Source organism: Leptosomus discolor, chromosome 3 (assembly GCF_034619465.1).
Source record: "Leptosomus discolor isolate bLepDis1 chromosome 3, bLepDis1.hap2, whole genome shotgun sequence".
Lineage (NCBI taxonomy): Eukaryota > Metazoa > Chordata > Aves > Leptosomiformes > Leptosomidae > Leptosomus > Leptosomus discolor.
In genome coordinates this window covers 52,955,790-53,096,116 of record NC_141393.1, presented here as the reverse complement: position 1 = coordinate 53,096,116, position 140,327 = coordinate 52,955,790, and the positions used below count along the sequence as shown (strand labels likewise).

Below are 140,327 nucleotides of genomic sequence, written 5' to 3'. Positions count from 1 at the left end.
ATGTGCTGAAGGTTTTGCTTTCCAGTAAATATTTATTTTTTGTTAGCGGCAACTATCCAGGAGACATACTTTCAGGGTTGTCTGTTTCCCCCTTTCTCAGTCTCTTGAGGACCAAGTCATGCTTTTATGCACATTGTGGTTTTCCCCTCATCTGACACTCACCAGTCCAAAGGATTGCTGTGATTTATTTGAGCAACAAGGGTACACCCAGCGTTTATTCACCAGACCAGATTGTTGCAAGATAGAAGAGTCAGGCTGCGATCCCCCCCTGCTCCTAATGCCGAGAGATTAGATGGGGAAGCCAGATAGCCTGGCTCTGGAAGCAAGCAAATGAGCAACCCTAAATACCTTCCTAGACCCGGTGACCGTAAGTCCTTGGCAGTGACTGGTCCTTGTGGGATAATGCCAGGAATAGGCATATTAAGCACATGAATGTCAACTCCTAATTCATCTCTTTAATGTTGTACAGTAGCAGGACTGTACCCCCCTGCTGTGGTGTAATTTCACGCTGAGGAGTCTGATGGGGCTTCCTGCAGACTGATCCTTTATGGATCAGAAAACTCACTTTCTCTTTGTGTTAGAGGGCCCAGAGATTATCTTATTAACCACCTCCATGCCAGCGCAGATTAAGCACCAGGCTCTGCCTCCTCTGAGGACTCCTTTTATTGTTTCTTTACCCCGCTTATCAGTTCACATCGCAGAGGTGAAGAACATGAAAAACCCAAGCCTCTACCAGTGGGTCTCGCACTTATGTGATCAGATGGGCTATTTTGCTCAGCTCAGATGCAACATTGGCCTTGCTTGAACCCTAAATCAGTTTAAGCAGCTTGGTGCATCCACATTAGGGGTCCTATATCCCCTTTCCAGCTGCTTTTCTCCTCCTCTTTCCCCAAAAGAGGCAATGTTTAAATTACTTCAGAGCAATGCCCTGCAGGTACCACCAGCCCCAAAGGTGCTAGCTCAACTGCAGAAGCAGATCCACCTTGGGCGCTATGCTCCATAGGACCTGGCCAGCTGGAAGAAGTGTTTCTTCCCTTCTTCTTCCCTTCCACCATCTCAGTCCAGCAGACTGCCACTCATGCATTGACTTCACAAACATCTCCAGACCACACCATGGGGACAGCAAGATGTGGCAGTGACAATTTAGGATGTTCCTGTGGACTCTAAGGGTGTCAGGCACTGCACACAGGTCAGGAAAGGGCTGCAGGAGGTAAGGTAGAAACCTGAATGTATTCTCAGACACTCCTCAGGATGGGGAATTTTACAGTCTGAGGAGATAAAATCCTTCTGCTTTCACCACTACACCACGGCTGCCTCCCCAGATGATGTCAGGGGGCCACCCTGTAGCCACATCCCTGCGTGTAACAGGGGATGATAGTTTATAATCTCATTTTCTGGGCTGGCTGCCCTTCTGGTGCCCCTCATGCTCCATGTGAATCATCTGGAGTCTGATTTCTTTGGCTCACAGTGCTGTTCTTCCCTCATCTGCTTCTAACAAGCCCCTAGATGAGCAGGGGGCTTGTCAGTCAAGGCAGTCCCAGGACAGTCCCACCAAAAACCCTGCAACTGAGTCTTTGTTGGACAAAATGCTGCAGCCAGGGCCAGGCTCCTGTCTACATGCAATTTTGGCAGATTGGGAGCAGCTCCAGCATGCTTGTATCTCCTGTTCCATGTGTATGCACCTCCCCATCCATCAGCACCAGCACTGTCTCCTGAATCAGGGTCATCCGAACCCTTTGTTGCTTCATCTGATGCACTTAAAAAAAAGCAGTTCAACAGAGCCCTCAGTGGATTTCAATTATTTTTAGGATATTGCTTGTATCTGCTTGTGTTGAGCTACAAACCTGGTGGCAAGTTTCACTGCCACCAACAGCCTTTTTGCAGCTAATGAAAAATCACCTTTTTGTCTGCAGAAAATAGCATCGCCTGAGTCTTATCATGGCAAATTATTTAATGGCTCTCCAAGCATTAAATAGTCCTTCCCTGTCTATAGGGCTGTGTAAATCTTTTTCCAGCTGCTGTCCTGCTGCATTGCTGAGCATCCCAACCTGCAAAGCAGAGCCACAAACTACAGGTATAGCTGTCCTGTCCCTCCAGGCAGGGAGCCAGTGGCCCCTCGCATTGGCAGAGGCAGAGCAGGTAATGAGCCCTCTCCCAGGTTCCCAGCTCTTCTCCCCCAATGCAAGTCACTTGTTCCCTGGAAGGACACAGGACAGCAAGAATCTGGCTTAGGGAGAAAAATCCTGTAGTCCTATTTGAGGACACAGCAGCACCCCAGCAGAATCCCAAGAGGAAAGGCAGGTGCTGAGCCTGCAGCTCACTTCTGCGGAAATGGTGAAGCACAGAAAACACCAAGCACGCAAATTTGCAAGCATCTGTCCCCTTCTTGTTTGTAGAGGAGGGAAAGCCACCGATACTGTTTGTATTACAGCCTCCCTGGGAAAGGGCCTGTGCTGGGACCCAGCACCCCACACCAGGCCACAGGAGATCCCAGGGCAGGAGCCCAGCCTGCAGCTGCCTCTCCCTCTGCCCCAAGTCAGTGCCACAGCATCATGGTCAGAAAAAAGGGCCCTGTCAGAGGGAAACTGCCAAGGGAGGGGCTGGTTTTAAGAATTTCATCTTTAATAGGGTGGCTGGGTTTTCTTTCCTAATGCAGGAAGAATAGTGAGGGATTTCTTGGTTTAATTGCAATGTTATTCTCATTCTTATAACCCCTCCGTTCTACCCCAGCTTAGCTTTAAGTACAGCAATATGGCAAATGGACAGCAGCTAGAAACCTCTTCTCAAATTCTCCAGGAGGAACTCAAATATTCTTTTTTTTTTTTTTTTTTTTTTTTGCAAACAACCTACTTAAGAAAGCCCCCAGGGAAAACGTGTAACTTGAACCCTTTATTTTTGCATTTATAATCTGACAACTCTCTTCTTTGCCCATGTGAGCTGGGTCAGGTTTGGCTTGGGGCTTTTAGGCTCTCTTTGCAGTCAAACCTGTGAAGGCGATGGGGCAAGGCTTACGAGGGTGATGGAGGAAGGTTTTGAGGCTGTGTAGGGCCTGAGATCCTGCTGGATGGGAAGCACAGCTTGCAGACGTGAGGCAGGCTCTCCAGCCACAGAAGCAGAGCTGGAGCCATCAACAGCAGAGATCACTGCAGGTTATGGGTGAAGCAAACCAGAAGGCAGCTCCCCCGAGGACGTGTTAGAGTGAGCCAGTGTATTCTGAGCTGCTCACTTGCTGTGTGGGAGTGGAGCAAAAGCTATCGGAGAGCATGTGCCTCCCTGCATGGCAGAAGTGGAGCTGCAGGTCCCTGTGTGGCTACTGCCCACGCAGCAGCGGGAGAGTCAAGGGGACAAGTGGGAAAGGCAGCATCCCTGCGGCACAGTCCAGGGAGGGTCTTCATCCTGCAAAGGGGAAGATTTTCAGCCTGAATAAATGCAAAGCCCCCTATTCTGCCTGGCACCGTGGGTTTCCCTGAGTCTCAGCCCATGCCTTAATGAAGGACCCTTTCCAATCCGCGAGCCGTCAGATCCCAGAGCAGAAGGGAGGACTGTTTGTTTAGACCTATGTGGGTTAGGCTGCTCAGACTTTATTCTTGCACTTTGATAGGTTCCTAAATGAAAATCCAATAATATTTTAAGCAGAACGAGTTCCCATGAAAGTCATTTCTAAATCGCCCGGCTCATCCTACCTGTCGGCTGGATTCTCCATCCCCACTGGCCTAAGCCCGGTGTAACGTCACTGCTCCCAGCAGCGTTACTCCTGGAGCCGAGTCCGGCCCTGCCGCAGAAAGCACCCGCTGCCGCCTGCCTTTAATGAACATGTAAATAGACAGAGGCTTCAGAGCAGAGCAACCCTGCAGTCAGGAAGTTCTCCAAAGCAGCTCGGGAGAAATAATACTTTATTCCTGGTGGTGAAAATAAGTGATAGGGACTGGCTAAGAAGGGTTCATGCAAATACTCCTGAATTAAGCTCCGTCTGAAGTTAGAAAGGAAAGATGATAAACACACCCGGCTTTAAAACTGCAAAATATGCTTTGCAGGCATGAAACCAGAGGAGCAACAAAACTATCTGACATCATATTAAACAGCAAAGCATTTCTAATTCTCAGGGCTGCAGTTACCTAAAACCAGAGTCCCATTAAAGAGTCCTAACTATTATTTACATTTCTAAATCTTAAAACCATTAACAAAAGCCACTTAATTCAATTACTTTCCCTGAGCGCCGATGTTATTACATTATTGTCACGAAGCTGAGTTTGGCTCTGGTTTTCTCTTTTTTTTTTTTTCTTTCTTTAAATTCATTCCTCTTTTCTCCGTGCCAAGTGGCTCCCCCCCACCTCCCTGTCTTCCTCTCCCCCGATGTCATTGTGTAGAACTAATGGGGTAAACTGAAATGGTATCTGTCCTCATTGACAGGTTTATGAGAATTTAATAAAGCGTGGCGCGGATAAAATGAGATATTACAAGGCCACACAAAGCTGATTGACTTCTTCACGTCAGCATTTTTATTTGGTTATTTATTTATTTATTTTCAACGCAGGAGTGATCTCACCCTCCTTTGGTAGTGCTGGCCCAAGAGAGATGAGAGAGGGAGGGAAAACACGGGCAGTGGGAAGGACTGATCAATCCATCGACTTGTTTGCTGTGAGCAGGGGCTGTGATGCTTTGCAGCTTTCCAACAGCTCTGGGAAGATGGCATATGGGAGTGAGCGAAGGCCCGCCTGCCCACTGCTTGCGCATGTTCATGCCCCTTGTACCTCCACAACGCTGGGGTGAGTTCACCAACAACAGCTTGCCCACAGAGAGGGGTCCGTACAGCTTCGCCACTGGGGGGTCTGAATTAGGGAATGGCTGCTGGGTGTGCAAGACACCACACAGACACTCAGCATGGGCAGAGTGGGAAGCACATCAGTGTTCTGCGAGTCATGTGTCCGTATAGGGGTGACATCAGAGGTGATGCTAAAACGGCCCCCCACAGCCCACCTGGTGGACCCATCCCAGACCACGAGGATGTTGTTTACACCAATTGACACAGAGCAATCACAACCTGCAACAGAGCCCAGGATGCCCTCAAGAAGAAGGATGCCACCAATCATCTCCACCAAGGCATGGGCCTGCTCTGTGCCTCAGTTTCCCCTCCTGCCCAATGCCCATCCTGCTTGTGTAAACGTAAATTGCAGGTCACCCGGGCGGGAGCCTGCGCCGATCAATCCTTCCCCTGAGAAAAGCAATGTATATATTTAAGTGTGTTTGCTCCCATCCCACGGCAAAGAGAGAAAGCTGGAAATCCGGGCTGTGCAGTAACTGGCTGTCTGTCTCCCTCTCCTGGTCTATTCAGAAAGCAGGGTTCTCGGATGAAAAAATAAATAAATAAATAAATAAATTCAGGGTTTGTGTGCTTTTTCCAGGGAAGGAAAACCACAGCACCAGTGGCCAAGGAGGACTGGGTTCAGTCCAGTCACACTCAGAGATACACAAGAGCTCAGGACCCAGCTGTGACTCAGGACCCCACTTAAATCTTGACCCCAAACTATGCAATAACATTGCTTTGGGGGAAGACTGTCAGGATTAAACATGGGGCTGCCTCTGTTAGCCTCAAAACTTGGCCTGTGGGGCTTCAAACACAAATTGTTTCCGCCTTTCTGCAGTATGCAGTCAGAAAGGGCAGAGATGCACTTGCTCATTCAAAAGTGCGGGCAGCCTTCCAGATTTGAGGCATGGTCCTGGACACTTCAACAAATCCTGGCAGCAGCAGAGTGGCAGGTCTCTTGAGCACTGACTGTTTGCAGGATCAAGCCCTGCTGGGACATACTCATTAGTAAAACCAACCTGGCCCAGATGGACCAACAGCAAAACTCCCATCATTTTACCACAGCACTTAAAACCGTATGAAGTCAAAGCACTGCTCCCGAAAAAGCTCGGGCTGCCCCATCACTCAAAGAGCCAGCAAAGGGCTTTCTGCTTCATTCAACACTCCTTACAAGTTCACAGTATATAGCGCAAGGGTTTAGGGCGCAAAAGCCTCTGAGCATGAGATTTCTGTCAGGACAGCAGCTCAATCCTGCTCTCTGGTGGCTCACACCCGAAAGGCCAAGTGCATCCAGCAGCGGTGTCTTCTCGCAGCGGCAAGAGATGCACACCATGTCCGGCCTGGTGTTCCCCCATGGGCTGGAAAGAGTCTGTGCTCCTCTCTCTTCATTAGTTTATCTCAAGATGCAGCTCAGAAGGCAGCTGTGTACAAGAAGATGGAGGTCGTGGAAGGTTTTAAGATTCCCTGCTTGTGCGTGGCATGTGTCCATCATTGGAGGGAGCCCATGGGCTACATAAAGGGCTGCAACCCACCACCCTTCTTTTAAAAGCCCCTCCAAATCCTTTGCATCGTGGCAAACACCCTGCTGCTCTGCACAGATTGCTCACAATCCCTGCACATGCCTTTCCTGAAATGCCCCAGCCTGTAAACATCCCCCTAATATCTTGCCTCCTTGCTGAAAACCACAAGGTGTGGAGCAAGCTGGGGAGCATTTCTTCCAGATTTCATCACGCCATTCCCGCTGAGATGTACCTATGCTCTCAGTCCCACTGATGTGGCAGCATGATGGGCTTACTTGAAGTGTACAGCATAAGCAGATGTCCTTTGGGGACACCACCTCTGCCATTTCCATCACCACCATCAGTTTCCCAGGGCTGGGCAATCACTGCCTGTGACCCCAGGAGTGATTCTACCAATTTGACACACCATACCACAGCATCCTATAAAGCCTGGTCTCACCCCTTACTATTCTGAGGAGCATTTAAGGATCTTCTCCATACTGGCTTCATCCTGTAAAGTTTTAAACACAGAGATGATCCCCCATTCTTCTCTCTGTGATGGACAATAAATAAAGAGAAAGGGCAAAACTTGTACCCCCCTCACCAGCTTTGCTGCCCTGGCTCTGCTCCCTGCTCCCTAAGCGCCAGAACTCTTCAGCATGTAAATGTATGTAATCTTTGGCAGTATCCACAGTAGACCCCTATCTCCTGCTCTCTTTCTCTGAGCGGCTGGAGTAATTACAGTGTAGCAGTGCCAGCACAAGGCGTTTCTGCTGATGAATGCACTCAATCTAAGCACAGTTTTATGTATCATTAATTCCTTTAGTGTTCAAAAAAATAACTTTTTTGATGGCAGATAATACTGTAATCACTCACAATTGCCAATACAATTATCTTCATTCAGCTGTGTAAAACAACTACAGGAGTAATTTTACCCACTTAAATTTTCCTTCTTTCTCTTTTTTTTTTCTTACTTTTTATTGTTCACATGAAATGCAAAGCTGTTTGCACTTACGTTGCTGTAACACATGCACTACTAGAAATAAGTTCCCACGCTCTCATTTGTATAGATATGAGGTTTTCAGAGCCTGAAACTATTTGCTTAAGGTGTCTTCAGCAATCTTAGGTATCTCTCAAAGGGTGCCCCCCATACTAGGGACCCCACTGCTATGACCTCTTCAACTTTTCCCTCCATCAAGCTACCACACAACAGCTGCCAGGTACACAAGCAGCAGGAGACTTTGTGCAAGGGCAAGCTGCACGTGCAAGTCATAGTCCTCTTCCAGGTCAGCTCCTCCTCTGCTCTGCTAGTGGAGAAAACACGTGAGCACTCCCTAATCTGCTTCAGAACAGAGTCCACGAAGCCGGCACAAACTATGTGTTCAATCTGCTTACAGTAACTCAGATACTCCAGCTTGAAGCAGATTTGGGAGCAACCAGCCCTCCCACTGGCAGAGCTCTGGAACACAACCAATGAAGAGGACAAGCATCTTCCACAGGCAGAGGTGACTACAGAGTGAACAACAAAGGTGTCACCGAAAGAACAACTTGGATGAAACATGCAATTTTCTTGCAGGGGCAAAAGGAATCGCTCCCATGTGACACTACCTCTTGCCTGAGCTGCTGGACAACCTCATCGCAGAGGTTAAACTCCAGCTCTGAGAGGAGCTGCTTCACATTCTTGTAGATCATGTTGATGAATCCCACTCGAGAGTCAGGAACCTACAAGGAGAGCAGAAATGAAGCAAGAGGGACTGTTGGCTGTTGAAAATAAAGCTTGGATCATCTTTCAGAGGGACAGACCTGGGAAGGAGGTGACTGGCAGGAGCAGGTTAACCTCTGGGAAACAGTCTAAAAGCAGTAGGGTGAAATAGAAGAACAGAATTGTATAAGTTCCTGGATGAACAGTGAACAATTCCTTATTGTCTCTTCTGAAATAAGGGGCAGCAAATTAAATCGGCCAAGGGTGGCAAACAGGAGACGTCACTTCCCTGTAACATGTGCATAAACTGTGGATCTCCTTGCTACAGGACTCTGTGAGTGCCAGGATCAGATTTCTTCACACCAGAAATAGCTGTATGAGCACACAGCTATTAGTCACTGAAACTTAACATCTGGCTTGAGAAGCCACGGCTCTCTGGATGCCAGGAGGCAGATGAACAGGGGTTAGCTGGTCCTTCAGCCCAAGACGGTCCAGCTGACCATGTGTGATGTGTCACAGTTAGAAGAAGATGACGCCTTTCTTCCTACCCCTCCTTTGGTGACCACAGGGTTACAGCATCTCTGGGGTATGGTGGTACCCACCCAGTTGCAGCTCTGTGGACACAGGGAGGGGTGTGGGCAATGGGGGAAGAAGTCTTCATGGATCCAGCTGATCTTTTCACCCTCCCTTATCCACAGGCTCCACCCTGGCAGGCAGTGGGGGAGGTGCAAGGGCAGGATCCATCCTTGTTTCCAGCACCCCAATATTCAAGTCCCCTTTGCTACAGTGTATGGGCAGCCCTATGGACATAAAAGCAGAAAAGCTCCACTTGCTCATCTGGCAAGGACACACCAGTGTCCCAAAGGGCATCACTCGCCCCACAAACCAGCAATTGGTCCCACCCCAGCCCATGAAGAGCAAGGCTAGACCCATTTTACATCTGATCCCAGGCACATCCTCCTGGACGGGGTGTCCCCAGCCACCACCTGCCTATGCTGGAGCCCCCCTGTCCTCTGCCCTGTTCCACCTCTGTTGGCAGCTGGGTCACAGCAGAGACCTGCTGCATTTTGGGGTTTCTCATGCCCTGGGTTAACCTCCTGGAGCTGGCCAGCCCCAGCAGAGATCCAAGCCTTGCCACTGTCCTGCCTGATGCCTCAACCCCATTTATTCAGCCCCATACATTTGCCTGGGAGAGGGGAGTCTCCCATAGCAGCTCTGGAGGTTAACCCAGGGCATGAGAAATCCCAAAATGCAGCAGGTCTCTGCTGTGCTCCAGGCGTAAAGCTCTTATTTTGTTTTCTTTGCTTTGACAAGATGAACTGCAGAAGTTGAAAATAGTTCCTGCATGAGAGATTTCAAGCAGGGGTTAAACTAGGGGGAACAGGGTTGGAGAAGTAATTTTGTCTTCCACCAGAACTAGTTTTTAACTTCTCCAAAGTTCGCCACTTTTCTTGTTCTCTTGTTAAAAGTCTTCAGGCGCACCTGGTTTTACAGCCTGCAGGGAAACAGCCCTGTTCCGGCATGTGCTGTCATAGTCAGAAGTGCAGCTAAGGAGAGCATGAAGCCTCCAGTGTGAGAAAGAAGGAAGGAGAAGATAGGGCTCACAGCATCTTCTCTCACCAACCTTGAGCTGATTCCATCCTCCTGGCCTGCAAGAGCAAAGAGGACCCCCACCAACCCTGGTCCCCTCACAGTTTCTTGTCCCCAGAGTAGTCTGCACACCTGGGACTGCAGTGCCCTTGGAAGCTTGCATTGCTGTGTAATCCTCTGAGCCCACAGTCTGAAGGGGGGGGGGGGGGGGGGGGGGGGGGGGGGCGGGGGCGAGGGCGAGGAATGGGGAAAAAAAGGCTGTTCTTGCATGTTATTTTCTTGATCCAGATAACAGAGAGCTGCTCATCCTCAAACACAGAGCAAGAAGTCATAGGCCTGAATATTTCCGAGGCTTCAACACCCTTCAGCAAAGAACACCAGGATCCTGTGTACCTACAGCACAGTGTTTCCCTCCGAGGGAGCCAGGCTCCAGCACAAGCTGCTCAGGTGCTACTGGAATAGCCCTGATGGCCTGAAGTTTGAAGTAAAGCCAGTGGCCTGAGCAATAACACCAGGAAAATCAGGTCTAGGGGCATGTAACTCTCCATTGCATTTTCAAGCTCAGCATCTGCCTGGGGATGGCTTAGGCACAGCTCATCCTGCTGGGACACAGGGAGGGAGAAGACATCCCAAACCCTTCTCAACAAGTTTTCCACAATGCTATGGGTAGCATCTAAACTGGATGGCTTGAAATATTTGCTGATGAACTTTTGCAAGCAGTGAAGGTTTGTTAAGGACAGACACCATGTGGGGCTGGTGGCAAAAAAAAAAAATTATTTTGGAGTTTCCCTCAAAACTGAGTGCAAGGCTACAGCAAGCACTCCCCTGCCTGAGCAAGGATGACAGATTTCTATGGTGGAAGACGCAGCACTTAGCAAAGCACAGGCACACCCATGCTCTGCCAGCGACGAAGCAGACTGCCGGGCACAGGCTGGGACATCTGACGGTATTTTTTTTTCCCATGCAGCTGCCTGGCTTCAGGAAACGCAAAGGAGCCGGCTATCTTTGGGACTCCTCCCCCCCGCCCCCGTTTCTTTGATGCTCCTAGCCACGACTATCCCCAGAGAGGCTGAAAAACGACAGGGAGATCAAAGCCTCACTTGAGGCAAAACAAATAAACCTTATCGGAGAGAGACCACCCAACACAGGGAGGGGTGAGTTTTCATCCAGGAGCTTTTCCAGCTCCCACATCTTCTCCTCCTCTTCCCTACCAGTGCTGTCGCTCGCAAATCAGCAAACTGGTTAAATCCTTCCCCACGGAGCCCAACCCTCTCCCCGCCCGCGAACCCTCCCCAGGTTTTGCTTTCCCTCCGCCCCACCTCCTCGGCGGCGAGCGGCTGCCCTGGGCGCCGGGGGAGCGGGAGGAGCGGGGCGCTGGGCCAGCCAGCCACCCTCACCATGCGGGTCCCCCTGCCCGCCCTGCTCTGCGGCTCGGCCGCCAGCCTCCTGCTGCTGCTGCTGCGATGGCGGCGGCGAAGAGGGCTTTGGAAGAAGGTGAAGGAGGCTCAGCAGAGGCAGGAGCGGAGCTTGGTGCAGATGGAGATGGCCGTGCGGTGCTTTCGAGAGCAGGTGGGTGGAGTAAGGAGCGCTTCTTCCCCTCCACCCCACCCCGGGGGGAGGCTGTGGATGGGCAAGCCGCCTCCGCCCGGCGGGCGACAGCTCCTCACCCTGGCCCCTTCCCCTTGGCGTAGCCTCGGGGCCAGCGTCCGTGCAGCCCTCCCTGCGGGCAGGGGCGGGGGTCTCCCAGCGAGGAGCAGCTGCGGGGCTGCTCTTGCAGGGCTGGCCCGGCTGCGAGACGGCATCCCGGTTCCTAATATGGAGCTGCGGGGAAGTAGGTGGGGTTTTTCTTTTCCCCCTTTCTAACTCTATGTGTGCATGCACCCCACCCCACCTCAGCAGTGCAGCAGTCCCCTCCATGGCAGGGATGGGGAGGGAATGCTTCCCGGGGCAGCCGGTGCAGCGGGGGATAACGGGCAGCAGCGCAGGCGCCAGAGAACAGCAACCGGCAGCGAGGAGAGGAAAATCCCTGCCCCACGTCTGAAAGCTTCCCGGCCTCTTCCGCCATGGTAGGAAGCTCAGCCTGGCTGCTGAGGAGGCGGTAGGAAAAGGCAAGAGGCAGCGTGTTATCAGCAGAGGCCAAAGTGCAGCCAGGCAGCCCGGGGCCGCTGCCCGCAGGGACAAGGTGTGATGCCACCGGTGCCAAGGCACGGCGCCCAGAAATCCAGCTCGACTGCGCCGTGCCCACTACGATCCCGTCAGACTGCCTGACCTGTGGTGAGAGCAGATTCACTCGGGTTCAGAGTCCACAGATTCATCTTAGGGGATGAGGTTTGACGCTTTTTGCGTGGTGTTTAGTAGGTAGCAGGGAAATCTCTGCTGGCCCGAAAATGACCTGCCTGCTGTCAGACATGGGGCTCCCTGGTTTGTGTGCTTCACTGTAGGACATCTTGGTGATGCCAGGAGAAAAGCTGCCACCAGGTCTGGTTTAATTTCCTGCTGGAGCAATATCTACAACCATGCTGCCAATTCCCACTGTAATCCAGCAGAGAACATTGCACCGAGCAGTTCCCCCAGGCCTGGCCACGACCTGCCTGATCAAGGTTGCATGAAAGGCTTTCTCTTAAACAGCAGGTGCTTGGTGAGATCGGTCTGTCCAGGAAGACAAGGCTTTAGAAAGCCTGGGTTACTACTGGTCCTGCAGGTTTCACACCATGCTCACTGGTATCAGGTAGGAGCAGGATTGCAGTCTTGAGGCAGATATTGCATTTGGCCACTAAATGGCATATATTTTTTGGGTGGGTTACAGTGGGCACCAAGGGGAGAGGAGGAGCCCACCAGCTGAGGTAGAGGTGTGTCATTGCCTGTTCAACCTTTCCTGTAGCATCCTTCTGTGAACATGGTCTCCATCCTCTCTCTGCCTTTGCCGAAGCTCTGCAAGAAACTCCGTGATGGCTCCCTCCCTCCGGAGCACGTCTTCTATGCCTATGTGGGCAAGGTGAGGAGCAGGGGTGGTGGGGCAGCATCTCACTTGAGGTGGGGCTGGCTCTTTTTGGGAGAAGACCAGCATAAGGTTCAAAACCTGGTTCAAATGCTGCTGAGCTGTCACTGCTCGCTGGTTAGTGCTGGGCCCTTCTGCGCTTTTCTGTGAGTGAGTGGAGAGCTGGCCATATGGCTGCCATGGCTCTCAGCTTGGTTTAGAGTAAAACAGAGCAGCAAGCTTAGCATCTGGGGAGCCCACACCTTCCTGGGGAGCCCACACCTTCCTAGGGAGCCCATACCTTCCCAGGGGCAGGTATAGCTATAGGAAAGTTTCAGAGTGCTGCTGTTGTCTCCCCTCTATCTCCAAATGGGCTGGTAAACCTCAAAGACTTGGTGTCCACTTTCGTTCTCTACTTTTGCCATAATGCTCTCATCACCTCCTGGCTTCCCACTTTGGGGTTATCATTTTATGCCACCCCAGAAGCTCAATCAAGAGCATACCCTTTGGTATTCTGCTGGGCTGAGTGCCTCATTTCATCAGGCACCAGCTGGTGCTGTGGTCCCCCTGCGTCCAGACAATGTTTTGGAATTTGACATGAAAATGTCTTGGAAAAGAACAGAAAGGGCTGCCCTGACACCAACTGCTTGGATGGGGAGGTGGAAAAGGGGGAAGGGGCAGGTGTCCTTTGCAAAACAGAAGGCTCTTGAGCAACACTGCGGGCTGTGTCTCACCTGCGGGCTTTGCCTGCTTTCCCAAAGGCTCTCCAAATTGCTACAGAAACCAACTGCATCACGGAGTATCTGCAGGAAAGTGAGACCCAGCTCCAGAAAGCAAAGCTGACAGGGAAGCTGGGTTTGCTCTACGGGGTGCCTGTCAGCATCAAAGACTCCATTGACTGCCAGGTACCACCAGCATGATACTGCATGTATCCCAAGATCCCTGTGGTTTGAAGTTTGGTGGCAGGGAGAGGTTTGACCTCAGCATCTTGCTTGACTTTGTCATAGCTGATGTGGGATGGATTGCCCCGGCAGGTGGTGGGGTTTGTTGCCCATCTGCCATATGAGCCAACAGAGAAGGCTCGTCAGATTTACTGCCAATGCACTATGCAACGTATGTGTGATGGATGGGTTGTTGGAGGTGCATGCACCTGCTTACATATAGAGATAAAATTATGGGGGCAGGCGGAATTGCAGTCCTGCATTTGGAAACCTCATTGTCCTGTGTTCCTAGGGTCATGATTCCACACTAGGGTTTATAAAAAACCTCAATAAACCCGCAGCAGAGGACAGCGTGGTGGTACAAGTGCTCAGGAGACAGGGGGCGATTCCGTTTGTCAAAACCAACATTCCCCAGTCCCTCATCAGGTAGGTGGCTGCTCCATTCCCTCGTCATGGCGGCAGTCCTCCCTCCCTCATCTCCAATGAGGGTTTCTATCAAGTCTAATTCTCATTTTCCACTTCTTTTTCAATAACAACACCTGGTCCCCATCCTTCGTGTCTTTAAGTTTTAGTTAAAAAAACCAAACACATTTACACTAAGGATGAAAATTAACTCTAGTTCTAAATGAAATAAAGAAACAAAAGAGGAGAAGAAGAGAGAAAATGCTGCCCTTCTTTCCTGTGCTGGGTGTTTTTAAATCACTTTTTTTTCTTGTTTTTCTTTTTCCCCCAAATTAACCCCTCAGAGATGGTTCTGTTAACTATACAGGGCAAACACATATTCATGGAAGAGGAAGCTAGTTAGTTAATTAAGCTAACAACCTTAAATTATCCTGCCCCCAAACCTCCTGCTGTATCTGGCAAGACCACTCTTGATGTCATTGATATGGGATGAGGTCCAGTGTTGCTCTGCTGGATAGCCACCCTGCTAGTGTTCCTGTGTCCTGGCAAATGAACTCTGGCAAAACTTCTCCGTGGATCACTATTGCCCAAGCCGTATGAAATGTCTTCCTTAAGGTGATGCGGCAATGACTGACCATGTGTAAAAAAAGCCACACAAAGAGGTTGCCCCAGGGGTTATCAGATTTTGCACCAGTTCCTGGAGGATTCCAATATTCAAGTATCACTGCAGTTGACATTGGGCCTGTTCCCAAGCAGGGGCTCAGCAATGCCCCCCAGGATAGGGGTGCCTGGACCTTGTCCAGGTGAGCCGCTTTGGATGTCCTGTGGCACTCAGGACCACCTGAACAGGGAGGCTTTCCAGGAGACTTGATGTATTTCTGCTGCCAGAGGATCTGTGTGGGGAAGGCTTGACAACACTGAAATTAGCTGGCAGTGAATCCAGGTCCTGGGACCAGCATGAAAAGGCCGATGGTCTTCATGGGAGCTTTGGGAAGCTCCCTCAGACTAAGTGATGTCAATGTAATGAGAGAATTACCTAATTAACCTTCTGAAGGTCTTTTTGTAGTGACCGGGGTTCACATGAGCAGATATCTACTTTCCTTTCATTTACATTCTCTCTCTTTCTCTCTTTAGCTATGACTGCAAGAACTTAATCTTCGGTCAGACGTTCAACCCTTTGCTCTACACCAGAAGCCCTGGAGGCTCATCTGGTGGAGAAGGGGCACTTATAGGTGGAGGTGGGTCCATCTTGGGCTTTGGGACGGATGTAGGAGGGAGCCTGCGTTTCCCTGCTGCCTTCTGTGGGATCTGTGCACTGAAACCCACTGGGAACAGACTCAGGTACTGTCAGTAACACAGTGAATTCTGTGGATGAGATCCACCCACCACCCTACTAATCACTCTGCTAGGATGCTCCTACTTCTGAGGACAAGGGGAAACTTGGGAGGAACTGGGAAGGGCTCATTTCTTCCTCCTACCTGGACGTTTTCTGGGGCCTGTATGGAGGGAAGCATTTGTTCCCTCAACTGACATGGAGAAACCTCTGTTTGCATGCTAAGGGTGTGGTTGTTCCTGACTGACAAGGCATAAATCATTCTGTCCTGGGTTGGGTGTCTCTTGGGCTTCCCCTTGGCCCTTCCTTCTGCAACCTCTGCATCTGCAAAGGGAGGGCAGTGTTTTCATTACCACTTGCTATTGCTTAAAGCCTTTCCCTTCAATGAAAACTACTCAGCTGCTGTATTTTGTATGTTTCTTTTCTTTGCAGCAAAAAAGGAATAATTTCTGGTGTCCTTGGACAGAAGGCAGGTAGGAATTGATGGTTGTCCTGCAGGGAGGGCAGTAGGGCAATGGTGAGGACCTTGAGTTGGTTATGGGGGACCTTCTCCAAGATGTTCAGAGAGAAGCAGGTTCCCTTTCAGGGACTCTTTCAGAGAGCCACCCCCATACCGTGATTCCTGAGAAACTGGAATATCCATGAGCCAAGAGTAGTTGTGTAACACATAAACCTCAACACACCCTGTAACCCAGAGATTACTGCGTTGTTTGCCACTACTTCATGGGACGTGGGATTAGTAGTCAAAGGGAGTGTCTTACGTTGTCCTTGTGTCGTGATCAACAAAGATTTTGTTTATTTTTGTAAATCGTGAAATGAAGACATTGGGGCACATATTGTTGGATAACTCCATAACGGTCCACAACAATGGGCCTGCTGGTGGAAAGACACCTGTAGGCATCCTCAGCCCAATTCTTAAAGAGGAACTGTTGCCAACAACAGATTAAGTCAAAACAATGCCAAGAGGTCCTGCTTTTGCAGGACATGCCCTTGAAAGGCTCCCAGCCATGAATGCTCTGTTGTGGTCTCTTCCAGTGGTTGCAGCAGTGGGGCCAATGGCAAAAGACGTGGAGAGTCTGGCGCTGTGCATGCGAGCGCTCCTGTGCGAGGACATGTTCAGCCTGGACAGCACAGTGCCCCCCATTCCCTTCAATGAAGAGGTAGAGGACTTCAAAGGGGGCAAAGGTCTCTGAGAAGAGCTGCCGTTGCTCCGGCTGAAAATGCCAGTGGCTCATGGGAGCCCTCCAGGACCTGTGGGTGGGCACGTGGGCAAGAGAAGCGCTGCTTTCCAGACTTGCCCTGCAGCATGGGTGTACTGTTGGCTCCTGATGCCGCTGGCATCCTTCCAGCTGGTGCTCTCCCTTGCTCTGCAGGTGTATTCCAGCACCCGGCCCCTCCGCATAGGCTACTATGAAACCGATTTCTTCACCATGCCAAGCCCTACCATGAGACGTGCTGTTCAGGAGACGAAGCAGTTGTTGGAGGATGCTGGCCACACGGTAGGATGTTGCATGAACCCAATAGTCATGCTGCATCTGTTCTTCCTTCCTACCATCTTCCATCTTTGGGACTCATGGGTGAACATCAAGCAAATTTGGCAAGGAAAGGAGGCCTGGAATCCACTCAGCTTCCCACAGCTTTGATGAAAGTAGTTAGCTGCTTCTGGAAAAGAGAAATTTGTTATATTGCAACTTGCTTTCTCCTCTCAGCAGAACCTCAATGCTCTTTAGGTGCTGGTGAACACAAAAGGGAGCCCACCCCTATCCATAACACATGCTGGGGAGTAGACATACTGCTGTATGACTTGCCTGTAGTATGGGTGAGATCCACGTTGAGCTAGGTGCTGTACAACCCAGGTCCTGAGGCAGTGACCGCAGGCAGCTTACAGTCCTGGTGGTGTATTACTGTCAGCTCAGCATGTTTCCTGAGCCTGGTGGACCACCTCACTTCAGTGGCTGTGACAAGCTGATGTCCAAGAACTTGTTTAGTCTATCCTCAAGCCAGCTTCACCTCTTTTGCATCATATCCTTTGGCAAACAGTTCCACAGATCTACTGCATGTTGCGTGGAAAGCCACATCCTATTTTTGCATCTGGAAACAAGGACCTAAGGAGAATAGAAAAGGGCAGTTGCAGATGGCAGATCTTTTATAGCCAAGGAATGCCATATTGACCCAGACCCATTTCTAGAGCCTCAGGTTTCAGGGGTGCTGAGCAGAGGTTGTCTCCTTCCTCCTCTACCATTTCAGCAAGTCATCTGCTGTGTGTGAGGCATGGTTGTGGCTGCATGCATCCCCCTAACCCTTGCACAATGATCAGGAGTGAAGTGGGGAGCACAGACTCATGTTCTCTGTCACCCACTGACAATTTTGGAGAGATCATTGTGCCTTGGGCCTGCTTGAATATCAGGGGGCCAAGCCCATCCTGTATCTCCTGACTCATCAATTGTTGCTCAAAGGGAAAACGGCATTTTCAGGGAAGGACGGATGGGATGGGGAGGACCTGGTGGCCTCAGGTTCTGGAGGCTTTACTGAGGACTTGTCAGAAAATCCTCAGCCCAGCTTGGCTCATTGCGAGGCCTCAATGGCTTCTCCCACACAGCTTACTTGTGCTTGTGCCACTGACTTCTCTTCCGTTTTCCTTCCAGATGGTGCCCTTTGAACTCACGAATGTGGACCATGTGATCTTTAACTTCTGCATCAAGGCAGTGTTTGCAGATGGAGGCGTCACCTTTCTCAAGAACTTGTAAGTATGAACTGGAACGGTTTGGTGTCATCCATGCCTTTCTAAGAAAATCCTCCCTGGGGTCTGGCTAGCACCCAGATACAGGTAGCAGATCTACTGGATGTAGATAGTGCCTGATATGTGCTGGGATTTACTGGGGAGCTTACCATCAAGTGATTCAGATGAACCTTGAGTCTCTTTGGGATTGTTACCAGCCTTGACAGATGAAAGGAAGCTGGGTGCTGATATCCTATAAATACTGTGAGAATCAGGGGAGCCCGGAGGAATGGAGCAAATCTCTTCTTGTCATGTAGATATGGTGTTCAGAGGGGTTGGCCTTGTGAAAGTTGATCTACTGATGGCTTTCTAACACTGCTCAGCTAAACACCCTTTTCTCTTTCAGCAAAGGGGAGCTGGAGAAAGGCAGCGTGGGGCTGTTTTTGTGGTTGGCGAAGTCACCAAACTGGCTAAAAACTGTCCTCTCCTGGATTGCCAAACCCTTCGTAAGGTCCATTTCTTTCTAGCATAGATGGAGTTAAGCAATAGGTGTGAATAACTCATCTGCCATTGCACTAAGGCTTTATCATAGAGAAGTCTCTAGGCATTGCTTCCTGGCTGTGCTTAGACACATCTCCCAACTGGAGTGATGCTGGTTTTGTTCCTTCTTTCCCCACTTTGGGGAAAATCCATGAGTTCTGCCTAAGCACTGAGTCAACAGCTTGTATTTGTGATGGAGCTGTCTCAGAGGACAGGGCTAGGATTAATGTAAATTCTTTTCTTTTTTTTTTTTTTTACTTTCTCCTTCACAGGTGCCTCGATTTTCAGGTATCATAACAAGTATGAGAGCAAAGTGAGTAAATCTGAGCCTAAGCAAATGTGTGAAGATTGGGCTTTCTCTTTTGGAGAGCAGCAGTGTGTGCTACATTAGGAATACTGCCCCAGCTACATGTGTCTGAGAAAACACAAGGCAGAAAACACAAGGGTGGGAGCAAACTGAGGGCAGTTTATGTCAACACCATAACCGTGAAGTATTTGGCAAACTGTTCTAGTACTGAGGATGGGAATGAGGGCGAGGGTTCACAGCCTCTTGCTTAGGAACTGGATGAAGCTTGTGGGAATGAAATACAGTATCAGCTTCAGCACTGGTTAGGGCATCCATCATGCCATGAGGAAAGGACCCCTTAAGACAGAAGGAAGGTAAATGCATAGGGAAGGAAGCTTGCTCTTCCTTGCTGCAATGTCAGTGTTGGGCATTTAGTGGTGAGAAAGGACTCAAATCCCGTAGCACAGAGGGTGTATTTTGTGCTGTGCCTCCAAGGCAGTATGTCTGTCCCCACATCAAAGGATCAGTCCACCTCACACAGCCTGGCTTTTGAGAAATTAAGTGCCTGGGCTTCCACCTTCTCAGAACAGTGGCAGTACAGGGCTGGATACAGCCCAAAGCAGCACTGCACCAATCTGTCTTTAGTCTTCAGCCCTCCATCATGGGCAGAAGCAGAAATAAGACCCCCAGTCCTTCAGAGGAAAGCCAGGACTTTGCCAAAGTCCTCTCTTCCCTTGGCTTCAGCTGCAGGAGCAAAGCTAACCTGTGCCCATCTGTTTTTTGATGCTCTTCCCTGCCCCTAAAGCTGCTCTTTGCAGCACCTCTTGATGCCTTTCTTTGGTTTTGTTTCCTTTTTCAGCACAGTGGATGAAGTCTGGAGTCTTCATCATGAAATTGAGGTAAAGTATTGCAATTTGGGGTTCAATAGGTTTTGGTTTATTTCTCTTTGGTAAGAGGCAGATTCAGTACCCACCAAGGTTAGGAGATGATCAAGTCAGTGGTGATGTGAGGTAGGAACATACGTCACTCCAACAGATCTCACTTGGATGTGTAAGTTCTCAGCCTGTTTAAAGATTAGGACGACACAGACACATTCATGATCCTGAATCAGACCTGAATTTTCTACTCTACACTTGAAAACATAGGCCATCAGCTGTAGCAGACTTGTCTTCACTTCCATTCTGGTTTCCTCAAGACCCATGCCCGTGTCACAGATTGCCATATGCCACTGCACTCAATCTTTCCCCACCTCCAGTTTTAGCAGGATGGAGGGTGCTTTGGTGCCCTGGGAGGGCTGTTAGTCAAGCAGCAAAGGGTTGCTGGATTTTAGCAAGATCAGGCCTGATGTAGCCTGATGGCTGCTCCCGGGGAAGGGCCAAGAACCCATCTGGGCGCCGAGGAGAGCTTCAGTACACTCACCCCACTGACCACCAGTGCGTTTCCTCCTCAGGAGTTTTGCCACCAGTTCATTGCCCAGTGGAAAAAGCTGAATCTGGATGTCATGCTTTGTCCCATGCTGGGCCCAGCTCTTGGCATTGGCTACCCTGAGAAGCTCTCAGGTAGGACTGCTGACGGAGGACCTTTACCTCCAGTGTGCCCCTGCTGCAGCACTCCACCAGTATCAATGAGAAGCATTCCTCCTCCTCCCCTCACATCCCCAAGGCACTGGCCAGTGGTGGGAAGAGCTCGGCTCTTGGGGCAGCTGCACCCACAGATGGTGGGGTACACCCAGGACAACCGCTCCAGTGCATGTGGGAGCCAAGGGGCAGTTTCCATCCCGCAGCCCTTGAGTTCCCAGTGCAAGTACCCCATTAGCTGGAAGCTTGTGTGCAGGGAGGGGGGCAAAGACTTTCCCTAGAGCAGGCTGGTGCTGCAAGCTCCCCCTCTCCCCTAGTGGCAGTCAGCTACACCATGCTCTACAACGCCTTGGACTTCCCTGTCGGTGTGGTCCCTGTCACAATGGTGACGGACGAGGACGAGGAGGAGCTGAAGGGCTACCAGGGATACTTTCGGGACTGGTGGGACCGGACCTTGGCAAAGGTGAGTGGTGCCTGGTTCCCTAGGGTCACAAGCATCTCCATTCCTTCCCTTGGACATCTCCCTGCCCTCTCCCCCTCTGTTTGTGCCACAGGCTTTTCGTGGCAGCGTGGGGCTGCCAGTGGCCGTGCAGTGCGTGGCCTTGCCATGGCAGGAGGAGCTGTGCCTCCGGCTCATGAAGGAGGTGGAGACACTCGTCCTGAAGAAAAACAGGATCGTCTGAGTCCCGCACGCTCACCCAGAGCAGGATCCCAGCTAACATCAGCACAGGTCATCCTTTGGTCTGACTCGCCCACAGGACTCATGTTCCCCTCGAGGATGTGGTGATGGCTGGGCTGGCTGCTGGCTTTGGGATGCAAAGGGAAAGCAAGATGAGCTCTGCAGTGATGCAGCACTTCCAGTCATTGTTCTAATACAGTACTTTTGTTATCCAAAAGTCTGTTATTTCAGGTCTATGTTGGGGGGTGGGGTGGATTTTAGTAACCCTCTCAACACCCCCCAGGGAAGTGCAAGAACATGATTTTTCTCTTACAAATGGGGAAACTGGGGCACGGGGACTGGTTTTGTCCCAAGACATTCAGACTCCTACTTGGAGTGCTGTAGGAAAAGGGATTTTCCCCTCCGTCCTCAGCTCCCTGAGGACAAAATCCGGTGTTTTCCCTGCTGCAGACCAACAATTCGAGGTCAAAGCTGAGCCTGCCTGCAGGCTCTGGCAAGTGGGGAAGGAGCTGGCCTGCTTCTCACAGTGCAGGGCTGCTGGCACCCTGCATGACATGGAGGGGAAATCTGGAGTGGTCACTAACTCCAATCTCCTCCAGACACCTATTCCTGCTTTCCCCAGAGCAGAGGTATGAAGTGCTTCAGCTCACGGTATTGCATGTATAAAGCAGTGTGCCACGGTTGGCTGGACAGCCTGCCCTGCACGCCCTCTCCTCCCATTTGGTGGAGGGGGCCATGCCAGCTTTTCCAGTGGGGTTTTCCAGCCACTGGCAGACACTGATAACAGGATTGGCAGTGCTGGCTGCTCCCAGCAGGTTTCCAAGCCCGGCAGGTTTCCAAGGGTGACCCAGAAAGGGATACCATGATGCAAAAGGGTTTTCCCAATTCAGCAGTGTCACAAGCAGATTGTAAAAAAACTCTGGTAGGGTTTCTAGTTGTTTTTTTTTACTATATTATTGTTGTTTAAACCAGAGTTGTGCAAAAGCATGGGGCTGGGCAGACAGATTTATCCCAGCCTAGGATAAAGCAGCCCCCACGACCCTGATTCTTTATCAGCAGGCTTTGAAAAAAGGAGGGAGGGAACTCCAGGCATTCCAGGACTGAATGCTATGTAAAGCCAAGCTCCAGAAGAGCCTGGGTAGGGTTTTTCACCAGTTACAGGTGCTCCCTGCTGACACTGGGGTTTATCTGTTTGCATTTTAAAATTCAAGCCTGGAAGAGCTTGTCCCAGGAGAGATAACGCCACCTGCACCCATGTGCTCCTGGAGAGCCAAGCACTGCATTGCTCTGTTAGTTTAACCGCTCTCTCTCTGGCACAGAGGTGTGCAGGGTGCAGGAGTCCAAATGACTGAAACACCAGTGGACCTGAACCAGTGAACGCCTCACTGAAAGCCATGAGCAAAGATCTCCAGTGAGCCGTGCCCACTGCCATGGGACAGTGCACCAGGCAGGGCCAAAGCTGCTGTGTGGCTTTGGGGACTTGAGGTTGCCAAAAAGGGCCAGCTGCAGGCTGCTCCCAGACCAGCCTGGACAGAGGGAGGTTGGTGTGAATGGCAGCACTGAAGCTTAAGGCTGGGATGAGGCAATGAAGACCACATCCCTGCAGTCAGTGAGGAGAGGTTGGTGACATCCACATCAAGCTGTTTAGCTCTTTTTGCTCTCCTTCCTGGCCGAACAGGGAACAGGGAGGATCCTCCTCCCCTTTCCAGTCAGCAACTAATTTCTCTACGAGGTCTTGCTTCTTCCCTGATCTCCCTCCCTGCTGCCACAGGAATAATAGCATGGGTCATGTCTGTAACAGATGAGGTAACGTGATAGCAGCATGATCACTTGCTTTCAGTCCCCAAACAAGACCTCTCCACCAGAGAGCAATGATTACCCTGGATGCAGCCTCCTTACAAGCTCTGCTACCCTACCTCTTGGAGCAGAGCCAGCTTGTCTCCAGATATGGCAATGCTGCCTTGCATCTTGGCAATGAATTTTCAGACATCTCCTGCTCCTTCCCCGTAGGTTTGCAGACCCTTGAGGGTTGAGAGAAGTTTGATTTTTCAGTCCCTCCTTTCTATGCTCTTGGAGGCAGTCCCATGGGTTTGGATCACCCATGGCAAGAGGCAGTTCCCGGGGCTGGCAAGGCTGCATAGTCCAGCTTCTTTGCCTTGTGCTGGATGGAAGATGGCTTAGAAACTGGAAAGCAGATAGGATACTGGGTCCATCAGAGAGGATTTCCCCAAAGTGCTCACCCACTGATCTGGGTTGCCAAAAGGCTTTTCAAAGGGGCTTGACTTGAAAATGATGCGGAGCAGTCGTACTCCTTGAAGGTATCTCCAGATAGCTGCTTCCACAGTGCCTTTTGAGAGTCACAGTGTCCTGCTTGTACCTTCATACTCTTGTCTCTCCTGTGCAACCTCTTCTCCAACAGGTGCAATTTCACCCCCTGCAGCAGATTCCCCAGGACAAGCAGAACTATGTTGTCTCAGGCTCAAAAGGGCTGCACGTGCTGCTGCCTGACGGATAGAGGTGGTGGCTGAGCGCCTCCAGTTAACAGCCTTAAGTGCTAATTATTAGACATGGGCATAGTAGGGATAGCCCAGACCTGGGGTTTGCGGACATTCATCTTTGTTAATCATCAGCTCTGTTCCCTGTCTGTAGCTAGTACAGCAGCAGCCAGTGGCTTGGGGAGACAGAGCCTTGGGGGACACCCCCCCAAACCCAGTGTGAGCTGAGCGGACTGCTTTGCAGCACAACCCACGATGCTTCTCCAGCAGGCAGACCCTTTCAAAGTCCAAGGTCTAGAAAGTCCATTCCTGGAGTTAATGCAACTCTGCTTCAGAGCTGATCTTGCACAGCAGTCAACCGCATAGTCTGCATTCGTCAGCCCTCCTTAGGAGAAGATGCGAGACCCAGGTGTCTGTAGCTGGACCAGAACAGGAAGGGCTGGGAGAGAAATCATGACCCAAGAGTGACTGTGGCAGGTCCTAGATCCATTGTAGGGTGATCTTTCCACCCTCTCGGTTCTGCTCTGCAGTTCAGCTGCAGCCGTTGCACTATCAAAATGGCTGGGACGTAGGCAGATCCAGCAGAGGATGGAGGAGATGAGGAGGACACATGATCTGGCCCTGGAGCGAATGGAGAAGGCAGTTCACAGGTTTAAGCAAGAGGTAACTTGGCAAAAAGTGTGTGTGGGAGGAAGGGATTGTATTTTGTGTAACCAAAGAAATGAGAGAGTGCTGATTAATCCCTCTTTGAATGTTAGCTAGGGCATGTGCATGTTTTGGATCACCACCAATTTTTTTGAGGGTCACCACTCTCCATTTTCACAAAAAACCCTCCCATAAAGAAAGCATAAAGGAAGTATTTCTTAATACAGACCCATTAAGGGAATCCTGAGGATGAAAGACGGATTGGAGTTTGGAACCCTCTGAATCAGATCACCACCCTAGAGCTCCCTATGCCCTTTTCTCCTCATCCATCCCTACTGCCAAACCTTTTGTCTCCTATCCTTCTCATCTCTGCCCCTCCACAGGGACCTGTCTGCCTCATCATCCTCAAAATACAGCGGGGGCTTCACATCCCTCCAACAACTGCACATTGGTGGCCAAAAGCTGTTTCCTCCTGCCCATGCCCAGGTAAAGCACTGGGATTTTAGGAGGTCAGGTCCTTGGATTCAGGATTTGTCTTAAACTCATAATAAATACCACCTACTATTCTTTCCTTGGGAGGGAGCCCACACAGGTTTTTTTTCCCATGTTAATGATAAATTTAGCTGGTTGAATTCCTATTCAACACATTGTCTATGAGTTACAAGGGCGGTGAAGGCCTGCAGCAGAGTAAACAGGTCAAACCTCTCTTACAGGTTCATGCAACTCTCCAGTCAAGAAGCAGTTTTCTGCCTGTTTGGTTTCTTCATGAACTAAGACTCAGCAAATTCCCCGTCAGCAAATTCACCTCAGCACATGCAGTGCTGTGTGGGAGGTCTGCATTTCTATAAGGAATGTCTCCTAAAACTCTCCATAAGGTCATTGCTGGGTGGATGTTAGAAGTGGATATTTGCAGCCTCAACACCAGACTTTTCTATTGTTTTCTTCCCTCTGCACCCAATTTCTTACCCTTTGCAGAACCCAGGCACCCAGACTGCACATGTCCTCTCACTGACGATGGTGGAGGTGGTGCAGAAGCTGAAAGAGGGGTCCCTGTCCCCAGAAAGTGTCCTCTACTCCTAAATGGGCAAAGTGAGTGATAGCTCCAGCATGGGAGAGATGCTGCAAGGCTGTTCTGCAATGGGGGCTTTCAAATCAAAAACCAGCTCATTTGCTGAGAGAACCAGCAATGCCAGGAATTACAATTTGTCAATACTGTGATGGCTGAAGGGTGGCTTATGGGCAAATAAGTAGACAGAGATCCAGGGCAGAAAATTACTTGAGCAAGAAACATCTGAAGTTTATAGGTAAGGACTGAATAATGAATACTGGTGGTTTGAGGAGATCAAATTTTCAGCTTAAAAACTCAATTTAAATACTGTTTCCTTCTTTCCATCCATTCATCTGTCTTGCTGACCTCTATTCTGGAGAGGCTTTGGAGGTGACTCAGGAGGTGAACTGCGTGATAAACTTCATTCATGGCTCTGAGGATCAGCTCCAGAAACTGAAGAAGCAAAAGAAGTGGCTGCTCTATGGCATTCCCATCAGCATTAAGGACCACATTAACTGCAAGGTACATCCCTAATTTCCCTGCCTCTTGGCCTGGGGCTCGGAACAGGCCAGGACGTCCCATCTTCATCAGAACTGGCTGAGAGTTCCTTCAGATAAGGATGTTCTGGACCAAATATTGTGGGACCAGCAAACCTGCCTTTCTTCTGATGAAAATTTTGTTTTCTGCAGAAATTTCTAACCTGCTCCCTGAAGTAGTCAGGTCCTGTTCTGCCCGTGAGAAAAGTTAGGTTGGAACTTTGTCACAGGAGGACTTATGTCTGCCACAGCTCCAAACAGCATCTCTGCTAGTATCTGAAGAGCTTTGCTTCCCATCTCCAAGGGCCACGTCTCCTCTGGAGGGATGGTGAAGTTTCTGCGCTAAGTGAAGGAAGAAGACAGCATCATCATCCAGGTTGTAAAGAGCCAGGGGGAAATCTCCTTCATGAAAACCAGCATCCCACAGATGATGATACAGTAATTGCATGTTCAGCCTCATGAAAATGCTATGATATGTGACTCTAGCTATCTGAGAGCGTGTGAGCCCACATGCACAAGCTCCCACCCTTGTCCAAGCTAATCATGCACATTGAGTTAATTGCCTCCTCATTTCAATCTGAAATGGTTTCTCTTATATTTGATGCCTCTTTCTTCTTAAATTCAGCTGTCCCAACAAATCTACTTCGTGCTGATTCTACCCGCTGGGATTAATTCCACACTCATCCCTGCACAGATGCTCTGTGCCCTGTATTTATGGTTTGCAGAGACAGAAGTACCTAACTCATCTGCTGGACTTCTCCCCAGCTATGACTGCAGCAACCTCGTCTTCGGCCAGATTCTGAACCCTCTCAACCACCAGATGAGCCCTGGCTTCTTGAAAGGGGAGGGAGCTCTGATCACAGGGGGAGGCTCCATCCTGAGCATCAGGTCAGATGTATCTGCCTGCTGTTCAGCTTCTGCAGACTCGGTGGGCTCAAACTCACAGGCAACAGGATCAGGTATATCCCAACATCTGTCCTCTTCTTCCACCCACCATGGAGGCTGCAAAGTGTCCCCTGCAGTGCATCAAACTTTTCAATAGTGTCTGTGGTTTCCTCCAGGTTTAAGTTAGCACCCTAACCTGCCTGTTTCCTGGTGTCAGCTAGGCCTAAGGGCTCTATTAATGACACGTGATTATCTCCCTCTGGAAGCTGAAAGCAAATACTACAGGGTCATCTCCTTTTCAGTTGTTTTCCAGCCCTTGCTTTGCTTGTAAGAGTTTTCTGTTTATCAGAGGTGGTTTGTTTACAGATGACGAATTAGATGCACCAGGGAAAGGAGACGATAAAAACTGTCTCTAGACCCTAGCAGCTTATAGACCACAGAATTCTTCCTAGCCTAAAAGGTGTCAAGTCTGCAGGACCTTTTTGCCCTCCTAGATGTTGACTAGGGGCAAATGGAAAGTCTGCAACTCAGCATGCTGACCTGCCTTGCTGCAAGAGCTGCTGCTAATCTGCTTCTCCCACTAAGTTCCTAGCAAACTGGGTGTGGTTTCTCCTATCATAGGAATGAAATCAAGTAAGTCCATCCAGATAACGTGTTATTACTGTCAAGTCTTTGCTTCTTACATCTCCTTCTGCTGCTGAAATGCCATTGAATGTGCTTGCTCGGTTATGTGTCTCATGGCCAGTCAAAACCGGCAGTCTATTAGACCAGAGCCTGCCTTATGCTAATACCTTTTTACACCATTTATTCTGTTCTTGGTGGTGGTAGGTGTTGGCTGAATCTGAGCAGAATTGAAGCAACACCCATTCATGCAATGCAGTGCATAGCAGTGGGAAATGTGAGATGTGCATCCCAAAGACCTGGGATATTTCACTGGAGATGCTTCCAGGAGACTGTGCTGGCTTCAGCTGCTGCCAGGCTGTATTGCTGTTGGCAGGAGGGCTGCAGTTCTTGTTCCTCTTGAGTGAGCCTTGTGCCTGTAGAAGCCTGGCCCAGAAGGTCAGCCTCAGCAGGATGCCTCTGCTCTGAGAGTTACAGATTGTCCCTGCTGGACCTCCTTGCTCACTTCTTGCACATTACACTCGTTCCCCAATCCTCTTCCCTGGCCTGACTGAAACTCTTCCATCCTGGACCCCTACCAGTAACTATGAGACAGCACCAGCTCATCTGCCTGCAGTGATACGACCTTTGTGCTTTCAGTGACAGGGATTCTGGGGCTAATGGCGAGAGATGTGGACACCCTGTCCCTCTACATGTAGGTGCTGCACTGCAAGGAGATGTTCCAGCTGGACCCCACCGTGCCCCCCGTCCCCTTTGATAGGAGGTAAGGCTCAGAGGCAATCCCAGGCCTCCATTTGCCTATCAACAAAGTGAGATCTTGGGAGATTCCTGTCTGGTTTCACATCTCAAGATACTGAAGGACCAAGGGAAGCAAGCGTCCTTCTGAACAGGGGGAAGCCAGCATAAGCAGCCATAAGAAGCAGCTACACAGGAGGTTTGGCAGGTCCCTGTTGGCTTGCCCTGATGAGACCTGCCAGAAACTGACCCCTTCCCTTCCCAGAAATGTCCAGAACAAACGTGTTGGCTCCATCATGGCCCATCCCTAAAGGAGCTGATTTCTCTTGATCAGAGGAATTCACCCTTCACACTTTTAGTTAGAGAACCTGATTCAACAGTCACTGACCTAAGAAATCATGACCCTTTGCCATTAGCTCTCTGCTTCTGCCAGCTGCTCACATCTTTCTGGCTCAGGTCCTAGGATCTTTCAGTTGTCCCTGACACCCAGACAATACAGACCAGTCACTTACTCTAGAGGAACAGCCCCTGAACTCTCCATAGCCAGGTATCCCAGACATGTGGTCTGTACAGATGCTATCAGACCTGCCATCTCAAAGTTGGGACATGTTTGCATGGCAGGAGGTGTTGTCGGAAAGACCATACCAAGGACCACTGCTGCAGACCTGTGTTCTGGACAACTCTGCTTTCCACCAGCCCTATTGCTCCCATCATTCATCCAACCCAGAAGACCTCAGTTGCTGCCTCCCTGAGCCCTAGGAATGGTCTGATCTTGTACATCTCATGTGTGCAAGTGATGGCTCCTCACAGGTTTACACCAGTTCAAAGCCACTTCAGATTGGGTGTTATCAAGGAGATAGCTACTTCCAGCCCTTGCCCAGCATGAAATGGGTCATACAGCAGACCAGAAAGCTTCTCCAGGATGCAGGGCATATGGTGGGCTTTCATGCCTGTGGTTACCTGGAGCTGTTATCCTGCTCCTTACAGAGTTTGCACAAGTCACTTCCCATCTCCGCTTTTGCTGCCCATAAAACATGGACCATCTCTCCCTCCTGCAAGGATCCTGAAGAGGAAGGCACATGCAACAGGGTTTTTCACAAATCAAAGTGATCTTGCTTATGTTCCTGGCCTAGCAGACAGAAGAATCACCTTCAGATATCTCCAAGTCACCCTTTTCCAAAGCACTGTTTTTCCCATCATGTTGGTATTCCCATAAATATCAAACTCACAACAGTTTCCATGATCCCTTAGCTGCTAAACACAGTTTACAGATTTCTTGGTGGGTAAGTGGGAAGGGATTCGGAGCAGTTGATCCCTGAGGGACCCCTTCTAGCCTAAATTATTCTGTGGTTCCACCAGCGGGAATTTCTATATGGGAGCTGTTCCAGTGATGCAAATTAATTAAAAATAGTTCATGTTTTGAAGCCTCTAAAAATTCTTCTCTGATGTGTGGAGGAGTGGAGCCTGTGCTAGGTCACAGTATGTGTTAATGCCTTGGAGACAGTAAAGGACAGTGAGCAGATGCTGCTAATGCAGGTCCCTTTGAAAATGAGGTCTTGCTGTCCTACAGGAGCAAGGAGGGCCTAAGCTTCCCACCACTTCCCACTCACCTTATAGAAAGGCAGGGCTCTATGAATCATTCATCTTTGTTGCCTCTTGAATGGGGATGGTTTTCTTGCAGCTTCTTTCCTTTGCACCGACAAACATGGACTACATGGTAGACGAGCTGTTCACCAGAGGGATTTTCTTGGATGGTGCTTCTCACCTGGTCAACTGCTTGAGAGTAAAACTCCCATTTCAGTGTGGGCCATGAGACTTGGCAGTGTATAGCCAGTGGTTTCATCCAGAGTGTTTATATTCCTGTGAGTGCAACTGAGCAACAGGCAGCAGAGGAGCAATTTCTGGTAGGATGAATTTAGAATGAGCAGCAGCTGTTTCACAAGAGCAGTTCACACACACAGATAATATGGTAGGGTAATAAGATACCGTGTGTCAGCAGTGCTGTGGCAACTGGTTTTTTTATGTGTGTGATTAGTCCATGGCACATGGGAAACATTACACATTACAGAGCTCCCTATGGAGATGTGGTGGGTTAGCTCTGGCTAGTGGCCCAACACCCACCCAGCTGCTCACTCACTTCAAGGTGAAACATGGCCACGGTTGTATATGGCCCTATCGCTGCAAAGCACTCCAGAGCCCTTATAACACTGACAACATAGGCAGTAAAGTACTTATTTCTCTATAACTTTTCCAGTGCACATTTACACCTGAGCATCTAAACCCCACGAGCATCTCTTGTTCAATGTTCCAGACTGAAACAGGCAGATTTTGTCTTCTAACAGCTCCCTTCTAAGACAAACCCTGCTTCAGAAACAGCACTTCTGTTGCTATAACTATGGCACAGGTGGTTTGTCCTGACTTCTCCTTCACTCTCTGCCCTTCCAGCAAAGGAGACATCGTGGATCCCAACCTGAAATCCCGGTTCAATACTTACAGGCTTCCTGCTCTGGTGAAAAGGATCTTGGCTATCATTCTGAAATTCATAGTAAGTGTGTGGATGTGTTCTGTGTTATAGGAAATCTGCAAGGTGGGGAAGTTTCCACGTGCGGAGAGGTAGGCTGCTCCCCTCTGGGATTGCTTTGCTGCTTCATATTAAGTGCCTGATGGGCTTCATAGTGAAATACACTTCGATACACTTAGTCCCTAAGCTCCGGCTGAACTTATTAAGTGGGTCTGACAGCCTTTTGTGGGAGTTTTGCATGGGAAGGTCGAAACATGATCCGCTTTCAGGAACCCATGAGCCGTACAGCTCATCCAGCAATGGGCCCCGAGAGAATGGATATCACTAGCAAGGATCTAAACAGCATCCCTACACCAGCGCTAGCAGTGTGGTCTAAAGCCTTATTGGCATGGGTTGTTGGGATTAAATATACAAATCAATGTGGGAGTAAAACCAGTTCATTGGAAACCACCCCTGTTCTTCAGAGCCACTTCTGCTAGGACAAGAAGTGTGTCCAAAATGCAATTGCATGGTAGATAGCTATTTCCATTGCATTGTTGTTGACTAATCCAAAGTTTTCCTCTTCCCACTGAAAGTACCCATGAATCGCTCATGATCTCAGCACTCTCTGAGTAGGGTAAGAAGCACTGAAGTAGCTCTAGGGAAAGAGGATGCACACAGATGTGTCCACTGGTTCATACAGATAGATGCCAACTTGCTTTGCAAAGCCCTGTCATGGAGCTGTGCAGCACAGGCTGAGCCAGATGAATATGAGCTGCCTTGGCACCACCTGGGCTTAGCACAGTGTTATCCAGGGCTATGCAGCCAGAGATTATTTTTAAGAACTCAAGCTTCCTCGCCATGGCAGGGCTAGGGTGTCTCCATGGAGATCAGCACAGAGAGATACGGGCTACTTTCCTCATCAGGTGGATTCATCCTGAGGGTGGTGAGGCACTGGAACAGGTTGCCTGAGGAAGTTGCTGATGCTTCATCCCTGGAAGTGTTCAAGACCAGGTTGGGTGGAGCCTTGAGCAATCTGGTCTAGTGGGAGGTGTCCCTGCCATGGCAGGGGGCTTGGAACTAGATGATCTTCCAACCCAAGGTTCCTTCCAACCCAAACTATTCTATGATTCCAGTAGCCAGAGCATTCAGGTGCCAAGTTAATGCAGAGGTCTCTGCTCACGGGTGCAGTGTGGTGTGAAGACAGAGACACACCAAACTGGAAGCAAGTGAATTTAGAAGACTCCCATGATCTTTGGTGGCATGCTTTTAGTGTAAGCTCTTTTGATGTACCTGTAAGCACGTCTGAACCCAGTGGAATCAGCTGGGTGATACTATAGCTTGTTCCCAGAAGGGTCATGCAGTTCCCATAACAATGGACTGTCTGTGCATTTTGTTAATTGTTTTCTGCTGCCAAAGTCCCAAAGCTGATTGATTCTGCCACCTTTCCAGATCTGCCAAAAACCTCTGGGATCAGCATGGAGCAGTGGCAGAAATGTGATTTTTTTTTTTTTTTTTTTTCCTTACTGAATATGGTGAGAGATGCCTGAAATTTCTAAGCAGTTGCTTTGAGCTCTGTGATGGATTCGGGGCTGGAAATGGGTTATGTGGAAATAAAGCAGCTAGGCTCTTTGAAAGTCAAGCTTTGCAAGAAGTTATAAGAGCCCAAGACAATAGATGTTCACGTGGTGGCCTCTACTTATTGGATGATGGTGAAGAAAGTTTATCCTTTGCTCTGCATTTTCTAAGCAGAAATAGTATAAGAAGATGAGGCTTCATTTTTTCTACTTTCTCTCTCTTGGTGAAAATCCTTCATTTCAGTCATTAGGTGCTATTGTCACAAGTAAGACCATGCTTGAACTATTGAGCAGAGACCTTAGGAGTCAAAAATTGTGGTTGTGAACTCTTTGGCTTAGGCGGATTTCATATGAACTCATTTGGGGAGTTCTGTGCTGCCCACAAACCAACCAAGGTTCCTCTTTAAAACTAGTTGAGTTTTATGCTTGCATTTGTTTTTATTGGCCAGCTTCTCTCCTCCCTGCTCTAATGGTTGGAAATCTTCATGTTTCCCGTGCTGTTTATTCTCTTCCAGTTTATCCTCATTTTATTCCTGTCCTTGAGCTTAAATAGTGCCTCTCCTCTCTGGTATTTTCCACTGCTGCCCTGTCCTTGATCTATTTATAGAGAGCAATTGTATCCCCTTTCAGCTGGTGTTTTGCAAGGCTGAAGAAACTGAGCTGTTTTGGTGTCCTCCCACAAGGCAGGATCTGTGTTCCCTGGGACACCCTTGCAACCCTCCCCAAGAAGAAACATGCCCCCAGCCTACACGCAGCCAGTCACTTGATGGATGTGCACACTCGCTTGCACGTCTGACAGATTACAGGGCAGAGGAAAAACTCCTACAAACCTGCCTCATCACTGGGCTGATGGGAGTCTGGAAGGAAACAGGTTTGGTGGTTTTTTAGGTGAAAACAGATTCCTCTCCCCCTGAAAAAACAAACAAACAAAAAAAACAAACAAAAAAAAAACAGCCAACCAAACAACCCCAACAAAACCCACACCCAAAAAAACCCAAACCACCAAAAAACAACCAAAAATAAAACTCTTGAAAAGGTTTGTTGACCTCAGAGATATTTGGAATTGTTTTTCTTCAGTGAAACCTTATTCACATTTTTTCGTCTACTGCAAACAAGAGCTGACTCAAAACTTTTGGCTAGTGACCAGCTTTTCTCAGAAAAAAAAATCAGGTTAGCTACACTGACTGTATTTCCTGGAAACCCATCTCATTTGTTGAAATTTCAGCAGGAAGGATCTCAGGCTGCAGATGGAAATTGAGGTCAGACTAAAAAATAGCCTCATGGTTGGGGCTTTCAAGAGAGACGTGGAAGACCCTTAAAGAAAACTTGGGGTAAGAGAGTTGTGCAGAACAAGGGCTGGACCATGGGACAGATGTGTCCCCGTAACGAGATTATGGCTGCAGAAGCAGCCATGCTGTGGTCCATTCATGTCTGCTTACTAAGACAAAGTGGAACAGCTCTTTGAGGATGGATTCATCCATTGCCTGATGTTCAGCAAAACTGGTAAACCAGACTACAAATCTAGATCTTTCTTGGATCTACAGTGCAAGCCTGAAGCTGTGCCTCTTGCATTGTGAGGGGAAGACCTCGGGCTTGCCTAGCTGTCTCTTGCTGCTTCTTTTTCTTACCTGTATCCTGATGCAGAATGAAAGAAGGTTTTGTTGGAAATATTTTGAATTCGTGTCTTCTAGATTCTCCTACCAAAATAACCAAGGCTTTTAGGACATTTGACTTTTTAGTCAGCTAGACATAATTCTTCAAACCATTGTTGATCTCCATTCAATAACATTCAAAGAAAAAACTGTTTATAGGAAGCATTCCTGTGATACTCAAATACTCAAAGAAATCAACCCTGAAATGCCCACCTAGCATTAATGTCTAGGTCTGGGCAGCAAATGGAACTCTGACAGGAAACCCAAGAGTGGAAGAACAAATCCATTGGCTCTTCCAAAGCACAGCTCAGATTTTATTAGATTTTTTTCAGTTGTATCCAGGAAGGATTTTTTCCTCCTTTTCCCATGCTCTAAGACATTGATCTGCCACTGCTGTCCAACAGACATTGTTTGTCATCTCCTCTGTCTTTCCTTCTACGTTTACCACACTAAATTCATCGCTGAATGGAAGAAGCCAAGGCTGGATATGATTCTCTGTCCCATGCTGGGGCCAGCCTTTAACCATGGCTACACTGGGAAGCTATTTGGTAATCTCCATTGAGGTGTATCTGGATGCATCCAGGGTGGTGTTTATGAGCAGAGCTGGAGCAAGATACTTTGGTCTCTTGGACATTCCTCAAACCATCTGCGGTGCTTTCTGCTCTGGGGCAGAAAGCAAAGGAGAGATCTCCTCTGGGTGAGTCTTCTCATACCCCCGCCTCATCTGAGCTGCAGGTGTTTGGATTATTATGGGGCAGAAATTAGTGGCACATCTGTCCCAGTCATTCATGGGCGAGTTTCCCCTGCATTGTCTGCCCTGTAGGAAGCCCAAGAGCTACTCTTGCAGCAGAGAGTGGCTATGAGGATAGTTGTCAGAGAGGTGGTAGACCTTAGTACAAGGCCAGGCTCTTCTGGATGTGGCCATCTTACATTTCCCAAGACCTTGCAAATAGCAGAAAGGCTCATTGCATGTGACGCAGAAAAAGGCAATTTTTTTATAGCTTCCAGCAAACAGTCAGGGTCCTCCATCTCTCTAGCAATGGCCCTCTGGGATCAAAAACCCCCAAGATGGTGTTACAGAACTGGACATCTGAATTATCTTGAAAATATAGCTGGGATTCTTCCCCGGGGTATGGGAAACATAGATGCAGACTCTGAATCAGGTCAAATACCCATATCCGTCTCTCTCTGAGCAGATCCAGCCTCCACCTGACTGACAGGTGACAGCACGCGTCTCTCTCTGATCTCAGCAGCCATGTGACCCTCAAACCTCTCCATCAGAAGTTCCTTTGAAAGCAGGATGTTTTCATGGTCTCTTCAGATTAAGCAACTCCAGTCTACAGTTCCTTCAACCCGAATTATCATCTGAAAGCTGCTGCTGGCCCAGCCCTATAAATTTTGCCATTTTGCATGCTCTGTGTGATCTTTTACAGCTGCAACTTCCTATACCAATCTACACAATGTCTTAAACTTCCCTGCTGGGGTGGTGCCTGTCAGCACGGTTACAAGAGCTGATGAACAAGAACCGAAGCATTACCGAGGACACTACAGGACCCATGGGATAAGAGGCTGAAAGAGGTCAGTGGGGAAAGAGCTTAAGTCTTAGCAGAAGGTCGTGACTGGCACATTGTCCCAAGGCTTGTACACATCTCCTGATGAGAGTGGGAGCTTGTTTAGTAATGCAGTTTGCATACATCATGTTACTATCCTGCATGTGGTGCAACTAGGCTGGTGTACATCAGCATGACAACTCTCCCCTTGCATGTCTTCCTTTGTCTTCTTTTCCTATAATGTAAAAAGACAGCATTCTTTCTGGTGCCTCCCTAGGTGCTCTGATGCTCTGACTCAGCACCATGCTTAATTTTTGCAGGCTATGGAAGGAGCTGTGGGGCTGCTGGTGGCCATCCAATGTGTGGCTCTGCCACGGCAGGAGGAGCTGTGCCTTCACTTCATGAAAGAGGTGGAAACATTTGCCCACAGCATGAAGAGAAATGTGTGATTTCTGGGAACCTGCCTTCGCTATGATGACTTCTCATTCGCTGCCCTTCACTCTAGCTACCTTCTACCTGATGCATAAAGCAAAGTAGATAGTGACCTGCAGACTGAACCACCATTTCAATAAACTGGCAATAAATGCTTTTTTAAAACAGTCAGCAAAAGTCTCATTTCTGTCCAAATTGTCCTGCTTTGTTAAACTGAGCCAAAAAAAAAAAAAAGAAAAAAAAAAGAATGAGAGTTAACGCTGGACCGAAGGAGTCCAACAACTATAGTTAACCCAAATATTTTACTTCCAACGGTGGGCAGGAGCAAATGTTTGTGGGAGAGTATAGCCTGGTAAGTGCCGGATTCCCCCTCTGGCTGTGCCATTGGTTAGCAGAGAGACCTTTTGGCAAAGACTTGCAGTCAGCCCATCATTTTTAATAGTTTCCAAGAAAGCTTTCCTTCATGAACTTGTTGGGCCCCTTCCTTAACTCATTTACTCTCTTGATCTCCACGTCATCCAGTGGCAGTGGGGTCTGCAGTTTAGTTGTGCAGTGAGTAGTGGAAAGCTTAATTTTCTTTGTTTAAGCATAAGCTGTGAGAAACTCCTGTTCTTCATTGTTTCTTTCAGTTAAGCAATGGGAAAAGAAGGTTGTGGATTTTTTATTGCCTACAAGCACTTGAGGGAAAACTGATTTTAAACATTTCTGTAAGTTTAGACCATTCCCACTGTTTGGAGCTTCCAACCTCACTGTGACAATTGTGTGCTGTTTCTTCACTCTCAAGGTGGAGGAAGAGGCTGGAAGGGAAGGGGGGACTGATGGAGGAGACCAAAATGCTTTGAATAAGCAAGTGTGCCTTGAGACAAGGCATCAATGTTAGCAATCATCCATGCCTTCTCCAAGCCTGCATACCTCTCCAGGCACCGGGGGTGGAGGCAGTATTTCCCCAACAGGAGGAGAGCCACAGGGCCAAGGGTGACACTGCTCTTGTTGTTTATCTGCCTCCCTGGGGCTGTACAGGGATGCTCCAGTCATCCAGCAGCCTCACATGGCCCCAAGCAGGTCTGAGTCCCACAGTGAGTCCTGGTTCCTCAGCCTTACCCACCATCACAGAGCACAGCACAGAGTAGGGAGAAGGCACAACCCTGCTCCCAGAAGATGCTGTGCCTCTGCAGGACTGCTGCTGGGTGGCACCAGCCACAGAGCTCCTGCCTGATGGGAGTCTGCCAAACGGCCGTGACTGTCTCAGGCGGGAGCAAAGGATTTTTAGCTGTCCTCTCATAGGGAAGATGGGAGCTCACCATTAAACAGGTAACTTGCCCAGGTAATATTCCTGGCTAGATCTCAGCATTCACAGACCTTATGTTGCAAGGAAAGGACAGTGCCCTCTGCTCCCATACCCCTCCACATCTTTGCAAGGCTGAATGAAGTGAAAGGGTCCTGTTTCTAAAAGGAATTTCCCCAGCATACTTGCGCTCTGCATTCCAGCTGCTCTTTGTGGGTGGTTTTGGAAGGAATTTACTGTTCCTCCTGCTCTCCCCTCTCCTGCCTCCAGCCAGTCATTAGATCTCAGGATCCTGCAGCATTAGCTTTGAGCACCCAAAGGGTAGTTCTCACCATGATCCAGCAGATGCTGAAGAAGAGTGGGCACTCTCAGCCCTGGTCTGCAGCTCAGCCAAATCTCTCCTGGCACAGATGTGGATGAGGTGGATACGTGTCCACAAGAAGATGGACAAGGCATGGAGGAAATGAGATACAGGTTTGGTAGGGGTCTGTTCAGGAGTTTAAACAGCAGGTAAGTGCCTCAGCTTGGCAGAGAGAAAAGCACCTTCCTGAGTAAAGCCCAGGGTCCTTCTCAAGACAGTTTGTCCTTGATGTCAGCTGGCGCTGCTGCATAAATGCGGGGCAAAAGCAGAGAGGGTGATGCTGAGAGCATTCTGGTGAGCTCAGGTGCTGAAACTCAAGGAGGGAAAAGGCCTTTAGTAAGGCATAACTTCAGGTTTTCAGAAGACTTCTTCCTCCAGACCTCCTCCAGGCTGAGAGGATGTCAGCTCCTTCCCACACCCACCAGCACAGTGCTGCTGTGTTTCAAACCCTTCCATGGCTCCTTCACCTTAAGCTGTTGGCTTAGGCTGTGCAGCCCTTTCAGACCTGCATCATGTTTGCAAAGTGTTTGTCCAGCTGCCTGGCACTGACCAAAGTCCAGGCTTTGGTCTGTCTTGGAAAATTAGGTCGAAATGCTGCTTGGGCCAAAAGGGCTTAGTTTCTACTAGTTTCTCTCATGTCCAGCACAATAACCTGGCTGTGTTCTTTGCTTTGATAATTTTTCCTCCTTCCTCCTGATTTTAATAAGAATTTAAATCTGCTCTCCTCAAACCACATTTCGTTCTGCAGCCAGATAAGTAACTGAGCAAGGCTGAGAGATCAAGTTGTCAGACAATCCAGCTTTTTTATTTGGTTTTACTTTATTTTACAGCTTTTTTTTCTTTATTTTGCAGATTAGACTTTGCATAGTCACAACACCAGGAACAAATAAAGTTCTCTAGAAGAACTGATATCAGCAGAACACGAGTTTTTAGGACAGGTCAGTTGGCCTCTTACAGTATCTGAAGTAAACAGAGCTCTCTGTTTTAACAGAAGGTGGCAGAGGGCATTAGAGACACAAATGTCCCCAGGATCCCAGACTTTCATTTCAAACAGGTTTCACAGGACAAGGTAGTTGAAGAAGCCGAAAGCAAATGTTTAAAAAATAGACGAAATGAAACACCTTGACATAGCAAGGATCACCCTTGAAACACAAAAATGCAAGAATTAGGTTTGGCACATCTTTCACTCTGAAACAGCTGTTAGCTGCACATCTCTCCAAGCATGATCTCAATCTCTTATTTTCTTTTTTTCTCTTCTTTCTTTCTTATTTTTTTCTTTTTTTTTTTTTTTTCTTTCCATTACTCTTCTCCTACTTTGCACTTAAATCACCTGCCTTCCCCTCTGCCCTCTTGCCTGTGGTGAGACCAGTGAAAAGTCCAACTTCCCACTATAAGCTTTATGCCCAGCCATGGAGCAGCTGGAAACTTCCCAGTGCTTCACCATCAGGGTGCTGACGTTTCTGCTGTCTCTCAGTGGGGACAGACCTGTGCAAGACACCAGGCACGATGGAAAAAGTAGGAATGCTCCTCGACTTCTGTTGAAAAACTAGCAGCTCTCTGCAGCATCTTTGCTGATGGTATCTCTGCCTCGCTGGAGAAGTTGTAAGTAGGATCCATACAACCCACTCAGCTATGGAAAGGCCTGAGGAAAATAATGCAATACCCACAAAAGTGGGAAAGACATAAGGATGGTTACGAGAGAAAGCAGCCCCTGCTGTAAGAGGTGTGAGGGTTGGCATGGGAAGTTTCTCTCCCCAACCTATTGCAGTTTATTTAGGGAAAGCAAACAGGGTCCTGGCTGAGCAACATGAAAAAGGGTTGATAGAAACAGACAGTCACCTCTCAACTGATGTTCTTGGTTGTTGGAAAGGTGCAGATTAGGTAGTGGCAAGTTTCTTACCAGCTGTTATGTTCTGTGAGTGTTGGTGGAGTTGGACTGCAACTGAGGAAAGTCTCATGCTTCCAATAGACATTCCAGGCTGAAATGAGTCAGAAATTGGAGAGTTCCCAGAAAACAGTAGTTCAGACCTCTGAGTCAAGTGGAACAGCTTCTCCAGAGAGGACCAACTCATTTCACTGTGATATCAGCATTTTGTGAAATATCTTTAAAATTCTTTCAGAGCAGCATAGTTAACATACTACATTTTGTAAATTATTTTGAAAAAGCGCATGAGAGTGCTTGGTTCCAAAAACATCACATGAGATACAACTGTCAGGATGTATTCTTTGTCATGTTAATCAAAACGGAGTCAAAGCTGACTTAAAAATAATTATTACCAATCTAGAGGGAAGACAGTTTAGCTATAGAAAATTTCTGTCAAAACCTGGCCTGCTTGAGAGCTGAAGGTGTTAGATGAAGTGTGATGACAGTAAGTCAGTGCAGCTTTGCTTTTGCAAGCAAAGACAGTGCAGCTTTTGCTGGGGACAGGAGTTGACTGTCTGAGTTGGTCTAACTGCCTTTTTTCCGTGATGGTCCAAAGTGAAGGAGATGTCATGGATGCCACAATGAAATCCCAGACCAGCTGCTACAGGCTGACTCTTCTCATAAAAGGGTCTTGGCTTTCATCTTAACTCCACTACTGAGTTTGACCTTGGACCTGGATCGACTCAGGTGAGAAAAACACTGCAAAAACATTGCACTTGGCTTTGGTTGTTTAGTGCACCAGCGCAATGTAGAGGTGTGAACAGAGACCTGTGGGTTAGGCAGGTCTGTCTTCTCTACTATTCACTTGAGATATGACTTGGGACATCCCTTTGCTTCCCTGCCTTCGTTTCCCCATGGGGACAGTGGTTTCTTTTTCAGCAGACTTTTCTTCCAAGTACCCCTTGCTCCCCTTTGCCTAGATGTGAGTCCACCCAAAGCTACCCGCTGTGGCCCAGCCCATTCGCCCCCATGTAGCTGCTCCCCTCTGTGGTAGGGACCCTTTAATTTCATATGGCTCTTGGAATGCCTCAGCAGGTCTACTCGGAGGGCGTAGAACAGGCTATGCCGTGCGTGGCCTTGCAGCGCCAAGAGAAGCCATACCTCTGGTTCATGAGGGATGTGGAGATGCTCGCACATTGATAGGGAAAGGGGCTTCCTCAGCTGCATCCGGCCACTTGGAAACACAGCTGTGCCTGCTGATAAATCTGCCCTTTGCAATGCCAAGTTGCTCCGGAAGCAGCTGTCTCCACTAAACATTTGCCGATCGTCTAAAGGGCAGGATCAGAGCACAGGTCCCAGTGCACAAGCGGATGTAGGAAGCCAGTGCCCTGACAATTCCCAGCAGGGGCGGGGGGAAACCTCACAATCTGCTCAGTCCATCATAAAGGTTATGTTGCTGTCACGTAGGCAAAGAGCCCACCTCTGCCTCAGTAAGCCCTTGCACAGATTCCCAGAGGCTGGGAGAGGACTGGGTATTGCTGCATGTTGACCTTGTTCCCATGCACATTCCGGAGACACCTGCTGCAGCCAGCACCACCAGGCAGGAGCAGGAGCTGGATGGGCTGCAGACAGGTCCCCACGCCACTGCTCTCGTAAAGCCAGCAAGGGTGCCACTGAAAGGGAACACAATAAAAGGCCAGCTTAATTCGTTACCACGTAGCTAATTGCTGTCAGCTCCGGACTGTTTCCCAGAGGGTGCCAAAGTCAGAGTCCTTAATGAATTTCCGCAGTTAAGAGCAAAAAGAACATTCCCTACTGACAGAAATTGTTACAGAAAACAACAGTGAACACTTATAACCACTAAGAATGTATACAACAATGGATGAAAAATCAAGCATTAGAGGACTACTTAGCCCTGATGGGAGAAGATTCTTCACCTTCCTTTCCATATCCAGCTCCACACAGAGATCAGGTTCTGTTCCTCTGGCCATCAAATGCAACCTTGCAAAGTTTTGTAATGCACAATCTAGCTGCCCAAAAACCTTTTTCAAGGTGTGACCCATAGGAGGACCCATCATCCAAAACTAGCAGAGAAGACCACAGACAGACCACAGCATTTGTTTCAAGGCTAATGTTGGCCGGGTTGTTGCCTTCAGCTCAGTGCATGGTTCTTGTGTGCTTGTAGTTAGAGGCATCTGTGCTGGAAAGACCTCAGACACTAGCTGTCTCAGTGTCTGTTGGAAATGCTTTGGTTCTGGACTGCAACCCTGTGGGATTTTTCCACTCCTAAGGCAACATCAGCGTGCTCTGCCATGGGGTGGAACAGCCTCTCCTTCTGGTGCATGCAGATATCACAGTAGTGCTGAGCCCTACCCCACAGACCTCCCAAAACAGCCTCCGACCACCATGGGAGCAGCACAAGCTAAGGGATTTGATGAGCCAGTGGCTACCCCACAGCTATGCATGCTCTTGTTACAACCATTCTCCATCCCCATGCAAGGGAGTCTTGTGATTTCAATCTGTTTTTTCCCCTTCTCCCATCGTACTCTCAGGCTACGCAGGAAATAGGAGAGCAGCTATTTCCTTGCTTCTTTTGTTCAGCTGATCCCACAGCCCTTCCTCCCCAGCAGAGAACTTCCTGCAGTCCAGAAAGCCCCTATAAACCTGACACTCAAGGTTCACTGGACAAACTTCACTTTTTCCATTTTATAGTCAATCATTCTCCACTGCATGCTTCAATGAAGGCAGCTTTGCAGTGGTCAGCTTTGGACTTAAAAACTATTTGCTGACTTGAGGTAGTGGTGCTGGGAGGAGGGACAGGTCTGGGGAGGCAGGGAAGTTCTCCTGCTCCTGACTTGCTTTTCTTTCTCACTCCATCCCCAGAGACCAGAAGGCCACATTATGATCCAGCAACAGCTGAGACAGCTCCTGCCAGAGAGGGAGGTGGATCCTTCTGCTGCCCTCATCCTGCTCTGCGGCTCAGCAGCAGCTGCGCTGGTCTGGAAATGGCTGGGCAAAAGGCAGATCCAGAAGAAAATGGAAGAGGCTCGGAGGACCCGGGATGAGGGTGTGAAGAAAATGGCAAAGGCTGTCCAGCATTTCAGGGAGCAGGTAACCTGTCCTTCTGGGGGGGGGATCTGAGTCCCACCAGGGTCTCTGCTGATGTTATTCTTCAGCTCCTCCTTCCAGCTCACGCCTCCGTAGCTTTTATAACGAGGGGTCCAGAGCAGATGTGCCAGCAGCCCTCACAAGAGGAAAGGCTGCCTTCAGAGGAAGGGATATCACTGCTCTCCTCAAGCTGGATGAGATGCACTGGGAGTCCACAGCCAGGGAGATGTGAATTACTCACTGGGAAGAGGTTTTGGACACTACAGGTGATGAGGCACTGGACCTTCATCCAGTTCTTTTGGGATCTAGAAATGTGTCTTGCCTCTATGGCTAGAAGCAAGAAAGCTTTTTCCTCTTCCTGTCCTGTTTTACACACCTGTCCACATCTCTATAACTCTGTCTCTAAAACCTGGCTTCAGGATGGTTCATGGAGAATCCTTAAAAGAGCTTTTGCTAGGGTTCCCTGCAAGTGAGACCTCCCGGCCCAGCTGGTTTCCCAGAAGATGCATGGCCTAACTTAACACTAATGAAGCACAGGGCATTCAGTGCCCTCGGGGAGCAACCAGGATATGACATGGGGCTGTATGAGGCAGGCACGCAACCAGCATGGATGTGGCCCTGAATTCCTACTGAAATTTCTACTGATTTCTGAATTCCTACTGATTTCTAACCACCTTTCCATCCTGCTCTATTCACTTCTGAGTAGGCAGTGGTTAAACCAGCTGATGTTTAAACAGGTAATGTACCTGGAGATAAAGCATACCAGCTACAAGTGATACATATCTTTACAACCTTTTTTTCTTAAAAGTTGTAGGGCCAGGCTCTTTTCAGTGGTGCCCAGTGACAGGACAAGGGGCAATGGACACAAACTGGAGCACAGGAAGTTCCACCTGAACATAAGCAAAAACTTCTTTACTTTGAGGGTGACAGAGCACTGGAACAGGCCGCTCAGAGAGGCTGTGGAGTCTCTTTCTCTGGAGATATTTAAAATGCACCTGGACAAGGTCCTGGGCAACCTGCTTTAGGTGAACCTGCTTTAGCAGGGAGATTGGATTAGATGAACTCCAGAGGTCCCTCCCAACCCCTACCATTCTGTGATATATCTATAAATATGATATAAAACCTTCAAAAAAGCTGGTGGCACTGAGAACTGCCAGTCTTTTTCACCCGAGTAGACCTTACCTACCCATGAGTCCCTACTAATAACTTTGCAGTTTGCTGGGCTTGAGCTATTAGATGTTTGTCCTCGGACTGGGCTGACCCACACTGTCTGTACCCATTCTGAGGCGTGAAGGGCCAGTCTGAAACTTGCGTGCAAGGACTTTGGTACCTTCTGCCTGGTATGGTGTTTGCTCAGCTGAGATGATTATCTCTTGGTTGATGGGCAAGCCCCACAGCACCAGGAGGAAGGCTCTGATGTGAGGCATTGCCTTGTCCTCTGCTGCAGTGGATGCATGAAGATCTTCTATACCTTCAGAGAGAGGTGTGGTTCTTGTGTTTACATCACATTCATGACATCCAAACTCAGGATGAAACACTCAGCTGCTCAAGGTCTGAACCCCCAACTGCAGAATCTGTCTTTCCAGCAAGCTCTCTTAATAATGTTGGCAAAACTTAAGAGACTTAGCCCCTCTAAGCCAAAGAGTAACTGGAGCTGCTGTCCTGGTATCCTCTTCATCTTCCTCTTGCAGGTCCCCAGTGTCCAGACGGATGCCATCCTGTCTCTGCCCCTGCTGGAACTCACTGGGAAACTGCGGGAAGGGTCTCTATCCCCCAAGACTGTCCTCTACACCTACTTAGAGAAGGTGAGTGCCTGTCCGTAGTGTGATGGGCAAATCACTTATGTTTGCCATGCCATGGCGTGTGGGCTGGTGGCTGAGAAGACTTGTTGGAGCTGGTGATTATGACAGGTCTTTAATATAGCAGATAATCAGGAGAAAGATAGGAGAAGGCAGGGTTCTCTCTGTCTCCTGGGTCAGATACGACACTGAACAGACCTTTGAAATGGCTTGCTCTGGGGAAGGGGTTACCATTCATACCAAGCCACTAGCCCTTGTTTTGAAGGTCCAGGTAGCTACTGAATGCAGCTGTGTAAAGATGCAGTTCTTAGCTAACTCCTATTCCTCCATGTGTCCGGCAAAGGCCCTGGAAGTGACCCAGCAGACAAACTGCTTGCGACACTTTATCCCAGAGTGTGAGGAGCAGCTCCAGGAAATACAAAGGCAGAGGGAGAAAGGGCTGCTCTATGGCATCCCGGTCAGCATCAAGGATCACATCGGCTACAAGGTGCTTCCCCCCTTCCCATTTGTGCCTGTGAAGTGACCCATCGTGGGCTGGGCTGGTTGGTGAAGTGGTGGGACACAAGGAATGGGGAAGAGGCTTGATGTGTCCCTGCTTACACAAGAAGCCTGGCTGGGTCTGAGGCTGTGGCCCCACATCTCATTGCAGCTGCAACCTTGGCAGTTAAAAGCCTCCATCGGCAAAAAAACAAGGAGTTAATAGTTATATATCCAAATGATTTCTTCTCTGATACATGAGACAGCACAGGCTGGGCTACATGGTCCTTTGGGCCATAACTCAGACTTCTACTCAGAGGTTTGCAATATCGGGGGTAAGTACAAGGCTCAGCTTCTAGAAAGTCATTAGTAGCAGGAACTGTTAACCTCTAATCCCTGTTGTGCCGTAGCCTGGCCACTGAGCCCCTTTGCAAAGATACTGTGCATGACAACCCCCTCACAGACAAGCCCTGATGAGGATTGACCACACACTCCTGAACTGAATTTGTTAGGCAGTCTCCTCCATGTTGACTTACCAACACAGCTAAGAGGGCTCTAAGCCCAAAGCAAGCCCCAGACACTGAGGCTAACTGAAAAAAGGATCACACTGTGTTTGCCTGGGATGTATATTCCCTCCCTGAATATCCACTGGTGGCTTCACTTGGACAGCAACACTGGGTTTGATCCCAAGCTAGTGCACCTATGGAGTTGCATCTTGATCAGGGGAGAGAAATAGCAGGAAAAGAGCAAGGACAACTTCAGGAGCAGCATTAACCCTTTAAGTGTTTGGCAGCTCTCTGCCAAGGATGGAAGGAGAGGAAGCCCTTAGCCCTTCATGCAAGGGCTTGCAAGCAAGGGGGTTAGTACTTCCCCCCTCCCTGCCCCCCCCCCCCCCCCCCCCCCCCTCCCCCAAGGGGACACCAGATCATCCTTCCAAAACTGCAGGGGAACTGTGCTGACCATGTCTGTTGCCACTTCTCTCTGCAGGGGCATCTGTCAACCTGTGGACTTGTGCAATGCCTGGGCACTGTGGTGCAGGAGGACAGCATCCTAGTCAAGGTTTTGAAGAGACAGGGGGCCATCCCATTTGCAATGACCAACGTACCACAATCCCTCTTCAAGTAACATACATCATTAGAAGTCTTTCCTCTGGTTGTGCTCCAGAAGCTAAAACACAGCCTGTAGGTCCCAGTACAAGCTCCTCACTGTCTCCTGAGATGTTGCCTGGATGAGTCCCTCTTCCATCAGCTGCCAACAATCCCAGTTCAACTGAAAATACCTCTCAGATAAGATTAAGAGGGAAAAAAGTAACATAACATAAGAGAAATCAAGTGCACTTGTGCATGGGAGGGAGAGCGGAGGCTCATGGTATGAACCATATCCTGAGGGATTTAGGGGATGGAAGGATGGGGTTGGCTATGACACATAAACTCACTGCAGTGGAGAGCCAACAAACTCAAGGTATTAGGCTGTTCCTGACAGCCTGCTTGCCGGTTTTCTTCTCCCCAGCTATGACTGCAGCAATCCCATCTTTGGCCAGACCTTGAACCCCTTCAACCACCAAAAGAGCCCCGGGGGCTCCTCAGGAGGGGAAGGAGCTCTGATCGCAGGGGGAGGCTCCATCCTGGGCATCGGCTCGGACATTGGTGGCAGCATCCGCCTGCCGTCCAGCTTCTGCGGGCTGTGTGGGCTCAAGCCCACAGCCGAAAGGCTCAGGTAGGTGCTGAGGTCTGCCCCTCCCATTCTGCAAGCAGCCTGCTAATTGTCAAATTCTGCAGAAGGGGCAATGTACTCAGTGAGTATTTGAGGGGAAAAGAGAGGACAGTTTCTTAAAAGCTGGCTTGCTTTTCTCGAAATCTCCCCCAAGAGGCAGCGTTGTTAGGCTTTTAGGTTTTGTGGGGAAACGGCCGCATTTTCGTTGTAAATCTGGCCCAGAGTTAAAAGGAAAGGGGGCCTAAAGTTGTTAAATAATGCCAAACTGGAACACCTTTGGTTAAACCGAAACAAAGATTTATTGGAGTTCAGGGTTGTTTTTTTTTTTTTAACTTAGACTAAAATTTTCTGTTTCACGTGACTAAAATTAAATACTTTTAATAATTTCCTTCTGTTTCAGGTCCTGAACCAAAGCCCCCACTATGCTATTCAAACATATTGGGAATATCTCACCATTACTGCAATGATAATATACTTCTTTTTCTTTCCTCACAGCTTGTCTGGAGTGAGTGGCCCAGTCAGTGGGATCCTGGCAGGTACATGAATTTTTAATTGCTTTTCTCTATATGCTGTGAAGAGTCCTATGTCCTCCTCTAGGCCTGAGGAAAGCCTGAGACAGCCAAGATCTGTCTGCAGTCCATCTGAAATGTCTCACCTCATTGCCTGACCATCCCTTGCAGCCAACGTGGCCGTGCAGAGGGGTGGACCAGTGTTTGGTGCACCTGTTTGCTTAACATGGACATTTGCTCTCGTCCCACACCAGTTCCTTGTGCGCTGGGGCCAATGGCGAGGGATGTGGACAGCCTGGCCCTGTGCATGAAGGCGCTGCTCTGCCAGGAGATGTTCTGGCTCGACCCCACCGTGCCCCCCATCCCCTTCAACGAGGAGGTGAGTCCTCAAGTCAGCAAGCCCTGGTTCTTTTGAGGGTGCCGCACACTCACCATATGCATTCTTTAAGGGTCCAGTTATCTTTACAGTACTGGTTTCCAATAACTTGTTAGCTCTCTTTGAGGACACAATTCATATTATTAGGAAAAAATAGGTTAATAAGTAGTTATCCTTTCTTGCCTTCTCAGTTGGCATGTAGCTTATCAGATTGAGAGACTCCAGAGAAGAGTGGGGAGAAAGGCAACACCAGGAGCAAAAAGCTGGAGATTTTTAGGGGAAGATGAGACAGGATCAGAAACTCCTGCAGCAAATCTCTTGACCGAGGACGTTTCCTTTCCCTCTGCAGCAGACAAACTTCAGGGTTTTTTTTTCACCTCCATTTTCACCTCCATTTGTAGCAATGGTTGAATTTTCTGGTCTTGAGTGGCTGTGTTCTATCTGAAGGGAGGGATGAAGGGGAGGCTGCAGAAAAAAGCAGGGGTGGACATTTGGAAAGGGTCACCTATGGAAACTATAAGGAGCAAACCAGAAAATTAGTTACTCCCTAACATCTGGAGATTTTGTCTGCTTCTGCAGTGGGCTTCAGCATGGTAGCAGTCCTACACCCAGCAAGGTTGGAAATGCTTAACTGGTGGCTTTTTGCTCCAGGTGTACTCCAGCTCTGCTCCTCTGCGGGTCGGGTACTACGACACAGACGGCTACTTCCCACTGCCCCCTTGCATGCGGCGAGCAGTGTGGGAAACCAGGGGGGCTCTGCAGGCAGCCGGGCATGAGGTGAGTGCAAGCACCCCGCGTTATTCTCCCCAAGGTGTCCCCAGCTTTTCTCCTCGCTTCTGAAATCACCCTTCATAAAAAAGACATAGCCCCCAAGTCCAGTTGTGGGATAAATGACCTAACCAGAGATACAGGATTAAGTTACTACAGCCATTAGCAAACTTGTGCCTGCAAGTAGCCAGGGGTGTAATGAATCCGTCACAGCTCTCCTGGTGGCTGTGGTCCATGCCAGACAGCAGCATCCATAAAACACTGCATTTGACCCTGGAAGGTTGCCCTGGCATTTTCTAGGTCTGTTGCTCCCCAGCAGGGCCCTGAGGGGTGTTTTTCCCCTTTCTCCCCAATGTCCATGGAGACTTCTGTCCTTCCTGGACCACTGAGGGAAAAGGACCATGGGACATGGGATGGAAAATGCCTTTCCCTGTGGAAACATGCTAGCGGTGCTCTTCATAGCAAAGCAAGTCTGTATCTGAGAGATGTCGATCCTGCTGGGACAGGTGGGAAACTCGTGCAGTTTCTGACTCAGTGACTGCCTGGAGCAAGACGGAGGAGGAAACAGCTCTGAAGAGATTTCAGAGCTGAGCCAAACAGCCATCAGGGAGGAATAACCCCACAGGGAGATGCCTATGCTGATAAAGGATTGAACCAGGTCCTCCATTGGTGTGCGGAGCCCAGGGAGGTGCTGCTCTGCCTTTGAACTATATCTACAATCAAGCCTTGGAAATCATTCATATCCCCAGGCTGCCCCATAATCTTGTGTTTTGGTGCAGCTGGTGCCCTTTTCTCCACCTCGGATCCACTATGTCATGACTGAACTGTTTTTGAAGACGTTTTTTGCTGATGGAGGCCGTGCTTGGTTGGATGTATTGTAAGTAAGAGCCCTCTGGCAGGAGTGCTGTAAAACTCCTCCATGCCCACACCCATGAGCACAACACACAGGCAAAATGAGCCCATCTCTCCCACCCCAAACAGGAGATACTCGGGTTTCTGAGAAAGGGCAAACAGCTTCTCTGGCATGATCCCCTCCTCTTGTCATCTCTCAGCACAGGAGGTATTGTAGATCCAAGCTTGAAATCACAGGTGAATTTCTACAAGATCCCAAGGCTGGGGAAGAAGCTGCTGGCTCTGATTCTTAAACCTCTGGTGAGTCCCTGGCCTCAGGCTCAAGGCAGAGTGGTGTCAGCAAAGCCTTGAGATGCTTGAAGACATGATGGTACTGAGAGACACCTTTAACTAGAAACACTGGGATTTCAGGCCAAGCTGGATGCTATCACTTTGAAAGGTCTTTTCTAGATCCCTGCTAGGATTTATTCAGTGCAAAGGGAAATGAGAGAAGGACCAGCCAAGAGCTGTAAAAGATTAATGCAGAGCTCACAGCAAGTGGTTCTTCATATGCTAGACCTAGTAGTGCTCCATTCCCTACAGATTTATGCATTGGGATTACTGCAGCAGAAGGACTCGAGATTGAGGCTCTACCCCTGTGTTGGAGGCCTCCCAAAGATGGCATCTTTATGGGGACCCCTGGTGATTAATAAGGGCTGGCCCTCACTGTAGCCCTTTCATCAGCTGAGCATCGTTTTGTAGGGCTTCTCTCCTCCATCTTCCATTTTCTCTGTGTCTCTGTCCAGTTGGGTTGTTCTCAGCTGACAGGATCAAAAAGGTAGCAGTGAGTGGGAGGCAATCAAAGTGCTTGTAGAGGTCTTATTTCTGCGAGATACCAAGATAAAAAATGTTTGATTTGTCAAAAATAATGAAAGGCAACTTGTTTCAAGTCAGTGCATTCCTCTGTGAACGGGAAATATTGGGCTATAAGAAACAAATTGGGAATCAACAGCCAGAAGTTGGAAGCAAAGTAAATTAAGAGTCATGAGGAGCACTTTTAATCATCATTCACCCTCAGTGCAGTATCCCCAGGGACAGAAGGTGAACAGAACCAGGGGGTTCCCAGGATGGCACAAGTTACTGCACCTCCCATGTCATGTCCCTGACAGGAATCTCTTGCCTTTCCAGTTTCCCCGCCTGGCAGACTATCTGAGTGCCTTGGGTGGAATGAGGTAAGATGGCATCGTCTCCAGGGATGTCCATGAAAATGAACGATACCTTCTCCTCTAAGTGTCCGTGGTGGAGGGGACTGGATTCACGACAGGCTCTGACCTGCTCTCTGCAGCAGCTGTCCCTCCATCGTGGACATACCTTCAGCCTTTAGGAACACGTCTCCCTAGTGCTGCACTGCCCCTAATGTTCTCCCGAAAGGACTGAGGGACATGGATGGATAAGGTCATACAGGAAGCCTGTGATGGAGATGAGTACTAAATCCAGGCTCACAAGAGAAACGTTCTCTCTACCACTTCCAGACATTTGTTGCTTAATTGCTTGGCCAAATGCCAAAGGAAACTTCAGACAAATTGTAAAAGATTTATTGTTTTAAGTAATTGCTAAAATCATAGGCTTATCGACCTAGAGGATTATATAAGCAATTCCTCCTGCTCCTTAAGCTTAAAAATGTTGCTACAATTTCTGCTTGCAGGTCAGTGAAGGAGATGTGGAATCATCACCATCAAATAGAGGTATGTTTTGAGGACTTTCTTCTCTGGCATCATGCTATGAGGTGAGGCTTTATGGCAAGTGTCAGGTCAGAGGGTCATCAGTTAGGAAAGGGGTTGTGTGGGGAGGTGCTGGGGAGGAGACATGATGGAGGGAAAGGCAAAAAGAGAGGTAGGAATCGGTTAGATGGGCTTTTGAGTCAACCCAGACAGGACTTTACTGGTTGCCCAGAGTGCTTATGCACAAATGCCCATGCTTGACGGTCCCAGCACAACAAAGGCTGTCCTGGGAGCAGGGACAGCTAAAGAGGGACCTTTCCAATTCCTGGTCACAGTCTGGCCATGTGCTGTGGAGGCAGACACTTACACGCTCCCCTGCCTCTCCCCTTGAGCACAGCAGCCTGCTGCTCTCTCCTTGGCCATGCCAGAGCCTGGTGCATACCCTGGAGAAGCCAAGATGCTCCAGGCATGGACATGGCTTCCATGGCATCTCCCCTCTCCACCCCAAAGGCATACCGCACCGAGTTCATCACCCAGTGGAGGGAACTCCGGCTGGATGTTGTGCTGTGCCCTGTCCTAGGGCCTGCCTTCACCACGGGATACCCTGGGAAACTCCTCAGTAAGTGATTCTGGGATCTTTCTGGGAGGGCAGAGGACCAGAGTGGCTGAGACCGGACAGAAATATCCACTACCATGGAGCTTCACCACCCACCTAAGCATTTTATGGGCATTAGGAAGGAAAAATAATTACCATAAAGCTATCTATCTGGGCAGATGGAGACAGACACGTGGATGAAATGATCTGATGGCAGTTGTTTCTCGCAGTAGAACTTGGACTTGCAGATGACCAGTCCTGTGCAATCTCTCCTCCCAGCAGCAGCTGGTTCTCAGGGGCTTCAGTGAACATATAATGTGTAAGTTTGGAGGAAGACAGGAGGCTGTGACTACCTGCATTCTCTCTTCTGCTTCTCTCAGCCGCCATCTCCTCCACAATGCTGTACAATGTCTTAAACTTCCCCGCTGGGGTTGTACCAGTCAGCACAGTGACAGAAGCTGATGAGGAAGAACTAAAGCTTTACCAAGGATGCTGTGATGATCCCTGGGACCGGACGCTGAAACAGGTATGCAACATGGAAAATGATGGAGTAGAGACTGCTGATGGATGTTCAAGTAACAGTTTCACTGAAGTCAGGGGCTCCTAAATGTCTCCCTCGGTATGGGCACAGTGCAAAAAAAATCACCTCTTCTTTACATACCCTTTGCAAATCCCTTTTTTTTTTCCCAAGCCTCAAAAAACTCACTAAGCTTTGAGGGGATGGGGGGAGCACCCCCACACTGTATTATAGGCTGAAAACAGAAAAGAGCCATGCAGCAAGGCTTCTTTGAGTAGGTCCTTGTGACAGCCACAGCACTGCACTTTCCTCCTCCTCCGTGACACCTTCGCCAGGACCAGGCTGTCAGCAGAGCATGGATCAGGAATGAGGATGCTGAAGGAAAAACGATCTGGCTGCATGACAGCTCAAAGCAGAGCTGGCTGGTCTGGGGGTGGTGTCTGAAACATGCTGTCCACAATTTGGCAACCATTTCTATCACGAGAACAGCAAGAGCCTGCCTTCTGCCCCAGCGTGCTAATGCTGCTTCAATGGCAGAGCTCAGCCTGCGACCTCCCCACACTCGAGGATGAGCCACATGCCTAAACCAAGTTTCCAAAAGCTGCTGGAGGTCTGAGCCCCCCAGGTAACCCCTCACTGCTTGTGCCCTCGCTGCAGGCTGTGGCCGGAGCCGTGGGGCTGCCCGTGGCTGTGCAGTGCATAGCCTTGCCGTGGCAAGAGGAGCTGTGCCTCCGGTTCATGAAGGAGGTGGAGACCCTCAGCCGTGAGAAGAGAGTGGCATAGCCTCCAGGGTCCCACGCCTGCAGGGCCAGAAGCGAGGCGAAAGGGACAGCGCTGCACGACCTCTCTTTTGCAATCGGCAGTGCAGAGATTACAGTGAGGAAGGAAGAAGGAAAAGCTATTTCCTGACCACCCTCCTTGCCAATAAGCACGGATCCTGCAAGGAACCAAGATGCCATGCGGAGGGCAGGACTGGCTTAAGCTGGGTTCAAATGATGATAAATCTATGAACTGCACCTTCCTGGAAGGATGGACATGGATGGGGGTTCACCCTCATTTTCATCTATGCTGCCTCTTGCAGAAGCAGGGCGATGCCGAGAGAAAAGGATTACAAAACCTCAATAGTATTTTCTTGCTGGCACTGGAGTAACTTCATATGGGCTGCCCTGTAAGCAATACAGCTGTGTCTACCCTCTCCATCACTGTATTTTGCTCACAAAAATAAAAATGTAGCTATTAAGCAACTTATCATAAACTCCAGTAACCCTTCAATGATGGCTATGATTATATGAATGCACAGTTATTACTCAAAATCAGACAAACACCTTCCCACTGGACATTAAATGGCATCTAACATGGGAGTGTTCACAACTTCCCTCCCAATCACAGCTTTTCTGTCCGTGAGGGATGGCAACAGTCACTGGTCTCTCCACAGCACCAAACTCTTTCCACCACCAGATCTCAATCACCTCAAGCACATTTCCAACCCCACAGTAGGGGCACTCTTGGGAAGCTCTCATTTCAGGACCTCAGGCTGCTCTTTCTGAAGGCAGGAGATAAGCACAGATGAAACTTGCAGTTATGCAGATGGTGAGACCTGGGACAGAAAGACTGAGATCCTCAGATGGTGTTTGTTAACCCAAACCTGCTCATGTAGGGTCAGAGAGTCAGACAGGAGGGAGAGAACAGCATCCACATGGGGACCTCTACCCCATCCCAAGACAGAGGGATAAATCACTTCCTCTGATAAGACCTCTTTGTCTTTTCTAAAAACCTCAATCTCAAACATATAAACATTCAGGAGACTCCACAGCAGGTCTTTCTCATTTATTCTCTATGTCTGCAGTAAAAAAGCAGACTTCCTTTGGGACATTTTAAAAAGTAAAATAAATACAAGGCAGTTTTACTTTCCCTGGAAATTTGGGGTATTTCCTGACAGCCAGCAGACATAGTCTCTGGCCCCTTCTACAACCGACGTAATTTGCAGAAATACATAGGTCCAAAGTTGGCTGTGAGGTGAGGCAGAACAAGCTCCCCCAGCCGGCAATCTGGGAAGAAGGAAAACGTGTCCTGGAAGAGCGTCCGAAAGTGGCTCAAGTCCTCAATGTGGATACTGATGTTAAACTGGGTTTCTGCAATTTCTAGCGCTCTCTCGATCACATACTCGTTCTGCAGCGGGGAGAGAGAGCATGTAGAATACACCACCTCTCCTCCTGGCTTGGTAGCGAGGATCCCAGCCCTGCAAGCCAGCAACACACACACTGTCACGGGAAGAGGAGGGCTATGTGGAACACCAGCATACCCACCCACCGAAATTTGGAAGCCAGCATGTAACTTATAGGAGGTGAGAGACAAATCTCCACTCCACAGGCTCAGTGGTCTGTGTCACTACAACCTGAGTACTGGTTTAGACCAGGGCAATATGGGCCAGATAGATGCTTGGATTGACAAAGTACTTAACATGGGAGAGACGCTACTGGAGAGCAGCTGAAGGAGTAATCCTGCACTCACCTCCAAGGGAATGGGATAAGAGTACGTACAGGGGAAGAGGCTCTTGCAGTTCAAGCATTGCAATGGGACACTAATCTGTTCTCCTTATTGCCCCAGCTTGCAGTCAGCCCACCCAGCCTTCCCACTCTAATGGGGTGATGAAGCGTCCCCATGTTCTCCCATGTGCTGGGACATATGGACATTCGGGAATCCTCCAAGGCTGACTGCTAGGACCCAGAGGATCATCAGACAAAAGGACGCACCGCTGTACCCATCCTGTTCCTTAGACTCTCCTCCCTACTTCCTATGGCTACCGCTGGGGACAAGAAGGGCTTTTTATCTGATCTAGAACATTTGCACTTTCTTACACATATTATGATTTGATGTGTTCAACTATTGACATTCCAGAAAACTACGCATGGTTTCCACATTTCCCAGTCGAGGACACAAAAAGTAAGAAGAGGTTTCAGTCCTGGCCATGGAGAGCTGCTACCATAACACAAAGAGCACCAAAACACAGCATCAAGCTCACTCACATCAGCAGCTGCAGCTGCAGCATGGGCAACATCTGACGCTCCTTGGTTCGTCTCCTGTGGAAGATGTTGTTGTCCTCCTCCATAACAGAGTGCCTGTCCGTCGTGCAGGGCACATCCACCAGGACCTGCAGCAGCAGAGGTCCTGCATCAGTCCTGGACCCAGGTCAAGCTCAGCAGGTCTCCTAGTGCAACCTGCCCCTTGCCCAACTTTTCCACCCTCGCCACGCACTAAGCAGCTCTCAGTACCTTGCCTAGCTGATGCTGCCCAAGTGCAGGTGGGCACCCACACTGAACTGTAACTCCTCTGGCTGCTTTTGTGTTTCAGGAACGTGTAAACAGACACAGAAATGGTGGATAACATGACACTCTCATACGTGTCCTCGTTTAACTTCTCTACTCTGTGTGTCTTCCTGGTAGGCATTACTGCAGTACCTACAACCGCAACCACACACGGCCAGAGCACCTGCAGTGATGCCTCCCGCAATAACAAACCCAGCTCCTGCAGCTGGACATGACTGAGAAACAAGAATTATCTAATCTTTACATTTAACCCTTTCCAAGTGATGGATTAGAACAGGATTTTAAAGGGATATTACACAGCCAAATAAAGGTACAACACCAGGTGCCCAGATGCAACAGATCCAGTAAGGGTATAGCAGGAGGAAATATTACACTGTATGTGGCTTAGTCTTCTCTCTTTGCATTTAAGATTATGGAAAACTATACAATTATACCATAGGGTAAGCTGCTGTCTTCCTCTGAAACAGGAGGAACGTGAACTAGATGGGTTTATCTTCACCAGTTCCCAATCATCTACCTTATGGAAAGTGCCACCATCCAGCTGCGCCCAGTCCCTTCCGTCGTGGGATGTGACGCTCACAGTTTCCCTGATTTCTTTGGGAATGTAGCTATGGAGAATCTGGCACAGCCTCTTTGTCCGGGAAATGGAGACGTCGTTGGCCGCCAGATGCCCTGTGAGGACAAAACAGGCACTCTGGGAACGTCACTCCTGCAAAACCACACCTGATTCCCAACTCTTATAACCAGAAATGATTAACAGTCAGACATTAATGGACACAGCACACTCTTCCAGCCCTGTTTTACACACGGGGACAAGAACACCCACCTCCACTTACCGCAAACCCCAGTCTGCAGCAGAGCCAGAGTTTTGCCACCTGGAGCCGCACAGAGGTCGAGGACAAAGTCACGCGGCTGCACGTTGAGTGCCAGGACAGGCAGGAGAGATGCTGCATCCATGAGATAATAGTCAAGGAGCCCCAGAGTGTCGGGCCTGGAAATTAGCAGTTTGCATAACAAAAGCAAATGTACTAGGGGAAAAGAAAACAGCAGTGGGAAGCAAGGATGGGGACAAGGATGGGGACGTAAAGAAGCAGCGGGTGCTCACACCCATGCAGCCCCAAGGCTGGGACAGGGGTTGTCTGTCCCAGGGATGTCTCACCGTGCAGGGCGAAAGCGCGTGATGTCACCCCTGGGGAAGGTGTAACACTTGATGTTGGAGCTGATGGAGGCACGAAGCGGCAGTGATATCTCTGCCTGCATCACTGTCCTGCACTTGCCAGACCCCTCCTGGGACCTGCTTTCCCCTCTCTCCACTTCTCCTGCAGCTGCACCCTGCTGCAATCGCTGTGCCTCTTTGGGAGCTTCAGAAACAAAATCGGTGGCATTCAGCAGCTCCAGCTCTTGGGCGACGTGGTCGACAGGAGAGAAGTTGTTGAGGAGGGCGCCGTACTTCTGCTCGCAGAGCAGGCCGGCGCGGACCGAGGGCCACAGGTCCTTCAGCTGCAGGCTGTAGTTCACGTCAAAGTGGTGCAGGGCCAGGCGCGTGGATGGGATGCGGGGGGCTGTGGCAGCCTTGGAGGTGGGGGAGGAAATATCAGGTATGTTAAAAGACAAAATACCTCGACAGTCCAGCACAGCTCCCCCCCCCCCCCCCCGCCCAGCCTCAAGCGTTTTTCTGGGAGAATCCAGCACCGGGTTCTGTGCTGCCAAAAGTCCCTCGGGCCTTTCTGCAGGCCCCAGAAAGTGACTGTGCCCCCTACGCCCATGGGCTGATGGTCTCCTGGGGAGAATTCAGGACCGGGAACGGCTGAACAGGGCTGGGGGCACGGGGCGGGCATGAAGCGGGGGAACGGCTGCGTATTGAGTGGTGTAACGTGAGTGTAAGGGGCGAAGGGGTGCTACAGGGTGCAGTGACAGGTGCAAGGGGGTGAAATGGGGAGATTAGAGGGGCGCAAAAGGGTTAGCGGGGAAAAAACCGGGAGGGGGGGGGTTTGCAACGCAGTGCAATGTGGGGTGCGGGGCAGCCCCCGCGGCGGGAGGACGGCCCCGCTCCGGCCCCGCTCACCCACTTCTCCTTGTATCGGTACCGGCGCTGCCCCGGCCACAGCCCCGGCGGCGGCCCCCGCCGCAGCACCGCCGCCGCCGCCGCCCGCCCGCGGCCGCCCAGCGCCGCCATGGCCCGCGCTCTGCCACCGCCTTCCGGGGCGGGACCGGCAGCGGCACCGGCACCTCCAGGCCCCGCCCCCCAAACCCCTAAATTCCTGTAGTTACTTAGCAGCTTACACTTACCCTAATAAAGCTCCTTTTCAGTCCACTGGGAATTAAACTTGAAACCCACCAGGAAAAGGATTACGGACTACTACACTGATACAGAACTGCCAAATTTAAAAGGCGGTTTTTTTTTTTTTTGCACTGAGTAGCCGAGAAAGGCTTTGCTGCCCTGTGAAACGCCCTGGGTTTCCTACTACTGAACAACCTACTCGGAAGAAAAAAAGAGGCAGAGCACGAACTTGACCCTTCCACAAGATAGTTCAAGGTCAGCAGAAGGGGCTGGTGACCCATACAGAAGGGCTTTAGCTCCCTCAGGTGACCCTTCATGCTCTGCTGGCAGTTTTGAGCAGGTGGAACCACCACCCTGCCCGTCAGCAGCCACGTGGTCGGTCGCTCTGCACAAGAAGGTGAAGCCGACCACGGCCGGGAGGCTCCTCCGGCCACTAGCAGCAGTAGGTGACAGTGAGCGACAGCCGACAGTTTTCCCCCAAAGGGGGGAAACTTTTCTCCTAGAAAAGGGTCGCTCCCTTTAATTTAGTCAGAACTCACTGTGTGAAAAATATGGACCTTGTGGGGCTTAGAAATAATCTTTGTGGCTCCAATAGACAAATTCTTCCCCATGGGATCAGGTTCCAGCTACTGCACATCACAGCTGCACAAAAAGGACATTCCCAAAAGTGAGGAAAAGTCTCCTCCTACAAACTGGGCTCTAACCCCCACTAACTTCATCTTAACCCAGTACCAGTCAGAAGCACAAGCACTAGGAAATAAACAGAGGGTATTTCTGTGGGAACTCTGAATGTTTAATATGGAAAATTACAGAACATCAACACGCTTTTTGCGTGGCTGCACATCTTCCATGAGAACAGACGCAGTGACACACTGATGCTCGGTCGCTGCCAGGACGCCGTTTCATTTATCTTGCATGGAGGATGAACGGGCAAGAAAAAGTACTGTGGATCCAGGAACTGCCAACATGGGCTGTGGAAGCAGATGGACAGTCACTCCTGCCTTCACTTCAAGCTCTTAAAGAGTTTGTGAGCAACCTGAAAACAAAAGACAAAGCACTCAGTAGCTCATGGTTTAGGGCTGTAAACCACCCACCTCGGGGTTTTCTGGGCCGCTAACATACAAAGCTCCATAGCTCTCTGCTCTTCTCGCTGTTTTGCAACAAGTCTTTCAAGAAAACTAACAAGCTAAGATTTCTTACAAAGTTTCACTTCAGGTTAAAAAGGTTTAACTTTAAAATGGCAAATACAACACTAAAATAGCAGAGTGCCATTTGCAGGGCAGGAACAATGTGTTCGATTTATTGAATTGTTTAATAACCTACCAAATCCCAGCTAGAACTGTTGTAACAAGGTTTGTAACTAAACCTTTAACAGGAAAAAGCATCAAGGCTCACAGTTTGTCAGAGCTCCCTGTGACTGAATAGCTATTACATCTCAGACTTGAACCACCTGCACTCTCAGAAGTGCAGCCTAAGGCACTTCCTCTCCCAGCACGAGCAGGCACCTTACATCCACAGGTGCTGCACTTACACAGTGGTCCCTGGCATGCAGGAAGTCAAAAAGCTCCTCTGTGCACTGCTCTTCTGTCTGGGACCTGGAGGACACCCGGGCATCACACAGCTCCAGCCGCTCCCGTGCCTTCGCACATTCCTTTGTCTGCTCGCAGTGCTCCCGGATCGTGGTTAAAGGATCCTACCGACAAGGGGCTGCCGTGAGAATAGGGAGACCCTGAAACGCCATTTTCCCCCGAGACCCATTTCTTTAAGAGGGAGCCACATATCCACATCGAAACCCGGTTTCAAGCTGCCCCCCCGCTAAGCTTTGGGTCACCAGCACAGAGCAGCAACCGGGGCCCAAGCCCGTGCGAATCAGTTTGTCGGTGCCGAAAGGCACCGGACATCTTCCCCTGGGAGTCAACGGGTCGCTGCAGAGGCTACGGCCCTCTCCCCACACCGCCACGGAGGCCTGGCAGCTCCCCGGGCAGGGGCGGCCCAGGCCCCCCAGCCCCGCTCCCCGTCTTACCACCAGCTCTTCCTCTTCTTCCTCCTGGAGAAAAACAAAAAGAAAGCACAGCCGTTACCGATCGCCCACGTCCCGCGGCGCCCCGGCGCGGCCCCCGCCGGCCCATCCCGGCCCCGCTCACCTCGGGCTCCCCGGCGTGAACGACGGTGTCGCGCAGCCCCATCCCTCCGCTCCCGTCGCCCAGAAGGACTCGCCAGGGTCACCCGCCGGAAGTGTCGCTGTTTGCCCCGGAACCGGAAATATGCCCGCAGGGCGCCTGGGCTGACCCCCGAGGGAGGGAACGTCCCTTCCAAACATGGCTGCGCCTGTGACCGTCTCAAGACTGCCACCGCTCCCTTCGCTGTCTTTCCTCTCCTTCCTGGGGATCGCAACCTTGGAGCTGTCTCGGCCTGGCTGCCGCTGCCGACCTGTCCGGCCCCGCTCGACGCGACCTCCCCAACATGGCCGCCCGCTCCCTCCTCCTCCCAAGATGGCGGCGGCGGGGCGCGGGAGGGAGTGTCCCTTCTCAAGATGGCGGCGGCGCGGCAGCGGTGAGCGGAGTGATGGCGGCGGAGGGGCCGCGCAGCCTGTTCACGCTGAGCGCGGCGGCGGTGAGCCGCTGCATGGGGGCCCTGGAGCGGGACGTCTGGGGTAAGGCGCGGGCGGCGCGGGGCGGCGGGGCCTGGGGCCCGCCTGCACCCTGCCGCCATCTCCCTCTGGCTCTCCGCAGCGCTGCCCGGGCATCTCCTGCGGGGACTCCTGCCGCTTCTCACCGTCTTCCGCCTCGAGCGGGCCGAGGGCGCCGCGCGGAGAGCAGGTGACACCGGCGGGGACAGCGACAAACCCATGGGGGCGGAAGGGGCGAGCTCCCCAGAACTGATGGGGTGGACAGACCCCCACACACAGACGGCGGAGGGGTGCCCCCCACGGCGGAGGGACCCCCAGCTGGAGAGAGAAACCCACCGTGGAGGGATGAACTCCTCCAGGCTGGAAATGGGAGCCCTGGGCTGGAGACATGAACCCCTCTACAGGGTTGGGGGACACCCTTGGAGCACACACCGTGCCGCAGGGGCTTGTACATGCTCCTATGTCCAAAACCTTGAGCTCTGTCCAGTACCCAGGTAGGGTTGACCCAGTGCCGGCCCCGCTGTGACTTGCTCCTTTTGAGGACGCAAAACCTGCCATATTTTAACTTACAGCCCTTAAAAGGCAGCGGTCTTCCCCTCACTGCAAAACACCGTCCTTGTGCTGCAGGGGTCTGGGGCTGGGCACTCAAGTGGGGAGAAGGGGCGAAAATGCCCAGTTGATTATTCCTTGCCCCCCCAACCAGGCCTCTCGACGCAGCCCATCTGGCGCAAGCTATGGGACGATGTGATGAAAACCAGGCCACCCAACTCGGAGGTGAGGAGACGCTGCTGGTGGGACTAGGGGCACGACGCAGGCGTGCCATCTCTGCCACCTTCGACGAGGTTTCGTTTCTAAGCCTGCCGGTGCTGCTGGCTGCCTCCGGGCGATGCCTGGCGCTTGTTTGTAAGCGTTTGTAGAGCTCCGAACCAAGGCACGACACCAGTAGGACGATCATTTTGGGAAACGGGGTTCATAAAAGGAACGGCAGTGTAGAGCCACAGCACTCATCTCACAACAGCGAGTTTGCCGAAAGAATAAATCCTGTCTTTAGAGATGTAATTCTTTGGGAAACAGAGGTTGAAAACAGTATCTTATATCATGCTTACCCTTACACTGGCATAAAAATGTAATGTCATCTTAGAAAGCACTGGAAAAATACTTACAAAAGACAGTGAGTTTGGAAGAATGGTTTTAGGTAGGAAAACTGAATTTAGCATTGCAAAAGAATAGTTAACGGACAACTTAATCAGTGCCTATAAATAGACAGTCGGGAAGAAAATTCCTGATGGTGTGGTTTTCAATAGGCAAAAACTTGGCTTAGCTTCAGATCACTGAGTATGTTTAAATTGGGCCAGAAGTTCTCTCTTCATCCTGCGATGAAGTAACTCTGTTTTTTGACAAATACACTGAGGAAGGATGTTGAGAACTAGAAAGGTAGTCGCAGCTGTGCTAGCAGTCAGGTTTTTTGGACACCATATTTCCCAGGTTAGCAGATAGCAATAATTTAACTTTAAAAGAAAAGGAAAAATTGTGGCTGACTTCCTGTTAATGTGGCCCTCTTTTTTAATTGCAGAACATAACCTGTTGGAGGAAGAAGTTCCTTGAAACATTCTTCTCAAATGTTCTTCACGGTGTCTTGGATGTTTCCTCTGACTGGCGTCTCAACGACCATCACTTTTCGCCGCTGCTCCACAGCTCCCCGCATGTTTCCCAGCTTACCCTCTGCAACATGCTGCAGGATGCGGTGGAGCTCACTGCTGAGCACAACCAGAAAGTGCTTGAAAACCTGGCTGGCTCCCTGCGGATCCTGAAGTTCCAGCACCTCCTCTCCTCTGACCAGTCCATCAGGCGTTCACTGGTTTTACTTCTTCACCGGCTGATTCACCATGGCTCTGTCAGCCAAGTGTCCATGTATTCCTGGCCTGTTCCCGACACGGTTCTTCTCATTCTCATTTTGAGCATGAGTGCTGGGTTTTGGCGCTCAGGAAATGCCCTCGCGTATCACAGCAGCCCATGTGGCCTTTGCAGAGAGGAGGACAAAGCCCAAAGCCAAGAGTCAGCACAAGAGCAAGCAGAGAGGGGCCGTTACAATGAGAGGGAGTCGGGCAATGGTGATAACCAGAAGGGATCCCCCAGGGCCCTGGAGGAGGCTGATGCGGAGGTGAATGGATACGGGGCTGAGGCTTGCCTGAACTCTGTTCTCTCTGGACCAAGAAGTCCTCCTCTGCGAAACCAAGCGCGTGAGGAGGCAAGCAGTGAGGTGCCCTGTGACCACAGCAGCATTCAGGGAGGGTCTTCTCCTTGTTGTGTCTCAGACCAGCTGTTGTGTCACCCCGTTCTTCGAAAGACACGCAGACGGATGAAATCTGCAGTGGGGAAGAAACGTCGCTGCCTCAGACGAAGCAGGGGACCATATGCTGACCCAGAAGACCTGTATGATTTTGTTTTTACTGTTGCTAAGGAGGATAATTCAGGGTTAGTCGACAAAAACAGCACCACAGAGGGAGAAAATGCTGGGAACTGGACTAGTTCCTCCCCAGGATCTCCGTGCACTGGCCATGCTGGCTGTAAGAAAAGAGGATCTGCTGGGATCTTTTCTCTGAAAGCTACTCACCGCTTCCGAAGCGTGTCCACACTGGAATTATTCTCCATTCCTTTGACTGGAGAGACGTGTCGGACTTTGAGTAACCTGCTGAGCTCCTGGGTGTCTTTAGAAAACTTGGTTCTGTCTTACAATGGTTAGTGGTGTGAACAGGTTGCTTAGACTTACTGCTCATTGATTGTATTTTTACTGGAATGAGCATTGTAAGAGTATTAGTACCTGATCTTGAGAATGGCACCAGCAGAGATGTTTAATGGGCGTGAGGACTTGTTTGAGGGAGAGAATGGTGCCCTTCTGCCCCAGAACAGCCCCCGCCCTTGTGCTTAAACACCATCCAGAGAGGGCAAAGGGAAGAGCCAGATCTCCATCTCCTGTATACACAGTCTAGCTTAAGAACGTGTGGATAAAGCATTCTGTGAGTTTAGCATTTGACTTAGGTTGCTTGGCCGTTGATGCAGCTCCAGCTGCGTGTGCATTGGTGTCTGTACAGGCACAACTAACACTTTCTGTACAAATGCTGTTCCAGACCTGGGTGCCAACATCTTCTGCATCCTCTCTGGGCTCCGGGCCCTCTCCCGCCACTCAGACTGCCACCTCCGCGTAGTGCGCGTCAGTGACGTCTTCTCCCACATGCCTTGCATGGAGCTTGTTCGCTGCGTCCTGAGTGCCTTTCCCCAGCTCCACACGCTCTCAGTCAGCTTTGACCTCAAAAACCAGCTGGAAGGGAACAAGCCAGAGGGAAATCCAAGCTGCAGTGAGGTGGAAATCCCAGGTAGGAATCCTCATTCTGAGTGATGACCAGGATGTGGCAGGCAGATAGAGCCGCAAAAGCTTGGCACGCACATGTGAGCTCTATGCTGCTACAGTGACGTGTAATTAAGCAATTACAGCCTCACCTTTCTGATTTAGATGGTGTTGCAGTTTGTCATTTCCAGTCCATAATGTGCTCTCTGTGGAGCCTGAGTCTTGGGCAAAGCGTTTTATTGCTGTGTGCCAACCTGCTGCAGCATCAGCTTTATACAGGACCAGTCATAACCTGCTGGCAGCCACTGTCCACGCCGCCTGAGCAAGTATGGAGTGGGGTTAGCGAATAGCTGTGTTCTGGGAAGACACTCACTGGTTTGTGCATAAAGGGTGACCTTTTCTCAAACACTGTTTCACTGCCAGAACAGAGTAGAAATGGGTGGCCTTGTGACCTGGCAGAAGTCCTGAAACGAGCCTTGAGTGATTTACATTACTATAGGTCTGAGTTGCCATAGAGCTCTGTGGGGCAGGGTGTAGGCAATTTCTGCAAAGCTAAATGATAGTCCTGTCAGGCCTACGGACAGCTTGCTTGCTCTAGGACCTAGCTACGTTGAAGACAGGCACTCCAGACCAAGCTCTTTCATTGTTTTTTGTTTTCCTTCCCTTAGAGAGCTGCCTGGAGCAGCTAGAGATCCGGTTCCCCAGGGAACCTCTGCACACCACGTTCCTGCTGCCAGTGCTCAAGGCGTCAAAGTCCCTCCAGCAGTTGTCCCTTGACAGCGCCACACTGCCCTGTTCTCAGCAGCTTGGGCTCCTTTTGGAGGCGCTCAAAGGTACTCTGCTAACCTGTAGGTAGCATCACTGTGACACAGAGTAGCTTCCTTGCTGTGATCTTCCATCCTTTAACATGAAGCCAGCTTAGGTGGGTCCATTTCTTCAGTGTGGACACCCTTGAAGTCTCCTCAGAGAAGGAAATGGGTGTCAGCCATCCCACTTTCTGTGCTGAGCATATGAATGATCCTGCACATCAGGATGGTTCCTTTTTAGTTACCCACAGTCCAGCACTAATTGTTCAACTCAGTTTCTGGGTGTAAGGTGGTAGTTGGGTCAGGGTCTTTTTATCCCAAGGACATACAGTACTTTACCTGAGAACTTGTTTTGCTCTTAGAGTGTAATCCAGCTTTGAAGAAACTGAGCTTTCATGATGTGAACCTGGCTGAGCACCAAAAAGAAGTTCTGGTTTTGCTTCAGGATCCTGTCCTGCAAGGTACAGCAAACTCCTGGGTGCTGGTGCCTGGAAAGGTGCTGCAGGTGGCTACTTTGGGTGGCTGACATTTAAGAGGTGATCTTCGGATGTGTAAGGTTTAGCCAAACATCACTGTCCCTGGAGCAGATCTGTAGCTGTTGTCACAGTGGGAATTTGTCTGGTTCTGTGTGTCAGCAGGGCAGAGAGAGGAGCAGCTGCAAAGCTGGTGTATGCTGCAGAGAAGAGTCCGTAGTCTTGGCTATAAAACAAAGATTTTTAACCTGCAGTGCAAATCAGCCTCTAACTGGGTCAGCTGGCAAAGCCACTTCCCTGGGTGTGATCTCTGCTCTCTTCCTGTGACAGAGTGGCCATGCTGTTGTATGCAATCCACTGCTGGGGAAGCTTTGTTCTTGCATATGGATTAGGGGCTGGGGTTGTCTGCAGGATGTGATTCTGGAATAATGAAGCAGGCAGAGAGCACTAACATGTACTGTCGATCCATTTCTTCTGTAGAAATCACATTTTCCTTCTGCCGGCTCTTTGAAAGCTCTACTACTGAGTTTTTGTCGGAAATAATCAATACAGTGAAAAGAAATTCATCTTTGAAGAGCCTCAAACTGCCTGGGAATCGCCTCGGTGCGTACAGTGAATGTTCCAATGGGGCCATGACCTTAGACCAGCTCTCTTGGAGATAACTTCAGGGTTGGAGCTAGGACCATTGCTAGGTGAAATAAGGAGCATTGAATTAATTTTTTAAAGGCAGAATTTCAGTTGCGTTCAGCAACGTACCAAGAGCCTGGGTGCTGCACGGGCATTATGGTTGCTTTTCTGTGCAGCAAAAGCAAGTATCAGTGGGACTCCAGATTTGGCAGAACACTAATCTGCTTCAGACTCTTAACAGGAACAAATCCAGCAGCAGATGCAGTGCCTGTCATCCGGAGGCACAGATTTTGCCCAAGTTTGGGGATTTTGTGCCTTAAAAGCTCTTGGCAGCCACTGGAGGGATGGGGATAAGTAAAGGGTTTGTGTCAAAGAAGTGGAACTGAATTTACAGAAATGATAGGCTTTTTGGATCACAGGCCAAGTAGAAATGTCTGAGAAATGAATTTCAGGTAAATCCAGAATATAGTTTTCTCTTCTTCTAATGAAAGGAAATGGGAAAGCTGGGCATCACCCAGAATACACCTACTTTCTGAGGTTTGAGTTTAACCCTGTGCTGTTGGCCATTTTTAAAACAAAGCTGCATCTTGACTTCTCAAACAAACCCAGGATTTTTCTAAGGAAACAAACTGCCCTATCAGCAAATGTTTCCATTCCCTTGAATGCTGTGGTCAGCAGGGTGAATTTGCTTTAGGCCACTGAGGGGGACAAACTGAGGGTGCAGAGATGAGCCCTTTGTGCTGCATGCATATGCTTACAGCCTCCTTTCTGCACTATTATCTCAGTCCTGTGGTCATTTAAATATCCCAGTTTGCATTTAACACCTGTATTTCTCCCCTTTTAGGGAATCACAGGCTGGTTGCCCTTGCAGACATTTTCTCTGAAGATTCATCCTCTTCTCTTTGCCAGCTGGATGTCAGGTATTCTGCTGCTCTCAACAGAGTGAATTTCTTGTTTTGGGCAGGCCAGAGCTGAACTGGGTTCAGACAGCAGGAGAAGCCCGAGCATGGTTTTGCTCCTTCCTCAAGGGGACACATGCCCAAGAAAAGCTTAAGAGAAACACTGCAACGGGCACATACCACCTCAGGGACCTCCAGCACCTCTGACTGTCCCTCAAGCTCTATCTTAAAAGCAGGTTTGGTTTGCTGCTCCCTTGGGAGGCTGCTGCAAGCCCTTCCTGCGCTGTAGGTTAGAACAAACATCCCTACATACATTTATTCTTGGGCATCGGCATGGATAGCTGTGTTCCTACTGCCTTGGAATAGGGAGAGAGCGCTGTCATTGCCCCTGTCAGATCCTGTGAATGCCTCTGCATTCCTTTCATCTTTGGTCTTCAACCTGAACTGCTGCTCTCTTGAGCCTGAACACCGTAAAGATAGGCAGTAGCCTCCATGAAGCACATGGAGGGTGGCATTTCTGCAATACTAATGACTTCTTCACCCCCCCCCCCCCCGTATATGCTAATGCCTTAGGTTGCTCAGAGTACACAGGCTTCACAATTTACTTAACTGTGGCCACTCCTTCAGCAGCCTTGAACTCTGATTGTTACTGTGCCTCTCCCAAGATTAAGTCCAGCATGCAACTGCATATTTATGTACACTTCTGTGCAGGGGAAATGACCTTTTAATCTCCTAGAAACTCAGGGACCTGACATGCTCTCCAGATTCCCTTAGAAATAAGAGATAAATGATCACTTAACTGCTGAGGCTTGCACTGGGACCTGTAGGTTGGGCCAGGCCCCTTGAGCCAGGCAGTTGACAGCTGCTATGACACTGAAGTGCTCCTGGTACTGCTTAGCCAGCAACATTTTAAGGTTCCAACTGTGCTTTTGTTTTTCATCAAAACTAAAGGACCACTCACACTTTGTATTGCTGAAGAAAGTTGTACTTTGCATTGCAACATCCTCAAAGTACGTGCACTGTCAATTAGTAGAAGGAACAGTAATTTAAACTGCTCAAATTATAGCTGATTCTTAGTGACTTTTCTTTGTCCTCCCTTTCCTGAAAAGCTCAAATTGCATCAAACCTGATGGGCTCCTGGAGTTCACAAAGAAGCTGGAAGGCCACATCCAACAGAGAGGGGGACAGATTCAGTTCACACATCTCCGCCTCTTCCAGAATTGGCTGGACCAGGATGCTGAAACAGCTCAAGAAGCTCTTCGGCGTCTCAAAGCTGTGTGCAGTGTGGTCAATGACTCGTGGGACTCCTCCCAGGCCTTTGCTGACTACATCAGTGTCATGTGATGGATGCAGGAGCAGGAGCAAACCTATCAGCTTGAGCCTAGTGGCCAATATGGTTTATTTCACAGCGCACATGGGGTTTTCTTCCCCTGATTCAAGCAAGGTAGAGTTGTTCTTGTCACTTTTGTATTCATTTGAAGAAGGTGTACCGCAGTGAAGTGTCACACAAGACTGTGTGGGCCCACGGCTGTATTTCCAGGTGATCTAACTCTACCAAGGTCTTCTCAGTTTTAATATTTTAAGTGGGACAGATACCAGATGAGCTTCTGTGACTTCCTGCAGTCTCGGGGCAAGCAGTTATTTATTTCACTGTGTGTTGTTGCAAATTTCACATTGTTTCAGCCAGTGTCTCATCAGTAGCTATCTTCATCATTGGAGAGACTCAAAAGCCATCTGGTTGTGGTCCCAGTGCTAGGTGACCTTGCTTTTCAGCAGGGGCATTGGACACTATGACCTTGAGGTCCCTTCCAACTTCAACCATTCTGTGATCTGTGAAATAAGAACTCCTCCCTCCACTTAAAGGGAGTAGAAAACAAGCTAAAAAAGCCCCCACCCTTGACCTTTACATTTGGAAAATTTTACTTTGTATTAAAAAAACCCAAAAAACAAAAACCAACTTTATGTACCAAGGAGCCTGCTGTTTATTTGCAATCCTGTTGCTGCTCTCCAGTGTCTGCAGTCATTTTACAGAGGTTTTGGCATAGTTTGGTTTTTTGTAACTTTTTTATAATAAAAATATAATTAAGACCCATAATGTACCAAAGTGTGAATTTTATTACTGGCTTGTAATGTGATCTAATTAAAACACTCTGCTAGATCAGGGGATCCTGCCCATAACAAAGCACGTGGTTTTAGAAATGGCGTTACCTTAATAGAGCCTGATTTCCTACTGCCTGCATGATCTTTCAGGCCAAATGTTCAACATACAAGCTGAATTTATTTTTTTTTCCCTGTGTACAAATCCTCTTGTTCCTGGGTAATCAGCAAGGTTCACATTTCACAACAGAAATGGATCCTGTGACTTTCTGAGGAACAGCTGTAAGCCAGAGCTGTCAAGGAAAAAAAAAAAAACAAACCCCAAAAAACCAAAAACATGACTGTGCACATCAAGTGCTTTAAAACTGCAGGCTTAATTTAAACCTGAAGACAAAACTTGGCTGAGAAGGCACAGACACCAACAGCATGAGAACCAGTGCTGAATCTGATCAAGCGCACAAGGTCCAGTTATTCCCAGTTCCCAAAGGGCTGTTCTTCAGGCACACAATAAAACAGCAGAGACAAAGACATGGACACCTTGCTGTTGCAGCAGACTGACAGATGCTAAGGGCCTTCCAGCCTCTCAGAAACCACGCTGTTCTGCCATTTCACAGCCACACAGCCACCCAGCATGTTCTGCTACCCACTGCCCCTTTCCCTGAAAGGGATTAAAGTGGGGCGGACTGCCACAGCAGCCTGCACTTGCCCCCACAGGGGACAGGAAGCTGTTAGGGAATCTCTCGTTGCTCCTCGTGGGAGTGATGATGAAAGGTGAAGGTGACGGTGGCATCCCATGCAGCCTTCAGCACAGAGTCCTGCAGCCCTCGCTTATCAGCACAGTGGTTCCACTGAGAGAGGTCAGAGGTACAGTCAGACCCTTCCGGAGGGGGCCGTACCTGGTGGCCGTTCACACAGCGACGACACTTGATCCTGGAACAGAGCCAACGCAAGCTCAGTGCAAGGTTCCTCCACTTCTTCAGGGTACGGGTTGTTTAAAAAAGGCAGCCCAGTAACATTCGGACTAACTCCACTTCACCTGCAACACTGGCAAGTGGATTTTCAGACAGCATTAATTACTACCACATTTCATTTAAACACACAACCACGTTCTGGCATGTGCAACAGACAAGGAATGACTCTCACATTTTGGAAACCCTGGGGGGGTTCTGTTCCTAATGGCACTCCCCCTCCATGTTTAGCCATGTAGGAATGGTCCAGCAGGACCCAGAGAAAGCTCAGGAGTTTGCCCTGAAAGGTGAGGGATGTCGCTTAGATCAGAACTCAAGGGACCACCCCTACTGCTAACACATTCTTAGCACTGTGTCAGGCTTCCCAAGTTCAAGAGAGCACATCGAGCTCCAAACTGCTGCATCCTGGCTCCCACCACGGCCACCAGGTTGTGCTCAAGTTGTTTTGGAGATGCTCTACTGAGCTGCCACATAAGGAGACAAAAAGCAGCAGCAGCCCTGCCAGCAAAGCTTGTTGCCATGCAGACAAGATACCCACACAGAACTAAGCTTTGAGTCAGCTTAAAACTAATCCTCTTCACTTCTTGCCTGAACTAAGAGTCTTAACTCTCACAGTGAAGAATTTTCTGGCGCTCCCTGTCCTCTTTCTGGTGGCTGCAATACCACTGCTCTCAGGGCTGAGGGAAAAGGGCAGACAATGGAGAGAGGGTTCTTTTAGTCCCCAGAACAGCACTTGGGTTGGCCTCATGGCCTCAGCAGAGTAACCCTGGTAGCGGAAGCAGCTCCATGTTTGGAGATCACAAGGCACCAGGAGGTGAGCGATAAGGAAGGACCACAATTTGAACAGCTCTGATCAATTTTTTTTTTCTTTTCCTTAGCTGCAGTATTTCACATCCTGCAAACACAGGCCGCAACAAGATAGTTTGCTCAGTTGTCCAGCCAGTACAGCTTTTCTAAAGACAACAAAAGGGGAGGATGGCAAGTACTTGCTTACCTCCAGGTGGTTATAACAGCTTCAAAAGCAGAGACCCTTGAGGCCCTCACTCTCTGAGCTTTCTCCTGCTGCCTGAGGAACTCCTGAATCAGTAGCCCAGACTGCAAAGGGTTTTTTTTGCTGACCCCATCCATTAAGTCACTCAGTATACTCACTTGTCGTGGGTGTCACTGGTGGTGGTCTCATTCAATGTGAAAAGCTCCTTCAACTCCCCAAGTGAGAAGTGCCTTTCTACATCCTGCTCTTCATCCACTACGCAGCTGCTGAGGGCCTTCTTGTGGGTCTGGCGCTGGAATATCTTCTCCTCTATGGTCCCCGTCTACAGGAGAGAGAGTCAGAGATGAAGCACAGTTGGGGCACTAGTGTTAAAGGAGCACTACATTGGGAAAGTGTCACAGCTCAAACAGCAGCAAGTTGTCAGGACCAGCTGGTGCCTTGCCAGACCAGTACAGATGACAGGCAAGTTTCACTAGCTGCACTCCAACCATGTCCTGTTTGATTGCTGATCTAATCCAACTCTGCTTCTTTTGTCTTTCACCGTGGCTACAGGAGCAGATCCAACAGAGACATGGATGAGGAAGAGGTAGAGCTGCCACTGCAGAGCTCACACACAGCACCAGGTTGTGCTGACAGGAAGGAAGGGAAATGAGCTGAGCAGCTACAGCCACTCACTGACAAAAAAACCCAAACACAACCTTCCCCCAAAAAACAGCAGCAAGGGCTAGCCCTGGACAGCAGCATCAGCAGTATTTGCTGGTTCACCCACACACAAGATCAATCACACCCACTGTCTGGAGGGACATGATTACTTCTAGAACAGATGAGCAGAAACCCCAGTATGCTACATTTTTAAGGCAAAAATCTAAGAGCAAAATGTCTGTTTTGCAAACAAAGGAGGGCAGTGATTAGTCACGATTTGCAGACTGGTTTCCTAGTTCTAAAAGCAAAGGACCTCCCTGCTTCCCGGCGCAGCCAGGTCAGATAAAAAGTGGAATGGTATTAAAGGAAAAGATGGGCAAAGAACATGTTTTGTCAAAATAAACTGTTACAGTAGCCTGAAAAGACTCATCTCCTTCATGCTTTTCTTTACAGAGTAGCTAACCCCACCTGCTAACTGGTAGTCCCATTCCAAAAGCTGCTGTAATTCTGGGAATGTACTTGCTGATTATTAAGTACATGTACGCCCAACCAAAATAGACTGCAGCCAGACTGAAAAGCAGCAACTTCAGCATCAGACACCCCATGAAATTAAAGTCAGATGCCCAAATGACTTCAAAGGAGCATTGCGGGGACAGTGGTTCAGGATGGCTCACTTAGCAAAACTTTAGGCCTCAGGCTAAGCCTGAACCACTGTCCCCGCAGAGCATCTTATCTGGAAAGCCACAGTTTCTTTTTCTCAGAAGTCAGTCATGATTAGAAACCAAGGCCTGCAGTAACAGCCCTCCAGCTTGAACTTCCATTTTTTTTCCACGGCAACACATCTAAGAGTAGGAAGCAATTAAGTTCCAATCAATTCTGGTCACCAACACAAAAGAGTTCTTCCCCTTCTGGTCCCAGTCACAGCAGCAGCAGTCTGGGCTGGCACCAAGAACTCCGTGTTGAGGAGGGGAGATGAGTAAGACTCACCGAAAGCAGTCGATAGATGTAGCATGTCTTCTTCTGGCCATCCCGCCACACACGAGCCATGGCCTGCTCATCGTTAGCTGGATTCCAGTCTGGGTCAAACATGACCAGTCTGTTAGCTCCGATCAAATTCAAACCGCAGCCACCTGCTTTGCTGCTCAACATGAAGATAAACTCAGGGCTCTGTGGAAAAAGGCAAGCTTGGATGAAACTACAGAGGCAGCCATACTTTTACACACAGCACTCAGAAATGGCAGGTGAGCTGCTCACATCTGGCAGGTTCTACTCACCGAGGGACTGTTGAATCGTTCCACAATCTTCGCTCTCTTTTTAATGGACATAGTGCCATCCAGCCGGACATATAAATATCTAGAATATACAGCATTTACTACAATCAGACTGCTGAGAGCTTTAGAGCATCCTACTTGAAAGAGAAAAATCTTTCAGAAACAGCCTTGTAACAAGGGCCTGAGCTTTAGCAGCTTTTGCAGAGAGCCAAGACTTTGCTGCTGAGGGACCCTAGTAGCCAAAGCATAAGCCACATCAGTTCTAATTCGGGAACATCTGAAGTAAAAGACATCACAAGTTCCTGCTGATAGAAACTTTAAAAATAGCCAGTTTCTTTTACAGTGTAGACTGCAAGTACAGTCTTGCAGGATTAAACAAATGAAGCCCAAAGACAAACCTTCTGTTCCTGCAGAGCTTTTCAAATAGGTCCAGTGTCTGAGTGTAGTTAGACACTAAAACCACCTTGTCGTTACTGGTGCTTTTCGTAACAGCAAGGATGTAGTCCAAAACCAGCATCTTTCCTGGATAAAGGGGAAAGAAAGAAGAAAGCTAGAGCAGAAGTTCCCGAATTCAAGACCTTGGAGAGGCACTTGATGAGATGCTGAATATAGTCTCATGGTTGCCTGTATTGGCAGCATGTTTGTACTGTTGAGTTCCACAGTACCTGAAAGCTGGGGCTCCACAGATTTGGTGCTGTAGCCAGCAGGGAACAAGTCCAGGGCTCCCATAAAACCTTCTTCCTCCTCCACACACTTATCATGGATAAGAGCAGGGTCTGGAGAACAAACAGACCTCAAAGACTGTGGAGTGCATGAGGGAGTTACAAAAAAAACACCACCAACAGTGCAAAACCCAAACCCATTGCATGAGTGGAACAACTCACGATTGCAGAGCTTCTTCAAAGAAGTGATGGAAGAGAGAGAGGATACACTGATTTTGCCCTCCTTCAGCTCCTCCACTGGCTTGGCTTGCTTCAGGAAATTCTTGTACAGCTCAGCCTGCAGAGGTGTCAGTCTGAAACAGAACAAGAGCCCTGCAGTCTCAGCCTGCATGCAAACTAACCCCATCCTTCCTCCTCCATCTACACAGTGCATTTCTTTTAGCCCGATTTTTTTTAGCTATAGCACGGACAGCCTAGAACGGCCTCCAAGGCTGACGGTAGAGCATTGATATCTCAGCCCAGAGCCAGAAAAGTAGCTTGCAGATACTCTACACAGCCCAGGGCTCTGCTGTACACAGCTGCCCAGAGCAGGCCAGCTGGCTGGCAGAACCACCGGCTGTGGGTTGTCCATCCTTGCTTCAGGAGGGAAAAGCAACATATTGCCTGTGGCTACCATCTCACTCCTACAGGGAAGCAGTCACCAGAAGCACTGAAGGGCTTTTTGCAACTTTATGGTCCCTCCTGTTGCTCCTCCCATTTCCCAGGCAGACTACATGCTTTCTGGTACCTGCAGCAGACCACCTGCTCTATCTTCACTGGCAGGTATTTGGACAGGATGTCTGAAGTTCTTCGGATTAAACACCTGCAGGAAGGAAAATTAAGATCAGATGCTTGGATGACATCAAAACCCTCTTTATCATTCCTCATGAGCTCAACACAAAGTCCCTTTGATATTTCACCTCCAAAAGTCTGTGACAGTCCAACACATGGCAAAGGCCAGACACCCACCATCCACGCAAAGCCACGCTAAGAGGCTCCATCAGCCCATGCTACAGAGCCCAATACAACCCAATGTCTTTATGAGGCTTCCAAATTTGGTTCCTGAGATTTGGAGGGTCAGGCATGATTTCACCTAACAGAGCCCAGTCCCTTATGAGAGAAACTCAGCTCTTCCTCAGACTACCAATGGCATTCTCAACATGAGCTGCAACAGACCAGTGGCATGGACAAGATTTAACCACCACACATCATGGACATAAACCAAAGTACAAGCAGGCAGCTCCCTACATAATAACTTAGTAGACATCCTCAGCCAAGATGGGTTCATTGTCTGGTCCAAGATTTCTGCAAAGGGCATAATATTGTTTGGGGCTCTAGAAATGCCACATGGAGCAGTTCTACCACACTTCAGAAAAGATGGGATGGACTACAAAAAGTGCTGAATTGAGGAACCAGAATAAGAAAAAGGTGCAGAAACCCAGTTCTGCCAGGAAACATCAAAAAATATGATGTTATGAAACCTATAGAACAAAGACAGCAAGGATATATGACAGCCCCAAAATCTGTCAAAGGCTGTTAAGAAAGGAATAATCTGATCTCCAAACCCATAAGCAGTAGGATGAAAAGTAACAGGCTTAAACTGGAGTAAGGAAGATTTATGCTACACATTAAGAACATTTTCTAACTGCAAAGACAGCGATGCCCTGGAAAAGGCATCCTGGGGAATTTGTAAGGTCTTCAGTGCTGGGTGGGGGCTAAGTAAGGGATGGTTTAGGTCTAACACGTTCTACCTGGAGACAGAAAGATGAATTAGATGCCTTCTCTGGAGCCCTTCTAGTCTTACGCCTATGATCCCACGTATCTTTTCATCACTGTCTCATTTGTAATTCGTACCATATTCAACAGATTCATCTGTTGCTACTTACGTGCTTCATCTTCCCTATTTGTGCACCATGACTGCTGCACAGTAAAGGAAAGGACACAGACCTCAGCACAGCCAGGCACGAGCATTCCTGAACACACTTTTGCACCCCTTTGCCATCAACTACAAAAAGAAAGAAATGCACCTCAAGAAGGAACAAGCTCTTCTCCTCCCAACCTTTCTTTTCTCTTAGACTTCTGCAAATTGACCTGAGTCAAGGTCAGGACTGTCTCTATGGAGAGGCTGTATTCAGTGTGAAATTCAATTTATTATGACCATGAACTGCAGGACTGTACTTGTGATGGTTGCAAAAGCTCAGATTAAAACAAAGCTCAGATTAAAACAAACAAACAACCCACCCAGAAATGAAGACACCAGCAATGCTGAGAATTCAAAAGAGTCTCTAGTAAGAGTTCTCTGAGAGATCACGATTGCCTGCAGATTAGGATAAATTGTTTGTATCCATGAAGAGAAAAGCAGCCATGCTTAAACATATACCAAAAATCAACCAAAGAGAAATAGGACAGCATTTTACATCGCAGAGGTGCTTCTTGGGGATCAAAAGTCACATCTCTGACACTAGTAGTCTAATCCCATTAGGCCTACAGACCCAACACTGCTATGAAAGCGTGAGCTGGATTCTTCTGATTTGGGCAATCCAACAGCAGAACAGAGCAATATTCCTTATACTCTTTCTGTCTGCCACTCAACATCTCGGCTGGATGGATCTCAAGTCTGACCCAGTCTACACTGCAGTTACATTAACACAAATAAAAGAATGCTGCCTGACTATTCAGATCCCAGGAGAAAACAGAAACGCAAGAGTCAAATCATGATTCAGTATCTGAGTACATTTGCTTGGGGGTGACTGCAGCTAACTGTGCCATGTCAATGTGCTATGTTTCAAACTAAAGCTACATGCTATGTAGATTTCTTAGGCAATAAATACTTGCACAATCACTTGCTGAATAGACATAACTGGCAAGAGAATTCATTACAGCTACAACTGTGATTTGGAAAGATACTAGTGTTCACCAAGGGTTTATGCAAAAGCCCCGCAAAGAGGGATGAAGTTCACCTGTTCACAATGCTGATCAGCTCTTTAAGCCGCTCTTCTCCTTTGTGTCGCTCAGCTTCACTTGCATCCGCATCTCTGCCTTTCAAGATGGGAATTTCAAAATGTCTTTTAAATTCCTGTGCTGTCCCTGTACAAAACAGAAGCAAAAAGGTGACAACTACTACCAAATAACCTTTGATCAGTACCCCACAGTCCCAGTTATCATACCACAAGCATGGGGCCCAGCAGATAAAACAAATTCTCGCCCCATCATTACAATTTGTTTTTCTTTCTAGCAAGGGAAGATTCAAACAATGCAGGCAAGTCTGTAGAACAGAAAATCACGTTGTGCTCAAACAACAAGGTACTGCCAAAGGTCATACAATTTTCGTTAAACCTGAGTCCAGGCAGGCATGTACTGTTTTTGCTTACATTCCAGCTGTACTTTTACTCACAGATTTTGTCCTTGCAAACAGCAGCACAGGCATTATGTGTGCCTGTTCCAAAATGATCTGTAATCAGTTGCTTATTACTAGTCACAGGCTGAAAGAGGGGAAAAATGACTACTGCTTGCTGGCAGTAATTACAGCATTAACCTCAACTCAGAGAGAACAAACTGGAAGTGCAGGGAGGCTAGTCTTGCCCAAAGTACAGGTCAAGGAGGGCAGGTGAAATCACATCAGCTCCCTGTAATAACTACCCAAAACTGAAGCACATGTAAAAAGCAGATGAGAACATCTACCATCCCATCCCATCCTTTCCTTGAGGAATCCTGGGGGCAGAACAGCTGAACAGAAAAAGACAGCCCGAATGCTGCTTGTAGGACTAAGAATCTGATGAACGGTGTTTAACTAGACTTGTGCATGCACTAGAATTAACGAGAAGCCCCTTGGGCTAGATGCCAAACAATCTTGAGGCAAACATAGGTGACGAGTTAACAGCAACAAGGACATGATTTACAGATCGGTTTATTTTCATTTCTTGACAGAAAAAATTACCTCTCTTAACAAAGCCAAGCTGCTGCTCCTGGATAAACAGTAGACCTGCTCCTAACCCAGTGACGCAGGAAAGGATGCAAAGACTACTTTGCTTTTAAAATAAAAACAGAGCTTGCAGACATAAGCAGAGCATAGCAGCCAGAGACAAAATATGTCAAGCTGCTACCAGTAATTGTAGAGCGTAAGTCCTGAAAGTATTTCAGGATCAGTATTTCTCCTCCAGACTCTTTTCTTTCTATCTCAGATGAAGTTAACCCCATATTCACAGGCCTCCCATGCCTTAAAAAACAAGCAGTCTTAACTCCAAATGCTAGACATCACCCTCAGCTTTCTCTCAGATTATCTGAAAGTGGGATGGCAGACTGCCAGAAATTCAGGCTTTGTTGCCTAACTCTGCCACAAGGTACACTATTCCACCTCCCACCAGTCACTTTAACCTTCTGTGCCAGATGGATACAAGAGGGAACAGGGAAAAGCGGTCTCCCAGGCTGCCTCTGTACTCAACGCAGAGAGCATGTCATGTCAAATCCTTCTCTCCACAGAGCCTCTCCTACAAAGACATCATTCCTGGCTGAGATTTCTGAATTTGCTGTAGCCTGGGAGTGTTGTGGGAAGCTGGCTTGTCCTGCCCAGCAATTCCTACAGTATGTTCAAGGGCTTATTGTCAGAGAAACTCCTGGCCGAGGTGGACACTTTGGCTGACCATAGCTGCACAAGATCAGCCACGCAGTACCCAGGGTCTTATATTCATTTTACTTGAATTAATTCCCTTCCAAGATACCTGTTAGACAGTTGTACTTTAAATTACCATCTTCTTGAAACAGCTCTGATTATATACAGCCTTTAGAACAGGGGACCCTAATCTAGACTTTCTGGATACAAACTGAAGGAGAACAAGTGTCCAACCTGTACATGACCTTTCCTCTCACTAATGTCTTGGTTGCTGCTTTCACTGGCACTTGGGGAGGCTTTGCAGCAATCTCCCCCTCCCTCATGTCTCTCACACATCACCCCTTACCTAGGATGCCTGAATTGACGAAGTGCACCAGGCTGAAATATTCAAGCAGGTCGTTCTGAATGGGGGTGCCTGAGATAAGGACTCGTCGAGGTGTTTTTAAGCTGTTGAGAGCCTGGTATGTTTGGTTTTCAGAGTTCTTCAGTCTGTGGCCCTTTGAAAAAAGATAAAAGAAATGAAGCTGATAAACTCAGTGGCCCTGATGGGAAGCAGCCTGAAGACCCTCCATCATCACTGATATACTGGATCTCCCACAAGGCATCTCACCACTCTCCCATTCCTCGTAGTGGACTAAGTGTTGTACGTGCATTCAACTGCTGGAACAGACTTCCTTCAAAGGCAAGAATCTGGTGGGAAACCTCAAGCCATCACATGAGGAAACATGACATTACAAGCTTCCCAGACCAGGAACATGAGTCACACCCAAGCAAGAGGTCCTGCCACGAAAATAACAATCACTGCATAGTCTAACTATAAGAACTGTTTCCTGTTCAAAGATGGGGACGTTTTCAGCTACCATCAGAGGCACTGAACTCTGGAGCAGTAACATTGCATTAGTCAAGGTCAAGATCACAAGCCACCTACATCCAGGATTGCCAGGCCTTTGCACACTAATAAAAAGAGGTTCTGCACCTCTTACAGGGTAATCTGGATACAGACCTCATTTCCCATGCCTGGGAAAAGCAACTTTATTAGCATCTGAGTGCTATGTTGTCAGACAAAGCATAAGTGATGAGATGCTTTTTACAAATGCCAGACCACTGCAAAGATGAGTATTTATTGGGAAACATATGGAAGACACAAGGCCAAGGACCTGCATTCCCAGCATCCCTAGCTGCTGGCCTCATCCCAGGGCACTAAGAGGTGTGGGCAGTCACAGACTCAGTAGATAAAAGGCGGATAGGAGTCATACTTGTGAGGATGCTCGCTCTTTTCAAGCTCCTCTCAGCACTGTCCCAGTAAATACAAAACCAAACCACTGGGTGGCACGGCTATTTAACAAATCCCCTCTACCTGGCAGCAGAGGACACCTCAACAGTAGCTGAGGGCCTCAGCTTGATCGTTTCAAGGAGGTAGAGGGCATTTGTTTTATTTTGTCCTTCAGAGCATCTCTGGCTCTCAGGACCTATAAGCACAAACAGGGAATGATAAACGAAAACACAACTCCATTTCAGCCATGTGAAAGCACAGCTTGACAACACAGGCTTGGCAAAGCTAAATCTAGCAGGTAGTGAGCAGGGAGTCAAGCCAGATCTGTCTCCTCTTGAACAAGCAGCACATGAGGTAACTCCTCACCCAGCTCCCCTACCCCTGCCCCAAGCAGGAGACTACAGAAAGGGGAAGAGGGTCCTGCCATGGGAATGCCCTTCAAACTCCCCCAACAAGCACAGAATAAGACGACCAGTTAAAGTGGCTGACAGCAACCAATGCTACACACAAGAGCATGCTAAATCACAGAATCATTTAGGTTGAGAAAGAACTCGGGACTCTCCAGTCCAACCTCCTGCTCAAAACAGAACCAAGTTAAAAATTACTGGGCAGAACATGAGGCCAGGCAAAAGAGAAGTACTTCTCACTTCAGCAAAGACAGACACAAACAAATGAAAATCAGATCAGTGAGCAAGGGCACTAACACCCCAATAGAGTAAAGCCTCTTTCAGAGTCAAGAGACAGGTAGTGGACCACCTCTATGCTACGTATTTCACACTGAGAGGGCCCTAGTAGGCGTCCCCAGCCTGCCAGGGACCTAAAAAGTGGCCACAGTTACCACCACCTGGATTTTCTTCATACCTCCACTTATGAAAACACCCTCTTGTTCAGGCTCACCCAGTATGGATAAGCTTGTTAGCCAGAGCCTCTCAAACACCAGAATGGGTGCTGTCCACAGCTAAACCTTGTTTCCCTCTGCTCTCCCCCCTTTTGTGAAAGCAGAGCCAGTTTTGCCCAGATCTCAAGAAAATATCAGGAACAGATTCTCCTTAAAGATTCCCCTGTACCTCATCACATATGACCAGCCCAACACTGCCCTTCTGTAATGCCTCAGCGTGGAGTCGGAAGGTCTCATAGGAGATGATCAGGATGGGTGAAGGCACTCGCAGGCCACGCTGGTTCATAAAGCCAACTGCAAATGGAAAAGAGGAAAAGGAAAGAGGGATGCGCAAAACTAACAAAAAAAGATTTGAAGCTCTGTAGTCAAAACTTCTGCCTTAAAAATCTGGGAGAACCTGTCTGTTTCAATTACTCTGTAGCATCCCTTCCACCCACCTATACCCATGCTCCTTTCCCCACAACTGTCCCCATTTTCATCCCCCTCCCACCTCTGTCCACTCCCTTCCTGGCTTCTGGCTGGAGCAAAGAAGAGGCACTGGGACTCTGGGACTGCCCTAACTTGAGCACATGACTGGACTTGGATTTTCCAAAAGATCAACTATTACTAAACATGCAAGGGCCTGATCTAAATGTGTTAAGTGGAGAGACTTTCATCAGTCTCCAGAGCCCTCATGACAGCTCAGAGATGTTCACATCAGCTGCTGTAGGCTTCTTCCAAAGCAAGATTTTGACCTAAGCCAGCCAATCACACCATTTGCAAATATTTCTGTACCTAGTTTATGGTCAATCTCTTCTTTGGAGCCTCCATCAATGGCCAGCGGCTGGATCCTTCCCCCGAGCCATTTCTCTACTTCATTGTACCAGTTTCTCACCAGGCTGGAGGGAGACACCACCATGGCTTTCTCGATTTCAGGCTTGCAGTCTGGACTTTGCCTGAGAAGCGTCCACATGAGTGTGATGCACTGCAGTGTTTTGCCCAGCCCCATTTCATCTGCCATGATACAGCCATGACTCCCAGGGATCCGCCGGCTCGTCACACAGTCCCAGAGGAATTTCACTCCCTGCCAAAAAATTGTTCTCTCAGAGCAGGATGGGGGCATCAGCAGAATGTCAACTTCATTACAGCTTCATTACCACAATGCACAGGACTGATACTACAACAAACAGCAAATCTGTGTAGCACATCCCTGGGGATTATACAGTGTTCCAATGAGACAGAGGGAAATCACCTGAGACAAAGCTAAAGTGCAGCCACATCTGGTTTGGAACAACATTACTGGTGCCAACATGTACCTCATAACATGCGCAAAATCTTAATACATTTTAACTGTACAATTATAACTGGCTTCATGACATGAATTCCCAGAAATTTCTACCCTTGGCTGCATTAGATAGGCCCAGGCCATCAGCTAACCTGCATCGATTGCTGCAAAGAGGTTAATCATCTTAACGCCCATTAGGTAGTTTTTTAAGAACACAGACTCAGAGTGAGCAGAATTGTTTATGCTGTCTGATTAACTCCCAGAATACCCTGAGCAGCCCTCATCACTTCTGCCTAGAAACACAACGACTCACCTGGGGACTCAAAGTTCAAAGCAGATTTAGCTTCAGAGAAGACACAGGGCTGAGGGTAAGGCCCATGTCACACGGTGGGAAAAGAGCTCAGCCCTGCATTAGGCTCTGATACATCACCAAGACAGACAAAAAGGGGGAAAAAAAAAAAAAAAAAAAAAAAAAAAAAAGAGACTCTGCAGAATGTTCCTCTATCATGTGATAAGTCAGAGAAAATCAAGGCATTGTGCTAGGAACATACAACCTCCCTGCATCATGTCAACAGAGCAGGGAGTGAGGGACACGACCTAAACATGCCTGGATGTATTCAACCCTCTGTGCTCCACTATTTAAGACTGGAAAATGGAGAACATTCACTTGCACTTTCAAGTCCTTTTCTTTCTTAGGCCATTAACAACAGGTTAATGATGTTTATTTAAGCCAGTTGAACAATTATGAAATACATTACCAACTAAAAGAGTGCATTTGGCTGGGGATCCAGTTAGGTACCCTCACAGCAACTAGACAAAAGACATGACAAAGGTGGAGCAAAGCTGCACAACAGTCTGGGGGCATCACCTCAATAAAGCAGCACAGGAATCTTAGCAGGCAAAGACTCACTAGTCAGACAAGACAGAGACTGCTTTATCAGAGATATCTAGCTGTCAAAAACCAGACAGCGTGCATAGGACACCAACATAACTATCACTACTTGACAAAAGCACCAGCAGGCAGTATCTTACCCAAAAACAAAGTGCCTCTAGCTATGTAACCAGAGACAAGAATTACACAGGGTCACAGGTTCAGTACCAACTCTGAGATAAAAGTACAAGCTAGGAGCAGTCTACAGCACCCTCATAGGCATCTGAAGATCTCCCATGCAGGGACACATTCAGCTTGACCTGTTTAGCCTGCAAGATGAGCAATCACAGTTTCCATCTGTGCTGCCTCTAGGCTTAAACGATAATATATTGCATCTGTGATGAACTTCAAACTGGCCAGATACCTACATTAGATATTTGGTGATTAGTATCCACTAATCTTTGATATTGTGATACTGCACATATTTATGATATAAAATGCACTCTCCACTTGGCAAATTCCAAGTCTATGTAGGTCACGGACAGCTCACACCTATAAAGGCTGGCCTCCAAATAAAACACAATGAAGCAGGAATCTACTCCACACTGTGTTGGGAACCGTGGCACCAGAAAGAAGAGTTCAGCAGAGCTACATCTCCAGAGTTCAAGGTAAGTAAAGGCTGGACTTTCAGCCCTGACTCTGCAAGATCCCATCTCCCTGCAGAATCCGGTCTTTCCTAAGGTATCAGTGGCAACACAAGTCAGCCAACGTGCCTTCCTAGACCTGTGCAACCAGTGCACAACGCTCACAGAAATTCCCCAGTTTCTACTATCAGCTGACCTGACCTACAACCCCACAGAGAACACACTTGTGCATTAGGCAGCACCATGTTTAGACTGGGAGTGCTCTGACCCTGTTAGATCAGAGGCAAGAGAAGAGAAAGTTCTTACCCACAAGAAAGCAGTAAATTTCCACATTTTTAAAGACAAACAGGACTGTTGCAATACACACAGCACGTCCTCTTATTTAACACGGGATAGAGAATATTTGCAGCATTCAGGCCTCTAAGAGGATAGTTAAAATAAATATTTCACTCCGTATTTGCAACAGACTAGAGTCTGTTAGTCTGTGAGGTCTATGTAGATCTCACAGTTGGTGGGTAACAATTCCAGCAAAGGAACTACAGCATTTTGAAATGCACCAAGTCCTCCAGCCATACCCTCAGCTCCCAATGGAAAACTTACTTCTCTCTGATGGGGCCGTAAAACACGGCTGAGAACAGGATCCACCACGACATGGACAGGTGCTTTGTCCCTGGAAGAGGCAGTCAAGAAATAAGACAGTGTGATTAACGAACTCAACACAGCGTATGTTTAGGTTTTTTTAAATCTCACTGCTACACTGAGGACTTCCCCAGTGGCATGAGGGAAGTACCGGAAAGCGAACAATGGCCAAAAAGAAAGTGAAAAATGGCTGAATTCAGTTTTGAGAATGAAGTCACAGGGGCCTGATCTACAAGCTAAAACATCAGTGAAACCATGTATTCAGGCTGTGGTTAAAATAGAGGCAGAATGTGGTTCAGAGACACAGTTAAAAAGTCGTTATTATTTTCCTTGTTTCAATAACAATATTGTAACTGCATTACTGGAGAGAGGAACGCCCTCCTCTGTCCACAAAGATCCAGCTGACAGACATTTTAAGTTATAACAACAGCACAGAAGGAACTACTTCAGAATAAAACCCATTAGGCAGCCTAACGTTTAACTGTCAATCATTTCCCTTTGCTTGTCCTTAGATGCTGATGTCTTCTGACTAACGATTAAGCCGTAAGATTTTCTAAGCAGCTTCTCCATGTGTGCATGCTCATTCCCTGCAAGAGGTTTAAATTTTTGATGAGTGGGAGACGAAACAGCCTGTGGAAGAACACAAACAACACAGCATGGGTACGTTGCTTCTTTGATTGCTACCATACTTGAACCAATTCAGAGGCAGAACACTGGGAATCAAACTTCCCTTGATGTTCAGACTCCAGCTCAGACACATTTGGGAAGAAAGCACATAAACCTACACGTTCAAGGAGGTCAGAGCAGAAGCATTTGTGTCAGGTGATGACTCACTTGTCTATTTTCAGCTGGTCGTGGGCACTCAGCAGTGGGGGTTCGTACAGAACCAGAGCTCCTTCCTCAAAAGGGTCATGGAGAGGACTCCTCAGCCCTGCCCGTTTGATACCCAGCGCACGTAAGCCCAGTGGCCCTGAAAGCAAACAAAGGTACAACTCAGAGAAAACTTCTTCCTGGAAAAAAGCAGAGCCTTGCAGAAGGGTCTGATTACGTTTAGGAACAGTGAATTAATTGGGTGCTGGAGCGGAGATGCAGGCTCAACCGGCGCAGGCAGCAAACCCACGCAGGGCGGTTGTTCGGTAGCACTCCGCTAGCACAGCACACAGCAGGTAGCTCTGTGTCAGGAAAGAATACAACAAAGGAGCAGAGGCAAAGATGGAGCAATAGCACATCCCGCCACATTGGGTGCACCAAAATGGACATGACTGCATGTAGCAGATGCCATGTATGCTGGCATGCAACAGTACAAGCTGTCTTGCAAGGTGATTGACAGCTTCATCCCAGACCTGCACCACTGGCATCCAACCATAAACAGGCACAATGTGTCCCTCAGCTATCTCTGGGCATTGGAACTCCTGCTAGCGCACAAAGGCTGTTGTTTTCGTTCTTTTGAAAGGTAAGTGGGATTCCAGAATGTACACCTCAGCAGCTCAATAAATACATTCCCACATACCTAGTATATACTGGGTCAAATCCTCGTTTGGATCACTTAACCCAGACTTTGGTTGCATCTTTTAGGCAAGGTCAGGAAGCAACCTTTAACAGTGACAAAGTTTTACTGCATCATAGCGCCATACTGCTATTACCTACTCTACGGTATTATTTTCTCTCTGATGAGCAATCGTAGATGTTTGGCCTTCGAGCCAATTTCTGTGAAAAGCAGAAACCAAGCATAAGTCCCTTCTCCTGGTATTATATTTTGATATCACAGTTTTGGAATGGCATTGAACACAAAAAGAACATGCATAGAAATCTCCTTTCCCATCAAAACTCAGGCAACTGTCCTCCCAGGACTGATTCTGCTTGGGAAAGATTCAAGCAGGGTCAGTCTACCCACTGCTTGCTAAGGCTCCTTGCAAAACAAGAGTGTATCACAAGCTGAGGCAACAGCACATGCACACCACAAAAAGAGCACATGAAACAGCCTCATCTCCCAATTAAGAGAGGAAGGCAACAGCCACAGAAAGCAGCTTCCCTGGCTACAGTTCTGTTTCAGCCTCCTGACAAATCTGCTTTTCCACAAGCTAACTCTGTCAAACTCTTTTGCGGCCTGACATTTCATAGTCAGTGTCTGCTTACAGTCATATTTTTATAACTAAAGTTTGAGTAAAACTGGTTGATCTGCATTTTAATTTTACAGCTGGAGGGTGAAGGGGAAGAAGGGGACAAGAACAGGCCCATTCGTTTCTGAGATCTTGTGTTTCACCGATTAGAACCAGCTGAGACTTTGAACTTCAAAATTGCCTTGCTTTGAAGATCACCTTGAGATTCAACACACCAAACCAGAAAGAAAACTGGCACATACTACCTTTTTCACCTACAGCCTTCTGTCTGTTAGTATCATTAGGGTATTATTTAAATGGTAAACCATCATCACTTGGAATTCATCTTGCTTTTTTATTTGCAATATGGTGTACAATCTTCTGGCACTACATCAAATACATAGCAGTAAGAATACAAAATCCAATTCTGAAATGCAGGATTACTAAACGCTAGTAAGAAATATGAAGACTTTGCTAACGTGCCAGTATTATTCTTTCAAAATTAAGTCAGGATTTCTGGAACACATGCATCAGTGCAAAAAATAACAATAATCCCAACAGATATATTTGACAGGCCTGAGCATCATCTGTTTTACCCCAGTCAGTCAACACAAACAATCCTTACGCCTCCTCATCTTACCTTTATAATTTGGAATTGGGACTTTGAAGGGTTTGGACAAAATGCTGCGGATAAAAGCCTCCTAGGAATTCAGAAAGAAAACATGCTTAAGAAGTCTGAAATCAGAGACTGCTCAAGAAGGCAAACCCAGGACATTTTTTAAGAACCCAATTTTGCCAAGTGCTGAGAGTCTCTCTATTCAATTTATTCAAGCTTCAACTCCAACTATTTTCAAGAATATCCAAAAGGGAGGAAGTAACAAACCAGCACAGTTCCCCCCATCAACTCTGCTTTTCAAAACTATTCTCCTTTGGGTTCTCTAATGCATGCAGTCAATTTTTCATAACTCCTATCTTCTCAAATCCACTGGCATTATTCACTTCTTTAAATGCCTTTGCTTCCCTCTGCCTTGGTAATTCAGTCAGGCAATTCATTCCCTGTAAAGGAGCTGGGTTACCACTGTAGAAACATCCATGCCAGACCAGCGAGTGCCCAGCCAGTAAAGCACCCAGTCTCCAGCTGTGGAAGCCCAGAGAGAACCAAGCAAGCAGACTGCACTTGAGCCACCTGTGTGGAAAGCTTCCCACAACCCTGGGCACTGTCCTTCGCTTAGGCCCCATAGAACTCTCTTATTCAGGATTTCCATTATAGAAAGTTCTCCCACCACATCTCCTTCAACGTTAAATGGTTGGAGCTAGAAAAAGGTCTCTTCTAAAGACTCTGTGTGTGTGTTACTTCCATAACAACTCTGATTAAACGGGTCCATGGAAGCATTTGTACTCCCTTGATGAATGAGCTCCATATGCAACCCACCTGCTATGGTGTGCTAGCAGTAACACCCACTTACATGTTGACTGCTATCCAGGCAGTGAGGTCTATTGGTCAACTGAGCCAAGGGTTTCCGGAAAGGTGACCTGTAACATTCTCCACTCTCCGTCTCACTGACAGGTTTCTGTCTCTTCCGAGTCTGAAAAACAAAATCAAGACAAAACAACTCGGGCAGCTGGTGAGACCAGAAGACAGATGCATCGCTGTCACACTCAGTAAGCATCTAACCACGCAGACAATCCATCCGGCCAGCTGAGTATCTCTGAACAGACACAATCGTTACTCACCCCCACTTGCAAAAGGACAGAGCCAGCAACACCACCAAGGTCACCATGCCCTATAGTTTAACATGCATGAAGGCTCGAATAGTCTCCTAGTTAAGAAAATAGCTACTACTTTCTAACCTGTAAAAGGGCAGGTTTCTCTGCACTAAGATTTGTCCTGTCCTCCGCCCCCACCCAAAAAGCATGTCCTGGTTTGGGCTAAATCAGAACTAGTTCTGTTTTAGTGCTTTAACTTTTCAGTTAAGTCTCATCTAACTAATGGCATTTTCTGAAACAGCAGCCTGTTTTTCCAGACAGTGACTGCTTCTAGAAGTGATAATGCCTGATGTTCATAGTTCGTACCAAGGAATGGTATGCAGAGAGGCCCTTGCTTATACTTGTTCTTATGGCGACCAAGGTCACTGCTAAATCTTGTACTCCATATTGGGGTGCCAGGAGTGAAAAGGGTCACACCTACAGGGAGGAGCGAACTGGACAGGTGACCCAAACCTGACCAACAGAGTATTCCATCCCATATAGGTCATATTCAGTATAAAGCTGAGAGATCATGAGGGTCTCGCTCTTTTCGTCTCTTCCTCTCTTCTTCGATGGCCAACATCTGAGGAGGACTCTGTCTGTCGTCGATCCCAATCCGTGCATCTCTGAGGCCAGTTCCTGCATCCCATCCCTGTCTGCTGCCCAGTCCAGCCTGGGACTGCGCCAGTGCCAGCCCTGCAGTGTGGTGGTGACGTACTGTCATCAGGGTGGAGGGAGTTTGGTTCAGCATTGGTTTTGTATATATTTGTACATATTGTATACATTTAATTATTTCCTTATTCTTATTATTATCTTTTCTTTTATTGTTATGGTTTCATTAAAGCTGTTTTAGTTTTTTTTTTTCCAAACCGTAAAGTCTCTCTCTCTTGTTCTCTTTCCTTTTCCCTTTTGGGAGGGGAGAGGGGTTAGTAGAGAGCGTCTGTCACTCGTTAGTGGCCGGCCCAGCCTCAAACCGTGACAAAGCAGAAGAAAAACAAACGGTCAATAGCATAGAACAAACTACATGAAAATCCCCAGAGGCTCCCACAGCATTTGCTGTTACACAGGTGAAAGGCCTCACACCAAAACCTAAATTTAAGACACTTAGCAAGGCATGAAGATAAGTCACTGATGTTTCCTGATTTAACACAGTTCTCTTCAGACTGAGCCACGGTTTTAACCACCTGCTGGCAAAGAAAAAGGGATTTGACACAGAAAGCACTAGGTGAGACTCTGACCTCCGTGACATAGAACGTAGCATCATAACATTCTGTTTTGTCTCAATCATCTACCTATTCCTAGTTACCAACCCTCTCACAAAACACTTAGGAGCTCTCCCAAGGATAGTTTTTGCTATAACCACGAACCATCACCTGTACACGACAATGCTCTTCTACCAACTACATGCCCAGACACAGGTTTTCCCCAGCTGATGAAAACAGAATAAACTTGGGGCCTGATCCCCAGTCCTCAGATGGCGGGGGCAATAACAACTTCCGATCAGGCACCAGGTACCGACTTGGGCCGGGCGGGCCCGCCGCCCCCCCGCACCGCCGTCCCCTGCCCACGGCTGGAAAGACTCCGGGCGTCACACAGGGCCGAGCCCGCCCCAACCCCGCCGGGGCGAGGCCGACCTCAACGTCGAGGGGCTCGGGAAACCCCCCCCCCGCGCGCCGAGGCCGCCACGTCCCGGGGCCCCCTGCTCACCGTCGGGGGATGCCGCTCCTCCTCCTCCTCCTCCTCGTCGTCGTCTCCCGCCTTCCTCTTGGCCAGCTGGCTGGGGGCCAGGCTCCTCCTCTGGAAGAGGGCACAGCGCGCGCACACACACTGAGGGGCGGCGGAGCCGGGGGGGGCGGCGGAGCCCCGCAGGCCAGGCCAGGCCAGGCCCCCCCGCCGGCCCCACACTTACCATCGCCTCACGGTGAAGGGGCGAGGGGAACCGGTAGATGCCCGCGCGCGGCGCTGGAGGCGGGAAGCTTCCTGGGTAGGCTCCGCCTTTCCTCTTCTCCAAGGCGACAGGCGTGGCCAAGCGAGCGCCGAAGCGTATCGGGGAGGAGGAGGAGGAGGAGGGCGGCGTCGGCGGCGACGGCGACGACGGCGACGACGAGGAGGGCGAGGGCGGCACGACACGACACGACGCGACAGAGCAGCCGAGCTGCTCGTGGGTGGCAGTCCGCTGAGCAGCGGAGGGACGGGGCCTGCAGCGCGGCCACCTGCCGCGGCTGCTGGACGGCCCCCGCCGGGCCGCGGGCAGGGCCCTCCTTGCGGCTCCCGGTAATGGGACAGGCGGCGGCCCTCGGGCCCTGCTCGTGCTCGGTCGGTACCGTGAATCAGGCGTGGGCACAAAGGTGCGAGCACGAGAGCTTGAGCTTTAAAGCGAAGCAAGGTAGATGCTGATGGCTGAGCCCCGTGGCTGTGGTGGCTCCGGGTAGCAGGAACTGCGGTACTGCATGTGGTGACAAAGCAGGGGGCGACCCTTTGCACCGAGGAAAGAGCTGTGGAGAAGGAGGTGCCTTCCTTTTACAGTCATGTTTCAAAACAGACTAAACTGTTGCACAATTTTACGTTATTTTACATACTTCAGCTGTTCAGAGTATGGTTGACCCTGAAGCCCTGACTACAGACCAGCATCTGTTTGTGCACTCGCAGAAGAAAAAGGCAATCCCTTTGGTACATCCTAAAGGGTATTTTGGGGGGTTCAGGATGAAAAGCAAACTTAGAGCAGCAGCAATTTGAGTGTAGTATTTGTTTTCTCTGAAAGGTGGGCCAGTCCTCAGGGAAGAGCGAGGCTGTTACTGTTCCATGGATCACGGCTGGCATGATAAATGAGGACTGGTGTTCACCAAGGAATTTAAAGGACAGGCTTTTTACAAGTTGCAAAACCACAGCATTTTGGAGACACCCAGGTAAATTCTCCTTCTGGCTACATAGGGGAAACTCCAAACAACTTCATGAAATATGCCAAGTCCTCTGATCCATACAGTTAGCTCTTCCATCAGCGATCGGGGAAGGCACCCTCAAGATGAGATTCCTGCACAGCTTGTGATACCAAAATGAGCCTCTTTCAGGATTCGGAGCGCATCCTCTGGTGCCTGTGGGTTCTGAGAGGCCTCAGCAGCTGACAATGTTAACAGATCTTGGGAAACTCGTCAAATCTCCAGACACTGTCCATGGAACACCTGGGGACAGGCAGAGAGTGAAACATGGCCTTCAGTGCAGTCCAGCAGAGCAAACAAGGCAATGTGCAATGCCCTGCAGCTCTTAAAAGGACTTTGTCTTTCCTTCCTCCTCTAAGGAGGAAAAGGAGAAAGGGAGGGTTGGATTTCACCATTATTGCTTGTTTTTGCTGGTAAACCTGGGAGGTAAATTAAACACAAAAACTTACTTCATTCTCTTCCAGTCGCACAGCTGACCTTCTTACACATCAAGAAACACAGGAAGTCCCTTTGGCAGTATACTCACTTCAAGTTACATACTATTTTTCTCTTCAGTTTATTAAACAACTATATTAATATAGTTATGCACCTTTAAAACATAAAATAAGGGTGGATATAAGACAAAGACAAATTCTTGCATCTGTAGGGCGTAAGGTGTAAGTAAGCATAGATTCCCTGCAGCCATTTACACCTCCTGGGTATCTAGTATCTTAACTTTACTTTTTTTCCCTGTCTTTTTCTTTTTAGTCCAAATCCATTGTCAGTATTTTAGTCCCGAAGTGCTTTCAGAGCTCAGTGACAAGTGTTAGATGTTGCAATTACTGGCTCACGGGGCAGAGAGTGGTTCTATAGAAAGGTAATTGGCTATTTTTCCTGGCATGAATAATGTTCGCATTAATAGCCTCCCTCACCATGGCTTTGAGAACAATTCTACTGAGTGCTTTTTTGCCTGTGGTGGGAACACATCTTCTGGCCCAGGCCAGGCTGGGTCAATAATAAAGAGGAAGGGGAGGCAAAGTGCTCTTTCCTGCTCCATGTAGGGCAACAAGAAACATCTTGCACCCTTGCGCCCAACACAGAACTGCTGAGGACTCCATCCTGCAGCAGCTTTTCTCTTCTAACAATAAGTCCCAGAGGGAAATTTGGAGTGGTGCTAACACCTGAGCATGGCTTGTAAGCCTGGGCAAGGTGGACGCACAAGAGGGAGATCCCCTTTCCTCCTGAAGAAACTGGTGAAGAGGTGCAGGAGAAAGAAATACTTCATTCTTTCTTCAGAGGGGAAGAACAAAGGGCTTGGCCAAGGTGACAGGAGCAGCCAGGGACAAGGTCAGCAATGGCCCTTTCTGGTGCTGTGGGTCCCAGCATAGATGCCACTTGATGTTCTCTTTTCCGCTCTTCTCTCCAAACTGGCACCTTCAGGCAGAGGTTAAGTCCTCTGCTCTTCCCCTTTTCTAATTACACAATTTACTCCTTTTCTAGGTATAATCAGCTCCCATTTATACAGTCCTGAAAGATCACAGGATAATCACCATGGGGAATAATCCTGTGATTTCCCTTGCTGTCTCTGCAGGATGCTGAGTCCCTCCAGAAAGCAGGAAGAGGGGAGGATGCCAAACATCATCTTCAGGGACTCTACAAGATTAGGCCGAAAAAACAGTCCAAAAAATTTTAAAAATCATCAAACAGAGCCTGTGTTCCAGTCACCACTGTGGTATGAACTTGTGGCACAAACTCGGTGTCAACCACCACACCTGACTGTAATCACTATTCCACCCAGGCCCTAGTGGATGTAGTGGCTCTCCCGTGACCTCCCTGATTTGTGCGATCTCCCTTATTTTACACGCATGTGTCCCGTCCCCCCCCTTTTTTTTTTGAGGCTCCTTCCTTTTGCTGTGGAGCACAGGCCCTCCCTAGTTACCCACAGAAACTTTTGAGAAATGTGTTGCAGGAATTGGGGCCTCATACCCAGCTCTTTGCAGGCAGCAGCAAGAACAGGTCTTGCCCAAAAGACTTTGTGACCTTTGTAGCACGCAGAAAACAGCATGAGGGAGACATAATGTGAGAAAACGTCTCCTGATGGAAGGACACCTCAGACCTCATCTAACAGCTTCAGCCATTCAGCAGTGAAAAGTGGAGGTGAAAATCTGTAATCATGGTACGAAGGGCAGAGCTACAGCTTTAACAAAATTCAGTGGTGCCACCTGGATCTTCTCAGGTGAAGCTCTGAAGGGACCAGGACTGCGGGTTGAAGACCGCTGTGCACCAGCATAGCTTGGCCATATTCAGCTGGGAAAGTAATTAGTTAAATATCCTTCCAGTGAATTCCTTTGCAAACCACGAGAGGGAAACTGAGTACGATCATACTGAGTTGCTGTCAGCTGGAGTTGTGATCCAGTTTCATCACTGCCAGACACAGATCAGCTGCCCTTCCACAAAAGCCGCTTACTGAGAGGAAACATTAAGTGCTCTAAAAAATACTAACTTCAGGGAAAACAATCTTTTTCCTTTCTGGAGGTCAGGTGCCACTCAATGCGCAGCCAGGCTGCATACCGGACGGAGGCAGAGATTCAGCAGCAAGGATCCCAGCACTGCTGCTGCTTTTGCCATGTTTGCATGAATATCACCCGAAAGAAAACTGAGTCATGAGCCCAGACTGATGCAAGTCGGGTGGCTGATATGCTTCCCACCCCCGGCCGTCTGGCTGCTGAACTGCCACAGTGCTCAAGCATGACTGTGCCCAGCAGTGAGGGGCGGTGTCTATGGGGCTGACCCACATCCCACCCAGCCATCCCTGCAGTACCCTCCATTGCAGCCGCACAGCACCCGCTTCAGCATGAACCTGGTTGTGTGGTGAGTACACCTGAAGGCACAGCTCTCGTGTCCCACGGCGGGGTGACACAGCTAGGCGGCCGCTGCCTGCTTCAGTCTTGGAGCCCCTCACCGTCACGCATTACATACTAGATTTCACAGTTTCTTTTGATTCACTTATGACTGCAGTCCCTTTGGCCGCAGTGGTACCTAATCCTTATTACTGTTAGAAGAGAAAAAATAGATCTTTGCTAATCTTGTTTATTTACAGAAAAAAAAAAGACCCACAAAATCCTATTTTCTTAAAGCAGCAACGACAAAAGGATCAGGGAAAAATCTTCGCAGCCGCTACTCCGGTAAGCTCTGAGCCCCAGAAATGCTGAACACCCGCTTCCTTCCTTAGGTTTGGTGTGTCCTTCTCCAAATACCTCCTTGCCCCTGTTTGGAAATCAAGATACCTTCCCCTCAAGGGCAGAGACCTCTGCACTGTGCCGAGCCACATGCCATGGCTCGAAAGCCATGAGGTGGAGAGGGGACCTGTGGCACAGAGACAGGAGGAGGATGTGGGATGAGCGGGAAAGTAGCAAGAGGGGTGGCCTCCAGGTAATGCAACAGTCTTCTCCAGAGACAAAGCCCTGGGCTTTCTCCATCAGCGTTGTTGCTGCATCCAGCACTAATCACAGTCTCTGTCACTAATTTGACATTAAGCATCTGATTCCTCTTCAGGCTTATGGCACTGGCTGAAGAGTACCTGGAAGCAGAGGCTCACCCACCAACCTGGGCTTAGCATTGCTCACCTATGAAGCAATATCCCCCCTACTCCAATAAAAACTATCAGCTCTTTCCCACTCCCTTGGACTGCTTTCAAGAGCCAGCCCTTCATTCAAGAGGAAGGCTGTCTCCATGGGGTACTTTCCCCCTGCACCACCTTTGCTTCTAATTTAATTTTTTTGCCAAAATATTTTTAAACATGCATGAGCCTGACTCAGCAACCCAAAATATTTCATTTGATGCAAAGCAAAATGTTCTATTTTGTTTACAAGTTAATTAGCCAGTCTTATCTCCCTCACCTTTATAAGCACAGGCAAGCCAACGTCAGAGTAAAGCTGTGTTGGCACTTCCAAAAACACATCCGTTGTTTCTTAAGGGGAGGAGGGAAGGCTGAAATGACTTCCCAGATTCAGCTTGATTTTGAAAATTGGTTTAGTCCTGCTGAAGGTCCATTTTTGCAAGAAATTTACAATCAGTTGCAATTTTCCTTGCCAAGCTCAGACATTTACAGAGCGCTCAGAGAGCTGCAGAACAAATCCAAGGGCAGATCTCAGTCTTATGGACCAAGGACGGCCCCGATCCCACTGGGTCCTCACCGCTCGCCCAGCACCACCACCGGAATTCTTTGGGGCTGAATTCAGGGGTGCTGCTTGTGGGTACAAATATGTTTTTATGTAAATCAAGTTGCAGGACCAGGACTGAAATAAATAGGATTGCAGCCATCTTCCCATAACAGCTACCTCCATCATGTCACTTTTATGATCTACAGAGAGACACCCACCATAGTCAGTATGGGTGTGAAAGCTGAAAGGGAGAATATGTATGAATATGTAATATATATACACACATATACGCACACACACTTACTTTCTAAGCAGTTAATCTACCAAGCACCCTCCACCATACTTAAAAATATTTGTTTATCAGATTGCATGACCAAGAAAGACTTTTCTGCAAAGGGGGTCTTCTCCAGGGCAGAAGGAATTGCTTCCCTCCCTGCTGTCTGAGCTCTGCAGAGACCAAGCACTGGCTCCTTTGGGAGAACAGTTTGGCCCCTGCATATGATTTTTGTGATTTATACAACCTCCAAGGGCCAGGAGCAAGGCTGGTGGGCAGCAGAGGTCCTCTCTACGCTTAGACCTGAGTTTGAGGAAACCATCTTGATGGGTGGTAGAAATGCACCCCTTGGAAGACATCTCCTGAATTGTGCATGGTACCCAAGCACTTCAGCTCCTCTATTTAAATGGGGGCTGGCAGGGGTTGAGTATAACACACAGGCAGCAGGGTTTTGAAATTATTTTTGTGGCAGGACGTGGGCCTTCCCAGACCTTCCCACTACGGTACCAAGTTACCCCAGGTCCTGTATGGCTCCAGTGAGCTCCGGGGCCAGTTTGGGAGCTCATAGCATGGACCATTCAACCTTAAACACACCTGGTCTCACTGGGTGGGCAGACCATCATATTGCTCAGCTAATAAGGGATGTGTCACCTCTAACTGTGTGTGACTGCTCTCCCCAGCCACTCTGTCTTTGCTTAGAGAAGTCCTTCCTCTGTCAGGACACAAAATATCTCTCTGCCCCTGATTAAATATCAATAAGAAAAAAAAATCTGGCTCCTATAAGTAATGGCTCAGGACAGAGGAAACATCTTTTCATTGGGGCAATTAGCGCAGTCTAATTAAACCCTAGTCTTCTGATCAGGCTCTGCCAATGAAGTGGGTTGCAGACATTCTGAGTTATATTAACAAAATGAATCCATTAATTACATGACAATCAATAAGAAGCAAAAAGTAGGACAAGCAATTTGCCTTTAAATGACCATCTAAATTCATCAACATGATACATGTTTGTAAGTGTTAAAGGCACGGGCATACATAACAGGTCTCTTAGGCACTAGGATAATCATTTCTGATAGCTGCAATTCATGAAAAGCAGAGAACTTATAGCAGCTCTCTGAAAAAAACAAATATTTTTTATAATAGTTTACAAAACAAGCAAGGCACCAGCTAACTCAGCTACTGGGGAGAAAAACACCTTCAAACTTAGCTCTTTAATGAACTGAAAGTCTTAGTTTGGAGTTGTGACCTAAAATGGTCAGCATTGCTTTGAACCAGAGACATTGCAGTCTTGAATGATTATCTGACTTAGAGCTCCCATCCAAATTGAAAACCTTGGTGAAGTGGAAGCTGGAAAATGACATTGTTAAAGAGGCAATTTTTGCCCTGAAAATCTTACAGCCTGAATGGAAGAACTTAGAAAATAAAGGGGAAAAACTATTTTGTGAAAAATACAGAAATATCCATTGTTCTCATTTTTCAGGGTTCAAAACAGGCAGACTGTGAAGGATTTTCAGCATTTGTAATGAGTGCTTTTAATCGTTTGGGGTTTAAAAAAAAAACACAACGCAGAAAGCATTATCAAGATGGCTATTGAGAATTTCTCCTCTCGGAAAACAGGCTTTTCAGTCAAGCTGAAAAGCAATAACATTTTCAAGAAAAAAAAAATAGTGAAAATGTCATAAAAAAATGAAATCTCTGACAAGCACAACAATCTTCCCAACCTTGAAAAAAGGGATTGGGTATTTTATTTTTGACTTTCTGCTTCATGATTTTGGCTGGCTGGGTAATGCCGAATTAGGAAGGTGACTTTCCTCCTTCCAGAGATGGAGATGTGAGGGCCAGAAAGATGAGTCTTACCTCAAACCTTGGCTGCAATCATAGACTCATTTAGGTGAGGAGGAACTCCTGGAGGTCTGTGGCCCAACCCCGTGGTCCAAGCAAGGCCAACTTTGAAGACTAAATCAGTTTGCTTTGGGCTTTGCCTGGTTGAGCTTTGAGGATCTCTGAGGATGGACGCTCCAGCACCTTCACGCCGGTCACAGAGACATTGCACATAGGTTTTCAGCCTCCAGGTTCAGTGCCCTGAGAAAAAAAAATGTCCTAGTGCCCTTCACTGCCCTGGGATTGTCATGGAAGAAATCCAGGAGGGTTGGCACACACAGTGGCATCTACAGTCATAGGGTAAAGAGCCTCAAAAAGAAAGAGGTGCGGGCCAGAGCTTTTTGAAACTTTCAGGCTCTGTCCACAGCCTTCAGTAGGTACATGAGTAATCCAGTGTGTGTGATCTCCAAACCAGCCTCATCCAAACCAGCAATGCTGTAGATACTCAGCCCCACCACAAACCAGCGTCCAAGTTGTACCTCATAGCTGTAATACCTGGTTTGTCACCATTTGTTTTCTCCCCCTTTCAGTCTGCTAGCAATTGCATTTCTGGGAGCATGAGGCTCCTTTATAAGTCTCTGCAGCAATGAAACAAAAAAGGAAGAACCTCAATGCCAGGACTGCCAGGCAAGGAATTTGCTTGCCATTTGTGCACAATCATTTGCCATCTTGCACGGGAAATGGATCAAGCTACTGGGGGACTTTCAGCTCCGCAAACCACTAGAAAAAACCTGAAACTGCCAGGAAGCAGAGGAGAGTGGATTGCAATGAGACTGCTTGGCTGTCCCAGCAGCAGGTTTTGCTGATGCAAAGAGCTCTGGGCTCCTGGAATTGCTTTCCCAAAGTGTCTCCAGCTGGCTGCCAAGGCAGAGCCTGCAGAGAGTCGAGGCAAATACCTTTCATCTTTTTTAAGCTTTATTTCCAAAGGAAGCAGAATTACACCACTGTTCTTTTTTTTTTTTTTTTTTTTTTTTTTTTTTCCCTAATAACTTTTAAATCCTTTGTCTCCTTGCACCAAATTTTTCATGGGGGGACCAGACGTGCAGTTCTGACAAGTCTGTAAACAGGCAGCTGGGGAGAGGAGAGAGAAACTCTGCTAGTGTAAAATGCCTCTTGTTGACAGTCACATCGGAGCATGAAACATCTCATTTACTGGGCACTGTGGAGTCAAAGTGGAGGTCAGCCTCCAGGAATAACTCCGTGTGAAACAGGCTGCACCAGTTCAGCCCATCTGTCTCCCAAGTTGTCCTGCCTTATATCAGGGTTTTGCAGTTTGCTCTGAGCAATGCTTGTGTGCAAGCAGCGATAAAGACTTGATTTCTAGCATGAAAGGATGTTGTGCTCAGGGCTTCTTTAGTCCTGACCTGCTGGAGCCATCCCATGGGCAGCTGTTAAAGAGCTCTGCTACATCCTGGGGTGTGTCATCAGGCATAAGCCATCAGATGTGTTGAGGCATCCTTCCTTTTACGTAGCTGCAATACCATGCCCAGTTTTGGGTACCTAGTTTCAGTGTGTCAGGAGGTGAGAAGAGTGACCAGCATTATCAGAGCCCTTGAAAATAGGGAAAGAGACTGAAAAGGCTGGGATTGTTTTAGTCTCAGAAAAGGGAAATATGAGAGCACTCCACAGATTTGCAAAATGTTCTCATGAAGAAGGAAGTCTCCTCTGTGATCACAACAGGTGGGAAAGGAAGTGGCAAACTTCAGTTGCAGCCCAAGAGGATACGGGTTAGAAATTAAGGAAAGCCTTGCCAAGAGGAAGAATAATCCTATCTGGGCAGGGATGGTGTTCCACCTTTGCAGTTTTAAGAGCAAGCAATACACCCTTTCAGCTGGGTTTATGCTTTGGATGGAGCTGACCCCTAGACCTCTCTCCTGACCTAATTTCTAATTTTCCATAAGGAAGTCACTGTTACTGAGGAATCCACTGGCAACTTAATGCACTGCCTGAAATAGATGGGCAGGATACAAACCTTAGAAGAGAGGATGCTCGTTTGTCAGCTTGTCTGATGTGCTCGGTGCTGCACAAAGCCAAAGGACAACTCCTGCCCCATTGTTCTGGACAATAAAGATGCTGCAAATTCCAGATAATCATTCATGCCTAAATTTCCTATCTGTATTCAGGAAAACCTTGGGGCTTTCCTCCATGCCACAACTAAACTACAGTGAATTAGCATTTTGAAAGCTCTGCTGAATCTATATTCAGTAAGAACAATGTGACTGTTACCAATTTAAACTCGGCCAAACCACTATCCCACCATATAGTGGAGAATTTCAGTCTGGATCTGGACCTTGCCGTTTCTATCCAGGACATTTGACTATCTGGAATAAATCAGCCCTTTCAGCTTGCATTGTAAAACTGCACTCACATAGGAAGCACCTAGCACATAGACCGAAAATCTCCCAGCTTGCCAGAGCAAAGAGGCCACTGAACATGTCCAAAGTATATGTGCAGTGCATATGAATGCACATGCTGGACACTACCAATGCCCCTCTGAACACTGGGAAGAAGGCTTTTCCCCTTCAAAGGCAGCCTACTAACTTGTTCTTCTTGGAGAGTCTCTTTTGGAGGCACAAGCACTCTAAGTCAGATGATTGTGCCACACACAGTCTAATCAGCAAACATGGCACGTTCATGTGCAGAAAAGAAAAAAAACAAACCTTGATCACTACTTGCCTTTTACCTTAACCAAGCCTGCCTTGATCTCACAAAACCCAGGGTGCTTGGAGTACAGAGGCACAAGTTCAAAGAGATAGCAAGAAGTTAATCTGAAAGCAAAAGGTGCTTTTCAGGCAGGTGGGAAGAAGTAATTAGGAAGCACAGCTATTCCAAAGCTTCAATAAATGACATCAAGGCAGCTGTTATACACTCACTAAAGCACAAGGGTCCTCCACTCTTGTCAATCAAGAAAAAACCCTGAGACTGTAGACACATGGGCCAGACTGCAAAGGCAGGGCCTGGTAGGGCTCTTCGCCACCCTGCTTGAGAGGCAAAGGCAGCTACATCAACACCCACTGTGCCCAATGAGCTCCATGGAGCTCCATGAGCTTCAGCTTTCTGTAGGCAATGCCTCATTTTGGTGTTAGTTCAGCATTTTAGTTATTATTTCATTTCACATTCAAAAACTCTAACCTGGCCCACTCTGGTCCTGGGAAGCCTGGTGACAAATCAAAGGGCACTTACTTACATTTCCCTATCTCCAAGCCCCAGGCAAATGTAACACCAGAGCCGGATTCAGGATCCTGTCACTTCAAAACTGCAGATGCAGAAGGAGATTCTCTTCTGCATAATTCTTCCATCTCTAGCTTCTCATCTGTAAAACACAGCTAATCATTGCACAGCTTTTGTTTATTTAGGCTGTAAGTTCTTAGGGGCTATCCGAGGACAACTGTGAGTGAGGAGCCCCTCCGTCAGACAAACAGAAGATGACTTGCATGAGCTGAATTCAGGCAAGGTTGGCAGTGAGAGATGGCATCTTTTATCAGAAAAATTGATTAACAAAAGCCAAGAGAAGCAGTTTTCTCTCCAACAAGCAACCTCAATACACACATATGGATGCAGAGCTAGTGTTTCTCCTACTGCATTTCACCACCCCGATTTTGACATCCCCCTCTACCTCTGTCCTGTAGCAACATGACATTCAGACAACTGCTCCCCAACTCAGGCTTCTCACATCCTGCATCCAGGCCTGAACCCCACGTGGCAGTGATGCAAACCCAAAATCTCTGTCCTATGCCAGTTGTGTGCCAGCTGCAGCTGAGCAGCACGAGTTGCAATCCTCTGCTCAGCTGCCTCTGGCTGAAGGAGCAGGCAGAGGTTGTGGTACCTGGCTGATGCCAAGGGGGGCAGGAAGGGAAAGGGTGCTGCTGAGTGGCACAGCATATCCCTTCTGCAGACCAACAGCTCTTCTATCTCCTTCTCCTCCAAGCCCAGGAGGCAGCAGCTGCATTATGCAGTGTGATGCCGCCTCTGATCCTCAAGGGCTCAGAGAATCACCTTGACACTGAGCAGGTTCCTGCTGGAGTTTGGAAGATGCCCATGTGAGTGTGTGATCCCTGCTGCCACCCTCTGTTGTCAGCTCTGCTCGCAGGCAGATCTCTATTAAGCCTCCCAAGCCGCTGTGGAGCTGGGGCTGCCGGCAACAGTAGGAGCCCTTTCCCCTGCTGTAAGCACTGATCCCTCCTAAAACCTGAAGCGATTGCGTTAATCAGTTTGCTTCAAAGTAGGCCATGCTGCATGTGTTTGAGCCTGGCTGATAAAATGGGGAGAGGAAGAAGTGCAAGGAGATTAGAAAGGAATCGTGCTTAATTTGGGAACGTCTCTGAAGATTTATTCCAAAGCATGAAAGCCATGGAGAACACTCCCGCCCAGAGATTAAAGATGCTCTGACTCACATCTCTGAGGCCTGACAATAGCTTATTCAGGAAAACTGCCTGCAGCCATGAGACAGAGGATACAGTTTTCCCAAAGCATTTCAATTTTCAAGTGAAAAAAAAACCAAAACAAAACTGAACTTCATTAGTTTCATCAAATAACATGAGATGCCATGGTCCACATCTCTTCTAAAGCTGGCTGTAGATCCCCATGCTTTTGTAGGCCTGAGAAAAACCACAGCCAGAAGTTGGTAACAACTTCTGAATCATCACTTTCTGGCATTTTCTATTGCCTTTGACCACCAAACAAAAGCAGAGCTAAGAAGCCTGTGGAAGGCCCTTGCCAATTAGGGGGTAATGAAACAACCATCACCCCTTGCCTGCTGTGCCCCTTCATATCTCCTTCTTCCACAGAAATGAAATCCAGAGGCTAAAGGTTTTCAGCTGTTTTGTCACGTTGGCCTCTTCCAGGCCAGCTGGTTCTCCCTGCTGCATAGCCAGCTCCATGAGCATCACACGACCCCTGAGCAGATGCCCCCATTCTGTGATTCCATGGATGGCCCACTAGGCACTGAGTGTGTGGGTGGTGCCAGGACTTCAGCATCTCTTTCCCCACAAGCTCATGATGGCCTCACTGTCCATGCCAACTCCAGGTGAGCCTCCACAGGAAAGAAGGTGGCACCTGCAAGAGGGTGTGTGTAGGAACTGGTCTTGCATTTTCTGCTTTACTCCTCTCATCAGGTACAGAAGGGAAGAGGATGATGAGTTTGGGAGAGATGGGATGGGAGGTATAGGGAACAGAGGCATTGCTGCCAACAGACTGCCCAGGCTGGAAATCCCTTTGGGAGTGCTGGTGTAACCAAGCCTTGGCAATAAGCAGCAAGACCACTCCAGGGCATTGGGAAGAAGGAATCAGATTCAATGCTTGACTGATGTGGGCATGACTTTGACATCACCTCTTACAACTACTGTAAACATAGCCGTGTGTTTGTACTCACAGGACCTTTGGATAGATAACATGGTGAAGAGTTTGTGGCTATTGACATCAACACCATCGAGGTAAAGGCTGACGTGGGGTACACCGTGTGGGGGGTGTCAGCTCCCATCTGGGGAGGTCAGGCTGCTGCTGCAGAGTGCTGCCAGCAGGGTCCCTCTGCAGGACCCTGTATGCGACTGCACTCCAGTCGGGGGACAGGGGGACCAGAGGGCAGGAGAGCAGCCATAGCACTGTGTTGCTGATGCATGAGAGGTTCCTCTGCATGGCTGCGCAACAGATCATCTTCGATATGCCATTACAGACGGTCCTTTCTGAGCAGCTGCCACTGCTGCTCCTTGTTCTGTTCTCCAAGATATCTGGAGCAGAGACAAGCTCAGCCCTTGAGAGGCTCTGCAGAGTTTGTTTTGATCTTCCTGCTGATAGGGAAGGACAGCCAGAGCCTGCTGAACAGAAAAAGATGTGTATGAGCTCTAGGTGTTCAGGTAATTGTACTCATCTCCCATCCATCATCCCGGGAACAGCAGCTTCTGTTGCCAGACCTAATGCCCTTTACACCATTTCTTCCATGGAACCAGCTTCAAATTGATTTTGAAACAGAAGCAAGAGGCTGTATCAGTTTTCCACTTGGAGGTGTGACAGCATGTCTGCTTTCTGCCAGATTAGCTTATTTTTGTTCTCTGGTGCATGTGTGCACGTTCCCCTGGCTCTGTTCACTGAGACAGATAGAAAGGATCCCATCTTTCCGAGGTCGGGCTGGTGGGGCAGAGGAGATGACTGATAACATGATGAGGCAGAATGACAGCCACCCACACACTTTGCATTGTGTCCATCACCTGCACCCACACTCAGTTTGTTTGCCAGGGGAAGGGTTCAAGGAAGAGATCTGAAGCAGATCCAATCTCTGCAGTTTGGTCAGCCCTTTCCAAATCATGAAACCTGTCTGCAAAGCCATGGAAGGAAACTGAGTTTAAAGGCTAATGCACAAGGTTTCCTCACCTGTGGTAAGGCACCCCCAGGTCTCTAAGGAGGGCAACATCATAGGACTGCTTTTTGATGTCTTTCTTGAGGCTCTGAGGTTCCCGCTTTAAAATTTGTCTCTCTGATGAGAATCTGTAGCACTAAGAACATGCAATGAGGTGACAGCCATGCCCACCGGTCCCCCTGCTCTTTTACTTTTCTCGAGCCATGCAGCGAGATTATGATCTTCTGGCTGGAGTTGCAGCGGGAATCCAAAACCGGGTGGATTTTTTTGGTTTGTTTTTTTTTGTTGTGGGGTTTTTTTTCAGATAACTTTTGGTTTGAATAACAACAAAGCAATCAATATTTCCTTCATTCTTAAGCAGAAATCTTACAGCACCATCTGATCTGATTCCTGTTAACAGCACAGTGTCATTCAGCAAATGCAGCTAACAGATCTACTCTAGTGGCAGTCTGAGACACTCCCAACTGGTGTAGACATAAACTTGGTGTGAAGATAGTCCTCTCAGCCCCAGCCAGCATCCAGGCAGGGCTGGAGAAGCCTTCAGAAGGTTAGTTTGTCCTCCTACATCAATCTGAAAACATGTTTGTTTAACCTGCCCTTTGAAACCTTCACAGAATCACAGAGTCACGGAATGGTTCAGGTTGGTAGGAACTACTGGAGGTTGTCTTATCCGACCTCCCTCTTTAAGCAGGGACACCTAGAGCTGTTTGCCCAGGACCGTGTCCAGTCAGCTTTTACATATCTCCAAGGATGGAGAATACATCTCGCTGGGCAACCTGTTCCAGTACTCAGTCACCACGATGTACTGATGGTGCAGGGGGTTCCTCCCCAGATGCAGGACTTTGCACTTCTTGTTGAACTTCATGAGGTTCCTGCCAGACCATTTCTACAGCTTATCAAGGTCTCTCTGGATGGCAGCATGACCTTCTGGTGTATGTATCAGCCACTCCTCCCAGTTTTGTATCATCAGCAAACTTGCTGAGAGTACATTCTGCCCCATCAACCAGATCATTAATAAAGATGTTGAACAAGATTGGGCTCAATATTGACCCCTGGGGTACACTGCTAGCTACTGGCCTCCAACTAGAATTTGTGTGTTGATCAGCACCCTCTGGGCATGGCCATTCAGCCAGTTTTCAATGCACCTCACTGTCCGCCTATCTCCAGCAAGGGAGAGGTCTTGCTTTTGTCTGCAAATCTGTTGTCGTGCTTCACCATCCTCCCTCTTGGGATTTTTTTTTTTTTCCTCACTGCCTTTGGAAGCTGACTTTCAAAGAGTCCCTCCTTGCACATGGCTAAACCTTAGTGCCATGTACAGAGGAAAGTGGGGAGAGATGCTCTTTTCATGATTTGCTCTGTCACTGAATGGAATAGCCCTGGCTTGCAGCACAGACCCATTCAGCAGCCTTTCGTGTCTGTGCATCTGACCTCTTGTTTTCACATTACACTGGGGCTAGTTTTATTAGTGGTTGATTGAGTGGTCTCAGCATGGCTCTCATGGAATACCCACATCTTCTGTGGACCGCGGAGCAGATGGAAATGTTCGTAGTGAGGCACTCATGCATATGCAATATCTATGGAGGAAAACATCTCAGCTCTTATTGCTGCTGCCAACAATGCTATCTGTCAGCTTCTGGGTGAACTTGACTGATATATAGTTGGGCAGTATCAGAAAGGAGCATTGGTGGAAAACTCCCCAAGTCATGTAAAATTCATAAAAATGCCATTGATGCTTCTGGTAGAAAACCTTCAAATGCTGTAAATACCCTATTGAAATTGCTTTTTTGGTCACTCTGAGTGTTGAAATCTTGACAAAATGCTTGAGAAAAAAATCGTTTGGAATGTTTTGACCACCTTTTCAAAAAGAGTTTTATTAGTAAATACAATGGGCTTCTTTCCACTTGAGCAGCCCTTTATACCTGCTGGAGTCTTCTGGGTGAATGAGATTAAGGTATGAAAGACTTCAGGAAGCAAAACCACAAATAGATTTGGAAAGGACAGAGCATAAAAAAGAGTGCCAGACACTCACATTGAGAAATATTGTGGAATTGACACTAAGCCATTTTTGTGCTGCCCATGGGTTATATGGCTAAAAAAGGACATATGAAGCAGTCTTATGATTAGAGAGTCATGATTTTGCTGCCCTCGTGTTGGGAGAGTGAGGAAACCAAGTGAAACTGCTCTCTCACCAGCTGGAAATGGATGCTGTGACTAAGGCACCTGCCCAGCATAAACACATACAGATTTGTAGGTATGGCTGAGTGAATTATGACCCTGCTTATTCCTGTTTGTCTGTAACACAATACAGCAGTTCTCCTCTCCCACCTGCCATTCTTATTTATTGGTGGTGGTGGTTTTTTTAGATATTAAAAAAGACATATTTGCTATCAGTCATGCTCATTCTCTAACCATCATCCTGGATCCAGACTGTCCCTCCACTGACCACAAACATCCTACAGTCAAAAATCTGGTGTTCTCACAAAGATCAAAAAGCCACAGATGTTTCATTTTAGCATAAATTGAGTTTTTCTTGATCTTTCACATGCAAGTACAAGTTTCTGTAAATGCTGTCCTGAAGCCTGTGAAATGCTGAATGGCCGAACAGTGAGGCATCGGGCTCAGGCGGTGCTTGCATTGATTAGCTGAGCCCTGATTGATGTGTGGATCCTTTATGCTTTCTTCTCTAATGTACTTTCAGTAGCACTAATAAAATTTCCTTTGAACAAGCGGGAACAGGTGATCACACAATTATGTGTGTCTTGTCTCTCTGTATGATTCAGCTGTTGTCATAGCAGCATGTCCCCATCACAGGCTTGCACATTGAGGTAGGGCTCTTTTGTATGTGCTGGTTTGTGATTTGCAAACAATAAACAAAACCCGGTGCCCTGCCTTGATAGAAGAGGATTTCCTGTGTTATTGGAATTTTAGCTGCATTTAAATGTGGGAGGGAAAATGGAGCTGATTGTCAAAACCCTTAGGACACCCCTGTAAGGATTTCCAAGGATGAAAATGCAGCCTAGATTTGACTTTGATTTTGGGAGTCAAAGAAAAGAGCTGTTAAATTTGCTTCTGTATCCTCTGGAGTGAGAGTTGGGTTTCCTTTCCTTCCAAAGGAAGCATACGTTTGGCGGTGCTGTGTCATTACTCATGTAGTGTGACCCAAGGAGCAGGACTTTGTTTTTTTAGCGAGTCCTGGCATGTGGTTCAGTCCCTGAGCCATAAAACCACACCTTGCTCAGAGTCTGTGCTGACTGCCAGTCATCCTGGCACTGTGCACTGGGGTCACTAGCTGGATGCTAAGTGGGATGCAAGGCTGTGGGGTGTGATGTATTCTCCTGTGATGTCACATAATGCTGCTCTGATCACACTCCAGCTTGTTGACTACTTAAATTTACTCTTTGCCATGCTGGACATATAGGGAGCCACTTAGGTCTGGAACGGCTCTTGCACCTTTCAAGCCTGGCTTCATGTATCACCACCAAGGTAGCATGGGTTTCTAGAGGCAATCTAAACCATCAGTGTGCCAATGACCCATGACCAAACATGCCACAAGCACTGAGCCTACCTGAAAAGACACAACGTTTCTAGCCTTAGCTGTAGAATTATCCAAGTCTGAAACCTGCAACTCTTCCATTGTTTCCCACGTACATGTACGTGAGTAGTCAGTGGAGCATTAACTATCTGCAGATGTTCAGACATGAAACAAGCCCACCTCCAGTGCCACAGGTGCAACCCTTGCAGAACTGACCAACTGTAACTAGTAGGAAGGTCTCACAGTGACAGAAGCATTGTGCCAGCCCCAGCTGGGACATGGAACAGGGCTGTGACAGTGCATGTGAAGGACTCAAGTGAGTATGGCACGAACATCCTGAGAGCCAGCAGGTACTTGGGGGAGTCAGGAGGATCACTTCTGCTGGGCAATTCTCCCATTAACACTCTCGAAGAGGCATCTATCCTTACATCTGATCCCTGTGGCTTCCTGCAAGTTCAGACTGACATCCATGGAGGCAGATCCTCAGTCAGCATGGATCACCATCTCACTGATTTAACTTGCTCCATATAGAGAGGGCCTGAGCAGCTGCAAGTCCATTTGTGGTTGATTTGAGCCAGTCATGGTTTGGGGCATGTGTTAAAACAACAGAAGAAGCTGACACAGATGTACATAACGGGTAAGGAAGAGGAGAGTGGAGATCCTGAAAGAACCCTACATCTAGGACCAAATGTGAGTGCCACTAATTTTCCTTTTTCATTTGCCCTGGCAGACAGAGCCCAACATGATTCAGGTGTCTAAGGAATTTTTCAATCAAGTTTAAAGACAGAACGAGAGAGAGGAAACTAGCAAATGGGATGGGATTGCACTGCGATACTGTGACCTGTCTGTGCCCAGAGCTCTGCCTTAAATTGAAAGGAAAGCGCCAATTAATCTGACACTGAGGAAGGCATAAGCAACATAACCATTTCATGTCTGCTCATTTCTCCCCATGACATCTAGTCCTCTCCACCTTGCTAATTGGAGAGAGCTTGCTAACAGCTCTCTGATGTGGGTTTAATTAAATACCTTTTGAATGCCTCTGAGTGGTGGGAAAAGACAGTGGAGTCATTCCAAGTCTGACACACTGAGGGACAGCTTGAAATCCAGGGCTCCTTGCTCCTTTGCCAAAAAAATACAGGCACTGTGGGAGCAGTGGAGGATCTCTAATAACAACAGAGCTAGAAACTAAAGGCTAACACCATCTGGCTGTGGAAAGGAGGATCTTCCACATCCTGGCAGTTCTTATAATACTGCAGAGAAGATGCTTGGTCATCCTGCAGCAAAGGAAGGGCTCTGAGGGAGTGGAGAAGCATCTGCAAGGGATATATGCAAGGCGAGGATGCAGCTGTTGTGTCCCAAGAAGAAGGGCTGCAGGTCCATACAAGGAGTGGAGTAGTGCAAGGCAGGGGAGAAGAGAGGAAGTTGTGCTCTTGAAGGGGACAGCCAAAGAGAGGAACAGCAAGCACCAAGTGTGTTGGAGCACAGCTCTGTCCCAACACCACGATAGACACTTCAGCAGGTCACTTCTGTTTGGTGGGTGTACACTGGTCTTGGTGCATTGACTGAAGAGAAGCATTGCTGCCTGGGAATTGGGTCTGCTGTGTGCTGAGACCATTTGTGCCTAAATAGGAGGGCAAAGTGTGATTAATTTTATGAAGGGTGAGCTTTGGTGCGTGGAGATGAAGCGGGAGCATGCCATGGATACCAAGTAGGCTGTGGACCAGGTAGATGTCCTTGTTGCAAAGCCAGACCCTAAGCCAAAAGCCTCAGCTATGACACAACTTTTCCCTTTTCTTTAAAACACCAATTTTCCCCCCTCCCTGTCCCAGAAGGAGGTCAGGAGTGCTGCGTACAGGCTGAATGCTGCAGGGGAGAGCTTGCAGGCAATCTGAGAGCAAAGGAAAAAATTTCAACGAGAATTTGAAAGAGTCAATTTAGCTTATCAGAAAGGAGGTCAAGAGGTGATTTGATTACAGTGCATAAGTGCGGTCAGTGGAAGAAAACACCAGTTTCTAAAGAGCTTTTTAATCTATCAAAGAAAGTCGAAACAAGAACCAATGTCTGAGAGATGAAGCCAGACAAATGCAAATAAGACATAGGGAGCATATCTTTAGCAGAGGGGGTGATAAATGGGAAGAGCACACTCAAGGAGAACAGCATTTGGTATCTCTGGGTGCCTTAAACTGGGAGCTGGATAACAGGCTTAAGCCATAGAGATGCTGGGTTAGTTCCAAGGTGGCATTTAGGAGCCTGTGGTACATGGTTATATGTATAAAGTGGTATGGCATGTCTTCATCTCTTACTAGCAAGAAAATCCAAGTTCCTTGCTCTTGTAGGAGCAGAAAAATGTTTGAGAACATGCTTTGGGAAAAACCTGGTTCGGTCACCAGGAAGAGTTCAGCAAAATATTCACCGTTTCTAGGTCCAAACTGTATCTTGGGGGCCCGGCTTCCAAAGGCTTGGTGGTCTGAGCCTGTTTGGTGTTCCTGCTGGCAAAGGACCAGCCACATCCCAGTGAGAAATTCCAGCCTAGTGGAAGGAAAAGCTCTGCCATGGGTAGGAGTTAAGGTGCTGCCAATTAAGAGCATAAACCAAAATAAGATATACCAGAAGTCAATCTCATCGTTCACCTGTGTCTGGCACTGGCAGGGGACTCTAGCAGAGGTTTAGGGGGAAAAAAATCAAGTCTGGAGTGGTTCTTCCCTGGAATTTCTTCCTCCTTTCCAGCAATTTGTGTCTGGACTCCTGAAGTGGAGGTTGAGACACAGCTATTAACAGGCCCTGAAGTATGCTTCTCAGGCTGCTTTTGGATCTATTGCACTTTTGCCTGGAGCAATAATATTCATAATTTAGTAACACAGTGTGTGAAAAAGTACATCCTTTTGCTTGTTTCAAATCCCCTGATCCTCTCGCTATTGTGAGGAGCACAATATACTTACTAATTGCCATTTCTTTTTGCTATTCAAGATTGTTGAGACTTCTCTTCCACCCTCCTGGATATTTAGGGCAGGATATCCTGATGGCATCAGTCCCCTCCTGTGGTCAAAGTGGCATATCCACTCCATCAGTAAATGTGTCACAGTGAGCTTACCAAGGTGCTGTTCTGCACTAGAGTCCCAAAAGAGAAGAGTGCTAGAGCCATCCCCCAAAACTGGATTACAAAGGGTGAGGAGAGCATATACAAACAGTATGCCAGAAAATTCAGGTTATCTTGGGTTGCCCAGGAAAATTCTTATTTTTTATTTTTAATTTGCCCTGTTTCTAACCCCACCATCTCTGGGCACCTTTGTGAGAACAGACACTAAGCTCAAGCAAAAGAATGTCCCAGCACTAATTTCTGTGTTTCTCATCTGAATCCCACCTGTCTGATAATAAGAGAGGATTTCTAAGTCTGGATCCTCCAGGGATGTCTGGGCAGCTACCTCTTTATTATTGCCATGTTTTCTCCTTTTTTCTCTGTACAGCTGTGTTCAATAAAGGAAAACTTTTAACAAAAAACCCAAGCAAACCCTTTTTGGCCCAGGGGCTATTTGCTGGTGAAACCAGTTATTTAAATATTTACCAGAATGTGAAGGAATTTCCTGGGTTGTGCTGACTTGCAAATAAGGCAGCTTGTTCAGCGTTGAGTTAAAGTTCTGGTTAAGTCTTAAAAATAATTTCATGTCAGCAATGGGAATTTACTAGCAAGTAGGTAAATTCTCCCATGACTGAACACATCTTCATTCTCCTCCATTCCATGGGCTGTTGTTATGAGTGTCAGTCTGCAGGTGGGAAAAGTAGGCCAAAAGAGGGTCGTCCTGCCAAATGTTTGCCAAAGCCTGCTGAAGGCAGATATTCTGCCTGAAACAAACAATCAAAAAAACCCCAAAACCACTTTGAAACAGTCCATGTTCTTTTTTTATATATATGGCTCTAAAAATAAAAAAAATCCAGTTTCATACATTAGCTCTTTTTTTGAATGATTATTCTTTTTAATTTAATTAATTTACTTTATAAAATACAAGTTCAAATAAAGGTTGACTAGCTAAAAAGAAAAGGAAATAAAACATATCAGAGTATCTAAAGGAAACATACTTCTTGACCCATGCTGAGAGTTAAGTAGTTTGGGAGTGCAACAAAAGTTGATGTTGAGCTTTCCAATCTGGCCCATGCTTGAAAAGATTTTTCAGCTCTTGAAAGGCATGTCGGTTGTGACAGCTGTTTCCTGTATTTGTTTGGGTGGGAAACTGGAGTGAATAATCCTGCTATTCAAGTCATTAGGGACACAGGGGAATTTTCTTTACTGTTTGTTACAAAACAGCATGTGCTGAGTTTCCACCTGAAAATTAGACCACCAATTCCTAGCTGGACAAACTAGGAGACGGTCTTGACGTAGAAGACTTTGCAGTGTAAATACACAGACCAAAGATTGTTAGACCTGTTTTGCTGAGTGCATAATAGAGCCCGGAGCCTTAAAAATTGGAATTTAATTATTTCAGTAAGGGCTAGACAGTCTTCCCAGAACTTTGGTTTTCTGAATCTGTTTTCACCTTTGAGTAGATCACCCTTCCTCTGAGAGGGAAAAAAGTTTGCCCAAAACATGACTTGACATCATGGACTTTTTCCTCAAGTACCTACTTAGGGGTGAGGTAAACACACTTGTTAAATGTGGCTCCTCCACAGTTGTGTTTAAGCACTCTTATTCCTTGAAAGCCATGTGAGAATGTAAGCATGCAACTACAGCCATCTGGAGACGGTCCTGGTCCAGCCAGAGTGTCCCCAGTCCCTCTCATGCTCACAGCTGTGCCACCCATCCAAAGTGTGTGGCAGGGATGGCACAGGGTCCTGAGCACAGGTCAGTCATGCGTCTTGGGATGCACATCAGGCTGTTTGCTCAGCCCCATCAGTTCTACTTTTCCAGAAAGCAGGAGTGACAAAGCCTGGTTTCATATGTATTCCTGTCATCCCATGGTTCTCATGCCATGGTGACGACCCCTGTGGGCAGCAACAGGATGTCTAAATGATACAAGGTGTTAAAACCCGCAAGATACATGCTTGTCCTGCTCTGGGTAAAGGAATGACCGATCTTGAGTTTCCTCCTTTTCCTCACCGCAGAGAGAGAATTTCAAAGGTTCAAAAAACACATGGCTGTCTTCAAAATGTAATAATCCATTTTGCTTCAAATTTTTTTTTCCTCTGAGCCTTTCAGGGCCATTCAACCTCATTTCCCAGTTTGGGGCTTCATCCCCTACCAATGTGGAACTGTAAAAACCGAAATAGAAAGGCAAGGTGGGATTCTCAGCTCACGCTGTGACTCCCCGAGGCTTTACCCAAAGCACTGGTTTTCATGACACTCATGCTACAGCTTTCAAGGAAGACAGTGCCAGCAGCCATGACATGATAGCATCCAAACGCCATTCATCAAGCCAGCGTGATTTGCTTTCAGCTGCTTTTAATCTTTCCCAGGCTCTCTGAGGGAACAGCTTGGATCCTCCTGTGAATTGGAGAGTTCAGTCTCCCTCGGCAGACCCCAGACGTGGGCAGTTAACAGCGACAGGCTTTTCAGCAGGCACAAAATAAAGGCCTGGATTTTTTTTTAAATGAGTGCTATTAGTGTTCTGGGAAAAGCCTGGACTTGTACTCATTAAGTCTGCAGTCTCCAAAGTATTTGTAGAGAGAAAAAGAGCATAACTGGTTGAAATTCTTATTGTTGTAGCAAATGATCAATGCACTTATTCGCAGAGCCGTGGTGTCTATGATCAATTCATAGCCAGAAATAATAGTGGAGTACCTGCTGTGTTGCTATTACCTTATCTCTGCCTCACTGGTTGATTCTCAGGTACAAGCGAAACCAACCCTTAATTACTTGGTTAGAAACCTGTCAGCTGCCAGGTAACAAACGAAATGATACAGCCACCCCTGCCACCGCACTTTAAAGCTCCCAGGGATAATTGAATGGAAGGAAACACACTCCAAAGTCCTCCAAGAGCTGGCACTGACAGTAAATACCTGGATGTGCCCCAAGGAACGGTCAGGGACCAGGGAAAGACCAGCCAGAGGGATGACCTGCACCAGGAGCAAACTTCACATGCTGGTGTAGACCTGGGTTATTTCTGTCCTGCTTTCAGGACTTTACCATCCCATTCAGATACATCTCACCTGTTTTACAGTCATCTGTGCTGTTCTGCATTTTTTTAAAGAGAAACTGATGCCTTGAGAAACTGCTGCTCTGTCTGGCTTGAAGCAGGTGTACCACTGTTTTCAGGCATTTGTCCCTGTAAACCTGCCTGGTGCTGCTGTGCAACCTGCTCCCTCTCCACATAAAAAAGCAGGCAGTGTTGCCTACAACCCAAGCGTCAAAGCTCGAAGAAGGCCAGCCAGCACTCATCCCATCTCTGGGACTGGCTAGGGAGGCTACAAGCATCCCCAGGCCTCAGCCAAGCAGATTCAGTGACAGCTCTGCAGTCCTCTGAATTTTGGTACTACATGGGAGCTCCAGGGAGCCACAGGAAAACCCTGACAGGACGCTGGGGCAAATATTCCCATATGTCATCCAATTGTCCTAACTGGACAGCCTTGACCACTAATGCCAGGACTGGATCCTTCAGTCTTGCTGGTGTCATGCCCAGACATGAGTTGTTCATGAGGTCACAGAATAATTTAGCTTGGAAGGAATCTCTCTGGAAGTTTCTGATCCAACACCCCTTAAAGCAGAGCCAATGTAGATCAGGTTGCCTAGGGCTTCATCCAGCCAAGTCTTAAATATCTCTAAGGACAGAGATTCCCCACCTCTCTGGGCCTATGTGCAATGTCTGACCATCCTGAGGGTGAACTTCTTTCCTAGCGTCTAATTGGAATTTCACTGGTCACAACTTGAATCCATTGCTTTCTTCCCTTTGCTTGGCATCTGCAAGAAGAGTCTGGCCCCATCTTCTCAGGACCATCCCACCCTGATCGGTGGCCCTATCCTCAAAAATAATTTTCTTCCTCCTTCCCTTGCTGCCTTGCTGGCTACACCAACATTAGAACAGCCATCTCGTATGAAGATATGCATCCTCTTAGAGCCCAGACTGTCAGTGCTGTGTAATTATGGAGGAGGCATTCAGATGCCCTTCACAGGGCAAGCAGCTGGGCTTGTTCATGCTGCAGTAGGACACTGCTGCGGGATGGATGTGATTGCTTCTGAACCACTCTCTTTAAGGACACAGGCAAATAAAAATGCGGAAGAAAATGAGCCGCGTTACATGGTGATGCTTTTAATTGCCTTGGCTAAATGGGAAATGAAATGCTGGAGACTTCAAGTCCTGTTTGATGTTTAGCGTTCACGCTCCAAAAGGACGGGTTCTCCGGGCATGGCTTTGGTACACCCAGGAAGCGTGAAATCACTCCAAAATTGCTCAACGTGTAAGGTAATTGGCCTCCATTGCCTGAAACACTTTGGCTGAAGACTCAGGGGAGCAGACACCGTCTCACAAGTGGAACAAATTCAGAGATACCATGGGAGCTATTTACATGGCACTCGTGTGCCTGGCATTGAGGGCTCCTTGTGCGACTGGTGCAGAGACCATCTACTGCTTCTCTGGAGGAGCTTGGTGCCTGGCAAGGCTGGGGAAATAAGTCCCTGAGACAGAACAAGAGAGAGATTTCCTGTCATCAGTCCTGCGCCATGCACTTTCCATTTTCTTCTTGTTATGCTCAATCAGGACACATTTTGTTTCATATTAGGAGAATCTGAAAAGAGAAAATATCACAGCTTAAACATGGCATGCGCTAAAGCATGTTTCTGGCAACAGAGAAGCACATGCTCACAAAGGCTGCCATGCTTGGAGCTCTTCTGCCCCTAAGCTGGAATTTTGTTCTCTGAAATAGGATCAATGATAATATCTCACTTGCCAAGTTTTTTTGCCTGTTGGCCATTTCTACCCTTACCAGCTCTGTGATTACAATCTTCTGCTTGTCTCCAATGATAACACTATGGACTCCACACATCTATTGAGAAGAGTGGTCACAGAGTCAGACAAGGTGTGACCACTGTATGCAGCAAAGGCACTCCAAGGCCAAACAATTGTACAAACACATCACACACTGGTGGCCATCCTTGCTGCCTCTCCCAGTTCTGCCATGCCTTTGGAGATGAGGACTTTGGGTGTGGGGATGAAACACAATCTTCAAGATTCATGTTCATGGATTTATATAGTGGCTCAGAGACATTTTCTGCTCTCTTCTTTTGTCCTTTCCTAAAAACTTCTTGCAGCAACAGGAGAGGTCACAAGAGTACTTTGCAAACATGTGCAACTCCCAGGACCATGGAGCAGGGCTGAGATCCAGTTCCAAGCTCATGGGCCAAGCTTCAGCAGAAATCCCCTCCTCACATTTCAGGACAATGTCCTCACAGCTTCTGTAATCTCTAGAAGCCCAGAAAACACCCCAGGGAAAGTGCAGCATCTCCCATCCTTCCACACTTCTCAAAGCTGTTTCATTAGCAATATTCCTGGGTGCGATCTGCTGCCAAACTGCAGGAAATCCTGGCAGGCTCATGGGATGTCAGGGTTTGGGAATCAGCACAATGGTCCCTTTCTACACGCCTCACCCCTATGATTCAATGCTGTTGGCATCTCCTTAATTTTGTTCTCCAAATATTTGCTTAGATATTAGGGCCAGAAGATTAGAAGACAGCCTGCAAGACCCATGTACACCTGTGAGTCTTTTGGCAAGACAAAGGCGCTGGTTGCCTTGAGAGTTGTTCTTAAACTGAAGGAAAGAGAAAAAGTGATATTTGCAAGCTTGGATTTTTTTTTTTTTTTTTTTCACTCCAGGCATGAAAGGCCAGACTCGGGTCTAAGTGGCTGGAGCTATATTAAAAGCTGTTTATAGCTATTGAAAAAATTCAGGTCATCAGATTAGTGGTTTTTTAAAAGTTGATAATGATTGTATTGATCATTAGGAGAACAGGGGAAGGATCTTTGTATCAGTGCACTGAAGAAAGCAGGAGAGGAGGCATCCTGAGAGATGACCTAACCACTCTTTTCTGGTGTGCTCCCCTGGCACGTCCTCAGTGCATAAATCCACTTCTCTGGGGCACCAGGGTTCATGTTTCTGCATTCACTACTCCCTTCAGCTGTCTCTTTCAGTCCCTGCTCCTTGGGATTCATTCTCTCTCAGCAGCCTTCCTCAAGGGGGAAGCACTTCGCACTGGGCTGAGTGGAGGAATGAGGAGAAGGAGGGGAAGCCTTCATCCACCAGCTCCAGCTGTCTCTTGGGCAGTCCCCTCTGGGCAGGCAGAGCTACCTTGCCAGCCCCAGCCTGGGGGACTTTCCTTTTCTCATGATCCCAGCTGGAAAGATTTGGAGTCAGGGCAATTTGCCTTCTGGTTTACCAAGTCCTGCCAGGGCCATATTGTCATCAAATTATAAAAACTAGGGGCTTCCAATGAACACCTACAATATCTTCTGCCCTTTAGCAGGACCCTGCTCCGCCCTGTGCACACCCAATGGCAGCATGTCTAATATGGCTTCTCCAAAACTTCTGGAGAAGGCATATCCACCCCTGCCCCTAGGAGATAGGAGACATCAAAAATCACCAGGCTGGTGGGAAAATACAGGTTAACAAGCAGTGTGGACTTGGCAGATAAAACCCTACTGCCAGGGGAAGGGGCCAGGCTCCAGCAGCAGGAGGGAAGTATCAGGAGCAGGGGTGCACAGCTCCTCCAGACACCACACACTCTATGTGTAAATTGCTTTTGCTGGCCAGCGAGTAAGACATGAGGGAGGCAGCAGGGTTTGCCCAGTCCTTCTACTCCACAACGGATAGCCCAGCTGATTTCAGCAGTGATAAAGATCACCTCATTATCTCCAACAAAGACCACACAATTACAGAGTGTCTCTGATCAGAGTGGCGATAATCACCAATGTGAGCTCACCTCCTCTACTCACTCACTTGTTTATTTTGGAGGTTTCTTAATATGCCAAGAGCCAGTGAAACTAATGCTAATCCACCCCCTAACAGCATCTTGGCCAGAAAAGTGGAGCTATCACCACTACCACATCCTTCCAGACAGATGCATCCTTCCAGACAGACACTATGGAGATCAACAGCTTTGATACTGTAGGGAAATTCCCAACAGCCTCTCCTGGCATCATTGTCTCCTGCCTGCTCCTCCCTGCTGTCCTGGTCCTCATTCAGTTCCCTGTAACCAAATGGTCACCCTCCAGAGTGCAAAATGAGGTGATCTGCATGTCCTGTACAAATACCTTCCCAGGGCTATAGAGTCCAGCAGAGAAAGGGTCTACAAGGGCCACATTTGAAGTCAGAGAAATGTAAATGTGACCAGAATATTGGAGGTTTCCCCCCCCCCAGTATAGATTAACCACTGGAGCAACCTGCATGGGAGAGCAATGGGACCTCCAACTTCTGATGGCTTTGAATCACAGGCAGGTGCTTTTATTTTTTTCTGTGAGGGATCTTTTAGCTGGAGTCAAATAACCAGACTCAGTACAAAGTTGGAGAGATGAAACCTCCTGCTCAGGTGATCTCTCCAGCCTCACTGACTTGTCACCTGCTTTCACCAGGAGGCCAGTGCCTAAGCAGGATGGGACCTTAGCTGGCCATGCTGCCATGGGGGTCTCAGCTCCACCATGGGAAGGATTCTTCTGCTGGAGCTGTTCTTCCCACAGTCCCTGGTGTGTCTTCAGTGTGGACCAGTGAGAGTGTCAGAGTGAAGTCTACCTCATTACTGGGCCATGTTGGGAGGTCCCCAGCTGGGGCGTGTCCCAGGGACCTCTTAGAAAGCCTCCACTTATTTCCAGGTGGGTGTGTCAGATTCGGGCATCTCTGGCTCTTCACTGCTCCAGCTTGCCCAGAGCAATTCCTGAACCTAGCTGACCCACGTGAAGCTCTCCCCATCTTTCAGCTTGTTCTCACATACCAGGACAGGGATGAGGGCTTCATCCTTCTCCTCACATCCCCAACCCCTGCCACTGCTAAAGACCAGCCCTGAATGGGAGATGGCTGAACCACAGAGAGGGGTGGCTTCACAACAAGCTGCTCCTGGCTAAGGCACCCATGTGGCATCATTATTAAGAGAACATCACAGCCACTGAAAGGCTCTGACACTTGGCGTGGACCCATCTGGGTTCTCATCAGCACCTTGACATCTGCAGGGTTAAGATTTTTGCTGAGAAATTCTGCTGAGCTGGATGCTTTTCTGAGCATGAAGGTGGGAAGAAGGGAAAGGCCTTGCAGGATACACCCTGGGTATTTCCTTCAGGTCCAAGGAGTACGTGGCTTTGGTTTCTTTTTTGAGGCCTCTGGATTCATTTAGTTGGTTCATTTCATTTGGACCAAGCAGAATGGTTCATATTGCCACCACATCAAAGACCAGAGCCAGGAAGGGGAAGTCATAATCAATCTGTGAATTAACCCCTGAAAGGAATAGCTATGGAGACTACAGCAGAGCTCCCCAATGTAGGGATGGGTGGGGAGGGATGGAAGAGACTGCAAGGGCTATGGTGACACCAATGCTTGGTGCTTTCCTCTGCACACTCTCTGGCCTCTCCTCCTAGCCTGAATCCTTTCAAGAGCAGGTGAGTGGGTCTTCCCAAAACCCCCAGGATTTGTACAGCTGATCTGGCACACAGCTGGCAGGGGGCACGTCTCATCCATCACACATTTCCAAAAACCCACAGAGTTTTTCTTCTTGCTTTCTTCCTCCTCCTCCTCCTTTTATTTTTTGTGGTCTCAGGTGAACACAGGATATTTCAAAGGGATCTCTGCCAGCTCTGAAGCTTTGAAGCCAGCTGGTGGAGCAACCTCCGGTGACATGGAGAAGGAACAGGGCCCGGCTGGGTGTCTACACAGGAGAACTGAATCAAAGACAGAAGAAATGACAGCACAAGCTGGTCTGACTCAGTCTGGCTGGGGCGTTCTCCCTGTTACTGAGCCCAGCCCAATGGCCCTTCCTGGATTTAAATTACCAAAACCTTTGCTAAGCTTCAGATTAAATTCCTGGGTCACCAACAGAGATGGCCTGTAGCAAAGCCCCGGGTTTTATCTTTAATTATCGGCAGGAATATTACATTTTTGCAGAAACTGAGCTGAGAAAAAGCCAGCATCTGTGATCCCTGCTGTGGAGCTGAGCGTCTGCTCAAGGGAAGGCTGGTAATCAGGAAGAGAGGGGTCAACAGAAGATTATCTTCTAAGTCTTCCTCTATAGACTGCATCTCTAATATGTTTACTTAGCCAGATGCAAATCCTTTTCACAAACCCATGGCATTGCTGAGTACAAGTACGCGCAGAAAATTGACAAAGCTGGAACATCAATTCCTCGTCTATTGCCGGTGCAAGACTCCTGGTGACTACACAGGAGGAAGGAAAATGTTATCTCTCCAGTGTCTGGGGAGATGAAGCTGAATTTCCAGCAGCATTCTCCAATTTGTAACCAATAGATCCTGTCCAGCACCTCACTACTTCTCTCTCTCTCCTGGCTGCCCTCCTTCCCTGATCTGCTCCTGGGCACCTCCTTCCCTGGGTCCCCAGAGTTTGAATCTTGCCTTTGTCCATACCCAGCAGCAGAGTTTGCCAGTGAACTTGCTAAGGCAGGAGATCTTGAGAAAACCAGTAATGGCATCAAGTGCAAAACCATCTCCAAGTGTGGTCAGGAGCAGGTGGAAGAGTATAACAGAAGCCTGGTGTATAGACCCCTCACCTGGATATCCTGTGTCTACTGAAGACAATCCTGCCTCCTCCTGCATGCTGGCTGGAAGTTATTTTCCTTGATGCAGACTAGAGAAGCATCCTAGTGACCACTCTGCTGGAGTAGAAACCTCTCATGGCCACCTTATTGCCTGCTGGGGCAAGGGCAAAGCGTCACTTGGAAAGTGGAGACACTGTCTGCATTTGGCTGTTTACATATGTTTGATCTACAGTGGAGGAGAAGGAGGAACTGGAGGCCAAGCCAAGTCTTATTACATGGTTGTGGAGCCACCAGAAATTGCCTATATAGCATCCTGTATTGGGCTGGAAATGATGAGCTGGCTGGAAGACGAGGCACAGTCAGGAAAGGACAGGAAGGCAAAACAGCATGGGCTGAGCTGTTCACAGCATGGACAGCCATGGGTTGGGGCAGGTCAGTGTATTTGGAGCTCAACTTTTCACAGTTCGTTTTTCTCTCTGCTCTTGACAAAACATGTGCAGGTGTATGTGTGGTGTGTCTTAGGTTCAAGGTCACCTTGTGTTCAGCCCAGCACAATAAAACTTTAAAGGAATGGGGTATAACAAAAGAGCTGGGTGGCTTTGAGCCTCTAAAGGAGTGATGTGTCTTGAAATAGATCACAGCTACCTGGAGGTCAGAAAGCCCTACATCCGTTGCCTTCGTGGGTTGCTTCCTAAGACACCTTGCTCCTGTAGTGCAGAAGTCTGGGGATCCCCTCTGAGCTGACAGTGACAGCTAAGGAGGAATGAGACTGGCTTAAGCAGAGCCTCTTTAATGCCATTCCAACCCCAGCCAGCCAGGTCAATTAAAAAATAAAGACGGAGGCGCTTGGTCCAGGTCTGCTGTCCCTATCAAATTCGTTTATCTCCCCCTGCCAACTGAAAGAGGGCAACTGTTCACGTAAGGCACAGCTAATAATATCTGAGTACAGGACATTGCTGCTAAATTATAGGGAGGGCTTGGGAAGGGAAATTAGTGTCATTTGCAAGCCCAATAATAGGGGCTGTGCAGCATGAATGCCGATGCGGGAGCAGGCTGGAGGACAGCGTGTGGCTTATGCAACTGTCCCCGTCCTCCTCTGACAGGCAGAGCCAGGCTGGCAGGATGCATGCTGGGGGGCTGAGGAGCAGGCTAGCAGAGAAGTGGGCTTGAAAGCCAAAGGCAGTTAAAAACAGAGGGCAAAGCAGATACCTCTCTCTGAGAAGGCATGGGAAGCTGCTTCTAGGGGAGAAGGCTCAGCCCTTCCCTCCCAGCTGAGATTTGGCAGAGCACGGTTTAGGGGCCCCCAGGGCAGCAGCTACCAGGGATGGGAGGTCTGGTGGTTTCAACTGAAGGGCCTGTTCTGGGCAGTTTCTAGGAACAATCAAACCCAGTGGGGAAACTGAGGCATGAGGAGACTGCACAGCCTGTGTCGTGGCTTGAATCTTAAGGCAATTCTTGAGCACTTCTTGGTGATATGAAGTGTGGTGCTGCTCCCCGGGGGCAGTTGCATTCCTGCAGTGGGCAAAGCGTTTCCCATTTCAGATTGCAGCCACCTCTTGAGCAAAAATTGTGTTACAGAGATGCACAAGTGCTCTCTGACCAAATGCTCCCAGGCTGCTAACAAGCCTAAAGTATCAACACCACATTCTTGGATACTCTGTGGAGTATCTCTGGCTCCAAGATCAAAATTCACACCCCATCAACAACCCAGCAAACCTGCCAAAGAGCCCCCTCTCCTCTGCAATCCCACTGTGCTCTCTGGTGACTCTCATAGGCACTTGGTTCCTGGGCCAAAGAATAATTTTACAGCAAAATTATCAGGGTGCCTTTACAAAAATAAGAAAGTGGAGCAACTTCTGCTGTGTCCAACATGTGCAATGACCAGTGTCCTCTTCCTGCCTGCTGTTATTTCTCAAATTCCTCAACCTCGGACCACTCTCCAGGCCCCCTCCTGTAACTAACTAGGAAATGCTCCATTCCCCTGATGAACTGGTGAAGCTGTGGTTATACTAATCAACTGATCATTAGTGTTACTTGGCCTCAGCTGATCATGCACCAGCCCCATGGTGTACAGCCACCTCAGTCACTAGGGGATGTTGAAGTTCCTCAGTTCTGTTCCCATCCCTACTTGGCTTTGCCCACAGATGGACAAGGGCTCTCCAGGGCACTGCTGAGATCTGGCAAGCAAATCTCATCCCAGCAGATATGAGGCTGTAAAGGACTCATTTGTTGTGTTTGCAACGGATGTCTCAACATTACTGGAACATCTTGCCTCAATGGATGTTTGCCTCATGGGCCACTAACGGATGTCTCAACATTGCTGGTGACACAGCACCTGTCTGACCACAAAACCGCACATCTCCTGTTTGTACCCTTACCCTGGCACATGCGCCCAGACCCAGGGACAGAAAAATCCCCCACAGAGACGGTATTGGGCATGTGCACCACTGCCGAGTGGTGGGTAAGGCTGAGCCTGGAAGGAGCGACGACACCTCAATAAAAGAACCACAACTTCCAGCACTCAGTGGAATTCCCCACCTGACGTGAAGTTGATTTGGACAGACGGGATGCCACAGCTCCATCGTGGTAGCTATTGCACTTTTACTTTACTTTTTTTTTTCTTCTCTTTCTCTCTCTTTACTTTACTTTTTTTTTTCTTCTCTTTCTCTCTCTTTCCTGCCTCTACACAAACGTTTTTGGAACTATTAAACTTCTTTTCTTTATGGCACCTGACCTCGCTTGTGTCTTAATCTCACTCTGGGAATAACAAAGAATCTCCCCAGACCTGACCATTTCGGTTCTAGACAGAGGCCTCTTTCATACTGTGAGCTGATCACCACAGCACTGTACCTCTGAGTCTCAGACAGGGAATTCTGGACTTGGAGAGGCTTCCAGAGGACAGCCAACTGCTACCAATGGCTGAGTGCCATGCAAGAGGTGCTACAGATCTCAACATGCTGAGACAGAGGTCGGTCTACGAGAGCCACTTTGTTAACCCACAAGCACAGCCTCCACAGAGGGCCCTCAGCCTTGCCTCTAGTCAGCTGTAGATAGTGTGAAGGACAGTTTGAATTTTTGCCTTAAATAACCTGGTTTGCCGGTTTTATGTATGTGTCTTGAACAAACCTGTTTTCCAGTGCAAGTTTCATGTATTAGCCCCAAAACAAGTTTTATGTATTAGCCTTTGCAGTACAGCCTGCTCCTGGGAGGGAACAAGCCCTGTGAAGGTGGAGCAGTGCTCCCTCCTCAGAGATAGGAGGGTGGAGTGGTGTTCTCTCTTCAGAAACTTTAGCTGGGGTGATCGATAAAGGGGGGCTTCAGTTGGAGCAAGCTACCTAACCTCCCCTATCCAAATGGACAAACCCTGCAGAAGAGGGGTGTTTCTGGACTTGAGGAGGGCCATTCCCTTGTCTACAGGTGTACACTGGACTTGAGGATGCCCACTCCCTTATCTATAGCAGACAGAACCCCCTTGGAACCCCAAAATGTTGCATACTGTGCCTGCATCCTAATTAGCATGGAAAGCAAGAAGAGGAGGGGATAACGTGAACAGGACTTATGAATATTAATGTAGGGACAATAAAAATACCAATAATCAAGACACAGGTGTGCACCCACCACCGAAGATTCGAAGATCAGACCCGACCTGTGAAACATCACTGGACCCCAGGAGTGCTGATATTTGTTTCTCTCTTTCTTTCTCTTTTTCACTCTTTTTTTTTCCTCTCTCCACGTTATTAGATAGAATCAGGGAAAGCCATACCTTCATCCGATCTGTGAAATATTATTTTATCTGATCTGTGAAATATTACTACTATTAAAGTGTATTATTGCTGCCAATCTACTGACCAAAGAGGGTTATTAACTTGCTACCTTTGCCAAGCAAAGGGTCTCTGCCATGCAAAGGAAAACCCCTTTAAAAGGGAGGATACAAAAGATTCACCTACCCCAAAACCCACCAAGTGGGACGGGACAGATGGCCGCAGACCCCACAGCTCTGACCCTAAAAACAGACAACGGAGAAGCCACCTGATTATAGAAGAGCAGCATAAGCACTGCCACTTTCATGGCAGCTTTGGGTCCAGCCTTCCAGCCGCAATGCAGCTGCTGCAAACCAGTATTTTTGGTAAGGGAGAGTTTTTCCAGATGGCAAAAATCAAAAGCCAGCAAATACTTCATAACCTGTGCAAACCTCCCTTCAGGTCTCCATGTAGCCCCCATTTCCCACCCTCTTTCCTGGTACACACCTCTAGAATGTGCACCTGTCTCCTCTTCCATCTCCATCCTCACATCACTCACAGCCACTTTGAAACCAACCCCACTACTTCCATGGCAGCTTAGTTTAAACAGCCCTTGGGCAGCTGGTCCCCATGACCACCACTTTGCCTCTCCCACCACTAGGCTTCCCAGGTCTCTGTGATGGAGTTAGAGCTGCTCCAGAGTGTTTCATCCCCAGGTCTAACAATGTAGTTGCAAGGAGGAGAGCCAGGAGAGGGTATTTATGGCAATGAGATTGTATCCCCTTGGGAGGCTGAGCCAGAGGATTGTGCTCTGCAGGTGCCATCCTTCCCCTTATCCTCACACCCCGACGTCCTGCCAGCCCCTGCTAATTCACACAAGATATTTAACTAGTGCTCCATCAGCTGCTTTCATATCTCAGAAAGCAGAGGCATATTTCTGCATGTGCACACATGGAGCACCTGTGTATTGCCAGCTCAAAATCAAACAGCAGAACAGAGCCTGGGGAGAGCAGAGACCTCAGTGGACCTTGTGTGGGATTAGTGGACGGTGACACAGATGAATTGCCTGGTTGCAATGTGGGGATGCAGACAAACTCTCCTACCTGCAATGGGGTGGGCTGCCTCTGTTTGTATGGGAGATCTCTAAGATGTCTGGGGATGGTCACTTGGAGGGACGTGACCCCTTGGCTAGAAGAAGCAGAGATCCTCAGTGCTGGAGCCAAAGGAGGCTCCAACTCCTGTCTGTGTCCCTATGGATGTGACGGCTCCAAAAGCCAGGCCCTGGGTGGGCAGAAGAGTCACCACGGGTCTCATCCCTCCTCCTTCACAGCTGTGACATGGGACAGAAATCACCCTGGGCTGCCTGCAGTGCCTGGGCACTCACTGCGGCAGCCACTGCTCTTCCCTTTGAGCCCATCATCCTGACAGCTCTCTCCAAGTAGGTGTCAAAGCCAAGACCCCAGCAAAGTGCCAGAGACACACCCACCACCATGTCCTGGCAAGTCTCAACCTCCTCCAGCCTTCCTTGCTGAAGGCTGGGGACATGGCCATGCTCTCCCCCTTCCCTTTCCTCCTCTGCTCCGTCCTGTCGATCAGGCTCTGGCTCAGAAAGGTTTCCTTGCACAACAGCTAGCTACACTGGCTTTAGAGAGATGCAATTAAGATGAAACCCACTTATTTAAAGCAGCTCCTCTCCCAGCACTGCTCTAATGTCACCTTTGATCACTGAAACCAACCCAGCTCACAGATTGCCAGGGATGCGTCCTTTCTTTTTCTCCCTCTCCCCCTCTCTCCATTCAGGCAAAACTGGTTTCTTTCATCCTGCTGGTGCTCCAAGCATTTTGCAGAGCAAAGGACCTGTCATTTTTGCATTGACCAGTGGGGAAAACAACCAAACGCCCTGGCTGTGGCCCTTGAAGGTCAGAGAGGTTATGCAGATGGTGCTGTATGTTGGGCTCAAGCAGGTTTGGCCCAGGCACAGTGCTGCTCTATGGCTGTGCTCCAAATAAGGATGGACTGCAGCAGGGCAGGGACCCCTGTACTAATGCATCTGAAAGGAAACACCCTGAATTTACTGGGAGAGAGCATTCACTGATGGGGGAGGCTGGAACATTATGACACTTATAACAGCCAGTTCTGCTCAAACCATCACTTAGGCACAGGCTTAGCTTTAAAACCCCAGGCAGACCCTGCTCTCACATGCATACAGGAGCTGCTGGATCAGGACTCTCTCCTCAGCATCCATCCATCCATCCATCCATCCATCCATCCATCCATCCACATACACACATTTGATCGTCAGGCACTGAAACCCCAGATCTCTTTGCTGTTAAATGCATCCATCAAGCTGCATTTTCTATTAGACTGGAGGTTTCCTGGTTGTCAGTGCTTCCACCCACGCAGGCAGCTCTCTCCTGAACTCTGTCTCGCTGCCTGCAAGCCTCCCTGCATTGCATTTTCTTTGGAAATGGAGAGCAAATGCATGGGCATCCCTCTGCTCTCCCTGGGAGATGGCAGAGCAATTTATAGGGTTCCCTGGGTGGACAGGCTTCTTCACCCAAACTCTTACTTCAATCTATTTTGTTTTGATCTGCGGAAGAGATGTCTCTTCCTGCAGGCTAAGAAAAGTACAAGAAGCTGCCCTATTACAAAACACCGGTGATTTGCAATTTGTCACCAACCCAGGGCCAAGTGCAGTCTCTACTGCCATTGCAAGGTGACACTTTTTTCTAATGCTTAGAAGCAGAAGTTGTCATGCCAGAGTTCTCAGCACTGACATTACAGGTTCCTTCCAATATCTCCAAAGATCTCTGATTTAGCAACTTCTGAGGATTTCTGAGTGTAGAGCAGGTTACTGCCCTACCTAGGTGACAGCCCCTGGGCCGGGGCCTGGGTCCTGGTCAGAGCTGGTGTGACTCTGCAGTGAGGCACCCCAGCCCCTGGCTCCACTAAATCATTTGGTAACCTCTGACAGGGAGGAATTTGTCAACTCTCAGCAAAAGATACAATTTTAGAGGCATCCCGCTCCAACAGACTGCTGGGGAGCCTGCAGCCCTCATTCCTGCTTTGGTTAGGAGCTGGTGGCAGCAGGGAAAATTAAATGCACCCTCTGCCTCTCCTCATCCATGATGCTAATTGAGCTGAAGCTGGCTACTAAGATCTTTTTGCTTCAGGAGAGAAGTGTCAATGATGGTTCTGAGGAGGACAGCAAAGAAACCAGCCCAGGTGCTGCTTCTGCCTGTAAATCAGTCCATATGGGCCATTGCTAATATCTTTGAGAGCTGAGTCCTCTTCAGGGCAGTTTGTACAAATGTGAGCTGATCAAAGGTGGCAGGGCTTCCTCAGCATACCCTGCTGCTAGCAGCCAGAGAGGGTTAAACAGGAAGCAAATGGTTTCTGAGGAACACTTCAATCTTGACAGCACAACCGGCTCTGCCCACAGCCATGGAGCTTAAGCAGCGACTGCCTGAGAGGCTGTCCCTGCCGCCTGCCTCCTTTGGGTCTCTCCTCCTGCCCTCTCACTGTACAGAGACTGGCTTTTGTCACTTAAAGATGTGATCAGGAAATGGAAGGCTTTTAAAAACACTGCTATTAAGAACAATAAAAATAATAAAGCAGGAACATACGTCTCTCTTCAGGCCCATCACCTTCCGCTTGCTTGGATTGAAGCATTTTGCCATCAGAGCATGAGAGCATGCTGATACAGCACCAGAGCTGCAAAGCTGCTGGCTTTATTACTGTTATTAACCAGATTTTCTAAAGAAACGCAACAGCACACCATGTGTAACTGCTTGTGTGTCAGCCCACCTTCATAACTTATTAATTGGTCAGCTAGTTTCAACCCACGTAGCTCAAAAGGTGGAGGTTGTCAGAAGTCTCAGTTTATGCATGTGCCACTGGAACAGGCAGTGGGATGGGGCAGAGACCCAGTGACAACCTTGCTGAGATAGGCTATGAGGACAGCTCAGCCCCTTACTAGACACCAGAGAGCACCCTCGGAGAGTGTGTGATGCCCACTTCATACTTTTTAGATCCCAGGGAAACATAGAAAAACAGGGTATGGGGGTTTTTTAAGCCCTGCTGCTCAAGGAACACCTTGCTGGTTCTCTGGTCCAGGATGGAGCCAGCATCACACTACAGGACCTGGGGGGAGCTGGGGCTGAGCCCTCTGTCCCCATTTGTGTGACCTACTCTAGGTGGTCCTGCTCTGGCAGGGGGGTTGGACTAGATGATCTTTTGAGGTCCCTTCCAACCCCTAACATTCTGTGATTCTGTGTGATTTGTCCTGGCATAGTGCTGGCAGCAGGCAGTTCCCAAAGCATCGGTTTGACATAAGTACTGACACATCCCATTTTCCACAGAGACTCATGAGGGCTTTTTCAAGACCTCTGGACTGGGCTGGCTAAACAGGAATAACTGATCACCCTAACACAAACTCAGCATCTCTGAAGTGCTCCACTCCAGGGACCCAGTCCTGGTTTGAACAGTCAAGCAGCCATCTTCATGGTCATTCCTCCAACCCCACACAACTCATCCCTACTGCTAACGCCACAGTTCCCAATCAGACCTGTTTGGCCATTGGCTCTCAAAGGCTTTCTATCTCATCCCTCCATATTCTTCAATTAATTATCCCCAAGGACTGTCGGTTTTCTCATAGGCTGCTCGGGGAAGCACAATAGCTTTTCTCTGGGGAGGTCAGAGCTGCCCATCTCCTTTAACAGCCCAGGGGAGGAGCAGGGAACATGAGCAACACACAACCACAGGCAATGCTGCATGCCCAGGAGCACAAGACCAAGGTTTCACTGCCTGGGTGACATCCAAACCACCATCCATCACCCCAGCACTAACCCAGGCAAGCAGCCAGACTGGCAAGCACAAGGGAGGGTTTCCCATGGAAAGCTGAAGTCAGTCCAAGCCACAGGCACAATTCAGCCAACAATCTTTGCTCCTCATGCTGCAGAACACTGAGGAGCCAGGAGATCTCTCCATTGGTTACCTGGAGCTCACACGTGTTTTAGTCTGTCACTTAAGCTCACACCCACAGAACTGTGAACAGGCTTCTCACTATGGGATCACTCTGTTTAGCAATATATGTATACAGGCACTTAGCTAAACAGCAGGTCTGGAGCAGTTTGTTCTTGCTCATAATTTCTTCCTTCATTACTAAGGCAAATAATCTGTTTAAGTAAGCAGAGGGGCATTGCTTTTGCTAATTTACATGCTTCTTGTTGAAAACAAGATTGCCCTGTTGCGGGTTTGTGTGAGGCAGATTAAGACTTTCCTAACTGGGCCTCCTCTAGTAAAAATCTCAGTTGTTACTGCCATGATTTGGGCTCTCCTATCCCCTCGGTAGGAGCAGGAAGGGATGATTTCACCTTGTCCATCAATTTAATTCCTGACGCACAAACAGTGTTCAAGGATTGACCAACATCCTTATGGTGAGAAACCCAAAGTGCCTAGGTCATCTCTGGGGTGGAGCATGTCCCAGCACCAGGGGGTGATAAGCAACTCTAAAGAAAAAGGAGTGGGATCTAAAGATCAATACACACCAAAGGCTTAAAACTGAGCTGAACTTATGTCCAGGGTTTAAACTACATAGCAGCACACCCTTAACATAAAGCAGCAAAATAAATGAAGTCAACAAAACAGTCACACTCCCAGTATCTCCAAGGTCAGGATTTTCACACCTCCCTCTCCTATGTATTGGCTTTCAGAGTCCATTTTTCACAGGTACAGACAGTCACAAGCCTGTGAGAAAAAAAAAAACCCACACCAAAAAACAGGGAAGTGACTTCAACTGTTGTCATTTGCTGTCTCCCGGCAACAACCGTGTCTTCTCCTCCTTGCTCCCCTTCCAGCCTCTCACAGCTGGCAGATATCTTACGAACAAACAAGGCTTCCTGCAGCGAGTGTTGCCTTGGGAGGTCTGATGCTTCAGTCTAGCATGAAGATGATGTCTTCACCTGCAGAGGTGACTATTCTTGGTTTACTTTTAACCACCAGCTCTCAGACCCCCATCTGTGAACATCCCTAGCCCCATTCCAGGGCTGAGCAACTGGTGACAGTGTATGGGTTGACGCCCAAGTGTTAATAAGGCAGCTCTGTGTTTCCACTCAGACCTAACCCTTGGAGGGGAGCTGGAACATAAGCATGTGAGAAGACACTGTCACCTCATCCTGTCTAACCACTCACATTATGTGATGGGGGGGCTTCCCACAGGGTGGATTTTGCTCAAAAAGACCTTTCTGTGCCTGTCTCAGGAGAAAAATTAGTAGTCTGAGCCTCCTCCAGAGCTTTTCCTTTTTCCAATGAATACATGAATAATCAGCATCATTTCATGACGGTTGTTTTGTATTTCTACAACACAGATGTTCTCTGCTCCTCTGCTACCCAATCCCTCTGCTCCTTTCCACTAAATTAAGTTCCTGAGTTCCATTGTGCAGCACATGCAGGACAACCAAGTGATCAGGCCCAGTTGGCATGGGTTTATGAAGGGCAGGTCCTGTTTAACAAGCCTGATCTCCTTCTATGACAGTGTGACCTGCTTGTTGGATGAGGGAAAGGCTGTGGATGTTATCTACCTTGACTGTAGTAAGGCGTTTGACACTGTTTCCCATGGTGTTCTCCTAGGGAAATTGATTGCTCTTGGCTTGGATGGGCATACGCTTTGCTGGGTGAAAAACTGGTTGGATGGCCGAGTCCAGAGAGTTGTGGTCAATGGAGTTAAATCCAGTTGGCAGCCTGTCACGGGTGGTGTACCCCAGGGCTCAGTACTGGGGACACTGCTGTTTAACATCTTTATCAATGATTTGAATGAGGGGATGGAGTGCACCCTTAGTAAGTTTGCAGATGACACCAAGCTGGGTGGAAGTGTCGATCTGCTTGAGGGTAGGGAAGCTCTACAGAGGGATCTAGATAGGCTGGATCGCTGGGCCAAGGCCAATTCCATGAGTTTCAACAAGGCCAAGTGCCGGGTCCTGCACTTTGGCCACAACAACCCCCAGCAGCGCTACGGGCTTGAGGAGGAGTGGCTGGAGAGCTGCCAGACAGAGAGGGACCTGGGAGTGCTGATTGACAGCTGGCTGAATATGAGCCAGCAGTGTGCTCATGTGGCCAAGAAGGCCAATGGCATCCTGGCCTGTATCAGGAATAGTGTGGCCAACAGGAGCAGGGAGGTGATGGTGCCCCTGTACCCAGCTTTGGTGAGACCGCACCTCGAGTAGTGTGTCCAGTTTTGGGCCCTTCTCTACAAGAAGGACATTGAGGTGCTGGAGAGGGTACAGAGGGGGGCTACCAAGCTAGTAAAGGATTTGGGGCGTGTCTCCTATGAGGAACGGCTGAGGGATCTGGGGCTGTTTAGCCTGGAGAAGAGAAGGCTGAGGGGAGACCTTATAGCTCTCGACAACTACCTCAAAGGAAGTTGTAGCGAGGCGAGGGTCAGTTTGTTCTCCCTAGTAACAAGCGATAGAACAAGGGGAAATGGCCTTAAGCTGCACTAGGGGAGGTTCAGGCTGGATATTAGGAAGAATTTCTTTACCGAAAGGGTTGTCAGGCACTGGAACAGCCTGCCCAGGGAGGTGGTGGAGTCACCATCCCAGGAGGTGTTTAAGAGACGGGTAGATGTTGTGTTGACATGGTTTAGTGGTGTTGGTAGAGCTAAAAAAGGTTGGATTTGATGATCTTGAAGGTCTCTTCCAACCAAAACTGTTCTATGATTCTATGATTCACAACTTCCACATCCTCAGTCATTCACACAACTACTGGTGTTGCAACAGAGCTGAGCAGAGGCAGAAACGCATCCTCAGAAAGCCATTGTCACGTTAAAGCCAAACACAATCAATGTTTGAGGACTTCCAGGAAAGACTTGTTGAGAAGAGGCTGTGGCTGGGCCTCTTTTCTGACATGGCTCTGAAAGGACTCCATCAGCTTACTCACATGCATGGTCAACCATGCCTGCCTGGGGATAGCAGAATTTGACACTTCTATAGATGTGATTTCCTGACATTTTCAGCTGTCCTCACTTTGGCTATCAGGAAATTCCAGAAGAAGGACAAATAATTCTCCTGGCCTGTGCTAGAAACATTGCCATCAAACACTTATTTCAGCTTCCAGATGGTTTGGACTGCCTGCATGCTGGGGAAAATCAGTTGATCTCTATTGCCTCAATAAAATCATTTTGGAAACATATTGTGGGTGTCCATCCATTGCTTACTGGTCTCAGTGATGGTGGGGGACCAGAAAGTTTTTCTTCAGAGCATTTGTGTGAGCTTTATGCCACCCCTTTGTCTAGCCTAGGCAGAAGGTAGTAAAACATGCTCTCTATGCCATGAGATTTCCTCTAGAAAATTTCAGGCCAAAAATCCACAGAAAAGGGTAGAAAAATATCCCCAAGTAGTTATGTCCCACACAGTCATTGAGGAACTCAAGGACCTCAGTAGGTACCACGTGCACATGGCCAAAGGCAAGATGAATGTCTGTATTCCTGAAAGTAGACCTCTCTGATCAGCTGTTCATTTTGCCACCAACCTTGGTGTCTTTATGTGCCATCGTCAGGCAAATCCAGAATATTAATTTTTAGCAAGTGAATTCAGCATGCACTAGTGATGCAGGATCCCTGGGGAACAGGAGAGCAGCAGCAAAGTTTTGTTCAGATTAATTTGATCCATGCTAGATTTAATCAGGGGAACTACAAGGAGTTATAGTCCATCACAAATATGGGACCATATTTGAGTTCACTCATATTATGCTTGGCTTCACAATCTTGCAGAGAAATCACGCTGGGCCCTGCTTATACCGCATGTGAGCCATCCTCATTAAACTCAAGGGAATCTCTCCGTCGCTGTCCAGGGATGCTGGATCAAGACTTCCTTAGATGCAAAGCTGCCAGCAGGAGGCCAAGGGCTGTGAGCCAGGGAGGTAGTACGTCCAGGCCATGAAGGTCTTGCAGTGGCCCAGAGCCATAGCCACTTACAGGCACAACAGGTCTTCTGACTCTTTTCCTCTGACTGCAAAACAGTAGTAGAGTTATTGAAGCACCAGCTGGGCTGGCAAAAATAAATCTCTCAAATCTGCCTGCAAAGCCAAAGTGGTACAAGATGACTCTTGACTTCCTCTTGGGTGCCCCTCTGGGCTCTGAGGCACCTGCCATTCTCCCTCCCACGTGTGTTTGTGGGCATATCCTCAAGCTGTGTTTACAAAGGGATTTCAGGCTCTTTTAGGGTAAGACGTTGCTATAGAAACAGCAGATAGGAGATTGAGCTCATTGGGAGAAGGCCTGGACTCTATGGGCTTAAACGATAGGAAAGCCCATTGCGGGAGTACATCTGGCTGGAGACTGAGCATGGAGAACATTATGTTTTAATAAACATAGCTCCTTTCGGGGAAAGTAGGAGACTGAATTCCTGCAACCTCTAGAAAACCAAGAAGTTTCCGGTGCAAGTCCACTACACAGGGAACACCAAGAGACACTTCCAGCCTTCAGGTGGGATCTGGCCACCTAACAGGGTATTGAGCTCACCCACCCTGCCAGAAAGCTTATACCCAGATGGAGCTTGGGGTTCATACCTCACCACTGTTGTCACCATTTATTGTCTTTGGGTGGACGGTAAGCAGGCAGATGGAGGTGTGACTGGTCACAGAAAATGCAGAGGAGCAGAGTCAGGATGCAGCTGGATAAAAGAAACCTGTTACAACAGACCAGCAAGGACAGAGCCATGAAGAAACCTGTGCCAGAATCATTAAAAAGTTGACCAACTCTGATCCATGCAAGAGTCATTTCAAAATGCAAGCTGGAAACCAAGAAAATAGTAAGTCAGCCCCAGGGGCACATCTTCCCAAAGAAGGAATCTGACCATGTAAGTTAAGCCAAGACAGTTGTCTGCACATTCATGCTTGCCCCTTTTCTTGTTTCCCCCTGCAGGCAGCCTCAAATAAGAGTGGGAAAAAAATTTTCAGAAAACACACACACACAAAAAAAAAGAAAATTAAAAATGCACCACCTGGAATAAAAACCTTCCAAGGAAAAACCTCTGTGCAAAGCTCAGCCAGAGCTCATCAGCAAAAGGCCATGATTAACTGCTGAAATAGTAGGGCATTTCCATTTCCAAAAGCAGAGCTACCACACAGCCCCAAGAAAGCCTCTTCACAATCAGCCTGTGTTGAAACAAATCCAATCAGTTAGACACCGAGAATGAGTGCCCCTCCATGGATACCTACGGGAAGCTGATCTGATTATAGAGTGAGCTAGGGAGGCTCTAGAAAGCACCCAGTGGGGGGCTGCAGAGAAGAAAACCAGAGGGGAGTCTCAGTTCAGAAAGCTTGTGAGCCATAAACTCAATTGGGTGCGAATAAGACAGTTTGGGGAGTCTGCTTTGAAAAAAGCTGCAGATCCTCGTATAACCTGCCTACTGAAGTGGTAGGCTGGGAACAAGAGAGCACATGAGTCTGATCTTCACAGTGGTCTTCATGGCCTGGACAGCTGAGAACCCAAGGAAGGGAAGCTCCAGCCCTGGTAAAACATGGTGACTGCAGCCCTGGGAACAGAAACTTTCTGCACCTACAAGCCACACCACAAAGCCTTCAGAGCCAAGAAGCACTTCCTACACCCCAGATGGCTGAAGCCTTGGCATGGTCACAGGATGGAGGTGACATTTCCTTACCCTCACAAATAGGCAGTCTAAGACTGGAGGCTGGTTCACTGAGGACTCTCTCCCCAAGCAGGCAGCCTGGTCACCCCACCACCTAGCAGGCAACAGGACTCAGATGTAGCAGTCAGCAGTCCATGTCTCACAAGCATCTCTAAGGTCAGCTCCAAGGAGATGCCTTTACAATTAATTCAACCTCACAGTGCACAGAAACAAACATACCACCAGCTGACCCTAAGCTGAACACCCCAGCACCTCTTGTGTGTTGTCACTTGCCCCTGTCCCCAGGACTATTTCCCAGGCAGACAGAATTTGCCTTCCCCAACAGCTGGGTCAGACGAACCTTGCCAAAAGTCATACCTGCCCCCCAAAAGAGGCAGAACTTGTGCCCCGAAATCACCCACTTTCGCTGCCAGTGAGGTCTGAACTTAAATGCATCTTCCAGGAGACCCCTAGGTCTCCTCAAAAGGATTTGGGTCCACTGCCCACATGCTTAGAGCTAAGCTCATGTGTAGGACTGGTGCTCTGGATGGGGTCCTTTGTTTAGCCACATTAGACTCAACAGCAGAAAGGGCTTGGAGCTGGTGACCCAGAGCCCACTGACTGTCGTGTTGCACAGCACAGTGCACAGTCCCTCCTGTCACACTGCAGCTGGGAGCTACAAAGAACCTTATGAGACAGGCATCAGAGGGAAGCCATGCAAAATAATCTGCAAACCAACATCTAATAATATTGCCAGATCCCCAAAGGGAATGAGGAAGAGAAGCAACCAGAACCCAACTGTCAAAACAATACACTCCCCCGTGTGGATAGGGAATGCGTTTCTCACTAGGTGCCAGAGTCACTGGTTTAACCTTTCTGCTCACCCCTGTCTTCTCACTTTAAAGTAAAAAGCCTATTTAACAGCAAGAAAAAAGAAGAGCAGAAAACAGAGTCAGAGCATCCCCTGGAAATGGGGATCAAAGTACACCAGAGGACAGAAATAGACCTGAGAGAAAGGCAGGTGCTTTGGGGAGGAATGTGTGCTCTGCTAGGGTCAGAACACCCTCCCCTTGGCCAGGTCCTGTTACAGGCAGCAGGATTCAGAGATACACAGAGAAATACAGAGGTACACTGATGGTAACTGAACAAATCCTGCTGGAGTCAGGCAGGAGCTTTTCCTCCTGTTACTTTAGACAAAATCCCAGCCAACAGCTCCTTAAGTGGAACAAGAGACCTTGTAACTGATTGAAAGGCCTTAGTCTGTCTATGCCACACTCATCTTTCTACTCACGCATCCACCCCTTCATTCCTGCCATCCATCATTCCACTCCTTTATTCACACCATATCTATCTGTCCTACACATCCGTGTATCCAAAGCAGCACTGTAACATAAAAACTCAGGAAAACTTCCTTTCTGTGCCAGGACCCATCCAGTCCCCAAACTCTCAGGGAACAAGGCATTCCAGTTTCCCAAGTCCTGAATTTGGCAAAACACAACTTGCCCAGAGGAAAAATCAATGCTGCGGGCCTTGGAGAGAGTGAGGTATCTGTTGCCTTCCCTAGGACCACCCTTCTGCAGGCAAGACCACCTGGGTGGAAGCATGATCCTGTTGTAATTAAGAATATTTTTCAATACTGCTGCTGAAGGACAGGTAGGTGTATAGTCACCCTCCCCCATTTGTCATTTTATTAGCAAAATGAGCTAACAGTGCAGCAGAGGAGGCAAGGGCTGTTGCACTCACTGAACGAAGCGCAGAGAAACCTCCAGAAATTAAATCAGCAGGATACAGATGGAAGAAGCTCTCTTATACTGATACCAATGCACCAGAAAAACCTTTTGGCTGGGACCAGCTCAGTTTGTGTTTCCCGTAGGAGACAGTTTGGGAAGTTTTAGTTAAGAAAAATGGTATTTTAGGTTTGGAATATGGAAATATTAAGGGCTGTCTGGGAGAGTGAAAAACTGGAGACTTGATCCAAATGTGTGTAAGCATAAAAAGGCCCTGACCACAGCTACACTCGAGAGCACTGAGAGGTGGGAAGACAGAAAGTGATTTCCCCAGGTAGAAGAGGAGGTTCTGTGTTTCAATGATCTCTCTCCTAAAAACACGGCATGGCACCAACTCCTTTAACCATACCAAGTTCTGGGACAGAAGAAGCAGCAATCAGGCTGGCAGCAGAGACTATTTGTGCAAAAGCTTTAGAGGTCAACTCATAACCTCTTTCCCCTGTCTTAGGGAGCAAACAGCACTTTGGGCCAGCATAGACCTTCATAGCCTTGGAGAGGGCATGTGGGAATGAACAAGCCCCAGCTGTGATCCTTGGTCCCAATATAAGGCTTGGTGGAGCAAAGAGGAGGGTTGGGAGTCATGACTTCTGCATCTTTGGGACTCTTCCATATACTACAAGCCCAGGTACACACACCCACTCCCACCAGACCAGGGACACAATGACCCTTCAGGCTGGCCCTGTCCCACACTTGACTCAGGGGGAAGATAAAACCCCACTTGTTCCTTCAGCTCCCGAAGGAGAATAACCGGCTTTGGAGGTCAAAGTCCAGCTCCTGCTCCCAGGGGAGAGGCAGGACAGCACCCATTTAACTGGCAAAAGGAGCTTAGCAGGAGCCATATCAGGTAATGGGATAAAAGCAACCAAAAAAAAAGAGGAGGTGGAAGGACACTTAATCTCTTCAGTAAATACTCAAGCTAACATTTAGATTTGTGCATTTGCCAATCACAATTCAGTTGGAAACAAAAGCAGGCTGGGTGTCAGAGAGCAGCAAGAGCAGGGCTGCTCCTAAAGCAAAGCAAGCTGGGAGCAGATGTGGCCATCACAGAGCAGGGAAGGATACCCCAGCACCTGAACAGGGGGAGAAGAGCAGGGTGCTGATGACAGGTCTATTGACAGCCCCAGGTAAGGCAATGTGATAGATCAGGCCCAGAAAGACAAGTAAAAATAAAGTAGCAAAGGGTGTTTCCAGATCTTTTTCTGTTCATAGCTTATTGCCAACCAGCAATAAAAGGGAGGGAAGAATTCACTTCTTATCATACCTTGTCAGAAGTGTTGAGTAGGGTAATGAAATAGAAAATTCATTTCCAAGATATATTCAGCCCTGAAATCTGAGCATCTGCCCCTGGATGTTTGGGAAGGGAAAAAGAAATAAATTATGACCACTGTCTCCCAAGGTCATGACAGAAATTGAGGTGTTCATTTTAAAAAAAAAAAAAGAGTGGGGTGTTTCTGGAAGAATTCATCAGTAGGACTGGTCACGTTGACATTTGCGAGGCAAATTAATCCCACAGGAGACCATGGCAATGAGTAGTTGGAGATTCTTTGTGGTTTAGCCACTATTTGAAATAAAACACTGGATTTGGGGATTCAGGGCAATGCCATCTCTCAGCTGCATTAAAGGCCAATGTTCAGATGCTTCCAGTGGGCCGTATTTTACACAGCATGTACAAACAAAACACACTGCCTGTCTGCTGAGTTGGAGCACATATACCAACTCAGCACCATTGAGCTGGTATAACCAGCAGAAGAAGCATCTACCTAGGGAATATCTAGGGAACTTTGCCTTCACAGTCCTCTTGCCTTACACCTCACTACTGAGGCTGCAGGTAAGAGAAGCAGATACAGTCCTCAGGAACAGTAGCTTGCACTGCACTGCAATGACAGCTCAGAATTGGAGCCCGGGGTGCAAGACCCTAACAAGAAACCTGAACATACATGAGCACATGTATTTTTTTTCACACTCTGTGAAAATCCCATTCTGCTAACACCTGTCACCAGAGGTGTCCCCAAACAGGGCAGGGAGGCTGTGTCACTCACTCCACAAGCACTGCCCAAGTGTCCATTCTCACCCTCCTTAAACAAACCTGGCTAAAATTCATGATGATATGGGCCCCATCAAGCCCAACTCCTGCCAATCCCTTCTTATCCCAGATCAAACAGCCTCTTTGAGCCCCAGTTGACTGCAGGTACACTGCTCTTCCCTGTCCCCCTTAGACAGGTCTTCACCCTTTGGTGCTTCTCTCCCCTTTGATGCTATATTGCAGGTTACTCTCCTGGTGCAATGTGCACTGAAAAGCCCATCTGTCTGCCTGGAGGGCAGGCGCTCCTGGCAGATGTGTTGCCAGTGCCCACACTTTCCCATCACTTTCCTCTCTGCCACAGCCTCTTGGATATTAAAAATCACCTGGAGCAATGATTCCTCATTGCTCTGTGCTCCCTCCTCCGATCTGTCACCATGTAAGCCGCTTGACAGGTGATTATTTGGTCACTGAAGCTGGGCTGAAGCAAATTAGTGTCTCCTTAAATAAACATGCAGGCTGAATTAGAGAGGGTTTCTTGCTGGACAAGCAGACTATTTTGAGTTCACATCATTAAGATGCATTATGGCTTTGTGGATAGACTCTGACTCTGCATGGCTGGCCTGCTGGCCTTTTTTCACCACGAGTGATCACCCCTCATTCCTTCTCTGAAGCAACAAAGGACTGCTTAGCCTGAACCATGGCTGGGCTTCTGCTGCCCCGTGGCCATAGTTTCTCCATGCCTCTTGGTACCACACATGATGGTACGGGCTCGGGGCTGTGGTCGTGTTGATACACCTGTTTGGGACTCTGTTGGGTTTCTCTGCCAATGGGTTGCATTTGTCCGGCATCATTTATCCACACATTGGTCCAGACTTCAGGAGACCACAAGACCCTGTCCCTGGATCAGGGCCTCAGCTGGGACAGCAGCAGGGCAGTTCTGTCCTCCTGTCAGACTCCTGGGCTCTTCTCCCTGCGTGGTCACTAACTCAGTGTTTCGTTCCTAGGAAACACCATTTTCCCACCTATTATATGCGACAGATAATAAGGAGCTGAAAAAATGTAACGTCAAATGCTGTGAGTCCAAGACAGTTCTTTGGATAGGCATTTTGTCATCCTGATTAAGGCACTGCATTTTTTGGCTTAAAGAACTCATTTTGGGAGCTGTAGTCTCTGGTGGTCTACCATCCCAGCTGGAGATGTCACTGCCCCTCACCATGTTCTTCTCTATCACAAGGATCTTCATAGACACAAGCTGTTGTACCATCGTAGCATGGGACAAGGAGACCTCACGCCAATTCTACTGCCCGCCAAACCAAGATCTTTGGCTCACACCACCCCAAGTGTGACAAAATCCTGTGCTGACAGCACAGCCAGCTGCATGGTTTACTGGATCAGTGATGGGCTTTGGTTTGGCTGCTTAAAGGCACCCAAGATAAGTCTATATCACTTTGTGATTTATTGGCTTTCCCAGAGCCAGATCAAAGCTCTCAGTACTGTGATGGTGGTGGCCCTTTAAATCAGATCTTCGCAGGCTTCTCAGTTATGAAAATTCATTGCCTGATCTATGTAGGAGTTTCTGCTGGTCTGTTACCTGCATCTTCTTTCAGTGTCATACAAAACGGGTTGAGCTTAGATTGAGTTTACACCCAGACACCTCAGAAGAAGGTCCCCACAACTAGATCAAAAGCAGTGTGGAACGATCCCTGTGGTTGGTGTACACCTCACCATCTTCAAAATGGCCATGAGAAGCCATGCAAAAGTCATGTCACCCTCCAGTTCTTTGCTTAATCATCCCTCCAAACTAGATTTCACTGGGAGACAAATAGTGATTATGCTTCATCCAAGCCCCTCTTCATTCCTGGCTGTCCTTGCTCTGGTAAGGCACCTTCTTCAACGCCATCCCTCAGAAAACCCATATAAATAGAGAAGAGTCGAGAAAAATCAAGTTCTGTGTGTTCTTTTCAGGCAACTTGGAATTTAATAAGTATGCTCTACAACTTGAAAGGTCAACTAGATCCATACTACTGCTATGGCACTTTGTTATGTATTTAGATAACTAATTAAGACATGGGTAGTACAGAGGAATTCTCTTCTGCCCTCATGCACCTTAATCACTTGTCTTCTGAGACACTAAGGAAAAAAGAGCAGAGAGAAGATTGCACCTGAAAAAGTAACAGTACAAGGTTGTACCACCATCTGGCCACCCCAGTGATCAGCATCAATGCAGTGCTGGAAATTTCAGCCTCTACTAGCCCACAGCTTGCTGCAGGGACAGCAGGGCTGCTTAGTGGTATTCACAGAAGGTCTGACACCCTAGCACTGCATCATTGCAGGAAGAGGGGACAGACCAGCCTCATCCACAAAAGGAACCTCTTCTGCCTTGGTTTTATGGTGCAGGGAACAAATGCAGATTTGGAAACACCCCAAGATGGTATTCTCAAAAGGCACTTTTTTGGAGAATTTTTGAACCACGGGGAACGACAAAAAAGGTAATTTTCAAAGAAAAAAACATAAAATAGAGAAAGATAACTGAAATATCTTGCAGACCAAGAGTCTTCCTGGTTGTGCACAGACACGCTGGGTGAGCAGTGAGATGAAAGTGAAAAGATTTCTTCTGAGACTGTGAACAGGCTTATTGGAACCAAATTATCATCCCTTTTCACATTCATTTTCCATCCATATTTTTATTTAGTAGTAGGAGAACGAACCTACACCTCTCACTGCCTGAACGTCCCACTTTCTTAGCCTCCTGCTCCCTGGGCCTACACTCACTGGGCCTCCCATCCCTGAGATTCAAAATCTCATGGCCTCCAAATTTCCTGGGCCTCCCACCACCTCTCAGCTCTGCTCTTTTTCTGACCTCCCACTACCTCTTGAGCTCGATTTCTTTGCTGGCCTTCCACTGCCTCTCAGCCTCTGCTCTTTTTCTGAACTTCCAATACTTCTGAGCCCCCCCGTACCAATTGGCCTCAATGTTTTTCTGGCCTCCCACTAGTTTTGGCCTCCCACTAACTTTCAGCTTCAACTTTATTTCTGGTCACCCAACGACATTTGTCTCCAGATAGTGCTTGGCTTTCAATTTGCTTTTAGCCTCCACTTTATTTCCAGCCTCCCACTTCCTCTTAGCCTTCCACTACTTTTCAGCCTTCACCTTTTTCCCAGCCTCCTGCTCGCTTCTGGTCTCCACTTTTTTCCAGACTCCCACTACATTTCAGTCTCCTACTGCCTCTCAGCCTTTAGCCACCCTCTGTCTCTTGGCCTCTCACTACCTTTCTTCCTCCACTTTCTTTCCAACCTCTCGCTATGTCTCCACTTTTTTCCTGGCCTCTCACTACCTTTGGCCTCCACTTTTCTTAGTCTTCCACTACCTCTGGGCTTCCAACTACCTTGGCTTCCCAGTCTCTGAGTCTCCCACTCCCTTGGACTCCACTTGCCATAGCCTCCCACTCACTGGGCCTCAACTTTCTTGGTCTCCCACTCCCTTTTTCTCCCACTGTCTGACCCTCCAACTGTCTGAGTCTTCCATTCACTTTGTCCCAACTCAATGTAGCCTCCCACTTGCTGGGCCTTTACTCACTTTGCCTTCCACTCTCTTAGCCTCCCACTTCCTTGGGCT

At 48.3% G+C, this 140,327-nt stretch overlaps 6 protein-coding genes and 1 pseudogene across 7 annotated transcripts; 4 read left to right on the top strand and 3 right to left on the bottom strand.

Annotated features, from left to right (window-relative positions):
• The first annotated feature begins 10,993 nt into the window (after positions 1-10,993).
• Positions 10,994-21,053, top strand: LOC104349208 (fatty-acid amide hydrolase 1). Its single transcript, XM_086462130.1, has 15 exons — positions 10,994-11,164; positions 12,477-12,590; positions 13,334-13,477; positions 13,806-13,939; positions 15,050-15,256; positions 15,681-15,721; positions 16,284-16,408; positions 16,622-16,747; positions 17,894-17,991; positions 18,374-18,473; positions 18,780-18,820; positions 19,653-19,692; positions 20,244-20,352; positions 20,688-20,833; positions 20,925-21,053. The coding sequence occupies exons 1-15, from the start codon at positions 10,994-10,996 to the stop codon at positions 21,051-21,053; spliced, it is 1,725 nt and encodes a 574-aa protein (XP_086318256.1).
• Positions 21,054-23,997: 2,944 nt separating this feature from the next.
• Positions 23,998-32,015, top strand: LOC104349209 (vitamin D3 hydroxylase-associated protein-like; annotated as a pseudogene).
• A 10,121-nt stretch (positions 32,016-42,136) lies between these two features.
• LOC104350729 (vitamin D3 hydroxylase-associated protein) lies at positions 42,137-52,432 on the top strand. Its single transcript, XM_086462007.1, has 15 exons — positions 42,137-42,346; positions 44,035-44,148; positions 44,486-44,629; positions 45,607-45,740; positions 46,129-46,335; positions 46,828-46,868; positions 47,096-47,220; positions 47,869-47,994; positions 48,765-48,862; positions 49,038-49,137; positions 50,005-50,048; positions 50,522-50,561; positions 51,048-51,156; positions 51,513-51,658; positions 52,307-52,432. The coding sequence occupies exons 1-15, from the start codon at positions 42,137-42,139 to the stop codon at positions 52,430-52,432; spliced, it is 1,764 nt and encodes a 587-aa protein (XP_086318133.1).
• Positions 52,433-53,463: 1,031 nt separating this feature from the next.
• NSUN4 (NOP2/Sun RNA methyltransferase 4) lies at positions 53,464-57,151 on the bottom strand. The gene is made up of 6 exons (XM_086462008.1): positions 57,041-57,151; positions 56,135-56,547; positions 55,812-55,966; positions 55,493-55,647; positions 54,676-54,800; positions 53,464-53,888 (listed from the first exon to the last, which is right to left on the bottom strand). Exons 1-6 carry the CDS (start codon positions 57,149-57,151, stop codon positions 53,615-53,617), a joined length of 1,233 nt encoding a protein of 410 aa, XP_086318134.1. The 3' UTR covers positions 53,464-53,614.
• An 876-nt stretch (positions 57,152-58,027) lies between these two features.
• Positions 58,028-59,482, bottom strand: UQCRH (ubiquinol-cytochrome c reductase hinge protein). Of its 2 annotated transcripts, none has more exons than XM_086462932.1 (4): positions 59,401-59,482; positions 59,280-59,303; positions 58,788-58,949; positions 58,028-58,292 (listed from the first exon to the last, which is right to left on the bottom strand). In XM_086462932.1, the coding sequence occupies exons 1-4, from the start codon at positions 59,440-59,442 to the stop codon at positions 58,260-58,262; spliced, it is 261 nt and encodes an 86-aa protein (XP_086319058.1). In that variant the 5' UTR covers positions 59,443-59,482; the 3' UTR covers positions 58,028-58,259. The 2 variants fall into 2 exon arrangements, with proteins under 2 accessions (XP_086319058.1, XP_086319059.1); XM_086462933.1 differs by having other exon boundaries at positions 59,280-59,300.
• Positions 59,483-59,821: 339 nt separating this feature from the next.
• Positions 59,822-67,993, top strand: LRRC41 (leucine rich repeat containing 41). The gene is made up of 10 exons (XM_086463128.1): positions 59,822-59,909; positions 59,989-60,075; positions 60,589-60,659; positions 61,459-62,623; positions 63,014-63,259; positions 63,900-64,064; positions 64,400-64,498; positions 64,991-65,113; positions 65,982-66,057; positions 67,146-67,993. Exons 1-10 carry the CDS (start codon positions 59,822-59,824, stop codon positions 67,378-67,380), a joined length of 2,355 nt encoding a protein of 784 aa, XP_086319254.1. The 3' UTR covers positions 67,381-67,993.
• Positions 67,994-68,040: 47 nt separating this feature from the next.
• Positions 68,041-118,594, bottom strand: RAD54L (RAD54 like). Its single transcript, XM_086463014.1, has 22 exons — positions 118,549-118,594; positions 116,728-116,852; positions 113,775-113,834; positions 102,349-102,470; positions 88,659-89,118; positions 88,457-88,576; positions 86,470-86,589; positions 85,644-85,704; positions 83,739-83,874; positions 82,866-82,935; positions 80,261-80,549; positions 79,656-79,780; positions 77,662-77,812; positions 75,667-75,793; positions 73,455-73,529; positions 72,890-73,020; positions 72,671-72,781; positions 72,404-72,527; positions 72,009-72,087; positions 71,722-71,901; positions 70,251-70,414; positions 68,041-69,063 (listed from the first exon to the last, which is right to left on the bottom strand). The coding sequence occupies exons 1-22, from the start codon at positions 118,592-118,594 to the stop codon at positions 68,862-68,864; spliced, it is 3,078 nt and encodes a 1,025-aa protein (XP_086319140.1). The 3' UTR covers positions 68,041-68,861.
• Positions 118,595-140,327: the final 21,733 nt, after the last annotated feature.

Bases quoted from the DNA above. Each gene is read 5' to 3' on its own strand.
- LOC104349208 (XM_086462130.1), top strand. From the start codon at position 10,994: ATGCGGGTCCCCCTGCCCGCCCTGCTCTGCGGCTCGGCCGCCAGCCTC. The intron at 12,591-13,333 runs GTGAGGAGCAGG...GCTTTCCCAAAG, and splicing joins TCTATGCCTATGTGGGCAAG to GCTCTCCAAATTGCTACAGA. The intron at 13,940-15,049 runs GTAGGTGGCTGC...TTCTCTCTTTAG, and splicing joins ATTCCCCAGTCCCTCATCAG to CTATGACTGCAAGAACTTAA.
- LOC104350729 (XM_086462007.1), top strand. From the start codon at position 42,137: ATGATCCAGCAACAGCTGAGACAGCTCCTGCCAGAGAGGGAGGTGGAT. The intron at 47,995-48,764 runs GTGAGTGCAAGC...GTTTTGGTGCAG, and splicing joins TGCAGGCAGCCGGGCATGAG to CTGGTGCCCTTTTCTCCACC. The intron at 50,562-51,047 runs GTATGTTTTGAG...TCCACCCCAAAG, and splicing joins ATCATCACCATCAAATAGAG to GCATACCGCACCGAGTTCAT.
- NSUN4 (XM_086462008.1), bottom strand. From the start codon at position 57,151: ATGGCGGCGCTGGGCGGCCGCGGGCGGGCGGCGGCGGCGGCGGTGCTG. The intron at 56,548-57,040 runs GTGAGCGGGGCC...CCCACCTCCAAG, and splicing joins ACCGATACAAGGAGAAGTGG to GCTGCCACAGCCCCCCGCAT. The intron at 54,801-55,492 runs GTAGATGATTGG...CTGCTGCTGCAG, and splicing joins ATGGTGGCACTTTCCATAAG to GTCCTGGTGGATGTGCCCTG.
- UQCRH (XM_086462932.1), bottom strand. From the start codon at position 59,442: ATGGGGCTGCGCGACACCGTCGTTCACGCCGGGGAGCCCGAG. The intron at 59,304-59,400 runs GTGAGCGGGGCC...GTTTTTCTCCAG, and splicing joins TTCACGCCGGGGAGCCCGAG to GAGGAAGAAGAGGAAGAGCT. The intron at 58,950-59,279 runs GTAAGACGGGGA...CCTTGTCGGTAG, and splicing joins AAGAAGAGGAAGAGCTGGTG to GATCCTTTAACCACGATCCG.
- LRRC41 (XM_086463128.1), top strand. From the start codon at position 59,822: ATGGCGGCGGAGGGGCCGCGCAGCCTGTTCACGCTGAGCGCGGCGGCG. The intron at 63,260-63,899 runs GTAGGAATCCTC...TCCTTCCCTTAG, and splicing joins CAGTGAGGTGGAAATCCCAG to AGAGCTGCCTGGAGCAGCTA. The intron at 64,065-64,399 runs GTACTCTGCTAA...TTTTGCTCTTAG, and splicing joins CCTTTTGGAGGCGCTCAAAG to AGTGTAATCCAGCTTTGAAG.
- RAD54L (XM_086463014.1), bottom strand. From the start codon at position 118,594: ATGCAGGAGGAGGCAGGATTGTCTTCAGTAGACACAGGATATCCAG. The intron at 82,936-83,738 runs GTGAGTCATCAC...TGCCTCTTCCAG, and splicing joins GACCAGCTGAAAATAGACAA to GGACAAAGCACCTGTCCATG. The intron at 73,530-75,666 runs GTGAACTTCATC...TCCTTCCTGCAG, and splicing joins CTGATCAGCATTGTGAACAG to GTGTTTAATCCGAAGAACTT.